The following is a 144,179-nucleotide window of genomic DNA, read 5'->3' on the forward strand; positions in this document are numbered from 1 at the left end:
AGGTATCCAGCCCAAAGGCTTCCCATCACTATCTGCATCTGTGGAAAGCTGCTTGAGTGATCTGCTGTATATTGATCCAGACCTGAAGTATCCTGAAGCACGGTGTTTGATGTCATGCTTCCAGTAAGTGAAAGGAAACCTTTGGCTTTGTCTGAAAAGGACTTGCTTGTGGATGTCAGCCCTCCCTCCTGAGATGCTTCTTTCATTTGATAAGAGGTCTTGGAGGAGACAACAACCTTAGGTTTACAAAGCATTGAAATTCAATGTTGCCACAAGATGGAAAATAATAATAAAAATAACATTAAAACTTCACCCTCTCAGGAAGCCTCATACCTCATAAATCCGTCATTATAAAGGAATGATTCACCAGTAAATTCAGTGGAGGGAGGTTCAACGTTTACTCTACCTTAATGCAGGGAGAAATCATGCTGCGACAGACTGACAGCGCTCTGACTCACTGAGAAAGGAAGGAAGACAAAAAGTGGAGGCTGAATCCTTTAAGTGTGAGAAGAAACAGAATTCTCTTTCTTCAGGGGAAGTGGTGGGAAGCTCTGGAAACACTGCTGAAAATCATGTTAGATAAATTACACACAAACACCCTCTGGGTCAACTTCACAACAAAAACAGGTTATTGTTCACACTTAATTTTGACATGCGCTGTACATCATTTTATAAATTTATAGATGAACCAATCACATACCGTACAAATGGACTTATTTTAACTTATCGTCAGGGTGACAGTCATCACTGGAAAAGGTCTGCACTCGGCTCTTTGAGATGTATCGTCACAGGCAGTTCAATGCTGTAAAGCGAGCTAGCTGTTGAGCCATCTGAGCTAACTGTATGATCCATGATTTATGCTGGTTTACGTTTGTTGAAGTTGTACATCAGGCTGTATATTCCAGCTTGTAGAAGGATAACAGTGTAGAATGTTGTATGTATTTGTATGTGTATCACCCCAATATTGTACTGATCGACAATTACCTCCACAAAGGAGGTTGTGTTTTCACCATTTGTAGCAAAATTATGCAAAACTCCTGGAGAGATTTCCAATACGCTTGGTGGAAGGCTTTGGTATCGGTCAGGAAAGAACCCATAGCATCTTGGTGGGAATCCAGAACATAAGATTAAGAATAAGATTAAGATATGTTTATTTATACCAAACACATGCAGAGACATGCACTACACACTCATGCAAGGGTAGGTAAATTTAACCTCTGCATTTAACCCATCTATGTGCAGGACACACAGAGCAGTGAGCGACCATGTACGGCGCTCGGGGAGCAGATGTTGGGGGAGTAAGGTGCCTTGCTCAGGGGCACTAGACAGGGTAGGGAGACTCTTGGATTTATGGACAGATCAATCCAGGTTCGTCTTTTGTTGTCTCTCCGTGGAGACCACCGCCTCTACGAAAGCCTGTTGCATTCACTTGAAAAAAAAAGGCTCTGTTTTCTAATATAATTGTCTCAGAAATTCCGACCATTACAAGATAAAAACGTTTTATAAATACTGCAAGACATGTTTATGTATAGTACATAATCGGCATTTTATGGGGATATGATTGATAAAATAAATATAGTTTTCATTCTTGTCCATAATTCAAATATTCCTTTTGTAAGTATTTTGTTGTTCCCTGTTATTTATACAGAAGGAGAGTCTGACAGTTTTAAGCTACGCTACACATCATGGCACTAATACAAGTGCGACAGGTTAGATGTAGCACGCTGAACAAGGGCTCTCTGCGGCCATGCACGTCCATGCAAAATACAACTTCATCACTAAATCTACAATGTGTAATATGGAAATTAGCAACACGTACGCAGGAGTACATGCAGCAAGTCACACCAATGGACAACAACATTAGGAAGATGTGTTCATTAACAACTCACAATATAGTGCTCCGGCTTGCATGAGACGCTTTCTTCTCTCCACACCACCAAGTTTCATTTTCCTCCTTCCTTCTTATGCTACGACACTCGAATCACTGCTGTGACAGAAGGAGATCCTTCCAGTCAACCATGATAATTTCATAACAGTGTATAATGAATAAGGACGGTACGTTGCCTCTGTGGTTAGCGCTGTCACCTCACAGCAAGACAGCTGTGGATTTGAACCAAGCTGGAGTTCTCATGTGGACCTCCTCCCACTGACCGTCCATCCTCAGACATATAGGGCAAGTGGACTGGACACTCTGCCTGACTGAGTGTTAGTTACTAAGCAGGCTGTGTTTGCGTTGTGTATGAGATTCCTCTGCGATAAATAAAACGTACACAATAAAGCAATTTTAATGGAGCTGCAATTAGACAGAAACTGAGTGAGGGGACAGATAGGGAGTTTGAATTGTGACCTTAAGATAAGTGTGTGCATATTTGTGTGCATGGATAAATAACTTGTGTGTAAGAGAAGTTGTGTCAGGGTGACCTCCTCTGACAACGGATGGGCAAACAGGTCCCTGTTTTACAGCACATTTCACAGTTCATCCAGATAGATAGTCCTTTCACCGTCTCGGTACATGAAGGTTGCTGTTTTATGCTTTTTTTTCACTTGGCAAGTTTAATTCAAATGGAGGTTTGTTGTTCTCCATTCACTTTGGTTATTAAACTCTTGATGTATTTCAGCCTTTAAATCCCAAATGCAACTCGTGGCAAAAGATTGGGCCATAATATTCATAATCCAACAAACATCATTCATTTAAACTATAACAAAGACTGAGGTGCCCGGGTGAATGGGAAACGAAAGGCAGGACAAAAGCAATGCCAAAGACAGGACCTTGTTTTCTTCAGTGGTACCTTGATGAATCCTGTAGGTTACACAAAATACCAAAATCCTGACCTTCAACTCTATTTTACTGGTTTATTTTTTCATATCTTCTTTCAAATTAAAGTAGTTCCCACAATTGAATAAGCTGACTGAACATCCACAATGTGAATCTCACATTGTGAGTCATCAGTAGATATCTGGGGCAGTCAGAACCAAAGGCTACATGCTTGAAGGTAAAAAAAAATAACGTTTAGTCTAAACGAAATGTGGCACTGCTGTACAGCAGCTCAGTAAGTCTAGTGAAGGGTCGGTTTCCCGCGGGGCCTACCTGCCAACAACATCCACTAACAATCAAACCATCTACCAAATTGGATATCATACAATAAAGATATGTTGAGCATGTTGTTGCTGCTTGTATAAATTTATTTTACGAAAAAATTGAATGCTCCAATACCTAACGTTCACAAATAAATTATCTATCATTGTAACTTTAAATTGATTCATAGGAAGAGCCTTTTATAGATCAAATAGATTTTTTTTTGCCCAAACCCTTAGGTTGGTGCAATTGCATGATGGGTTTTAGTGAGAAAAAAAGCCCTGTTTTGTTCCATTGATTCAGAACAGAAAAATCCTGAGAACATCTTTTAAGTGACAGGAGCCTTGGAGAAATGAAAGAGGGCCACATGTTACAGTCTTTTCCCTTTCAAAGTGGAAATCTAAATCTGACCAGCAGCAACCATTTTAAAACTCAATAGAGTGGATCCCTCCACCAAGGCCCAACGGTCCCCGTATGAAACCACATTAAAAAATCAAAACCGGAAACAAAACAGTGCTCACTCATAGATAATAGTCTTCTTACTGTGTCTGATTTGTTTCATCAAGATCTATGATTATTCTCTGAGACAAAAAATTTCAAAATCACCTCATCTTGCTGTGTTCACTAGCCCTCTCATTAACAAACAAACAAATAAACATAGAAAAGCAAGAACTGTGTCTAGCTTTGAGGAAGGGGCTGGTGTGATGTGTACCTATCGTTAAAGCACACAATGTATGGCTGTGTGTAAAATATTAGCTGATCCTTTTAAACACATCCATGCCCACCAGACTCCCTTTGTTCATTACATTACATTTTATTTAACTAACGCTTTTATCCAAAGAGACTTACAATAAGTGCATTTCAAACATGAGGGTACAAACCCACAACAGCAACAATCAAGTAAATACAATTTAAAACATTTTTCAATGGTATCCTGCTGCAGCTGTGTACTGGAACCGGAAAAAAAAGTTAAAGAATCACAAGAAAGCTAAGTTATTCAAGCCATGACAAAAGCAATCTAACACAAGTACAGAAAAATTGCTTTTGAAATTGCCCACAATTATTCGAAGCCCGTTGGTAACGGAAAAGGTCGGGTCAAAATTGTTCCCCTGAACTTTGAGGTTCATGGCTCAGCATGGATTTTTTTCTTTTTTGGAAAGCATTGCTGTGTGGGTGCTCTCAGTTGGAAAGATTGTCTTGATGCTACACTGAGTGTTTGGTGTTGATAATGTGCAAACAGCTTCAGGCTTCTCTCTACAGGACACTTTTGTTCTTTTGGCCAGATGTTGCAGAGTCACAGGATTATGTGAATGTACATCACCACAGATATACCACCCAGGCTAGATGTTGTCCCTGTTTTAAGTCCTATAGGACATCTGGCAAATGTTCCTGATAGAGTTCAGCGTACTGTAGAAACGGGGCAGAGAAGTGGTGTAGTAGGTGTGTAAACCTGTGAGGGAAATTACACAAATACGTCAGAAGCTCGTAGTTTACTGAATACTGAATGTTGCTCCACATTATGTTTTTCATGTCTACTCTTTTATCTTCCAAAAAGAAACTCATTATCCTTGTGCATTACACAGGCCCTGAGGTTGTTGTGTTTCCTCGCATTGTGTGTACTATTACTTACAAAATAGTTCTGTGCTACCTCCCAATAGTTCTTTTCAAGTCCTTGTGACCCATATGTATTATAGTGTGGCTCGCCCACATGTTTCTGTCTGAACCTGTCTGAGCCTATTAATGTAAGCTGCACTGAGTTTGTGTTACCCTGTCCCTGATCCTCATTGTCCCTGATTACAGATCAGCCCAGCCAATGTGACCGACCCACAACAGAGTAACATTTCAAACTTTTGTTCAGAACCTCAGCCTTCCTGTCCTGTCTGGGTTTGGGTTCTTGACCTTCTCCCTTTGGAACCCTGCAGTATGGATCAGTTTATTGATTTCACTGAAGTATGCTGTTAAACCACTATACTGCTATTCATGTATGATTAATTAGTTAGTGAAAGTAAACTGAAGCAAAGTCTGAGATCGTGGAAGGAGGAACTGTTTACAGTGATCTACAGGATTCTAGATTCATTCAGTTACTGTTCTCGGGACAACTGCACGGGTACAGATGACTGCAAACTCGTGTAGCGATAATAAAAAGACAATGTTGCATGATAGGGGAAGGAAAATGCTCCAAATATGGCCATGACCTTATGAGGGCCCCAAAGTACATGAACTTAACTTGACCCCGAATATCAAATATCAAATAGAGTTGATGTTGCAACATCGATGTGAGAACTTTGCTGTGCTTTCACTCAATATGAACTGAATATGCACATTAACAGGCAGGCCTATCAGTCAGGTTCTTTGCTCTCTGTGTGCATAAAAGATTCTCATTACCACTATCACACCTCCAGTCAAATATGGAAATGAAATCAACCTGGTCATGATATGAAGTAAAAAATACACCTGCACCACAAGGAGCTAACCTGGCAGTCTCTGAGTTCTGCCTTGATCTCTGCAAGGAGGAGAATGTGATGATTATCAGCTCCACTGCTGCCAGATGATCTGCGTATCACTGTCAGATCCACTTCAGAGCTAATCTGATGGAACACGAGGGAGGGTTTTATTAACAATCACAAATATTCACACATGTCTTTCAGGCAAATCTGTTTATGTGCATTAGTGTGTCTGTGTGTGTGAGCGTGAGTTTGTCTCTGTATTTCAGAGGGAAATGAATTTGCGCAGCATGTGTGGGTAGAGTGTGTTGAGCTATATGCTCAGTGTGTATGCTACGCAGAAGGCAGGACTATTGTTACAGGAAAATAATGCAGCTCTCTTTCTATCAAATCAAATTTAGTCCCACGGTGCGTCACATTTTATTACTGAACAGACAAAAGATGTTCCATAGATATGGGCAGGCAGAGAAATATGAAAAGGTGAATTAGCTATTGTGCCGGTCCTCATGAATACATATTTTTGATTAAGTTCGTCTTTCGGATATTTAAACTCCTTTTGGATAAAAGCGAATGGAGAGAGATTTTGTTCCTCTGCATCATTCAGCCTCCAGGTCTCTCTCACACTGTATCTGCTTCATAAGATAGCAAATCACATAGTATCATGTGTTTGTGTGGTCTTGCACCAGTTTACCTCTGAGCAAATGGAAATATTCTTGCTTGTTTGCTTTATTGATTACTTCATCATGAGTCATACCATTCCTATTAGCCAGTAATTTCTGCATTTGCACTGTTATCATTCTAAAATGAGGACAGAGGAATTTATCATGCTAGTGCACATCAAGATGTTTTGGTTCCTATCTTCCTGTGCTGATGCTTATGTTAGCCTAAATTTCCCATATATATAATATGTATAACTTAATTAGGTTTTCGTATTTTTCCAGATAAGACATGTACCAATTTGGTTAATGAATGTAACTTAATTTAACCCATATAATTCCTGTTGTGCAAATTAGTTGGAAGTTTGAGGACCCACTTGCCTGTGGCAAGAAGTGTCATTATAGACTGTATATAAGGGTGGAGGGATGGACAACATGACTTGTCTAAAAAGTGAAGCCAAAGCATGGACCAAACAAAAAAGTCAAGTAACACTTTAAATATATTTTCCCCAAAGATGGTTTCCTTCATTTGAGCCAGTTCTTAACTTTGACAGCTGAGACTTACTTGTGACAGGTTGAGCGTGTGTGTGAGAGAATCTTTAAACATCCTCACATTACATCTGTTCTCCATGAGGAGAATGGAGCTCATTCCACACAAACTCAGTTCTCTCTCCAAGTAGTGCCAAGGTCAGGTTATAGATAAAGGGCCAACTAGTAGCACTTTGTAGTGTCTGCAATGAAGGACATTTCAACCGAGTTCAGATGCCCCAGAGAGAGAGGCCCCAACACCAATTCTCTTTCTATTACACCAGTAACAAGACATTAGGACAACATGTGATTTAGTTATGCATACTTTAGGCTTAACTGTCCAATAGCACACGAACACCTACATGTATTATGTAGCGGTGTGGCCTAGTGGTTAGACTGGTGGTTCTTCAACAAGAAGGTTGCCGGTTCGAACCCCACTCTCTCCCATCTGCATGCCGAAGTGTCCTTGGCAAGATACTGAACCTCTAAATGGCCCCTCATGAATGTTGAGTGTACTAATTGTAAGTCGCTTTGGACAAAAGCGTCAGCCAAATGACATGTAATGTAATAATGTAATATTATGGAGAGTCACAGCAATTCTAGCCATTCATGGATGTCGAGGGAGATATATGGGGATACTGAGGGAGACATCTTCAGACTTGGGGTGAGAATTGCTCATGTTACTCTGTTACAAGATGGCAGGTTTCATAACAGGATATTTTGGCTACATCTCAGGACAGTGGGAGGAAGAGGAGACATGTGGTCCACCTTTTTAAACAGTCAATGATCTAATGAAAACAACTCTAACAGATGTAAACAGCTAGGCATGACACACCTGATTTCTTCCAAGCTACGTTATCATGGTTCTGATAAGTTTGAAAGTTACAAGTGTAAATATTGACCCAAATGATTGTCCAGTTATGAATGAAAGTTTGACTTGAGAGTAATAATTAGACAGAGCCCAGATGTATAACTGTCGGACTTGCACTTCAACACCACAGCCTGTTGAACAGTGGTTTTGCAGAGTGGAGGCTCCTCCATAAATAATCTTTGGCAGAGCAGACAGGTTTAATGCTGACTGCAGGTTCTCACCTGTTAATATGACCTGCCGCCAGCAACGTTTGGGAAATGATGAGGGTGACAGTCGGCAATGGCTAAAACTGAGAAGCTGCTGATAGTTTAGAGTTTTAATAAGAAAGAAAAGCAGAGAGATGAGAGATTTGTGTGCACTGAAAACAGAAACTTCAGAGTCAATCCCACCAATGCTCCGGAATCATATTTCACATTCGCACACTCTAATTTAGTTTTTGGACATGCAACAGCTCTAATGGAGAGCGATGCTGTAACATAAACAAGCTGAGCTGGACAAGAAACCAGAGACTATTGAAAAGGGATGTTTCTATTATTTTACCAATACCTTTTCTATCAGAAATGATGATGATGAACTATCAGTCTGGGAGGTTGAAGTCTGCGCAATTAGATTATATACAGAATAGAAAGGCGGAGCAGGTAGATAAAACACATTAAAAACATTGTTTGTAAACGACAGTAATATAAAGTATGTATGATTTGTGGTAAAAGGACTAAAAGATGCGGATACACAGTTATTGTCCTATAATAGACCAGCTGTCCGATGGCATCTGTGCAATGGTTACAGATTCTTCTCTTCACCAGCTGCATCAGATTCCACTCTGCTCTGTTGTATCTGGATGAGACGCTGAAGATAAATCTTTTTAATGAGAGCATTCTTAAAATTTCACAACATAGAGAAAATCCATTCTTTGGGTGAGAATATCACATAACTAACACAGAAAATGATAACCTCGTGACATGGGCAGCCGGGGCCAATGTCAACAGGCACTTTGTCCCAATACCTAAATGCTTCCATGGTATTGGATTGAATATATTAAATATATCTATTTCACCAATCAACATTTCTCACATATGTTTTAAATAACAGAGGAATACAAATATGCTAATGTGATGGAGAATGTGAATGGTAAAAATACAGTTAATGTGACAGAGAGGTATCATCCATCTGAGATATGGAAGCTTCTCTCCGTTCTGACCTACAGTTAAACAACCTCTAAGTGAAAGACCTGTCACTAATGGAAAGGGGCTGTCATGGCGGTAGGGTGGGGGGAGGCAAAAGGAAAAAAACTGGAACATGACGGATGCAGCAACACAGGAAATGGTTCTGTGTCCAAGAGAAAATGAATGATCCTGCATATATTGTACTTTTAGTAGAAATGTCTTCCTGTGTTCACTTCTACCATCCATCAGTACATTATTGTTTTTCATTTTCATTTAATGAAGCATTTTTCTACCATGTTCTGGTGTCAAAACAGACCAATTTGTCTGATGGAAGCGATATAATTACAGGTCATAATTGTAATCTCTCAAACGCACTAATATTTCCTGCATAAATGTGGTTAACATAAAGTGTGGTACTCACATTAAGCTATGCTTACAAATTACTCTGATTTGCATAATGGGGTTGCTAAAGGTCAAACCTTTAAAGGTATCCGGGTGATTTGAAACCTTATTTTCATGCAGGCTGTGCTAGTCATTCAGAACAGACTCAACCCATCGCAACTGCAACACACTCTTGTTAGTTAGTTAACATCTTGTTAGGATTTCTTGTGCTATTAGCTCAGATTATTTTGTGCTTCACTGGCTAAGATGTGAATTTGTGCATCGCTCTGTGTTTGGTGTCCTTACATTCACCCATCTGGAACATCTGGAACATCTACCTGCACCCGTGGCTGTGTCCCTTCGACACGTGTCACAGTGCTGTTGCTTTGGAACCATTTCGTAGTACATTATGCAAGAATGATGTTCTCTCTCCTGCTTGTGCCCTATCCTTTCTGTTGCAAGAGGTCATTGGGTTTCCCTGGAGGACTATTCAGCTGGGACAATTATAAAGCAATAATTCACACAGGCCTTTAGTAGCATGAAGTAGCATGGGGTGGCATGTCTGGCTAGTGGCCAACGCACCATGTTACTGACATTGGTGACACCGTGGATGGTTACACTCAACGTTTGTGATTGTGTGGGTTGTGCTGGTGTCGGGGGGGATTAATTGCTCAGTTAATCTTTTAGGACACCACCGACTTGAGAGGTACACTCAAACAAACAAAGCTGAGGAGTGTGAGAGATTTAAATATTGACAGGCAGTGCTTTAAGTTGGCTTTCATTGTAACCACAGTTGAGTATGTCTTCCGTGTATTGAACTGTATTGATTCACCTCTGACAGGCTGGGTGCAACCAGCTTGAAAAACGGCCTGTGACAGTCAGGAAGTCACTGTTGTAATTAGCTTGGTGCCATTTCCTCACCTAAGTGTGAGATATAAAGCATTAACAGTAACACTTGCTGCCATTATGGATATTAAGGTGGACAATTTGCATAAGCTTCGAGGTGAAAGTGTCAACATAACAGTGTTTGTACAAAAATTGATTTTGCCAGTTTGTGTCAAAAAACTTGAGGCCACTGCTGCTCTAAGAAAAAATGACTCGATATAGTTTAATGACATTGATCAACTTTTCCTATTGTTGCATCTGGATTTGTTTTGGTATATCCTGTTTATTTGGCTGATTGAGAAGGGGCTGAAATGAAATAGTCAGGTCCTTTGTTCAGGTTTATTTCTTAAAGATCACGTTAAAGATGAAAAAAATGAGCGGCTCAAATTGAACTCAGGGCATGTGGGGTAAAGCAAGAACATTACCAGAACACTGCAGCAGCACCTTCGAAGCAATCTCTTTACCCATTGACTATCGTCAAATGAACCTTTGGGGGCAACGGCCAATATTTTTAACAACATTCTATGACCCAATTTTTTTCACAACTAGTGAGTTTATTTTCCATTTTCATTTTAAAGCCACTACAACTACAATTTCTTTAGCCTCTTTTACTCTCCTCACAGAAAACAACTAAAACCTTGAACCAGAAGGCTTCCAACAGAAAATCTTGTCCCTTGCCTACAGATTGTGATATTGTCTTGCTGAATATGTTTTTACATATGAGATTACCGTCGGAGTGCATGGTATATGCTTTTCATACAATATTTAATCTATTCGTATAGTTAATCTCTGCCCTGGTTTTATGTCCATTATTATCTTCTGTGTTTTTGCCAGCTGTAGAATTATAATTGCCCTCCAGGGACAAATTAAGTTGTTTAGAATTTAATTTGAATAGTAATATAAAATGCAGGTCATCCAGGATCTTCACCTACTCCTTTTTTTCACAACAACCTTAAAAAAACATTATTAGCATGCTAATCCCTGATGAATACACAATGCACTTTTATTTATCCAGCGTATAACAATGATGTTACTGAACTTAACTTGTCTTATAACAAAGCATCCTGGCAGGGTTTCCTACATACCTCTGCTAGCAGCCCAGAGCTGTGGGCTTTTGATTCAGTCGTTAAATAATGCTGAGCGTCCAAGCTTTTCAATATCCATTGGATAAATGGCAAATGTCATTGATTCATCTGCATTAGCATAGCTGTTATTAGGATAGTATGGGTTTATCACTTTAGTTGCTGCAAGCAATAACATTGGTTCATTTAGGATCTCAACAATGGTATTGTTATTAAGTAAGACTTTAGACATGTCAAACTCTACTGTCTTTAGAGTGTGACAAATGGTAGCAACTCTGCATGGCCTGCCTAGTTCTTTGTGTAAGTAAAAAAAGGATTTGGGTGGTGTGCATTCAAAGAAGAGTTGTGTTTCACTTGTTCCCCCTTGTAACCTTGAATGATTCTACTGTAGTTTATGCTCACCTTGTCTAAGTCGCTACTCTTTCAAGGAGATATGTCTTTGGTTTGTTGTCTAAATACAGGGATGTGAAATACTGTATATTTGTGTTTTCTTCACATGGTTTGGGCTAGTGGACCTACACTACCAGTAGAGGGGCTTGTTCCTTGTTTTATTATGTTGTAAGCAATGGCTTTGATGGCCAGAGTGCATTCCCCAAAATGTTGCTACACCCTGAATCTTTGGAATGTTATGCCGATAGCGTTTTTCAAACAAGCACTGCAATGTTGAAGCAAGCATTTAGAAAGTGAGTCTGCCGCAATTACTAATGTAGCTGTGCATTAATCCTATAGCAGGTATAGATAATACACAGTCAGCATATCTCAGCATTAAATGGGTTATTTAAACAGCCTCATCAATGGTCCCCACTCAGTGTGACTCGAAGTTTCAGAGTTTGCTCGAAAATCAGTTGTATTTGTCATGACAGATGGACGAGCAGATGGATGTGATGAGCACAAACCCCAATTAGCCTTCCATTACTTCCCTGACATATGCTTAATATGACATGTTACAATTACACTGTCATAATAGCACCTCATTTGTACAAATTTCCTTCACCATCTATTTGTGTCGCATTCCTTTGACAAGGCAAATTTGAATACATCTCAATTTTTAATTTTGGTTATAATACTCAAACCTTACAGTTATTTGTTCCTTAGTTACCAGAAACCATTTTTTCTAGGTTAGAATGAGCTATATCGGAAGTAGCTCCTCTTCATGTTACCTGAGTAGCCTATAATGAACAAACCCAACAAACTGTCTCCACAAAGAGCCCTTCATGTTTTTATTACATTACCTATAGATTCTCCTACATGCTGAGGGGTTCGGGGGAAGCGAGTGTTCAGCTGATTGCAATCTGCATCCTTATTACTAGACATTTATATATAGGAGAACACAATTTAAATGATCCTCGCGACATAATAAGCTACTTTACTTTGTGTCACATATCACATCAACCCATTAACACTTAAGGTGCAGAATAAATGCTTAAATATTTGAAATCAAAATCGCAGTGTTCCCCGCTTCATCCTCCTCCAAGTCAAACACGTGTCTCACCGACTGAGCCTATGTCACTGGGTCAGTAGGAGCATTATCTGGGTCTGAATCTTCATCATTTTCAACAGTAAAATACTGCTGTAAAATTCCTAAATATCGTCATCCATTGTCTGAAACGATAGTTAAAACCTTTTTTCCCGACTTAGAGCACTAACAAAACATTTTCCATCACCTTACCCATCAGTTGATTCAATGGATCTCTGTTCTCCACTTCAAATGAATACACAATACAACAATACATATAATCTAATATACAAATATAAGATGTATTATTATTCAAGGGACAATTTACAAGGAGGATGAAGAAGATCTAAGAAGATACATTTTGAGATTGTAATTCTGGGAACGACATCAACTCAGTCATTAATAGCAGAGTGGAATAATTGGAGCAGACCTAGTTGAACGAGTGCTGCTGTGCTGTGGACTTTCTTAGACGTGGTTCTGGGGCTAGTAACCTCACGTCGGGTCCAGCGTGGACTCTCTTCTCTGGCACTGTCTGATGCAGCCATGGTGTCAGCGTATTTCTGGCAGCTGCTGATGATTGACTTTCTTATAAAAATTGGCGTTGGTTTTACTACCGGAAATCTGCATAAATATTTCAACAAAGTCTTGACGAGGTCATTTAAAATGATTAACAAATATTATATTTCCACCATGACCCAATAAACCTTCACTGTATGGAAAACCACAGGATAAAACAATGTTAGGCAGAAATTGAATAACACAAATATTGATTATCTGTAGATAATCACTGAACGATCAGTATAAAACAACATTAGAAGTTATTTTTGTGAAAGTATAATGCACTATTATATTATTATTAAAATATTACTATTTAAAAGACTTCATATACTTTTCTATTGAAAAAAGGTCAGGTTAGGTACATTATCGTAATAACCCTAATCACACTAAGCTATATTTCATACTGTAAAAGACATCAGCTCTATAGAGGTTTCCCTTTAGGGCAAAGCAGGATACATTTTCCCCACTGTCTTGTTACTGACTTTAAAATCTCTTTCGTGCAGCTTGTTACAAGTGAATCAACACTTGTGACATACTCCATTTTTCCAGGGGACTACAGTCTACAGCTAGAACAGAGGATTCAAAGCACAGTGTATGGGTGACCTACTGTAGCACATGTGGGTGTACATGTCTGTTCACATCCCTCCATGAATGTGTAGGATAATGAGGTTTTGATAGAATGGGTTTATGTGACGTGATGTATGCATGCATGCACAGACAACACCATGTGTGCTTCTCAACCTACAGTGTCCTCACCCTGCGGTTTCCCGGTGAGTGTGGTGAGTCACTGATCACATGTGACATGGGTGTGCGTGACAGTTTGGGGTCGCCGTGTCCCCGCCCCCTCCGCGCAGAGGTACTACATCTCAGTTAACTCCTTTAAGAGCAAGGCTTTTTCACGGCTTTGTTAAACAAAGTGTGTTTGACCATGGCAAGCTCCAGCGTTGAAGAGAGGGTAAAGGAAGGTGAGAGGTAAAACAGCTGGGAGGAAAGGCTGAAAGGGAGAGTGGGACGAGGAGGGAGCAAGGCAGGTGTAGAAGGAGAGAGGAAGAGAGGGAAGAGATGGAGTAAAAAGGAAAGGATATTAGTAGCACAGCTACAGTAGTAAACCCAACAAAAAAAGAAAATCAGCAAACCGGTAATGGAGAGTCTCTAAAGAATCGTATGAGCCATTGTGATGTTGCTACAATCACACCGTAGCTTTAGACATTAAAGTTGTCCAGGAGAAATGTGGGGTTTTTCTTGTTTTATGGCAGTGTGCCAGCTTCTCATACATAGTCAAGTAAGGTAAGGCTTTTTTATATCAATGTGCCAGGGTGGAGACAAGATAAGAAACTATTTTTCTGATCAAAAGGCTTCACTGTCAGACTTGTATAGAGCGACGTGAAGAGAGTGGTAGAATAAGGGTAGAAGAATATATGGGGGCGACACATCCTCACAGGCAGAAGAAGCCAAGTGTTAATATATCTGACAAAGAAAGAAAATACATTCTTCATATAATAAAAAAAAAATATATATATATATCTAATCATTCAATCAATCAATCAAATTGTATTTGTATATATTATTGTAATATTGTATATATATTCACAAACCACAATTCGTCTCATAGGGCTTTAACATTGGTGTGACATCCTCTGTCCTTAATCCTCAGCAAGGGAAAGGAAAAACTACTAAACTCCTTTTTAACAGGGTAAAAATACGTAGAAACCTCAGAGAGAGCAACATGTGAGGGATCCCTCTCCCAGGACGGACAGAAGTGCAATAGATGTCAGGTGTAGGAAAACATCATCAAGATTACAGTTTTTAGCAGCATTGATAAGGGTAAACATTTTGAAGGATAACTTCAATACTATATGTCAAGCAGTCCTGTTGCAATCATAGTCTATGGTCAGCAGCCAGCAAGATGATGATCCGCCATCCAGATCGGATGCCAGCATAGTCCACAGTCATTGTCAGTTGCTGCTTCTTATTAGGATCCATCATCAGCCGCTGCCTCGGTCGTGGTCCACCACCATTATATGATGCAAATGCAACACAGGATATATATAGGGGGCGACATATCCTCACAGACAGAAGAAGCCAAGTGTTTATATATCTGACAAAGAAAGAAAATACATTCTTCATATGATATATATATATATATATATATATATGCCTTTTCCTTTTATTTCCCAGATAAATTATCTGGGAAATTTCAGCAAAGATAAATTATCTTTGCTGAACTGAGTCGACCCCTAAATGATGGAAGCATTTAGTAGCAAAACCACCCAAGGGAACATAGTGGGTCCATACACACACCCACACACATACACACTTAGGTATACGATAGGATATAGCACGGTGTGGTTATAAGCTGCAGACCATTAAGAGATAAGACCACTCCACTGGTCCCCATCGTTTCGCTTCATCTGAAATGTATTTTTCTTCCACCTTTGTTTTTCTGTCCCTTATTTATTAACTCTCTTCTCTATAAGGGTAATACAATGCAGCCTAGGCTTGAAATGATCTTGACCTTACCACCGGCTGTTGCAGCACATACTGTCGTTTCTCAGGGAAAATAGCCATTATACTTTATTGAAGGATAAATCAAGTGGCGGGTTTCCCATGGTGCGGACAACACAAGAGAGATGGCAGAGAGAGAGAGAGACGTCGTAAAATACTTTGATTTGCAAGATCTGTAAGAGTCGCCACGTTTTACTTAGCAATGTATAATTCAAGGATCTATCATAGAGCAAGTAGTTCTGCTAATGCATCATGCATTTGTTAATCTGAAGGAATCATTTTGTTTTATTTGCTGAGTACAGAATGAAAATATGTTGGTGGTGCAGAAATTCTGTAATTTGACAACTTGAAGTGTAATAATACTAATACAGATTGTTTAAAGCCTCTGTATAAATCCAGTAAAAAGACAGATTGAAGGATTATTATTAAATACTTTTGTTTTCCTACAGCATCGTGTATCGGCTTATGACCCTGAACCATTATTTTTTGTAAGGAGGCATTAAGAGTCATTTTCCTTTAATTTACTTCCCCCTTGATTATAGTGACCTTATGGTTTGCTGATGGCCGTCTATAAACCCAATTCAAATGTCATAAAACGGTATTACCATGACGTGGCAGTAATTAAGACGTCCGGCTGTCTTTGCAATAAACTCTCGTCGATATATGTCGCTGATCAGATTTCAGCGAGTCCCCTTTCACTCAGCTGTCATTACTTTCTGGTATCCATGGCCCCTTTGGGCCGACTATTGACGATGTGCCGCCATGAGATGAGGCTAAAATACGTCCTGACTTCAGCACATGCAAGGTTTAAAAATGATTTAAATTCTTCTCATACATTATGATTGTTTAAAACTGCAGCAGAGCTATTTCTGCTTTGGCTTATTTATTAATGGTAAATTCTAAGCACCCACCCCCTTGTTTAGCTACTTGTGAGCTGATCTTCTATTTGACACTCAAACTGACTCAAATGTGAGACTATAAACTAAACATCAGACAGTGAATCTTTTATTTATTTCACTTTAATATTTCTTACCGCCCTTGCAGGTAGGATGGCTGTTAAAATTAGCCAGCTCTGCCACAGATAGCCTGCTGGGTGGTATCTGTATTCATCAGCGACATAAGGCCAGACCAATTCTAATATTATTTTATGGTGATGGCATTTTTCATCCAGCTAGGCTCCAATAACTTCCAACTTAGGTTTTTATGGATTTGCTCTTCATCTCCCCTTTTTTCTCTTTGTAGTCTGTGCTCTATATGTTCATCCTCACACACTCTCCATTTCTCTTTCTCTATCTCTATACTAACCTTTTCACTATCAACTCGCTCTGTAGATTTTTCCTCTCCTTTTTTACATTCCCTCCTTTTCTTTTCTCCTCCGTCCCCTACTACCACATTTACAGATTTTCATTTATTGCCCGCTGCAGCAGGCTGGGTAATGAAGGCAGCGTTATAAAGTATGGGAGGTGCCCGGGGGCAGGCTCACAGCCCGTGTATTGGCAGATAGAAAAATTGAAATAGGATGAGGATGGAGACTGAGGGCCACAGACAAGAGCATTGGATTGCCATGAAACACAGAAATGATCCTAGATTAGAAATATGTAGAGAAACATATATGAATAAAGGAAGTTGTTGCAGGTATATCAGTTTCCCTTTTTTGATTTGTCTGCCTTCCTGTAAAATCTACTATAGGACTTGGTGATGAAAGAGTGAGGAAACGGCCAGATATGTCAACAGATAAAGACCCAATTATGTGGGAAATAAACCAATTTCATCATCACCTGAAGACGCAATTATAAACCCAAGTGCAATTTTTCATCTGATGCAGGCACCTGAGGAAAAAAAATCCAGAAAAGGAGGATTCAAATAGTGAGAAATGGGATTTGGCGTTATCAGAGTCTGAAGACAGAGAAAAGAGAAGTGGAAACTAGTTCACAGTTAGAAGATAGGGAGCTGCTGCGAATGAGCTACTCACTGGTCTTTTTATTGCCATGTAAAGCACTGACATATTATATACCAGCATTTACATACTTTTTATTGAATATCATAAACTACGTTTTGATGAATCATCTGTGAATGAAGTTATGTGATTGCAGTCAATGTGACATATCCTTTCCTTCAAATCACCAAAAAAGAACATTTCGAAAAACTTTATGGAAAGAAAACATATTTCCTTATAGGAGAGAATCGTTTTTTTATTCAGAACCTCAGTCCAAAGTGAATCATTGCTAGTGACTAAGAACTTTTATAACCTAATGCAAAGTCAGTTAAAAAGATGTCAGTAAATTGTTCCAGTCAGGGGACATAGTTTCTGTCTTGGTCAGAAAAAGTAGGAAAGGAGCAAAAAACTGGAAGGGACACAAAAACCATAAAGAAAACAAGAAATAAACCAGAGCATAAACCCAGCAAAATCTGAAATGGATATCCATGGGGTGTACTACCAAAGTGTTAAATTTTCTTAAGATTGGGCTAGCTCAGCTCTTTCTCAGTGCAAGCAGGACTGGTGGTGGCGAGAGCCACACAAATCAGTCGGAAAAAGGAGGCAATAACCATCACAGCCACAGGCAGGTGCGGTTATTCTCTTTCACAGCATCGCCTAATAAGCTCTGTGAAGAGCTTCGCTGTGGGCAGTTTCTCAACCAGCACTTGGAGGCCTGTTGGTCTGAAAAGCTGCATTTTGGATTGTAGATCCTCCATTGTAGAGTTTGACTTTAACAGAAGAAGGGCTCAGCTCTGTCATTGTTGTCTTTCTGGCTTCAGCAAACTAAGACATTGAACGACATTTAGCCATTTAGAAACATATCAATGTAACATATCAATTGTTACAGACCAAAGAGGTTTGTAGCACCAGTAGGAGATGACTTGAATACATCAATATTACAGTGCGCGCAATGCAATTTGGTTTATAACACATCACACCAGTGTAATGTGTGGGACTTTAAATAACTGGACTATATTTATTTATAATCGTTCTACTCCTATTGGCCATTCAGGGAACTTTACATTAAATGTAAAGGGGACATATATTCATGAGTGTTGGCAATTTGGTGCAGGTCTAGATAAAAATCCAGATGTATTGAAGTTAAATGTGCTTTCATAAGAGGACGGTTGGACTTCCGCTGAGGGGTTCTCTTCTAATTGTATAATAATTTACTTTACCAGTCATTTCAACTAAATTGAATTGTGCTCTGACACAAATATCCATTATGCCCCCCCCCCATGACCTCTGACCCAACAGGTCACAAAGGGCACGTGTTTGATTACAAAGTAAATCAATCGTTAATGTGACCACAGTAAATTGAGTCATTTGTACTAATACTCTCTCAGTGAGCAGGGTCCCATAATGGTCCATGAGGGAACAACTGGGTTATTATCATGTGACTGGGACGGAAACAGGAGAAATGTCATGTCGTAGATTTGACATATAATGTGTCAACTGATCTTTTATCCTTTACTTCAAGAAGTAATTAATGATGTTATCCATATAACCTTAGAATTCATATTTTAGAGTTGGCAAATATTGATTGAGTAAGCAGGTGCTGTACAGCTTGTTGCTGGAGGGCATGTTGGTAGGATTAGTCATTAGCTTCCACTGAGAGCCACAGAACCTTTGACCTGTAATGTATGATGTGATTCCCCCTCATCATGTATCTTCTAAAAATAAATGTAAGGAGGTGTTGGACATTGACTTTTAACAAAGCCTGTGACCTGTCATCAACACGCTAACTGTTCCATCACTAGTTATTAAATCAGGTTCAATAATGCCTGCATCCACAACTCATTTAGGTTATATCTACTGACCCAAGGTCATATTATCCAATATTTCTGACATCTATATAATAACTTCATAGTGTGTATGTGACTCACATATCTACAGAACTGTTCATCTTATCGGCTCCACACTTCACACTCCAAGTGGCTTGGACTTGTCAACATAAATTACTTTGTTGATCGCGACAAAAGCGTGATCGCAACAACAGTAACAACAAATTGTTCTCCAGTTGTCGGTTCTGCATACTGTGTCGAGCTTCACTGAACTTTGAATAAACAAGTGAACAGCTCTTTGTGCAGCAGTGTTGGTGCAGCTTCAGGGTTCTGCAGATTGAGTTCAGCAGCAGATCTGTACTTGCTGTGGCTCAATTACTGCAGTGGCCTGTACTGCAAAGCAGGATTTGCAGTTATCGGGGTAACTTCAGGTTAAATTATGGGTTTCTGCTCCTACAACTCACCATGGTAACTTATGCTGAATGGTTAACCTGCTCTGGAGCAGGAGGTTTAGTTGGAGATAAGAGATCAGCCCGTATAAAAACTCCGCCCACTGAACAATCAATTTCTTTAAAACATGACATCACTGTTCTTAGAGAATCCTGTGGTGCAAAAGAATAAAAAAAAAATGAGGTAATAATAAAACTCTGTCAGCTGCTGGAACCGAACACAACCAACATGACACGTAGGAGCAATGTGCTCACAGCACCACAGACTTTCCTCTTACGTTTCTTTATCTGGGAGTTACTGATAATGATGTACTGGGTGTGTTAGCGGTGGATAACAAGACATATTTAGATACTTTTATCATTCCCTTTAAGTAGGTTTATCTTTTGAAACCATCTATTATGGATAGATGGTGTATAGATTTCCCTTATGACAGCCCTCTCTCTCTCTCTCTGTCGCTCTGAGACAGCCAGCCCTCACCACGGTGACACTTCACTGTTGTGTGGGAGCGCACTCTCCTTAAAGGGAAGGATAATGAAAGTATAAAACAATGTCTGGTTGGTTAAGTCGGTCCCCACTGCTAACACACCCGGTACATCTCAATCTCTCCCTGTTCCCAGATGCTCCAGGCGCATCCTGTCACCATCATGATGCACAGTCACATTCCCTGTGCCATGGCGCACTAAAATAGGTCCATATGTTTCCATTGACTATTAATTGCAAACGTTTCCACAACAGTATGGCCTCAATCACTTCTGTTTGTCAAACTAAAGCCCATTTTAGAGGCTACATCATGTGATTAAGTGAAATGTTTCATCTGTCATCCCAGAGGCTTCTTCAGGTCAGTTCGACAGGTCTTGTTTGTAAAGAAAAGCTTCATATTTCGTGGCCCCAAGTTATTTTTCTTGCACCCAAGCGTTATTACTTCATGGACACGTATTATTTTATTTTTTTCCAAAAGTCACCAGGGGGCTTTTTTAACTTCCTCCATTTAGCATCTGTAACTGTGTTTCTTTTAGTCTTAATAATGTTCTCCTTGTAGTTTTTTCTAGTAAAACAGTTTGCTCCTTATTGCGGAATGTGAGGCTCTGTTGTCAGTTCTTTTGTCCATGTCAGTGATTGGTCCTATGCAGTAAACAAACTCCTTTATGTGCACGTTTGCAATTATTAGGTTAAGTTCACACATCTATAGAGTTCATATATAGATATCCTGGGTATGTAGAACTCACTTCGTAGTACAGGCCCCTGGTCACTTTAACAGTTTCAGAAAGAAAAGCTACAACTAGCATCACCACAGGTCAAACAAACAGCCCATTCAAAACAGAAAGGGCACTGCGCTAGTTGTGTTATATGGTTCATCTTCTACATCGTGTTCCTCAATCCCACTAAGCAATACAAACAATCCCAGCTTCTCTTTGAGACTGATGACTGATGAGACTTGTGCACCCTGTGTCTCCGGGTCTGATGTTATCTTGGGAGTCTCCTCACTCCTGTTTATGTCTTTGTTCACAGTCTTCTGTTAACCAGGAGACAATGAAAGTGAAGTTGTGCTGGAATACCACTTTAGTATCTGAGCAGGAATCCACACAAGTGGTCCAGAGCGGTTTTAATAAAGGCATTGTGCAGATTGCCCCTGAGTGTAGACTTTGTCCCACAACACAACACAATAAAGCACAAGCAATTTAATAATGCTAAAAGCCGCAGCAGCCTATATAACTGTGTGTGGGTCTCTATGTGTTTTTTATATGCTCTATTGCTCTGGTCCACTGTGCCCAGGATGCTACACAGCTAATTAAATATGCAGCAGGCCAAAGGGTTTAGCATTACACATCTGTCACTTGGCTGTGCCCACACATTTTGGGAGATCTAAGCCTGTTTTCTTTCTTGAACCAAAACACATGCACACATTGTGCATTTAGCCCAGCTGCTACATGACCTGGCCATCCACTTGACTAGAAGGGGGTACGAAGGGCATCCTTTATCCTCTCTGCTCCCTACAGATAACTTCAGAAGGCACTTATGGAGGCATAGAAGGACTTTGTGCCTTCTGGGGCTGCAGCAAGGGGACTGTGATCCATGGGATCCATGTTTTGGCCCTGAGGAGTTTGTGTTGCTATTTGTTTGTGTGTTGTAGGTGTGCACTTTTTTATATGTTTATATGTATATTAATGCTAAATGAGTGAGCAATACCTCTTTCTCATCACACCCTCTTTGCAGTCACCTCTGCTGTTCAGCCACGCTGCCCCCCTCATAACTGATAAATCCAAAATGAGCCTTTAACATGGATCAGAATAATAGAATCACATTACCATTAATGTTTAACACAATTTCAGGCTCTTTGCTGACACAGGCATAATTAAAGCTTGTACATAACCTGCTGGCTCAACCAAAAAGCACCATTTTCAGCTAAATTCACAAGTGCTAGTTGGGGAGAAGACTCAAGGTGTAATTCATTTTATCCCAGGCTCTTGTTCTTATCTGGTAAACCTTTAACAATACAAGGTGTAACACGGATGATGCGTAAACTGCAGTGTTCTCCACATTCATTTTAACTGAGTAGTTTTACAGTTTACACTCTCCACTACCTCTGCCAAGGCCCAACAGTCTCCTTAAAAAGCCCCAAATTTCACTGATAGAAATCAACTCCCTAAATATGTATGTTTCGAAAAGATTTAAGTCGAAAAGATTTAATACAAATATTGATCAGCCCCCTTATCCAGATTAGCACAACAATGTATTGGGTTCTCCCTTGACCCATGACACATCCTTCCACTAATGTTTGTTCGAATATGTCCACATTTTGTGTAATCTTTCTTAACGAACAAGCAAATCAACGAACAGATGAACTGGGGTCCGTGGTAATAACATAATCTAAGCTTAATATATCAATTTGAAGTCATCTTAATTATTATTATATCTATTTAACACATATTATTGTATCTGAGCTCAATTTTGTTAATGTTTGGGGAAATATGGAATTCATATAGTGCACATGAAAACTGCTGCATTTATGTTTTTTTTTTTTTCTGGTCACCTTCCGTCTGCTTCCAACTTTGTATTTTTCACTTTGTTGATAATGTAAAGTCATCTTCTCTCATTTCAATGATCTTGTTTTCTAATCGATCCACTTTTCCATTCCCTCTCTCCCTTCCTCATTGTCTTGCTCTATAAAAAGCAGACTGCTCGAATTCATAGGACGCGGTTGCGTAAAAAGACACAACACATTGATTACATTCACCCATGAACCAATCAGATTCCTTTGACTATAGACATTGATATTTGTATTACTGGGACAGTCTCACTATTCTTCCTTCATCCGTCCATCCCTTGTACTTCATTGTTCTTATGGGCTAAAGACTTGGGCACCAGTGAATAAAAAGAACACTGATTTTTGTCACACCAAAAAAAAAAAAAACGATGTAGAAGAAAATCAACCTCAAATCAATCTTTACTTCTGAACATTGCATTTTAAACACAGGCAATGTTCTCGTTATTTCTAAATGTGGGCCTCGTGCATGTTTTATGTCGTCTTTTTGGCGACGTCTATGAGCAGAATGATGAATAATTGACGAGACGCGAAACTGGATCAAACAGCAAGACTGCCTCGGTTCGTGCCTCTGTATGAGCAGGCTTCTCTCACGGTGTGTGTGACTATGCATAGGCATGTGTGTGTGTGTTTGTGTGTGTGTGCGTGCGTGTCTGTGTCTGTGTGTGTGTGTGTGTGGTTAATACAAATGTGTTCAAATGTGTGTGAGAGAAAGACGGGGAGGGAGAGAAAAAAAGAAGTAGAGTTGTTTTGTGTAGTTGGTGGGATAAACATTTATTACTACAGACTGATGTTTGGAGTCTGTTGTCGATAGTAACCATGTTTTAGTGGACAGCTGTGGACTGATCATTTTCTGGGCTGTTCAGTCGTCGTGCATCATTACATTGTCGTTTTCATTACATCCAAATGTCCATCACATGATTACCAATCAGGAAAAAACTGCCTTTGTTGTCCTGGTTTTATCAAAAGCTGGATTTATCCTCACTCATGAATGTAGCCAACATGAGTGAACTGCTTTGACCATCACTGCTTAAAGATGAGGTTGGAAGATTATTTGGCTTCAAACTTACATCTCGGCATAATATCAGAGTACATTAAAGTCCACATGTTACATTTCCCACAATACAAGTGAATCAGTGCACTTCTGAAAATGTATTTCCATCATTTAAAGTCAATCACTGATGACTGATAACAAGTTAAAATGCAATCTGTTTGCTTCTATGTCAAATATATATTATTCATTTGTTTGCTTAATTCAAATCACTCATTTTGTATATATTGTTGTGGTCACTCATGTTTAGATTTTTCCAATCTGAGCTAGCATGGCTCTGGACTGTATTTATTCTTGTGAGATAGATTTGTTATTTGCTAAGCCTGAACCAGATCCACGCATATGGAGAGTGGAGTGTGCAGCAACTGAGATTTAAAACCTTTTCTAGATGCAGAGGAATCTCCACATTTTCAATGAATCAACTTGATTATCCCACTTTGTGCCAGTGCAGCAACTCCACTTATTTGTTCTGTTTCGAATGAAGAATGTTCTGCATCTCTTTAGCATGATTACTGTATGTTTTTCTTTTTTTTCCTCATTCTTATACATACGCAGTGTCTGTGGGACCTATTATTTTGCTTATTGTTCATCTATTCTCGCAGTGACCTTCAGTGTATCAAAGTGATTACAGCTGATTATTACGGTGGCCCTGAGAGCTCAACGAACAGCAACTTAAGAAAACACATGCAAGTTGACAAAACACATGCAAGTTGACAAAACACAAGCAAATTAAGAAAACATCTCCATCAATTTCACAATACAACACAACACATTACAGAAATTAACGTGAACGTAACGATGAACGTGACTGAACGTCACGTTCATTTTTTAAATCATCATCGTATCAGGCCCTCATGAAATACTAGGAGCGGGCGTGGGTGTGTGTGTCTGTGTGGCCAGCGCACCGGGGCTCCGACCGCGCCCACTCGCTCGGAGAGAGCCACAGTGAGCTCTGAGATTTGAAGATGGTCCGATCTAGAGACATGCCGTCTTCTCCTGTTAAACTGAATAAGCAGCGCTAACAAGCAAGTATGAGGGGCCGTGAGGGACATTATTCAGAATATCCTCTCACACACACTACTGAAAAGCTCTCACAAAAACATATGAAATGCTCTCACACACAGTACTGAAAAAATATACGCTCACACACACAACTGGAATGCTCTCACACACACTACTGAAAAACTATACTCTCTCACACACACTACTGAAATGCTCTCACACACACTACTGAAATGCTCTCACACACACTACTGAAAAGCTCTCACACACACTACTGAAATGCTCTCACACACACTACTGAAAAGCTCTCACACACACTACTGAAAAGCTCTCATACACACTACTGAAATGCTCTCACACACACTACTGAAAAGCTCTCACACACACTACTGAAAAGCTCTCATACACAATAGTGAAATGTGCTCATATACACAACTGAAATGCTCTTGCATAGTATTGTGGAATATAACTGTGAATGATATTCGTTCACAAGTAATAATTACAGGTTTTGTTATTTTAACTTTCTTGTACTTTTTACAGTTCAGTGAAGCATAATTGTTTGCAGTGATAATTAAATGCTAGTGTGATAATAAATGACCATTTCAAATCATCCAAACTGATGGGCATTTATTTGAGTTCTTGTGATAATGTCGCCCCGACATGCTCCGCGGCAGGCACATGCACAGATACACCCCTAATGATGCTCAAGCACTGGCCCTATTGCCCTGGATGAGAAAAGTGCCCTTCTGCTGGAGCCCATTTATTTCTTCATTCATCAATATTTAAGAATAAAAATGATTCTCTCTGTCATCAATTCCCCCTAAATGTGTTCTGATATCTGACGGGGCATTTATTTGAGTTCTTGTGAGAATGTCACCCCGACATGCTCCGCGGCACTCACAAGCCCCCAAAAGCACATCACGAACTCTAACCCTAATATATTATGTGGTTATTCAGTATGGCCTTGTTTTGTCTGTTTTTGCCTGTTATTCATTCAATTTGATAATTTGAGTTAGTTTGTTAACAAAACTAAATATATTAGTTGAAAATATCCTACTGTGTTTTTTATTTATTGTTATTATTATTTTTAATTTCATAAATAATTTTGGGCGATGGGTGCCCTTTTTGAGGGGTTTGAGCCGCTGCCCCCCAAAATGTCTGTGCACGTTCCTGCTCCGCGGAGATGTTGACGGTGAAGCCTGTGGAGCTCACCGGCCTCCCCGGAGGGGCCGGCCGGCACCGCGGCGTGGTCAACTGAAATGCTTGTGGGCGCCGCGGAGCAGTGTTTCGGGTGCGGAGAGGAGGGACACACGGTGAGAGCCTGTCCGAGGCGGAGTGACCCTGCCGCCGGCTGCCGGTCCTGATGAAGCTACGAGTGCTGGGGCCCCCGCTGGTCCTCCGGCTGGTCCTCCGGCACCGGAGCGACGCGACCGGCCAGCACCGCGTGGGGGTCGACCGGCTCCAAGAGGGGGCCGGCCGGGCAGCGGGTCCCCGCAGCGGGTCCCCGTCGCTCCGGTACCGGGGAAGCAGCAGGGGACCCGCCCCAGCGCTCGTAGCCGCATCAGGACCGGGCAGAGCCGGGTCACTCCGCTTCGGACCGTGTGTCCTTCCTCACCGCAACCGAAACACTGCTTGTGTAAAAGAGCTTGTGTGAAAGAGCTTTTCAGTAGTGTGTGTGAAAGCATTTCAGATGTGTGTGTGAGAGGATATTCTGAATAATGTCCCTCACGGCCCCTCATACCTCATAGTCGGTGCCCCGAGACCCGAGACCGCTACACACACACACACACACACACACGCACACACACGCAAACACACACGCACACAAACACGCACACACAACACACAAACGCCCGCTCCTGGTATTTCATGAGGGCCTGATACGATGATGATTAAAAAAAGTAACGTGACGTTCAATCACGTTCATCGTTACGTTCACGTTAATAATATGAAAAGTGATTCGTTAAGTTCAGCGATCGCGAAACATTTGCACAACACTGTACTCTACAGCCACTGCAGAGGGGCTGAATAGCCGAGTTCGGCTCAGGAGCCGCGGGTTCTCGATTCAACCGAAATTGTATGATGTATTGGACGTTTTAGTGTCTCCTGTGTCCATCCCTTTTACCTGTCCTCTGGAAACACTTCCGTTGTGTTGTCGCCTCTATTTGCTGCGCGTTTCTGTAATGTGTTGTGTTGTGTTGTGAAATTGATGAAGATGTTTTCTTACTTTGCTTGTGTTTTGTCAACTTGCACGTGTTTTGTCAACTTGCATGTGTTTTCTTAAGTTGCTGTTCGTTGAGCTCTCAGGGCCACCGTAGATTACTGAGGATAATACATCCCCTGTTCTATGTCACCTAATAGATACTGTATATACAGTATTACTCACACAATAACATCCCTGAACCAAAACACCCCTCGCAGCCACGCACCAAGCTGCACACACACTTACACCACACCTTATTCTCCTCCACCGCACGGCCACACTCAATTGGACCTGTCATCTTCTCTTTGGTCCCCTAATGGCCGTCTACTCCTAGAGAGCTATTAGAGTACAGGACATGTTATTGGAAATCAAAGAGGATTTGGAGTCTATTGCGTCCTCCTGCAGGGGAAGCACACAGCAGAGGTCAACTTGTTACAAAAACGCACTCGGTCAACCGTGACCACCAGGATGGATTGCTTCTCAGTACTATTCTATCATCGCCATGGTTACTGTGGTAATTTATTTTTATTTTTCAGCTTGGATAATGAAGAATTGATCACGAGCAGACACATTTTTAAGACCATGAAATAAACATTCTGTGTATTCAGCTGTTTGGGTTGTGAAATTAAGTCCCTGGTAAACACTAATCTACATGTGATCTATTGCGCAGGTTAAAGGGGACTGGAGCAACTATGTTAAAATACAACAGATAAAAGGATAAAAAAGGTTGGGAGGGGGGGAGGGGGTCTAACCAGAATTTTTTCCAACTCCAGTGGTTTTAATAATAGTCCCACATCTAATCATCTGACAAAAAAATCTGTACTGTTCATTCCTGCTCGGAAATTTGGTTCGAATTTTTTTTTTTTCGTAAAAGAACATAATTTGTATTAAAGAAAAACATGTTTTTCAAATGATTACATAATTGCAGTACCTGACCACACTTCAGGGAATATTCTGAGCGTGTCGTGTAATTGTGCAGCACATGCTGGTGTAATGTTGTTCCTTCATCACTGTTTTTTTCTTTTTTCCTTTCTTATGATAAAGGTATTCATTAAGCAGCAGGTTAGACTGCTCTATACCCAAATCTCTGGTATACTGACAGTATACCAGAGATTTGCTGTTTATCTTACTTTCTTTATCAAAATAAATTAAGCAAAATGTGTTCAGGAAGTGTGATAGAGGTGTTTGCCATTGGTCTAAATGTTATAAAGCAAAAAATTGCGGCAGATAAAGTAGCACAAATCTAGTGATGTATACGTTACAGTTTTCTAGTTTTGAGCTGCTTTCTGTTTCTTCTGCCTGAGTTTATCAAAACTGTGCAAAAGGAATGTCCAAGGATAGAGGTAGCTCAGGTAAACTCCTCATAAATGGGACCTTGTTGGTTTGAAACCAGTGAGAGAGATTTGTTTAGTCAGAGTCCTTCTCGCCTTTCCAAATGCAGAAAAGTTAAATAAAGAAGTAGAAGACAAGTCCACAAATCTGAACAAGAGCTTTACACTTTTAAGAAGTAAAGTTTGTGGATTGTAACAACACCAATATGTTAATAAAGCCATTTAATTATCAAGCAAAATATGTTATTTTTTCCTTTGACTCAGTGAGAGTTAAAGAGCATCAACAGGGCAATGATTTAATCTTCATTTGTATGAATTGATAATTTATAATTGGACAATAGTTGCATAATTTCTTAAACTTAAAATGGAATTTGGTCAAGTCAATAGTTTTAAGATTATATTCCTAATCAAATTTTACAGTTTATATTTAGAGCTGTGAAAAATAACGCATTTAACGCATGATGTATAAATGTGACTCAGGATTTGGTTTTTGGGTCTTTATTCACCTACAGAAACTGCAGACACCTGCAGACATCAACATAGGTTGGCTGTTAAAACCTCCTTTTTCTCCATACAAAAGTCTACAAAACAGAACAAATTGACATCAAAGGCTGCCGAAATCCGCGGAGCGAAAACAAAATGGCGGCCGCATTATGTAAATAACGTCTCCGTGGATTTCAAGCCACAACATTGCCAAAACATATAAACATTCAAAATAACAGCACACTGTACTCATACACGCAACATACAATCCACAACAGTCATCCCTTCAAGGAAAACTACAAAACAGCACAGAGCTTTTACACAGGTGACTCACCCTCAGTGATGAAAAACTAAACTGAGGAAGGGAAGGGCTAACAGGAAGTAACAAACTTTCGGGGAACACAAAAGGTGGAACACCACAACATCACCTCCACAAGTGGCACTATCAAAATAAAATAATAACCTAATAAAATTCACAAATACAAATTATAAGTAAAATAAATACAGTGCATTCTTAACTCTGTTACACCTGCGCACAAGGGCCTTCCAATATAACCACAATTCTGCCCACTCTGCACTAGTCGCCGCTCTTATGCAGTCAGACGGCAGCTGCCATTCAATCAAACAAACAACATGGATAATTCTGATGAACCTGAGAACCTTCTGGATGGGAAGATCGTGTTCTAAAAAAACAAAGATCGAACATTCAATAAAACCAAGGTGATATGAACACTCTGTGGGAAGACGTTATCGTTTCACAGTAGTAATACCCGCCTAAAGTACCACCGCAACGCGAAGCATGCAAGGGGCGTTCAAGTGCAAAAGCGCCAAACCAGCTTCACTCGCAGGACACATTGTGCAAAAGAAGCGGTCAGCTTTACTGTCAGAGAATGTGAACAAGTTAGTTTGCCTCACCAACTGGCTAAAGAACGACTAGCTAAGAGGACCTTGAGAGGCATTAGATTGTGTCATGGTGTGGTGAATGGTTGTTTGACAAAAAATATAAAAAAATTCAACCATCCTATAAAAAGAATGGCTAAGAAGCTCAAATAATTTCTGTTTGATTTAAAAAGAAAAAAGTATTATTCAACCATACAATGGCTAAGAAGCCTGAATTCTGTTTAGGATGAAGATTATATTAATGTTCCATATGGAATAGCAAAGAGAACTTCTAAAGAACTGCTGAGTTGCAGCACCATTGTGTTGTGTATTTATGATTATTAAAAGAAAACATGTTAAATATATATATATCCGTCTTTTGTCATAAATTGTTTGTTTTCACAAAAATATGTGATTAATCATGATTAATCCATAGAAACCTGTGATTAATTTGATTGAAAATTTTAATCATTTCACATCCCTATTTATATTATTTGTTATTACTTGGTGTAAAAGTAACAAAATATATGTGACTGTGTACCTCAGCAGCATTCTTTCATTTGTCCAAGCTGAGGGCCCCACTCTAATGGAGAACTACACTAAAATGTCTTTGTGTCAGCACCACTGTTTAATGTCTAAGCAGAAAACAATGCCCGACTCCCAGTGCTGCTTGAAATTTTTGGAAGCAAAGATGTACATTAAAAGCTGTGGCTTACAAAAAGCAGTGCAGTGCAATTGATCTGAGCTGTGTGCAAAGGCAGGACTTTGGGGAAATCAGAAGCTTCATTAAAGTTTCATATTGTATTTCTGTACACTTGCAGTTTCGTCTAGTGTCTCTATTTACTTAAGGGCCCAAACTGAGTAAAGTTGGAATCACCTCGGGAGTTTGGTTTATAAAAGCGTCAACAACACAATTGTTTTGTTAAAAAAAACTGTCAACGTTTTATCCATGGCCACTTTATGTTCCCTGTTTTGATATCGATAAGAGGACATATTTGTAGTTTTAAGTTCTAAAACTTGTTTCTCTCATGATTCTCTCTGGAGCTCTAGCAACAAGCGATAAGTCAGCCATCATAAGAAAAGCCTTGTCCACTCTTTGAAAAATCTCTATGTTTTTCCATGTGTATGTATGTATATGTATATGTATGCATGTATTATTGTAAAACAAAGCATTTGGAAAACCCATCACAGCTTACTTCACTAAGCCCTATGATGGGTTGTGTAATGAGTAAGCATCAGACATCAGAAACAAAGAAAGGAAGGCTTGGTTGGCACTGCTAGGTCTGATTACAAGTTTGAAGCTAAATTTGGCCACAGTGCCAAAGGAGAATAAGCCAAACATTTTCTTCTCTGATATTTGACATATCGATGATAGAGACTTTATTCCCACCTCCGACATGAACATTTGACTCTTTCTAGATGTGTTCTTGTATGGACGTTGATATTTCTTTAAATGTCATGTGGATTTTGGGGAAAGAATCAGCTCAAAAAATGTTCTGCAGTAGTGTAGACAAGGCCTCATACCCAGGCCAACTACAGGTCATAGATTGTAGCACGCTCATGTAGCTTGGTAAAACTCACCAGTAAATGCAAATCGTCAGTCAGTGATAAAATAAGTTGACAGTGAAATTAGGACTAAAATACTCTGGCTGGGTTTAACTTGGGGGTTTACACCTGAGCCTTGGGCCTGGTTCAGTTTACCTCTCAGCCATCTGGGCGGACTGGTACACCACCAGTTTGTGTGTGGCCACAGAATCAGAGACCTCAGTGGAGTGGGTGATCAGGCCGCTGGGACAGCAAGAAATGAATATGGCGAAGGTATTACCAGGAGAAGTAGCAAGTTTGGGATTGATTCAGACTGTAGACAGGAGATGAGCTGCGACAGGAATGATAGGAAGTTATGTTCAAGAGGAATATGCGGGGGATATATGCTTTTGCTCAGCAGCTATAGAAACAAAGTCTTCTAGCACTTGTTTTCATTTTACTTCTTAACTATGAGTCAGCAAGTTTGTAGTCTACACAAATGTAACAGGTGCTTTAAAGTCCAAGTGTTACTCATAAAACAATGTCTTGTTAAAAGAGGCAACTTGAAATAGCAAGATATAACTAAACCAATAGTTTGTAGAAATACAAAAAGCTGAAATGGATTGAAAGACCAGGTAGAAATACAGAACATTCCAGGTAAGCAGACACAGTTTCTGAATACATGCTGTGTGCGTTTCTCCATGGAATGAGAAACTCGATACCTTATGATAAAAAAAAAAAAGATAACGTGGGACCTTTTTAATTGACCATGAACCCTGAACTGTATAACAATCACGTTTGGACATGTAGTCATTACAAATCCTTAACAAATTCAATATAAATCTTAAATGTGTCATATATACATGTATGGGCACGATGTCCCCTGTGCCTCTAGTGTTTGTCCGTTCACAGCCGACCTGTCTGAATCTGCCTCTCTTTGTGTCAAACTGTCACTCACCGCTTTTGCCACATTCAACCATACTGTCACATATAGACAACATATCACACTTACTGACACACACACACACACACACACACACACACACACAAACACACACACACATATATATTTATACTACCAGGATATTAGTCGGCTAGGATTCCCTCTGCACTGCAAATCATCTGTGCAAATCATACAGAAACCAGAAAAGCTGTGCCAATAACCCACACACACACACAAATTCAAGTGTACAAAGGTACTTGCTCTTTTGCCAGATCTCTTTATCCCACACATGCACATGGCAGAACCGAGAGCCAGGTGTCTTTGAAAGGTGCCCAGGTTTGATGGCCCGTTTGCTGGCCGAGGCTTTTAGAGGGACTGGTGGTAGCGGACTGTCTAGTTTCCTGCTGGGCTTATTGTACCAAATGGTGGGATGTCATTTTATGAATGAGGGTGTCCACAGGGGAACAGAAGGAATGGGGCTGAGCACTTCACAGAACTCAGACCTGAGCGACTGAGGAAATCCTGATACAAAAAAATACACAAAGTAAACAGCTCACTCCTGTCAGACAGTATATGAGGCTCAGAATTTTTTATTTTCAACCACTTTGTTTATTTTTTACCTCTGCCAAGAAGGTTATGTTTTTTCTTCTGCATATGTTTGTTTGTTTGTCTTAAAGTCAGCAAGGTTACACAAAAACTATTCCAAGATTTAAAATAAAACTTGGGGTGGATCGAAACATCTTTTTCACTTTCACATTGTGAGATAGGGTGGGTTATTTTACATATTCAGTAGTTCCTCAGACAGGAAAATCATTTTTAGAATAACATATACTGTATCTGACCTGCTAGTGGCGGGAAAGGTTAAAGAGACCATGAATGTCACATCACTCATAACAAATAATTGTTGAGATATTAATGCTGACACAGGCTTTTCAAATAAAACCTTAATTTCAAAATGATAATTCTCGCAATAGACATAAAAGCTTATAGCCGAACACTGTCTTTTTGTGACTGTATTCAGAGAATTTTGTAGCTGTTATGCAGGTCACATGTTTTGTATAACTCTGCATATTACCTATTTTTACATAGGCAACACAACAAACAGTTAAAAATCCTCAAATGCACAAAAAAAAAACAGAAATGTGAGATCTACCACATCATAAATATTTATTAAAGCTTTCTATGACCCTGTGATACACCTTTGTAAAAGTGTCATGCAACGTCTGCGTTGTTTAGAGCCACCTGAGCGAGTGTGTTTGTGTGTCTCCAAACTTTAAAACACAATGTGCTCTGATGCTGTGCTGAGGTTGGACACACTTTGGTGTGGATCCAGATGTGGGTGTGTGAGCATGCATCCGCCTGTTTATGTGTGCTCGTGCGTGTGTGTGTGTGTGTGCAGCCCTTGTGTGACAGCTGTGCCCTTATCAATAGCATGCTCAAAAATCTTCTTATACAGACAAGCGTTTCCAACCCATAATACAGTGCTCTCACCTGATGGTAGCAAGAAGCATACCACACACATCTTAACTCTTTTCTATAGCTTGCAGTATTCCAACTTGATACATGTACTGCAGGTGAGATGGGATGACACAGGAGAAAGAAAATGAGGTACAGGAGCAGAGAAGAGAAAGGAGGAAGTGAGGAGTAAGGAGAGAGGTAATATGGAAAGGCAGGGAAAGGGAGGCTTCCATGATGTTCGAAGTCCGCAACATTCCCATTAGGCTGCAAAGAATTGGGATTACACACACACACACACACACACACACACACACTAAGTAATATGGGCAAGGAGCAAGGAGGATGCGATAGAGAGGCAGGGACGGTGATGAGGAGTGAAGGCGGCAGTGAGTTTTGGAGCGATGGCAGCGACTGTGGGGAGAGCAGCTTCCATGCTCATGACATCAGCTGAAATCCTATCCAGCGGAGGAAAGAGATGACACCCCCATAAAGGAAATTCACGGGGAAATGGGGCAAGTAGAGGGAAAGAGATAAAAATGACAGAAAAAAGACATAAATGTAGTGTGTGTGTGAGAGTGTCACAGCAAGAGAGGGAAATGGCAGGAACCAGTAGATTGTTTGGACATTTGTGTGATAGCTCTGGTCAGTGGGGTTGTCCAATTCAGCCAACAAACAGCACGTTTACACAAACAGCACTTATTTACTGTTGTGTCCCAGTTACCAAATCCCTTCACTGCCACACATGATATGAGCAATGTTTTGCACAGATAAGGGCGACAGCATCATACCAAGTAAAGGCCATTTTAACGATGCCTCTATTATAAACGTGTACCTTGTGGTTTGTTGGTGTGATAATTCTTTTTTTTACGTGCACTAAAATCAAACCTTGAAGCTGCCGAACTGTAATAATCAATCGTCTTCATGATTACATTTTTCCTTTGTTTTGCAGACCTTGACAAACCAGTTCTGACGGTTCACCAGACCATCAGTGACGTGCGCGGCAGCTACTACCAGGAGAAGACGGTGTTCCTGCGCTGCACCGTCAACTCCAACCCTCCTGCCCGATTTATCTGGAAGCGCGGGAACATGCTCATCGAGCAGAGCAAGGACAACGGAGTGGACATCTACGAGCCGCTTTACACTCAGGTACACATGAGCACGTACCCAGCCCCGACACGTCGCTCCTCTGCTTTCTGTTTTTCTCTCGCAAGATCCTCCTCCCGCTGCATCGTAACCAGGTTTTATCCTTATCTGTGAGAAAATGTCACTCCGATTCTCTCTACTCCTGCTGAATGTTCAGTGTTTACATGAACACTGTTAAAACTCGATGGTTGTGACCCAGAGGCTCCGGGGTCATACGAAGTTAACTGTCCACTCACGAAGACCCCATTTCAGAACTCTCCAGCAGCTTTAACCTTAAGTCGGAGCTGCAGGTCTGTGAATGCCAATCTCCAAATGCCAAATCAGCGTGCATGGAGCTCAAGCAGGAGTTATATTTAGCATTTAAAGACTTTGGACTGACATGTCACTTTTTGTTAGCCTTTAAAGAAAACAAAAAGACAAGAGCTTAAGTGTAAGCGAAAGCAAAAATGAGGGATTTAATAATGTGTCCATCCTTAGCAGTAAAATATTAAATTGTATTAATTCCTACAACGTGAGCTCTAAAATGTACTTGATGCACATAGACATCAAATCTGTCTCTTTGTCCCTGTTCAATCATCTGTCCTGAGAGATCCGATCAGCTCTTAGTACGTCTGCTCACACACACAAGGTGAGGGACCATTAAGGAGAGAATCTCATGTCCCCCGTAGGAGAAGTCAAATTAATCCTGTGCAACTGAGCTGTGAAGAAAGATTTTACAAATTTAAGAAAAAGTCTTAGTCATTATCTGGTGATCAGTGTTGATATTGTGCCGGTGGCTACTAATGTATATGGGCTCTTAAAATCATGAATCACATTTCAACATCAGCAGGTCAGAGGCGCCAGCTGAGAAAATAAGCTAATATTCCATGTGGCCCAGAATGCATTTACGTACTCAGAGCAAAACAATGTGGCCACATGTGTCCCAGACCACCTCCATCTGGTCTGACTGGTCGTATCTCAGGACGCATTAAGGTGAAAGCAGACCTGAACTTAGCACTGACCACTTGTGATCGGACCACGTGGGACGTTAATAACAGGTCTGATTGAGATCTAGGTCTGTCAACAGAGACTCATCACCTCTGAGTCATATTGAAATAAAGCTGCTCATCCCATCAGTCGGCGAGTTACCCGAACCAGCGACTCAGTAAGATGACCAAATAAACAGTCTGTCTGCCTGAATGCACAATCACTGCCTCCACAAAGGAACCCCCTCGCCCCTTATCCACTTATCAAAGTGTCAGTCAGCCACAAAGCAGATCCCCTGGAGTTCAATTAGCCAGCCAGTGGAGCTCCTCTCAGAGCTGCCTGAGACGCTGTTAGTCAATCACCTCCTGGCGCCGGCCGACAGTTCGTACAGTTTCAGACATGAAGTGTTGATCTGAACGACCATCAGCGATGTTGAAAGGGAGCATCTGCACGAGAAGCACAGAGAAGGCTGTTGATATGTTAAGAGACATACAGTAGCTCCATGAATAGTCAGCTCTACTACGGATGGATTCTGCCTCAGTTTCATTTTCCTGATGGTCTCATGCATTTAAAATTCATCATTAAAATGAACCCATATATAGATCTTAGATAGTTCAGTTGATAATCAGAGCATGGAAAGCACACAAATGTATGTGTGTGTGTGTGTGTATGTGTGTGTTTGTGTGTTTGGGTTTTTGACCCTGTTTATCACACTGCTGCTCATCAAACATTTATGTGACTTAAATTCAAGATTACACCCCAGTTTAGAAAGGACTCAAATAAAAGGCTTGGAGCTGTCTCATTGATATATTCTTAGTTGTATGTAATGTAGAGAGATTAAATCGATGGTTAGGATAATGTTTTTATATAATAATTAACCTTCTATTAATCACATAGAAGGTTATGTGACGAGATATATATATATATATATTTAAACGTTCGATTCCAGTACGATGTTGTGTTCATGTTTTGTAGACAGGTTTTGAAGGCACACACATCGCACCTAGATAGCATACAGACGTATGCAGCTTCAGGCAATGATGCAGCCCTTCTGGTCTAATGTGGCCTGAACTAAATGGATATTGGCCTAAGGTGGCCAATGTAGTCCAGATATCCACGAACACTTGTGGGCCAATTTGTGGTGATTCGGTTAAGGTGTAATCTGGATGTGAACCTAAAGTGGCCCATGTGGTAAATGGTACCAAATTGTACAGAACTAATTTGGAGCACTTTTGGTTGATGGACGGTATTGCTTTGGCTTACTTGTGGCCCAGATCTGGCAAACAGGAGCAGACCACCCGAGTGCCATTATTCCATGCAGTACGTGGTCCAGAGTAGCAGTGTGGCCAGAACCATTCTGCTATGGGGGGAACTTTATGAGCATAAGGTGCTGGACAGAAGCAACAAAAAGCAGACGGCAGTCAAAGCGCTCACAAATGTTTTATTCACCACCCAGGTAATGAAAATCCGTAACTGTGTGTTTTGTCCCATCCAGGGTGAGACCAAGGTGCTGAAGCTGAAAAACCTCCGACCCAAGGACTTTGCTGACTACACCTGCCAGGTGTCCGTACGCAATGTGTGCAACATCGGGGACAAGTCGGTCACTTTCAGGCTCACGAATGGGACCGGTAAGTTCAGTTGTTTGGTTGTTTTGGCAAATAGATACAGAGACATGCTCATGCCTTCACAAAAGGTAGCATTTCTTCTTCCCTGCTTCGACTCTTGCTCTCTCTGTCTCTGAGTCTTTCATCTCTTCTGTCGTTTCTCTGCACGCCTGCTGTATCGTGGCTCGGGAATCTCTTGCTGTCTGTCTCTTTCTCTCTAGGTTAAAATTGCTCCAGTCTTTACTTGTTCGGGGGAAATCACATCCTCCTTCCCCCCCTTCCGTCAATCTCTCCCCCTCTGTCCCTCTGTCTCGCTCTCCTATCAAATTTGCTCTCCGTCCCCCTTCGCCGCTCGCCTGCCTCCCCCACGTGGGCTTGGTGTTCGCCTGTCTTGTTTTTGTCGTTGCTCAGAGCTCATCTCGGGGCCGTCGGCTGAGATTCAGTTGTCACACTTCCTGTTATCTCCAATTCACTCCACACTGCTCTGTCCATCTCCACGCCGCCGCTCGGCGACTCTGTTACTTACGACAACATTGTGGCCGTTGACAACCCTGTCAGATTTGTTATGGTCAGACTGATACACCACGAGGGAAAAACCCTGGGCTTGTGCTTTTTTTTATTTCTTATTATTCCGTATTCACTGAACTCCTTTTCTTCTCTCCCCTTTCTTTTCGTTGCATTTTCAAAATGCCAGCGGGAATGACTGTTAATATAAGTCGTGCTCGACAGTTAAGAGCTTTATAGTTTTTTTGAAGTGTTTTTCAGCCCTTTTATCAGCTATATTTAAATCCTTTTTGTAGTGTCAGTGTATTCGAAAGAAAGGTCCTCTATGTCAAACCTAATGAAACATTCTTCCTATAGAGCCGGAGCGCTACACTTGTTTTCTACATGCCCATAAACCATTTGAAGATAAGAGTGCTGTTCAGGGTTTGGTGTCTAATTCCTTTTTTTCCTTCCCACTCAAAGGCCCTGAATAAATACACACTGAAAATGTGGAAACAGCTAAGTTGTGCAGATTGCTTTAAGTAACAGATGGCTAAAGTCTAACCAAAAGCAGCCCCACGAACAGACTATAACGTCTTTAAATCTCCAAACACCGAAATAGTTCGACTTGTTTTTTTTTGCTTTCTTGCTTGGAGTCAGATGATCAAGACCTGGTTCTGATCAAAGGGGACTTATAAGCACGGCTAAAGCTCACTAGTTAACACATGAATTAACACATTAAAACACATTTATTTAATCCGAACACAGCATTTATTGATAGTATCAGTGAATGTGGTGCAGTCAAACTAAACAGTGCATTTTAAGTGCACTTTGAATTCTAGGTACTTTCATTATATTTAACAAATGCACATTTCAGAGTCCATTATGTACTTTTTTGCTTCACTAAGTCTATATTTGACCATCTAATTTTTTTTTTGAGGAATTGAGGTTTAACATACAAAACACATGACAATTTATGAAATATGATACATTGTATTAAAATATGTACTCAAGAGTATTTAAAAGTAGTAAATTAAATCAAATAACTGAAAAATTTAAACTTTTTTTCATGCAATAATACTCAACATTAATTGCCACCAACTTTTTTACCAATCATGTCATTAATTGACACCTCAATTAATGAACCAGTTTCTAAATTGACCCATAATGAATTAGTCAGTTTCAACCAAGTATAAAAGAGCAGAAAAAAAGCTCAGTCTAAAGTACAACGGTAAAATGCTCTGACATTATGATTCATCAGTTACAGAGAACATTTCCTCTGCCTTGATTTGACACTATTTAATTCCATGCTAACATTTACTCAACTTTAAAGTAACTTGTATTACCTGACTTTGTAATAGAGTATTTAAACCCTGCAGGAATAGAGGAGTCAGACTTCACTGTGAATCCTTGATATCTATTTAATGGCAATAATGTGTCCTCAGTAACACACTAAAAAGTAGAGGAGACAGGGTTTTGTTTTTCTTCCTTTTTATCATTGCCACATGTATCTCTGACTTTTTTTTGTTTATATGTTTTATTTACAGACTCTGAACTGAAGAAGTTATCAGTCTTGCAATAAGGCCTGTTAGAGATAAAGATTATCTCAAGTGAGCTGAAGGTGCAGAAGATAGTTTGGAGTTTCTGTGAAAGAGTGTGCAGGAGAGAGAGGGGGTTGCAGACAGAGTAAGAGGAGGAAATGAAAGCCTCAGAATAAATCAGATAGAAAATGAGAGATGGACATGGCTAGTAGTAATACTCAGGTGAATGTACCGTGGCTCTCAGACACGTTATTAATTTTGAGCTAACACCACAGACGAGAAGAGATGGTAAATGATGGATTATGATAGAAGAGACCTGCCTTTAATAAAGAGAGAACCCTCAATGGATTATAGGCGACTAAGTGTGTCATGGATATGATTTATTTAAACACATTAATAGCTTTTGATATGTATTTATATATACATTGTATTTTAGATAATATTCATGAGGTGTGATACCCGGTCAATCAGCAGTGGCACGCCAAATGCAAGGGAGCCCATTTTTGGCTCATTGGCCCTCAGCTCTATCCATTAGTTGTAACTTATCTCGGATCGTAAAAATCCACCAGCTTTGAAAATCAACACGTCGGAGAGTTAAACAAACAGGTTTAAATGCTCCTGCTGTGTGATCTAAGTGTTCCTCGTTCTCTTCCCCTCTGTCTACCTCTCATCCCCTCTTTGGATTCCTGTGGCTGAGATCAGTTTTACCCCCACAGCTCAGACAACACACGCACACACACCCGAAGACACAGACACACAAATACCTTAACAATCAGCACGGTGCGCCTGCCTGGTGCTGGCACAAGGACGCAGAGTGTTGCCAGAACGGACCATCTGTCTGGACCGCACAGCCGCACAGAGTGGCAGAAAACATACACAGCTTAGTCCGTGTGTGTGTCTACATGTGTATGTGTGTGTCGCTACTTCCTAACCTGCTCCCCCGGTAGTTTAGGAAACTTGGCTGGAGTGTGTTGGTGCTGAGGATGGAGGAAGCTGCAGTTTAGGAAATGTCTTTATATATTTTGTTTTCAGTTTCTCTACCTGCTCACACACATTTCTTAAAATAAACCTCATTAACATGGTTCCCCAAAGACTCTCTTTCTAAAAATGAGCTTTTGTTCACACACTCTCTCCACAGCCACACACACCATGCACACACCTTTAGGTTCCCACACCGAACCTTACACTGTATATAAATATGGACGACTGCTGCCCAAAGAATCTTGATCACCTTCTGGTGGCTGGCTGCTGTATATGTCATGAATTCCACCTCCTCCTTGTTAGTGGATGGGACATGGACCAAACTAAAAATTCAATGTTCACAACAAGGATTTCTCAAAGATGGTTTTGTTCATTGTAGGCAGTTCCTATCACACCGATGTTTGTTCATGCATTATATTTTTTAAAGTTTGCTTTAAAAACAAGGTGAACTATCTGATCCAGCCCAGATCTGCTATTTCTGATGGATTTTAAATACATTTGACTCCTACCTCTGAAAAGTGAAGGTGCATTAAGTTTGTGCTGTACTTAAATATATTTCACCTACAACACTCTGAGCCACGTCACAGATACACTGAGGTTAAAGACAAGGTGAGAAAGCGAGAGAGGGCCACAGGAATAGAGATGATTGCAAACAGAAGAGAACACACAGTGAGCTCATGCTTTATCTTTTTTTTTCTTCCATAATATTTATCCAATGAGTGTAGTTTGTTCTCCCCCCCACTGAGATCCTTTTTGTCCTTGCAGCGTCAGTCACTGCTTAGATAAGATTTATCCAAGTAGGTCATGCCATCACACTGATACACCACGCGGGAACAAGGGGATTGATTGATTTTTATATCATAATCTCAGTTTGGGATTTGAGTCTGGGGCTTGTGCCCTGCAGTAACTCTCGACGGCGGACAAATCCTCTCCACTGGCCTCTGGTTGGAAAAAAAAACATGGGAGCAGTGCTCTGGAGATTTAGCTGTTATTTAAAACAATGGCTTACGGAGTGGAGAGGGTAATGGAATAAGGCCGGGACATGTGTAGGGATGGAGCAAAACATTAGATTGACTTCTGGGGACTTTTTGTTTTGTCAAAATGGGCATTATGGAAACAAATCAGTTTCAGTGTCATTCCTTGCACATTACTGCTTAATGTAGTTTTTAAAGTTTGTTCCCCTCATTTCTTCACTTTATCAACTTTTTCTCTGAATACCAAAGACTGAATACCACCACCACTCGTGGATTATTATATATTTTTAAGCAGCTAATTCAATATTTACAAGCTTTACTACAGAAATAACAGATTTAATCATTGATCTGACCCTTGATGTTTTTTGTAGTAATGGGCTCCATCAGAAAATATCCAGGGGTCAGTAAGTGGTACATTAGTGATATGGTTCAGTGAACACCAATTTATCCGCATTCAAAAATGTATACTAGGAACAATTTAAAATTATACTTCCCATTAAAACAACACTGCAGAGCGCATACGTCCACCAAGGCCCAACTATCCTGAAATGAAATGTATTCTCTTTTTCACAAAGAGCTCTGTTTAATTTCTTAAAGAAACTTACAAAAATACTCTTTGAAGCTTTAAAGATTTCTTCCTTGGCCCAAACTTCACCCTTACGCCAAGTTCCAACACAATCGGTACGGTCACTGATCAGAGACTTTATGACTTTATGACTTTGTAAATGCTCAGCCTTTTGAAGTTTTTATGATCTGTTGATTCAAAGGGGACAAAATGCTGAATCACAGCAAAATTCCACACAAACACAAAGATTTAAAACTGCTGACAAACTGTGTTATCCAGTTCCTCTGAATTATGGGCAGGTAGATTTAGTCCTTTATTGATTACTGTAACTCTACAGTTTACCTTCACAACAATATGAGAGTCGAACAAGTGTATAATATATATATAGATATATAATCCTATTGAGTGTGAATTCCCCTTTGAGGAGCTGAGGATCAATCTACATTCTGCAAGAGCCCTCAGTACTAAAGCCTGTGTGTGCTGCATCTGTTCAGCCAGTTTTATGTGAAGCTATAATCTGTCTCTGAATGAGAAAATTGCTGAAAACAAACCAAGATGTACTTTTAACGTACCTTAAATATCTTCAATCTACCAGAGCCCATATTCACTAATCACATTTAACCTCATAGGTCTTATCAATTTGTACAAGGGGCTACATTCTCTGCACTTGTGAGGACCCCATCCCCCCCAATCATTTTAACATGGAAGAAAAACACAGTAACCTTGTGTATAACAGGGCACATCAACAAAATAACACAATGTAAACACATGAATGAGAAGAGACAGTTGGTTTAGCAGACAGATTACACACACATTCTTGGGAAATCATTTTTGTATCTTAATGAAAAAAATCTGATATTGAACAAAGTGTTGAAGGGAATCAGACTTCTTATTTTTACCTGATGAAAGGTAGACAGATGTGAGGTTGTGTTTCCTACTGAGGATCTTTTCTTGTTGTTAATATCTATAAAAGTGCATATGTTCAGCTTCTTAACTTGTAGAAAATGCTGCAGGTTAAAGTGACTGTAAAGTTTTGTAACCGAATAACAGTTTTAAAAGTAACACAATCTGTCCACAGGCACATAGACACTCAGCAAAGTGTTCAAAACCACCTCTGTGGTAGTTCCAGCTAGAGGTGTTTTTATTTTTTGACATTATCACTCACACACACACACGTACACACCCACACACACAGGTGAAAACAATGTCACTCTTCCTCTCGTGGATGGTACAAATATTCCATTTCCAAGACACACCTGGTCCTTCCTGTTCCCGACCTGCAACCTCGCCATAATTTTGACTGACTCAGTGGCTACCAAACACCAAGCTACACCTCCATCTCAACGTTTTAACTCATATTTTCTGCTGATTTCCCCACTATACCTTTATTTACTTCAGTCCTAAGTCTGAAACTTGGATCCCAGCACGACAGTGATATAAGCAATAATGCAAAGTGAGTGAACAAAGACCAAACAGTCTTTCTATAATTTTCTGGATTATGTGTTTAATTTGTTTGGTTGTTCATTAATTTGTTTCACAAATGAATGCAGGGGGATTATCAGTTGGATGTCTCTGTGTGTGTGTGTGTGTGTGTGTGTGTGTGTGTGTGTGTGTGTGTGTGTGTGTGTGTGTGTGTGTGTGCGTGTGCAGTGGGTATTCAAACAATGAAGTGCACGATAGCAACTAAACCAGGGTGATAATCACTTCCTAAAGCCATATTCTTGACCTTGAGAAGAAACTAAACCCACACGTGTTTCTTTTCAGACTAAGATAAGTGTGTCCTTGACATCATGCATGTAACCACCCCTGCATGTGCTGTGGGTTTTTACTCCTGTCTAGTATGCTGAATGTTTTTTACAAAGGTTTTTCCATTAATTCCTGATTGAATTTCAGTAATTTTGAGAAACTATGAGGGAGAAACCAAACAGTGAAATCCGCAGTTGTAGTCTCTTTAGCAGGGTTCTTTTGTGAGATTTTTATTTTAGGACGCAAATGTCAGGGTCAGATGCTCCAAACATTTTGGTGAACTTTTTTTCTGCCAGCCCCCCAAATGTTTGAGTGAGCCCATGTGTGAACAGAGCAGGAAGATTTCCACAAAACTCTGAGCGAGATAATGGACATAATTTGAGAGCTTTGGATGATAAGGGCCGACATAAGTGTTGATGTGCTGCAACCAATAACAATATGAGTTCCGTAATTGTATTTGCCATGCCTCCTGCATATTCTACTCAGACACAACCCCTCGCCTGAGCACTCCGAAAACGGTTGTGTTGTTGTGAAAGTCACTGACCCAGTGAATCTCCTGCTGTGTTCTTCATATTTTAAAGACAATCTCTCAAACTCTGGACTCAATATTTCTGAAAAGAGTCTGTGGATGAACAGAAACCATCATTAAATTGACTTCTGCCTATGTTTAAATATTTTTTTTATATTACCATACTGCTTCTATGAAATCAGAAAAAGACAGATCCATCACAAAAGGACACAAACTACCACATGCAGACAGTCTCTATGTGAATATATGACACGAGTGCACTCGGAGGAAAACCACAAGAACAACATGAAGACTGACTTTGACGCATCAAGCTTCACCAACAATATACCCCTGATTACAATGACACTTCAGAGCAAGCTCACTGAATCTCGCAGACGGACAAATCACCAAGCAAAACGGTTTCCGAGGAGGTTCCTGTGATGCTCTCGTCAGACCTACAGGGTTTTACTCTCCGGCTGCTGGGATGTGATACAATGGGAGGAGACAGTGCTATTTATGTGCTGATTGCAGTTGTTACTTCAGCGACAATTTCTTGTCAGGTTGAGTGCCATCACTAGCGAGGTTAGCCTAAACAGATATCACATTAGTGTGTGTTTTTGTATGCACATTTTTGTCACTCATTTAAGAGAGTACACGCCTCTGTGAGTGTGTGTGTGTGTGTGTGTGTGTGTGTGTGTGTACGTGTGTGCGCACAGCTTTGTGCATCTGTAAACTAGTTTGTCGAGCCTCCGTGCACCTCTTTCATTACAGCCATTGCAATCTGTTAAAAAAGAGATTAGATGAGAGGATGTACTGCATAAAGTCTATTAGAGGAATGAATTGCTTCCTGTACTCTGTGGGGTCGGACTCTCACTGAGGATTAACAGTCTCTCAGGTTGATAAAAGCCTGGATTCTCCTCCTTTCCGTTCTGCTGGTGCCCATTAAAACAAGTGGGCACCAGCTTATTTAGCAAGATTACCAAATATAAATTGTAAAAACATAAGAAATGCTCTTTTGGATTGTTCAGAGATGGTAAACATTAAATCATATATTAATAAAAGCAGATATGTTTTGAAAACATCAAATTTTAGAGCCATTAACAATATTTGTGGGTTTCCCATGACCATTCGTCACACAGTGTACACAGTTTTGTTAGTCAAACTTCTCCACACAAAACACAAACAATGGTATTTTTGTTGTGTTTTAGGGTCAGATGACATTTTGGACAATCTTTGATCACACCTCTTTGCATGAACACTCAAAGCCTGCTCATATGTGATAAATGACAAATTGAATAGAAAAGACTACCAGCAAAAAAAATAATCTTGTCCCTCACCTACAGATTCTGATTATCCAGATAAAGAGTCTGTCTATAAAAGAGATAAAAAGACATGGATGGACATGTTTAACAACATGTTTCTACCTATAAGAATATGCAGAACGTGGGCACTGTATATTCACCGGCTAGCTGCCCCCCCCCCCCCCCCCCCCCCGCTGTTGACTCCCTGCCTCACTATATGTCTTTTCAAATCATTATAGCCCAAAATGTATTCAAAAACATATACATATATCTATACGGTCAACAACACGTGTGAGCATAAACACTAGGGAATATACAAATGATACCTCCAGTTACATAGAAAAAAAAAACTGCAAAAGGACAAATATCTCTGGTCCCTCTCTTTTCACTGGAAAAATTATCAACTTACCTTTCAACTGCACACACAAAGTGGATTAGTAATTTATAACCAGTGAAGCAGCTCCAGCAATAAGGCCTGCAATTTTCCCCTGGGGTGTTTTAACTGTTGAGGAGGTGGGAGACTCGTTTTTTATACACAACTAAACATTTTAGTAGCCACTCTCTGGATTTAAATAGGTGACATTTTCGCCACAAGCTCATTTCTCCCGATGCTACCTTCCTGTCACCCCATTTACTCCTTAGCGTGAGATATGCAAAAAACATTATAAGATGCTGCAGCTAGGACGGCCACCTGTGATCTGGACCTTTTCATCCCTGTCGAAAGTGCACTGATTTACATTGAACCAGGCAGTAAATCCACTTGAAACAGATAAATTGCCATCATTAGACTACAGGGAAGTCCTGTATGATGTTTCATATAAAAACACTTCAATACTGAAGACAGAAGTTTTCCAAAGTATCCGGGAATTTATATAACCACTGATAAACCCTAGTTTCCAATGGTCACCTTCTAGTTAGCTTAACAGAAATGTTAATGAGGTGACAACAGGTAAACTTACTTTCTTTCTTTCTTACAGTTCTTTACACAAACCTGCAAACATTCATTTCATTGATAATTTATTGATTATTGAACATTCCTTTACCTACTAGGGCTGCAACAACTGTTAATCGGTTATAATTTGTGTTGCTCAAGTGACAACGCCGTCTCATCCCAGGAGTACACTTTTAAAAAATGGCGGAGACGAACGCTGCCGATGATACAGAGGATAGTTAAAAGTGTGAGAAAAAGTCTTCAAGAAAGTCTTTTCTTTTAGGTTTTTAAAAAGTAAACCGTTTAAATGTTGGTACTTTTAACGACTGTCGCTTCCCCGATTCAACAAGGGGAGAGAGATAGAGAGCAGCGGTGGTCAAGAGAAATAAAAGCTGAATGAGAAGAGAGAAAGCCAAACACACAGCAGAGACAAAACAAAACTAAATGTACATTTCCGATTGTTTCACCGCGGTTTTGTTCTAAAGCACAAAAACAACCTGGTGGATGAGAGACATGAATTCAGCTCAGTGCAGCTGGTCTGCTGTGAGTCACACAGACAGCTCTCTGTATCAGACACAAGCAGGACAAGTAGTTTTACTGTGTGTTAAGCGTGATTATCCGCAGCATATATCAGTCAGAGTGAGACATTTTCATATAATTAATTTATTATGTTTCATTCTAAATATTCAAAAGAATAGCTTTGATTCAGTTTTGAGTACTCAAATTTCAACATATGCAAATGCATAGCAAGATTCAAACTACCTATACTATAATACATTTTTCATAAACCTAATACGTTGTCTTGAATTTAGATGAATTTAGGACACCTCGATTTTGGATTATGACAAGTCAGAATTAAATTGTAGCTATCTGAAACTGGAATTATAGTTCTGTAATAATTAAAAAACAGATGTCTATGATACATGTTCAAACAGCATTTTACAAGGAGAGCTGCTGGAAAGGGAAACATTTTGTTTTTTTGTTTCTTTATCTAATTAATCAATTCATCGATAAAAATGGGAGACAGATTAGTCATAATATAAAATATTTAAAGCTCTATTACGTACTTTATTTTTTTCAGTAGCTTAAACCTGCAAAAATCTGTTCACAAAACAAATGCCCACTTACACATCCAGGAAGAACTAAATTATGAATTCATTGGAATGTTTTGTCCCACCTCCTCACAAATCAATGCAATATCAATACATAAATATATAATATAATAATATATATACAACATTATCAGACCCTGGTTATTATGAGCATTTCAGTGAGTCAGCTTTTAAGCCACGGCTAATCTCACACATTTTACATCAACTGACGAAGTTACACAGCCACAGTTACCCACTGAAAGAGGACACACAAGGGTCACTGCCTCTACAACACTGGATTACTGACAAGCTGAATAAGAAACTCTACAGACAGATTAACTGTCTTCAAACTGTTAATTGTATTTACACACACAGTCGTTGTGCGGACGCTTCGCTGTGCTCTGTCACTCTTGAAACCTTCCTCCCGCTCTCTAAACCTCCTCTTAGAAGATTAATAACCTTCTTTTCTTTTTGCCCTTCCCCCCCTCTCCCACTTCAGTTACGTCTTTTATTCTCTCTTTCCTCCTCTGTTGTGTGTGTGTGTTTGTACGTGTGTGTGTGTGTGTGTGCGTCCATTGCTCTGCCCTTTTTTTTTATCATTTTTTTATTTTGAAACTGCTTGTATCCAATCGATCTCTGTCTGGCAACAGGGATTTTTTTTCTTTTTTTTGCAGTTGCATTTTGGGTCATCCTGTACTTTTGCTGTTAGGTCAGACACAGGAAAGGGACGCAGTGGAGAAGACATGGCCGATATGAGAGCAGGGGAACAGGGACAGGAATTACCTTTAGTTTGCGGATTAGTCTGTGCTCAGAAACGACGGAAATTTCAAACCCCCTCACACGAGTGCACAGACACTATAACACACAAACATACACTCAGGCACATATATACCCATATCCAAAGAGTGCATCATTATTGCAGTCTGAACAGAATCATGAACAGCTGCTGTTTGCTGATTTCTTCAGAGGTCAGGTCTTGCCTATGCGTCTTGGGGTTTTCACAGGGAAGTGGCAGTCCTCCACAGTCATCTGGAACTCCCTCCCATGAAATACCCATAAGTGGTTTTGTGTATTTGATGTTTATTGCTGCCTAAAACACATGTATACCGGTATATGTACACATTTCAAATACCACAACTTGGCCATTTACACAAGGATTAAGTGAGATACCAAGTCAATATAATTGCTAGTATCAGTAGCAGAAGATGGGGATGTCAAACCCGAGGCCAGATTGGATTTATTAGAGACTCGATATTGTCCGTAGGTGGGAATGGTGGATTCTTCTCTATGTGTGAGCCCTCCGACCTGTCCAGGGTGTACTCTGCCTTTCGCCAAATGTCAGCTGGAATTGGCTCTAACTCCATTTGCTACCTTAAAACAATAAGCAGAACAGATAAAAGATGGATAGATGGAAACACCCCCATAGTTATACCTCTTATCCACCAAATTTGGCTGTTAAAAGCAGGTTTTTTAAATGCAGATAAACTCGCTAAAAAGACAATTTGATTCACTCCATTCCCATAGTAGAGTAGCTCGCCTTTCTGTTTGTTTCCCCCTGAGACTCATGCTCAACTTCTCAAACTCACCAATTATGTGTTATAACGTTTCGCCAGACAAAGAGCAGCGTGAGCATCTAGACTCCGGCAATAAAGAGGAAGAACAAACTAGCCCCTTCAGCCATGTGTCTTGTTTCCATCACTGTCAACCAGAGCTGGAGCCGGTAAAACCCAGTGTCTACCGTACCAGTGGTTTGACTTGGTACTGGATGCTCATTGACTGGGTTCCCACTGCAGACAAAAAACAGATGTTAGTGGGCGCTAGTGGGTGTTAGTAGGTTTTTTGAAAAGTGGAAAAGTGGCTTTAGTGGGTACATTTCTTCCAAAGCAAGGCTTGTGCGTTCGTGCACACACTTTTCTATGCACACTGGATACACACAAATTAGCATAACACTCCCATTCTCACTTCTACATAATGTCATCACTTATATGCAAACTCCTGTAACCATCCTGCAACCCCACTGAGAAACCTTTAATTGCATCTCGCTATGACAGGTGCAGAGACAGTTATTACATTATAACTGTCAGACTTCAGCATCTGTAGGTTTTGACATCTGCATCCACCAATCCTCCACAACGGTTGCAAAGCACGAGCAAAAAAAAAGACTCAGATCTGCTCTGTGCTACAACAGAGGAAGTGATTTGCGTGTGTGTAATCCTCTCCTCTCTTCTCCCCCTGCAGCTCCCCCAATGATCCGGCTGTCAGTCAACGACACGGTGGTGGTGGACCCCGGGCAGGACGTGCAGTTAACCTGTGAGGTGACTTCAGGTTTCCCTCCCCCCAATGTGACGTGGTCGTGTTCCACTGGCAAACTTCCCCTCAGCGCACTGGTTCGGGGGGCAACGCTCATTCTGCGGGCGGTCACACCGACTGACGCCGGCCTTTACAACTGCTCGGCCGTCAACAATGTGGGAAACCCTGCACGAAAGAACGTCAACGTGGTTGTACGGAGTAAGTGGAACACGTGTGTTTGTTCACAGAGACGAGGGTTCATCAAGAGTGTACATGTCAATGCATGTGTCCGTTTTCTTTCCTTTTGATATGGGCTCAAAATATTTAAAATAATTTATCCTTCATTATTCCAGTAATAATTTGGATTCGTCAATTCCTGGCTTTGAAACAGAAACGACCGATGACCATTATGTTGTGGTCATTCATTATGTTTTCGTCACTCATTTGAATCACTGAGGGGAAAGGAGCAACAGATTATAAAATCACATTAGTATTAGTATTATATAACAACAAATACACACACATGATCACATATGATTAATGCTTTAAAATTGTCCTTTGCCAAGGAGGTTATGCTTTGACCCCCCATTCTATTTATAGGTCTGTCGGTTTTATTTTTGTTACAGACAAAAAAAAAAAATGGATGGATAACCACAAAACTTAGTTGAAGGACGGGGTATGGTTAAAGGAAGAACCCCTTCAAATGTCAGTGTGGATCTGGAACATGGGGCAGATCCAGGGATATTTATGGACTTGGATGACAAAATCAGGCGTGTATAAAGGACTGATTTCTGCAATTTGGTTCAGACCCTAATACAAATCATGATCTGGTGAATTTAAATTAGCTTTCATAAGGGAAGTGTTGGGCCTTGGCAGATTGATCTACTGGGTGCCATTCTAGTTATTATTATGTCTTTACGCACAGGAACTACTTCAGCATGTTTGTATAATACGTGTGTGTGTGTGTCTGGTGTGGTATGCGGCACACGAGCAGTTGATCCATCATTACAGAGAGCTGATGTGAAACTTGTCAGGATAGATGAGTTAAGTATCGCTTGTTTTTCTAATTCCCCTACTGTTAAAATAAAAGCCTTCTATTCTCCCTCCCCTCCGGCTATTTTTAGCCCCTTTAATCATCTTTATTCACTCCAATTAGTGAGACTGGAGTGGAAGCAATTAGCGACACTCTCTTCTGTTAGTTAACACTGTAGCGAGCGTATGCTGGATGGGTTTCTCCTGTAAGCTTAATGGGCCTGAACGCATCGTCACACCAGGGCAGGTGGCAGCACGGCAAATGTCACACACACACACACACACACACATGCACACACACGCGTTTAGTGAGAGGAGAAATAGAAGCTGGCAGGTGGCACATGCACTTTGGAGACACATACAGCCACAGCCTCGCTGCATTACACACAGACACACACACACACATTTTAGGGCTCACACTGCATCCTACCAACCAGGTAAAGTGGCATACTTGTGTTAACCATATGGTCACTGCCTTATACTCCTGGCTCGACCCTAGGATCTTGTTAACAAGCTCAAAATAAGTTAACCCCCCCCCCCCCCCCCCCTCCTCCTGGCTGCCACTCTCTCTCCTTGATATGGAAATAGAGGGCTGTTTTGTATTCAACATTGAAATCTGTTGGGGAAATGCAGCCTTGGAAACTGAAAATTAAATGTGACAGTGTGAGAGTAACGCTTTGTCCTTGATTTTTTTTCCCCCTCCTCCTCTTGCCCCCGTTATTTTATTCCGTATCAGGCTCCTTTTGTCTCTCCCTCCGTCACAATTTGCCTTCTTCCTCTCTCTCTCTCTATCCCTTCTTTCTTCTTCAATTTCCTTTGCTTTCCTCTTTTTCCTCCCGCTGCCTCCTCCTCCTCATGCCTCCCATACTCTGTCACGCATCTTTCTTTCCGTATTAGCCATCTTTCCTCCTCCCTCCACTTCTTTCTTTCTTTCAATCGCTTTTTAATTCTCTCACTTCCCCTCTCTACCAAAACTTAATCTACTCTTTATATTTTTGTCGATCTTAAAACAAATTTCCACGGGTGGAAAAAGTAGTGTAAAATTGTATTGAAGTAAAAGTACTAGTGATCGAGAAGGTGCTGCTCATAGATGTGTGTGTGTGTGTGTGAATGGAGAAACAGCAAACCTGGACTCTAAGAGCTTTGGTAATCAAGACTATAAAAGTGCTGTATTAAATACGGCAAATTTAAAGCCAAACTTTTATACTGTTTGTAAATATGGTGCCCCTTATGGAATCTGCTAAATTTGAATTTGTGAGTTGTTCACTGAATTTATTAGGGGATTTCAAGCCAGTGCCAAAAATATGTTAAGATTGGAATATTTAAATTACATTTTATTAATTTATTTTCTTTGTAATTGTAAAATATTTTACTGTTGACATCCCCCCTCCATTCGCTTTGTTTTTGTCCGACCTCCTCATAGCCAGTCCCTTAGACCGTACGATCCGTTTAACCCTTCTTCTCTGTTCTGCCTGTTTCTACCACCCCACACAGCGATGAGCAACCTGACCTTTCAAATTACACCCGACTCCAACAAGGACAGTGAGAGCATTCAAATGGGGCGGGACCTCAAGCTGTCATGCCACGTCGATGCCACCCCGCAGGACAAGGTCAACTACACCTGGTACAAGAACGCAGCGCCTGTCTTTAACTCGGACAGCCTGATCTTGCTGCGCAGTGACCCTGACATGGCACCCGGCACCAGCAGCTTGGAGATCGTGGACATGAAGTTCAGAGACTTGGCCACCTACAGCTGTGTTGCAAATTTCCCCGGCAGCAGGATCCCGGAGCTCCGTGTGGATGTCAACATCTCTCAGAACAGTGGTAGGATTTTTTAGACTGAGACCATTTCTTTAAAGTGTTAAGATAAAATATGAATGCTTCAATTGGGCAATACATTTTAAATCCAAATACCCTTGTGGGATTAAAATATATTCATATATTTAACTGCTTATTTACTTTAAATTCAATTTGGTGAAATCTGCACTGGTTCGAGGTCAGTCAGATGTCTGAGGTTATACAAACTGGGAATTCTCTATTCAAGTAGACTGTATCCTGATCCTGATAGTGTTGAGTTGTTTTATGAAAAATTAACCTTCACAATAATGCATTTTCTTCATTGAATTGCTGCCATGTTAAAATCTCTTTTATTGTGGAAACAGTGAAACATTTCTTTTTATTCTCAGTCTGTGTCTGTTTTACCCAGTTTCTGTGAATCTGTCATTTTAACGCCATGTCCACCATGTTGCCATAGAAAGACATGTATACATTTCTTTCAATTTCATACTTATTTAGCTGTGCACTTAAGCTTTGAATCATCTACCTCATCTACCAATCTGCCTTCACCTGCATACAAAATGTACGTGTAAAAAATGTGTATTACGTATTTATAATGTGTCATTTTTTTACATTAGAAATTCCTACCTTTCCCATATTTTTTTCATGTTCGTCTCAATTTATCTAGGAGCAACAGATTAAAGCTTAACATTTTCTTACTATTTCTTTACCCCTTCTTTCTTCCGTTCTCTTCCAGTCTCTCCTCCGGTGCTGTCAGTTCCGCCAGGAGGTCAGGTGGTCAACGTGCGAGAGGGAGGCACCGCTGAGCTGGTTTGCCTGATAGTCGATGGCAAACCACGTCCGCCTATACTCTGGTCACGGACAGAAAAGGACCTGCTAATGCCAGATGAGAAGACTGTGGTTGAGACCCCCGACGGCCGCTTGAGGCTCAAGAATGTCAGCCGGGACATGATGGGGGCGTACCGGTGCCAGACTGCTCCATACAACGGGCTTAACATCAAGCGCAGGGAGGCGCAGGTCCAGCTCAACGTGCAGTGTAAGTGTTGATCCGATTAATTTCACCTAGGAACTCGACAACTCACAAATTCCAACAACATCCTTTAGAACAAGCAGGGTCACACACTGAGAGGACTGTGCTGTCCAGATGTATGTCTCTCAAATACCAGTATAGCTGTATCTTGTCCAATACTAGAATAAAACAGATTAATACGGCAAAAAGTAATGATATCATCAGTACCAATAACATGAAATAAGTAAATGAACATCAGAAGAAGAATTTGTAATAAAGATGTATCAAGTTTAAATATTATAGCAGGTCCAGGTTATTAACATTAACAACTGTAGCACCACCACTGACCATTTTCTGTTTAGACACCATTTTAACTAAAGTATAAAAGCTTTGAGTGACAGACTCTGTGTGGATTTCAAAGGCCACAAAGTCTTACTTTGTCGCTGAGGTTATGTAAGGGATCTATGAAAATACAACACCATATTTGTTAATGAATTCATACCATAAATACAAATAAGGGAAAGTATGGTCATGTAAAGAATGTTATAAAGAACGAGTTTGAGGAACTGAGGATAGACGTTTGTGTCCTAAAGGCTGAAAGCTTCTGTGAACTCTGCAGTCAGGTTTTTCCTCACAAAACCCCAGAGGATGGACTTTGAGAAACAAATAGGATCTGTAAATTGACACATAATCTCAATACCTTCCTCCTTCCCATGAGATTAATCTTTACAATGCTTTTCATTATGACAATACTTTCTTATTATTGGACCTCTACCTGCATGTAAATAACATAACATAATTTTATTTAGATTTGAATGAAAACGATTTCTTCCTCATTTATTGATACAAACGACACAGTGCTGCTATAACACTTTATAGCATAATAAAACGTAACCTTTTGCTGGAGAAAATAGCAAGAGGTTCGACATGAATACCCATTACAAGAACATACAATACTTTAAAGTTTCTACCCCCACTGGTTATTCTCAGTTTGCATTAGCTCACCATGGGGGCTAAATCAGTGAAGTATATATAAAAAGTGTGAATAATAGCAGCATGCAATTGAGATCCCCCGCTGTATTTCATCATGTTAGTGCCTCTGCCGCCAAAGAATAAGATGCAAATCATTGGCTCAATATCAAATGCATTAAACCACAGAAAATAATCTTTACAGAACAATTTAGGCCACAAACACTCACGCCAGAGGTTTTCTGAACTGTAGTTATAAAAGTCTGTCTTCTGTTGTTTGTGCATCTTGTACCAGTCTGGTACAGACACACTTACAGGGAAACTCACACGGATCTTAGTAAGATGAGACAATAGTCCAAAAAGTAAACAAATCAGAAAAAATCCACCACCTGAGGCAGGAGTCACAAAACCATGAAACTACACGCTCAAAAAATGTGAGGGAAACCTTATAAGAAATCTCTCAAGGGAAATAGGCAAGAAGGTGAGTTTTTAACAGGTTGGACAGATGGGAGCAGCAGGGGCTGGACAGTTGGCGATGAACCAGTGGGAAGAACAAGGGCAGGACAAAATAAAACAGGAAGTAAAGATGAATAACTGGACATCCATATAACTTACAATATAACATAAATCCGCTATGAACTTTAAAAATCCCCTATGTGTTACAAATGCTGCGAGATGATTCACTAATGTAGCATATTGGTCGAAATAGACAGCACATCATTGCATTGGTGTTTGATTCAATTTCAGTAAATGTTTGATCCAGTGTTTACTTCAGCCTTTTCAACACACTCCCTTTGCGCAAGGCCAAATGAAAACAACTGTCAATCAAAGAGATGATATGTACAAGATGAAAGAGAAACACGAGGACACAAACAACGCAACGGCACATGTTGTGTTGGGATGTACCACAATTATTGTTGTCATGGCGGCATTTATGTGATGCCAATCAAGCAAAACTGCAAGGGAACAGTTTTAGTTCTGTAGATGGAGAAATTTAAATTTTACAGAATCACTAAAGCCACTGAAGTATTTCTGTTGAATTTTTAAGGAAAGGTTGGTGAAGTAAAGTAAGCATTTGTCTCAAAGTGTGTGGCCCATTAGAAACAATCTACCATGCCGACACAGTTGATAAATACAGGCCCAGAGCAGCATCCTCTCCACTCCTCTCACTGCATGCTGGGAGTTTGCGTGAGTGAGCGCATGTGAGTGGTTGCGGACAGTGCAGAGTTGCTAAGTGAATGGAACAAGCGTTTGACTGACACTTTAATTATGTACCTTCTTCATGTTTCCCAGTGACAGGTAAGAGTGGTTTAATTAATCGATCCGTGTATCTGGGCTGTAAAACATGTAAATTAATGGGGTTTGTACCGTAAACCATGGCGTCCTTCCCTGAGGACTGTTCCCTGCCTGTCAGGGTCAGAGTAGTGGCTGATGCTTGGCACGCTGAGTTCAGGCTTGAAAACACAACGTCTTCCTCTCACACTCCTCTTTCACATGTGGGTTGAGAAAGGCCTGGTACATGATCAGTGTTTTACTTTTTTCGCTGTCTTGCTGTTGTTTCTCTTTTCTAAAGTATATCTCTGTGTCTGCGATCGTGAGCAAATTTAAGGAGAATTGACTTGGTTTGGAAAGTTTGTTGTGGTTTCAGAGCAGTACACAAATTTGTCAAGATTGAAAACTGCTCATTATGTAGCTGGTACAGTTCCTGCAGAGGCAAGTATTTATGTTTTTCAATAATCTCAGTCAGGCATCGTGGAACTTTTTTTGTTTGGTGATATTGGTCTCAAACGGTCATATGGCACCTGCATAGTTCAGGTAGGCCACATCCCTGAAAGAGACACTTTCAGGGTTGTGGCCTGACAGTATTAGGGGATGGACACAATGACAGGAATGTGAAGCAAATGTTGCAGGTCATGTGAAGCCATTGTGGAAGTTGCTTTGCCACAGGAATGAAAGACGACCACCTCACTTTGCAAAGATTAGAAATGAACAGAAGCTGAAGGTTTGCCACTAAAACATGTGTGTATGTGCAACCAGGCACAGCTAAAATCTCTTACTCATACATGTAAATACAAAACTGAGATAACAGTGTAAAATGGCTGAAATGTTAATGACAATGTTGTGGATGATAATGAAGCCCATACTGGATGTGAAGTGATGGAGGACAAACATGAACAGTGACCACCAGTCAGACAGTTTATGGTGAGGGACTGCAACAGGTGTTACCCTCGGTGAAAAGCTGAAAATGAAATGAGGAAATGTTAGAGGAAGCTAGTTTGTCACAGTTTCCTGCTATTGTCAAATTTCCACCGGATGAACCAGAGTCATACTCATTAGAGGAGATTAATGATTTCCATGATGAAACTTAGAGCACACAGTCTCTGGTAATAAGAGATTCCTCCTCCTTGAGTGGACGGGTTCATTAACTCAGTCATGAAAAGTCGAAAAATTGCTTGGAAATGACCCACTGAGCAAACAGAGGAGGATTTGTTTTAAAAAAAGATTCAAATTCAATTCAAAGGAAGTTTAAATATGGAGATAACTGATGAAGCGTGGCGTGTGTTAACTCTGGAGTCAAACTACAGTTAACACATAGATGTGTTCTTCTTACATGAGATACATAGCTGTGTAGATAATGAGGTGCAGTGGGGAGTGAGCTGGACGGGTCGGTGCTGTTTGAACTGGCACAATCTTCAGTGCAGGGATCTGTGTTCTCCTCTCTGCAACTCAGTTTAACAAATGTTTCAGCAGGGAAGAACTAAAATACACTTCAGGCATCAACTATAGATAAACTCTTTGTTTTTTTAACATGTATGCTCTTGATTCTGGGGCTGCTCATTCAAGCTTGAAATCCTCTCCTCCAATAGAAATCAGTAATAGAAGAGGGAGGGGACTGGATTTATTCCACACAACCTACAGTTTCAGAACATTTTGAGAAAGACAGAACCTACTACCACTTAAACCAGTGTGGTCACAGAAAAATACCTCACAGATGTTTCGAGGGAAGTTACCCCGACAGGCAGTATAGAACCTATGGCTGAAGACTATTTATAAAAGGCAACACAGATCTCTATTCTTTAGAAGAAATTAATGCTTTTCTGGATGTAACCTAGAGGAAATCTGTTACAGTGATTGTATTTAGTGAAATACTCTTTATTAGGGGCAGAATTTCTTTAAGTGACTTTGAACCAGGAATTGGAACTAAGATACAAGTTCTGTTTTCTCTGCAAAGGTCCAATAATGGAACTTGAAACGCTCTCCTCTCCTCTCCTCTCCTCAAGAAGGATTTAGAGGGCTTGCTAATGCAGGCAGGGTGCGCAGGGTAACACTGTGTGAGCTCAGCTGTCCTCGCTGGCCAGCTGTGATTAATAGTGCAGCTGGCCACCCCACTCTGGACAGAGGAAGAAACAGAGAGATGAGACAGATTCATGAGCAGGACTACGAGAGAGAGAGAGAAATGGGGTTAAGAGAGCTTGAAACAGCAAAGCGGGGTTAGTGTTTGGTGGAAAGAGGGACGGGGGCAAGAAAACACTTGTTTGATTAGGAGGAGAGAAGTGAGGCGAAAAGGAGCAGGTTAGTGGAAACATCGTGAAATGACAGTGTGATATTTATGTTTATTTACATCCAAGAAAAGTGTGAGGAAACAGATCCTTCCTCTCTCACCGCCCTTCCTGATGCCCCATTTTACTGAAATAATGTATTTATTGGGTTGGTTTTGCCTCCCTCCGTTAAGCGCCACTGATCGATGTGAGGGAAGGATGCCATCCTTTTTTATGGCAGATATAATGAAGTGGATACGCAGATTTCTTGCCACTTCTGCCTTCTTCCTTTTTTCCCCGTTGTCTCCCTCTCTTCCCTTGCGCACTCTCCCCTCCCAGTGAGAGGTGGCTGTTCCTCCCCATTGCCATTCTCATCATCATCAATCAGCCAACTGCTGGCCATAAGAGAGGACCTCTCTCTGTCTTGTCATTGCCTTTCTGCATCCTGCATTCTCCTGTCCTCCCCCCACCTTCCTTACTCAATCATCGACTTCTCTCACTTTCGCGCCACACTTTCAACGCCATTCGTCTTCCTCATTGTGGTTTCCTTCTCCCCCTTCGCCCCCCACTCTTACTCCCCCATTCACACACCCTCAGTCTCATGTAAATTGATTTTCTTTTTGTGTACTGTAAATGTTTGGCTTGGTCAGTGTTGCATTCCTGCGTGGAATCCATTTTGCGTTCACAAAGACAGATGGTGATGGTGTGTTTACATGGATTATGGTCCTCTGACTATGAAACATCGCAGTGCCGAAAAGAGATAAACTAAAAGTTAAGTTAGAAACTGAAGTAACCCAGTGACTAGAAAAGGGAAACCAACTGCTTAGTAACCTCTATAATTGTCTTAATACTCCTATCCCCCCTGCTACACAGTTGGTTTATTCTCCCCCCTATAACCTTGCCACGTGTTTCCAAAGTCAGGTAGCCATCAGTATGCACATGTGTGTCTATAAGCATAAGCAGGGTATGTGACCGTACACTAATCAGTCCATAGGCTTACAGTATGACCTTTGACTGCCCAACCATCCCTCAGCCTCTTCTCATGAGACTGCTGTGGCTGCAGGAAGCAAATAAGTTAAAAAACAATATCCGACTCTATTGTTACCTTATCGTACATAGTTCTGGTTGTTCTCAAAAACATCATATTCATTTATTGTTCAGATTGCAGTACAGGAAGTTCCCTGTTGAACATTTGTCTTTGTTATTCTTCTCTCCACCTTACTGCAGCTCCCCCTGCAGCCCTATCTTTCTACATTACAGACGTAACATATATTAGAATATAATTACACATCTGTGTCTGATATACTTGATTCATATAGGGAACTGGAGTCATACTGCCTCACCTCTGGGGGCTTTAACACCAGATCCTATCACCATTACCACAGCAACACCATTAGCATCTTGTATACTATCTCCATGATTAGCCGGGGGCGATCTTTCCGGCTGGTGATTTGTGACAGAGTAATTTGGCCGTGTTGTGTCATGGCTGATCCCAGGGTAACAGCAGCTAGTCAGTCATTAACCTCCGAAACACACATCGCTGCTGAAAGGTTAATTAGAGCTGGTTAGGATTGGTTATAGCGGCGGGGACAGCTGCGTGCCTCGTATAAAACGGCTGATCTCTCGAGGCAACAACAGTTGTTCTGTGTCGGAGGATTTGTGGAAGCCAGTGATTTCTGATGATGTGAGGGAATCTGTGCCGCAGAGAACAAAAAGATGACAAGGCAGATGGAATAAGACTTGGATGATGGAGATTTATGTCCATTTTACAATTCCCTCTCAGGCTTATCTGCGTTAGTATTTTCTACCCCTCCTCTTATTCATGGAGATAAGTTGGAAATAGAAACTGATCATGGATAATGGAGTTTTTACATGGATGCACCTCATCGCCATGCTAAATCACAAAGTAAGTATCCCTAATATCTTGACTTCTGTTTTGCCCGTAGATCCGCCCATATTGGACCCAGTGTTCCAGGACGTGCGCTACCGGAACTATCAGATGGTGACTCTGAGGTGTGCGGTGCTGCGGTCCAATCCGCCGCGTCTGACAGACATCCGCTGGTACCGTAACGGCGAATTCATCCGCATGCCCATGCCGGACCTGAAGGAGACGCCAGAGTGGAAGTTCAAGCTGGAACCTACCAACAATGGCTCTTATGAGTGCCGAGTCAGCAATACTGTAGGAACATCGACATGCACATTTAATGTCTCTGGTGAGTGAAAAGACATTTGATTTGTATTTTACAGTTATTATCTTCTTGAGCCTAGAGTTTACCTGTGATGTTTTGTCCTCCCTGTCCCACCTATTCCACAGCTCAACCGTATGATGCCGAATTTTACTTTGACACGCCCAACCCAGTCCGGATTCTGAAAGGTAACAACTATTCCTACACCCTGCAGTGGACACAGAGAGATCCCGAGGCCACAGACCGTATCATCGGCTACTGGATTAATATCCGAAAGGTAAAGTCCTCCATCACAAATACTTGCACAGAACTGCACATATTGACATGCGCTCACACTCACAAACCTGAGTATGCTGTGTTCGTGCTCTGAATCTCGCCATCAGGCGGTAGTAGGTTTACAAAGGGACTCTCTAAACGTGTTTACAGAACACTTGTGAGTCTGACACTGATTAACCGGGATTAGAACACGGTAAACTTTGGTCACCAAACAAAAACACACTTATGCAATTGAAGCTGCTCCCCGACATGCACTGAGGGGCTGAAAATTGTTTGTGAACGAAAATGTCAGAGTCAGGTGCTGAGAACATTTGTGCAGAGTGTTTCCTGCTAGATCTCTGAATAACGTCTGAGTGAGCCTTTGTGAGAACACAGTGGAAGAAAATTCAGAGGATTCACCGCAAGCAAGTGGGCAAATTGTTGTTTTTCCAACATGCGACGGAAGCTAAGCTGAAAAACTAAAATGAATACAAATATATCAGATTGAAAAAGAGATGCTATGCACGTAGTAGACACTGATGAAGGTGTCAACTTGGAGCTTTTGGCGAAATGGCAAATACCGGTGTTGATGTGCTGTGAAAAGAAACAAGTGATCTCTGCAGAGGCATTTCTACGTGATATCCTGCCCTCTTCGACCCAGAAGCCACCCCTCATCTGAAAGTTTCAGATATATTTATGTTTCTTGAAAGGTTCTGACCACAGAATCCCCTGCTGTGTTCTTCACATGTGAAAGGCAAACTATAGATTTTGAAGCGTTGTGAAGTGTGCAGGCTACATCTTCAGGACCGTTATCTTCTCATCTATTCAACCCTAAACACAGGTAGTTTATCAGCTCTCGCTTTCTGCCTTTTTCAATATGCCCTCCTTTTCTCTTGATAAATTGATATATTGTGGAGTCTCATACTTTTCGTCCCCTTCCGGAGAAGAGCCATCACGTTTCCTTGAATTGTCAGGTCACATCACCCAGTCCTATCGAACACAGTCAGATCTGAAGCGACCCATGAGAGCACAGCGTCTGTGTTCTCAGAACCCAACTTAACGTCATGTCAATCTTCCCACATACTGTCACAGAAGGATTTGAACTGTCAGTACCAGACAAGTGACAATAATGGGCTGTAAACATGAGGTAATAAGACCGGGCCTCCCGATGCCAGAATTTGGTCCCAGAGACAGTTAAGGAAGTACAATTTTAAGACGATTTTCACTTCTTGTCTTTCTCTCAAAAAAAGATTGACTTTGCATTGATGGGACTTCACAACCCTTTGATTGGTGTTACATTAGTCTCGCACTCACAAATATCCATTTAGAATAACGACACACTGGAATAACCTCATAAACCTCTGTTGCCATCAAGTATCGTAGTTATCAAAGCAGACTCCAATGCATTACATTACATGTCATTTAGCTGAGGCTTTTGTCCAAAGCGACTTACATTTTTAGTACACTCAACATTTATGAGGGGCCATTTAGGGGTTCAGTATCTTGCCAAGGATACTTCGGCATGCAGATGGGGAAGAGTGGGGTTTGAACCGGCAACCTTCGTGTTGGACAACACCCGCTCTACCACCTAGGCCACACCACCCCCTGCAGAAAGTCTTATTCATTTATTTCTGCTACATGCAAAGAATCTACACTATAACACACTGATCCGTTCATGATGTTAAATATATATGCTATGTTTGTCACTTAGCCTTTCCTTTACAAATTATTTAAATTCTGTAAAACCTAAATACTATCGCTACCATATTTTATTTGATCTCCCGACGCATTGGTTCTGCTGCTGAACCCAACCAAGCCCACTTGGAGTCGACCTTCTTCTGTGTTGTCTCAAACATTTATTCACAGATTACTGGCCTTGTGTGAGAGGACAGGAAGGATAACAGTGAAGTATACACAACTGGCTGGGGGTTGGTGTGTGTTTGTGAGTGTGTGTTAGAGAGAGAGAGAGAGAGAGAGAGAGAGAGAGAGAGAGAGAGAGAGAGAGAGAGAGAGAGAGAGAGAGAGAGAGAGAGAGAGAGAGAGAGAGAGAGAGAGAGAGAGAGAGAGAGAGAGAGAGCGCAGGAATAAAGGGTCTGCCAGCTTGCTTTTGTGCAGATGAATAGCTAATTTCCCTCCTACTTTAAAGACTTGGCTGCTTACCTTATTAAGAAAGACTCTTCAGGGAGATACAAAATGAGCACTGGCCTCCCTAAGATGCACATTAGATTGCATGCCTAAGCTTCCAAAAAAACTCTCACTCCGCCTCTCCCTCGTTCCCTCTTCTTTTGTCTTTTGTCCTCTATCTTTCTGCGTGTACCCTCGTTTCACTCGCAACATTTCCTCTCCCAGTCTCTTCCCATCTACTTCCAAATTATTTCCTATCCAAGAGTCTGCGTTGCTTCCATTTTTCCTTTTCTTAGCAGCTGTGCTTTAAGTGCAGGCTTAATGGCATTTAACGTTAGTTGAAGCGTGGCGGCTGAAAAAGCACCGATACATTTTTGCTGCAAGTTGTTATGCTGACAGTGTTAAAATAGTGAGTTGCATTAGGTGGCAAGTTAGGACGTTTAACTTTAATTTAATTTCAAGGAGTTTTACCTGCATGCTCTTACGTGTGAGTTAGACAGTGACCGAAAAGAGAAGAAATGAAAGGCTGGAGGTGAGAGTGAGAGTGAGAGAGTGAAAGTAAGGAAAACGGTGCAAACGAGAGAAATAAGATGCAAATGAAAGGAAAACAGCAAATCTCACAGGTCCTCTCGACTATTAAATGGAGTACGGGAACATTCAAATGTAATTCCATCTCAATTTCACAACCCATCTATTTCTGCAACACTTTCTCCAGCTCACCCTCTTAACACCTTGACACTCTATCTTTTTAGCACATGCAAAATGATGTGGAGTTCTCGAGGGGGTGGGGGTGGGGGTTGGGGCGCGCAGGCACACTGGGGAATACAAGAGGACTCGGATCAGTTCATGTGGAGCAGTGCTCTGTACTTTAGGTCTGAGCACAGACAGTATGTCCTACCATTTGTTCTATTCTTTAGAGTTGTGCAAGTGTCTTTGTTTTATATTCCGTTTGTGAAGCTTTGTGTCATAAATGTATAGATACATGTATTTATTTTTACCTGCATTTATAGTGTTTGTCCATTCGTATGTGTGTGTGTGTGAGTGTGTGTGTGTGTGTGTGTGGATGTGTCAGACTAAACACTTTGCTCCATCACTCATTGCCAGGCTGTGAAATTCCTGTTTACACGTCTTAATTTAGTTTCATCCTCCGTGCAGGATGTCTCTCTGTGTAGGAATTGAAGGAGTTGACAGGCCCTCCAGGTTTCATCAAGCCCTCCTTACACCCATTTTTCCTCACACCACAATTTCCTCTGCCACATTTATTTAATGAGTAGACTGTGATTTGTGTGAGAAAATTAAAACATGATATTGCTTCCATGTTTGGAATAAGAGGAACAGATTTATCCAGCCTTATGGTCATTTTGAAAATAAGAAGGAGCTTACAGAATTCCTAACGTTAACAAAATCTTTTAACCTCTGAAGCAGATGGTGAGATAAAAAGGAACAGAAGATGATATCTTAAAGATTTTTCTTTCATTGTAAATCTTTGCCAATTCCCTAAACCTTGAACATAAAGAACAACAACTATGGAACTCTCTGACATCCCAATCTTCTTCTTCCTACTAATCAGAATGTCTCGTTCAGTCTGACATTTCGTCAGGAACATCATGGGTCTGAATATCCTTCATTTTTATATTCATCATTGTTATCATCGATGAAACTCTGCTGTAATCAGCTTGAAAATTGCTTGCTTGGCTTGTCAGCCATTGTCTGAAACGCTACTATTCATCCTCTTTTGTAGAGCATCAACAAATTTACAAACTACATTTCCCATAATGCAGTTTGCTTTTTTTGCAAGTATTTCAGGGAATCATGAAGAATGTCTCATCCCATTCTAAATGGTCAGCAGCCAGTGGTGGCACCCAGTCTATAAGGTATATACATGCATATGTATCGCATCTGGTTTTTATGGGTTAAGAGGAGATAATTAAATCATTCATACTTAATTTCAAAAATACAGAATTTTACAGAAAATATGAATTTAACAAACCTGTAATGAAACATACAACGTCTGAAACTTGGCAATACGCTGCAGTTCAAAAACAAATAATGACAGAGACCTAAAATAAAGAATGAAGTAGCAAGCGAACAGTACATGTTCTTTTAAATCCCTCACATCTTTATTCTCCAACCTTCTGATTAGTGGATGATACTCTATAACTCCTGAGCCACAGCTGCCCTGTCACTTTTCTTTTCTCTCTCTCTTCACACCTTCATCCTCCCATTGCTCAGTCTTTCCTCCTCATCTATACATTGTGCTGTCTTCTGCCTGCAGCTGTGAAGTTGTGCGTGTGTCTCACTGAAGTTGTGCAGCCAGCACCTGACCTGGCTTCAGATCATAGCTACACACTCAGGTTTGTCTCCACTGAGACACAGTCACACACGGCTACGCAAACACACCCCCTGCAAACACACATCCCCATTATCATATATATGAGAAATTAAAAATATTCATGATGAATTATAGTTGTACATTAAATCAAATATATGAATAATTTATGTACATAACCAACACCAACTATGCAGATACACACCAGGCCTCAAAGAGGGGACGGCAATGATACTCATGCGTGCACACACACACACACACACATACTGCACACATCCACATGCAGATGATGTTCACATACACACAAAGAACATCAGTGAGCTGCCGGGTCAATCATGAATAAGATCCATTAATAGAGGATAATAGAAAAATTAACCTCACACTCTGTAATGTTTGAAGATCCTCCTCTCAAGCTGTCAATCCAAATCTCCCTCCCTCTCTCTCCCTCTCTCTCTCTCTCTCTCTCTCTCTCTCTCTCTCTCTCTCTCTCTCTCTCTCTCTCTCTCTCTCTCTCACACACACTCACACACGTCCTTGTTTTTATCTCTCATGGCCTCTCCCCTTTTCTCACCCTCTTTAACACATTTTTTTTGTTGGCTTTTAATTGGCAAATCAAAGATACAAACACTGTTTTCTTTGGGGACACTTTTTTTGTCCCCACAGGACAAGCTGTCCCCAGTTAACTGGTCTATCATCTGAAACTTGTCCCGAGGATAAACACTCACACATACAAACTTGCATCTTTGTGAGGACACTCATTGACATAATGCGATCCGGAGACCCTTTCCCTTATTTCAAACATCTCAACTAAATGCCAAACCCAAAGCTATAACCTAAATCTGTTTATGAGCTCAAACATAATGCCAAGTCTTCCCCCATATATATAAACACAAACAACTAAAATGTCCTCACTCCACAAGATTTTATATTCAAACTGGTCGTTACAAGCACACACACACACACACACACACACACACACACACACACACACACATGCACACATGTCAAAGAGAGGTGGATGGACTTCTATATCGGCCCATCAACTACCAGCGCCCAGCCTTTTCAAATACGTCCGTCACTCACGCCTGTCAATTTCACTGTCTCCTTCTGTTGGTCCTCCCTTAACATGCTATTTATCTTCCTCACTCTCCCCTTCCCTCTCTCCCTGTATATATCACACACGCACGCACACATGCACACAAACGGTCGCACGCACACACACACATATTATATTCACTGACCTATAGTGAGGGAAGCAGAGAGAAGCTGAGGTAGAGAGACAAACTTTTACCTGCAGTACCAGCAGCTGAATTCCTCTGAGTCACACCCCAACACCTCATTGATCCAATAGGTCCAGGGTATTGTGTATGTGTGTGTTTGTGTGTGTGAATATGTGTGCGTGAACTTGCATTTAGTCAACCTCATTTCTTTGCTGTCATCGTCTCCCACACACTTTGTAGACCAAACATGCGTGTGTGTGTCAGTGTGTCCACTCATGAAGAAAGCACATTCCACCTACTTTGTGAGTTCTGACTCCTCAGCATTATGAACTCGTCTCTCCCTGCGGACACACACTGTATGCATATTACATGAGCTGGGTTTTTCTCTCCAGCTACATTCTACATAATTATGCGTGTGCTATATGAGCAATGTGTAAATGTTTATATGGATGCAGATGAGCTTAAATGGGTGTTAAAAGGGCCCAATGCATTTGACTATGTAACTGCTGCCATGTAAATTATTACGGTGTGTGATAATGCATACAGTTAGTTACGTTGGTAACTGAGCAAATCTTTGCACATACAATCACTGCAGATACATTCAAATGCACAATCAATGAAAGCATGAGTCAGACCTTCAGATACAAACTGATATATATTTCCAGCTTCTGTTAAAAAATACATGAATGATATTAAATTAATAAATGATGTGTTTGTGATGAGATCGACCCAGTAGTGAAAAGTAGCTACTCACAAACTGTATTTGAGTAGAAAGTCAAGTTACTTTTACTTTACAGTTATGTAAATCAGTGTTACTTGGCACAGATATTATAACACGAGTACGAGATTACGAGTTTAAATTAAAGGTTCAGTGCGAAGAATTTAGTGTCATCTAGTGGTGAAGTTTCACGTTGCAGTTGAACACTCACCTCATCCTCCCCTTCCAAACATTATAGAGAAACTTTGGTAGCTTTAGTCATCATGAAAAATCAAAAGCTGTTCAGTTTGTCCTGCTACTGTAAAAAACATGGCTGCCTCCGTAGAAAGGACACGCTCCCGACTTATATATGATGTTGTTAAATACAAAGAGCCCATTCTAGGGTAAAGAAAACAATGATTCGTACAATTTAAATGATTGCACACTGGATCTTTAAGAAAACAATTATTAATATCACATTACCCCTTAAATGTATCCCAGTGACCCTTGGTAGGGGCCCCATCTGTATGTGATGGACAAAGTGAGCTGACTGTCTATATAGCAAAACTTATTTGTAATAACAATCTAATAATGTACTGAAATTGTCACAGGGGACAGTTTACTGCATTAAATGGTGGTTTTAAAAATCAGTTGATAAGGTAATTTACACAAATAACTTTTTTCTAAAAGTCTGTACTGTTAGATTTAGACCATTATATTTGTTGATTTAGACTTGTTTTAATGGATTCCATCTACAATGTTGCACTTCTTCAACTGTTGGATAATATATGTATATATTAAATAAATATCACTATTACTCGTTACTTATGTAGTTATATTTGACCTATTACAATATGTCCATAGTGACCTGCGGGGATGTTATTTCAATCAGTTGTTTCTGAACTGTTTTTCAGACAATCCGTTATATAATTCTACACTTTTACCAGAAATCTTAGAAGAAGTAAGCAGGTATAATGTTGCAGGATTTACCTGTGAAAACTTAAACAAAACAAGCTGTTGTTTGAGAAATCCAAACCTGTGACCTTACTTTGATTTGATGGTCTCTTAAACCTAAAGGTCACTTTGCTGCCCTTTCATTAAAAGAGGCCGTGTCCTGTTCTACAACACTGTGCTTCTACATTCTGGTTATTTTTTTTCTTCTGTTTCTGATATCCTTCCAATTATTTCAGGCAGTGTGTAAGGATGCTGCTAATGAGAACGTGTCGTGAGTGCTTTGGTAAATAAACCTAAACGTTCTAAATCTCTCCACCATAACTGAACAGTTCATTCTTATAGTTTAAGGGAAGGTGAATTAGAGGAGAGGACATTGTTCTGTGGGAGGGGAATTTATTCATAGTAAAACATTATGTAGTCTCATGACAGGGTGAAAAGTTGGAGGGAGCGACTGAAACAGAAACAGCCAGACATGGCACTGAGGAAAGGAGATTGAACAGTCATTAGTGGCATGGGGCCTCACGGGGAAAGAAGGATTGGAGTCCAGCCATGTTGCCGAGCACTAACTTGCAGGGATTCGGGCTGTGGCGGCCGTGTGGTACTGGCACAATAAATGGAGTTACACCAAATTTTGTTGGCAGCCTGGGCAGAAGTCACCAGAGCTCTGTCAATAGAAACGACCATCTCAACCGGTTAAAATTTGTAGTAGTGAGGAGACATCGAATCTGAACATCATGTGTCAGGTGAGAGGAGGAAGAGCATGTCTCAGTGAAGCGATGTCACACCCGCTTGTACTGGTGCAATTTTCAGTGAAGTATAGGGAAGCATCTTTACCAACAACACTGTGCGATTTGAGACCGATTTTGATTGAATTTCTGACACAAAGCATAATCACGAGTTGATTAGAAGAAGAAAGTGTAGCTTATTTAAGAAAAACTGAGAAATAAGTGTATAGTGATAACAGCGTATGATTAACAACTCCGATTATCTACTCGTACAGTGTGAGATGAGATTTTACAGCAACGTTTGTAATGGATCAGCATTTAATTTGAATATCTTGTATAGTCATTTTAATAAATCAGTCAACAAATGAAGCCATGTCCAGTAAATCCTTTATATTGTTCTAAAGTGGTGAGGATCGGTCTACATGGATATTATGTGCTTTTATACCTGATTTACTCACCAGGTAATGGCTCTGTACCGGAGACATCTATCAAACACTCATCCACATATACACACACTGCTCATCACACAGACATTATACATCAAGCAGATGTGTGTGTTCACACACACACACACACACACACACACACATCTGCTGCGTGCATAACCTTATAATGGCATGCTGTGGGTGTACTAAGGTGTTACGGTGAAGTGGCTGACCTAATGCATTAGATTGAGCTCACTGTCAGGTCTTTAAGTAGCTGGGAGCAGAGGCAGAAACACAGCTAATGGATCCTTCTCTCCGTGGGTGGAATAACACAGCAATAGCTCTATTAAGAGCGGTGCGAAAAAGAAAAAAGACAGAGGAGACAACAATTGAACTGGATTAACATCATAACTGTCTTTTATTTTTTACTCTCATATTTCATAGCAAACTCAATTTATTTCAGAATGTTTGTGGAAATTTGTGGGTAGATCTGTTTCTTTCAAAATATTGAGTAAGAGATCCAACTCATCGGAACATTCGTTATTAGTTTATAAGAAATATTACATCATGTTTGATTAAAGGTGAAAAAAATGTAGAGAATCTATACGCTCCTTAAATCAAAGACATTAATGAAATATAATTTGAGTGAGGACAATGACGGAGGACAATAATAAAGATGAACAATTTCACAAGATGCAGGTGTGTAGATTTGAAGGAGCTGCAAAATCACCCTGTATTGTGTGTGTATTTATATCCGTGGGTGAGCAATAATACCTTTGGTAAAAACTGTAAATGTGGGTAAACCCTCTAGAAGAAACTATACTCCTTTCCCATCACCAGTGGAGGAGTTTGCCTTTATTTGATATCCTGGTGAGTCATGTTCGACGTCATGAGCTTCACGGAAACTGAGGCGCTCTCTCTTCTCGCTGTCTTGCCAAATTAGTGGGTTCACCCGGGTGTCATGTTTCTTCCACTGCCGATCAGAGCCGATAAAAACCTGGCTCTACTGCAGAGTCATTTGACCCTAGAGTAAAAGCCGATTCTGTTTATTCCCATTGCAGAAACAAGCCAGATTTCTGTTGGTTGGTTTTTGACCAGTGGAAAAGGGGCTAAAAGTACTTTGACAAAAATTGCTTTTATCTCTTAAAAAATAGATAATGATGTAATATGTCGGAACGTTGATCATAAATGTTGGAATATTGACTGTAAATACAAATCAAAACTTAGGGAAAAGTAGGTTATTCAATGATTTATCACAAGTAGGGTGAAGAGGAGGAAAAATGTGTTGGCATTTGTATTAAGACCACTTATATATTGAGACTAATGTGGCCTCTCGCTCCTTTAAAAATGAAATTGCTGTCGTAAATTATTTCCTTGAAAAATTAGGTTTACTTTGTTTTGGATCAAATATATATATATATTTTAACTAAAGATATGTTCAACCCAATCCAGGCCCTAAGGTGTATTGGTTGGCTTTATGCCCAGAACTGGCTGCATTCCCACATCTAATTTCATTTACCATAAATGGAAATGTGTGGACACTTGCACAGATATGGAAAAGTAAAACAACCTAATGACACAGTGATTAAGAGGCTGCAGGAAGATAAATGGTTATTACTCCTACAACACAAAGCAAATATCAGTGGAACATTTACGACCTGATATAATCAGGTCTGAGCAGACCGTTTTTTTGCCTGGAAATATATGAGCAGATCTTTTACCCTGAATTTGCCTTTGTTTCCTTGTCAATCTAAAATAGCTGATTGTATTCAACTATAGGAATATAAATAACATAACAAAAGTTGTACAGATGGAGTGAGGATGGTATGATGAGAACTGTTTATGTCTCTGCGTCAGTGACAACTACTTTCCGGGTGGTTTGTCAGTCTGTCCGTCTCATTCTTGCGAATGTGTTTCTTTACATTCGGTTCAGACATTCAGTTGGATTCAAGAATGAACCCATTTTGGATTTCAGTGGTCAAAGGTCAAGTCCGCTGTGACCTCAGAAAGACATTTTTGCAGAGTGAACTTAAGAATGCTTCTAGAGAATTCTTTGAAATTTGCCAAAAATGTCTGATAAGATTTGGGTATTAAAAAGCAAAGGATGCTGTGGCCTTTAAAATATATCTCAAGTCTCCCCTGAGGGAATTCCTCAATTGTCAATTGGACAAAAGATGAACTGAGTAGATTTCATTGGTGTATGGTCAAAGATCATGCTGATCTCATATCTGGAGTCTGGAAAAAATTATATTAAAACGTCACTGGTTGGTGGGGGCATAGAACTGCAGGGTGTCAATTAGAGTGTGATGTTTATTTTGCAGATACACACCTTAATACATTTCTTGCCTTGCTAATTTGCATTTCTTGTCTTGTACCAATCTAGAACAAGCAGAGCCTGCTGTCGAAGCAGATAGACCTCAAGGGTAAGGAGCCGGAGAGGGGTGTGCTGATATCCCACACCATAGCAGACCTGAAAATCCCACTGTCCTACGAGGTCCGCCTGGCCCCCATCACCACCTACAGCACTGGGGACTACATCAGTCGAATCATCCAGTATTCAGAACGTAAGAGGAATTTAAAACCATTTCATCAAGCATCTTATTTGACACAGTCAGTATAACTTGATGGATTGTTTATATCTGAGTGGTAATCGACATGAATTTAATTGTCTTGCAGCCTACACCTACCCGAGGCCCTCAGGTGAGACTTAAATCCCCCTGCTCCTCCACATTTCACAGCCCTCAGCGTGTTGTTGTTACCTGATTGATGTCAGGCTGATGGGGAGGCATGGTGAAGTTTGATGAAAGCTAATTTAGCTTGTACGCTGCGAGCGATGTCAGCACAAGTTTGTCGAGACAAAAGTTGGCCGTGACCCATTCTGAGCCTTTTTTAAAACTGGTTGCTAGGGAGAAGAGTGCAGAAAGAGTGGGATGTGAGAAAGCAAGCAAATGTTTGAAGCAGGTCTATGACATTTTGAATGTCATGGAATAAGTGGCTGTGATTGGAGCATATGAGAGGTGTTATAGAGCGTTATTGGTAAAAAGATCTGAAGATATCCTACATGGACTAACAGCTTGAAACTCTCTGGATGAATCTGTATTACATCTATGTGGAATCTCGCCCTGGATGCGTGTCTCCCTGTTGTCTCCATCAGCTGCATCCAGCCCTCTCAAACTAACCCCTGCCCCCCTTCCTGTTCCCCCCCCCCCCCCCCCCACTCTCCCCATCCCTCTCTGTCTCAGTCAATTGCAACTTGTCTATTTTCTTCATTAAGAGACACAGCAGCATTTTTCTGGCAGGAGTGGCAGTTGGCTCAGCCAGGGTGAGGCAATTAAAACAACAGCAGATTGGAACAGACTGCGGGAACAACAGTGCAAATTGAAAGGAACGCATGTAGTGGAGCAGGGTGTGAATAGCAATAGATTAGCTCCCTGAAACAAAGAAGCGCACACAAGCCATCCTCAGGGGGAGCAAGAGCCATATGCATTGGCCGCGGACTCTGTGTGTGTGTGTGTGTGTGTGTGTGTGTGTGTGTGTGAGTATTTTACGGGGAAGCTTTCACTGAAGCCTGGATGGTTTTAGATCTTTATTGTTATACTGGCTTGCTTTAATTTACATTTCTCAGTGAGTCTCTGATTATAGTAGGGCCCTGCAGATGGACTAATGAAAGTGACAACTCCACAGAGAGGGGACCTAACAACATGTCTCTTGTTAAGCCAGACTAAGTCATGAGACAAAACTAGAATCTCTTATTAAAACGTGCTTTTTGTGTTTGTGTGTGTGTGTGTGTGTCTTCTGGAATCCCCAGAAATTAGTTGTGCAGCATATTCTAAATCAGCCAGCTGAGGCAGTCCGATGGGAAAAGGCCTGTGCATCTAAATGAATTGGATGCACAACATCTACACGTTCTTTCTTCCGAAACTGTACAAACAAGTCTTTGTGTTAACTCGTTCAAGCAGTTATTTAGTTCTGTAATTATTAGGCAACTAAGGAAAAATGTTTTTCCTATACAAACCATGAATTGCCTCTTTTTGATTGATTATTAAGCTGGCTTTTTTAAATTTAAATATTATCATTAGTTGTAGGACTTATCATGAATTACCTGAGCACTTTTTGACAATGGTGTTATATGTTATGTTGTTATTCGTTATATATTTAATTTTTTCTTCTTTTTAACATGAAATACTCTGCTTTCAACACTGCGATTGTTACTTTGTTAATAACTGCCAGGCTGTCTGATCTAATTTGAAAGGTTTGTCTGCAGTTGCAACGTTGCCATTCATTATCCAGGGAGAAGTGGAACTGTAGGTTATGTCACCTGTAGTTTCTCTGCTTGACTTGTCAGTGATTACTTGTGTTTTCTCTTATTGTTCTTTTTCTACACACACAAAAACACACACATTGCAGACAACGTGTGTGCTTTCGAAGATGAGCGAATCTGTGGTTTCTCTCAAGACCGGAGCGACATCTTTGATTGGACGAGACAAAATCACCTGACACAGAATCCCAAGCGATCTGCCAACACTGGCCCCGAGACCGACCGCAGCGGGACCAAGGAGGGTGAGGAATCCTTTTCTCTGCACAATGTGAATAGTTAGATTGTTGAGGACGAACGGATAAATCTGAATCTGATTTCACTTCAGCGTTGTGTTGCATCTGAGACTCTGGACAACAGTGTTGTTCTGTCGGTTTTAGGATACTACATGTTCATCGAGGCGTCATGGCCACGTGTTCAAGGAGACAAAGCTCGTCTGCTGTCGCCACTTTTTAATGTGTCCTCAGTCAGGGGTCCCAAGGGCTCCGGCCGAGTTCCATACTGCGTCTCCTACTACTACCACATGAAGGGCAAACACATTGGTGAGTACACGAGTACACAAACGCTCACACGCACAAACCTCTACCACATTAAATCATGCATGGAAACAGAATTGCACACATGGATGTACAGAAGAGAATATACTGACACACTGTACTGCTGGGGTTTTAATATTACTGGGCTTCTGTCAAAATCTGAACTCTGTGCTTGACCCTCACTTGTAGAGAGCTTGTCAAACACAACGCAGCAGCAGCAGTGTGTGTGTGAGAGAGAGAGAGAGAGAGAGAGAGAGAGAGAGAGAGAGAGAGAGAGAGAGAGAGAGAGAGAGAGAGAGAGAGAGAGAGAGAGAGAGAGAGAGAGAGAGAGAGAGAGGGGTTAGGGAACTGGTGGGGAGGTGGTGTAAAAAAAAGTTTTGTTCATATGTTTCTGCTTGTGCCTCAGTGTGAGTGTGTGTGTGTGTGTGTGTGTGTGTGTGTGTGTGTGTGTGTGTTTGGAGGTGGTTGAAGGGGGCAGTGGGTGTGTGATTTATGGTCGTGGCAAGACACAATCAGTCATTTGGGGGAGCTGTTCGTCATAATATGGTCTGTCACACAGCTAGAATGCATACATCTTGTAGCCTACCCACCTGCACACACACACCTGCATACACACACCTGCACACACACTCCTGTACACACACATGCATTCAAATACGTACTTGCCCATGTGGGTGTACTTGTACTTCTATCTCTGTGGAGACCAGTTCAAAAATGTGTCCTTATTGAGTTTGGACATTTGGGGAAAGTGAGGACATTTTGTTCAGTCCTATTTACCTTCAAAAAGACACACATACACACGGTGGATTTTCACCAGCACATAGAGAAAAGTTTGCAAACAGATTAACACACTCACAAACTCAATAATAGACACAGTGTTAAAGTGTCTAATTTCGTAACCCCCCTTAGGATGTTTTATGTTATGGAAGGCCACAGTGTGTGTGTGTGTGTGTGTGTGTGTGTGTGTGTGTGTGTCTGTACTTGTTAGGATTCTATACAGTAACCTATAAACCACAGAAAGACATGAGATCAGAGGTTTTAAAAGTTTACTACTAGTTTTCTTTTCTCACTTATTTACTACAGTCACATCCTCCCCACAGTAACAGCACTGACAGGAGTGAAAAATAACCGATCTGTATGAAATCCTACCAACGAGTTAAATATCTATCACTTATGTTACAATATTTTGTTAAACAATTTGTACACATTTGGAAACCAGTCAAAGCAATGGATGTTGAACTGAGATCCACATTTAGCTTGATTGATCGCCTCATCCTCCGGCTCTTACCAACCCACCATACAAAATCTTGATATTCAATTTTCCACATGATACAACAATAAAAAAAATGTAATAATCTAAATCAGGGACACTAGCGGTTAAGAGGTGGTGGACATACCTTTTTCAACCTGAACAAATATTAGACAAGTTCTCTGCTGTGATTTATTTTACTCGTTGCCTCATGGAGGTGAAAAAATGACTTTAGTCTTAAAATGAGAACATTACAGTCTTGATTGTTATCATCTTCAGTCGTATTGTACTGCCCATTCCTGCTCATATTATATCACAAAACTAAGCTGTTAATGATATAACAACATGAGCATTTTCTTTGTGCAGTTTTTACGAAGGTCTCTTGGATGTTTCACAGCAAATCAAAGAGACAAGACATTGCTACCTCTAGCCGCACAGCGTACGATTAGCACAATCTGCAGTGACGCCCAGCACTGCTGCAAGGCCACCCCCGACTTCCACAACATGTAGTTCTGACAGTCTGCTCCAATCTGTTGTGATTGTAATTGCCTTACCTGGCGAAGCCCTCACTCCTGCCAGGGAGACACAGTTTGAGTCTTGATGGCGAAAAAGAGGCTAAATGATGAAAAGACAGAGTGGATCAGTTGAGAGAAAAGTTGAGACGGGACGAGTGACGGGGGCACGGTGGGCTGCAGAAAAGGAGAGAGGGTTTATGGAGGGAGTGAGGGAGGGAAAATAGGGTGGTTGGATAAATGGAAGAGCTGAGTAAACGGAAGAGTAAGCTGAGTATGACAACGCATAGATGTGAGGTTAAAAAAAAAACTGGAGCCGGGAGAAGCAGGGGAGTCCGTCACCCTGGTGATGCTCCCAGGTACTTGCAAGGATGCAAGAGATAGTGCTTTATGCTGAAGTACTGTTAAGTGTTGGAAGCATTTATAGGCACTTTGACATTTGGCAATTTATAGAAATACCACTGCACTTCTCTGGCCCACATAAAATGTATGTTAGTTGTTTGTAATCACAAGGTTATGTCGCTATAAAGTAAGTAAAAGTATCTTTTCAGGGAGTTCAATAAGGAGAGAAAGCGCAAAGCCCCCTGACTACTTTGGAATTTTAGGTTTGTAATAGGCCGGCAATGCAAATAAAGAACTCTTCTTTTTGGGGTTTGCTGGCAGCAATTACAAACAACACTTAATTAGTTTTGTTTGGCATTGGACTGGCTCAGGTCTAAAGCTTTCCACTGGCAGGCTTACTTGGACTCACTGGTTTATTTTCATTTCACAGCTTTGGAAGACAAATCAGAGTTCGAGGTTGTTGTGGATAACACTTATTAACTAAGAACCGAAATATAAGGCCTATAAGCTGTGTATGAAGAACGGTGTCTTTGTGAAAAGTTAGCCGAGTTACCGGACCATAAAACAATATCAATTATTATAGCGATTACATTTTCTTCAATTGTAATATAACAAAGCCCAGTATTCAACAATACATTGCTTAAAAATCACTTAAACTTATAAATAATAATGCAACATTTATCATGATAAATATACAGTAGATATCGACCAATATGAAAATTTGTGTCTAAATATAATGTTTGGCCATATCCTCCCGTCCTATGACACACACTTCTTTATAGATGCTACTTATCTCTCTCTCTCTACTCTTCTGCTTTGTACCTTTAGCTTTTTAGGTTTGGATCCTCATTTTGAAGTCAACATCATGATCGGCTTGTTGTCTAGAAAGGTTTGATTAAAAAAGGATTTAGCTAAGCCTAGATTTGTCCTCCTTTCTCATGCTCCTGAATTGGTTATTTGCTCAGAATTCTGAATAACACGCTTTGGCTTGTTGTTTTTTGGTCGCAGATGCCGGATCACAGACTGTAATTGCATTTCTTGTGGGCACAGAAGAGCAAAGCTTTGACTCTGAGGCAAACCTTAGTGACAGAGACACGCGAAGGACATGAACCCTATTTACAGGGAGATGACGGACAGAGGGACGAGAGAACCAGTGGGTCAGCCTCTTATTGTCTAAGGAGAAACAGAGGAACTCATTTGATTTCAAGTGAAGGTGCACGTATCTGTGTGTGTGCGGCTTTGAACCACTGTCGTCTTCCCCACTCGTGATTGTGCAAGTAGCCCTGATGGAGCTGTGCTTTCTCCTCGGCCTCTCTGACACTCTCACCAACACACTTTGCTTGACCTCAGTACAATCAATAGACTGCTTATCAGAGTCCTCTTCCTCTCCTGTCAGGTGTGTGTGTGTTGATGGTAAAGATGCAATAGAGAGAGAGGGAAAGAGAGAGAATGGTTGATGAGCAGGGAGACAATGAGGGTCAGAGATAGATAGAGTATTAGCCAACGTTTATTTTCATTAAACAATAGTGCTGCTATTGTCCTTTTAAATACAGTGTGCTGAACAGGGGATTATTTAATGTGGCTAATATATCTGCTATAATATCTTTAACAGAACATGATCCAAGCTGTAGATGACCATTTCAGGAAAACATGGATATTCACTTTCTCGCTAAGAGTTTGAAAAGCTCTGTGCCAAACTGTATATGTCTGTTCAAAAGGAAGCCGTTAGACAGTTAGATAATACAGTCAGGTTCACTGTGCGGCCCGATGTGCTATATAAAATATATGATTGGATAACAGTTGGAGAATGTTTGTGGCTTACACCAGGGCCTATCACCTGCATCCCCAAATAATGTGCATACATACGCCACATGCAAACTCCTGTGGTACACCCATCCACACACACACGTAATAAACATATAACAGAGGTACAGTGACCCCCTGCCTGCATATTTGCTTAAAAACTAGTGGTTGGTTAATGTTCCAATTAGGAGCTGGCCGGGAATCGTTAAGAAGACGAATGTTACTCTCACACCTTACAGACCCGACAGAGAGAGAGAGAGACTGAGGGAGAGAAGGAGAGGGGGAGTATTTGGATCACTTGGCTCCATTGTTGTCGTTCTCTCGCCTGGTTTCCGGTGTCTGGGACACTTTTCTTTGTTTCCACAGTAGATACAGATGTTTTTTTTTATTTAAAGCATCATATGGCAGTGAGTGAATCCTGTGTTTTGAAGGAAACAAAGTATTTCACAAGTGATTTAATCACCACATCTCCTCCGTAAACCTCTCCATTAACTCTACACCATCATGTCTCTGTGACTGCCTCTCCTGCCTCCTCCTTGCTGCTGTCGTTTTGCTCCATAGCTATAATCATTGTAAAATTAAATCATTCACCGGACACATCACAGCTCCGCCCAGAGGCTAAACACATTTAACCTTCACTCACATTTAGTATCTGATCCTGGAGCATCTCTGTAGCACACAGTACCCAGTGCATTTGTTTCTAATTCTCATACATAAAAATTTGTCTGTAGAAAAGTAATTTAAAACACTGGTGAATGTTTCATCCTGTCATTTAGACTTATCTCGCTTTATATTATTTTATCACTAGATAGATATTTGGTGATGTTGGGGAACTTCATGCTAGTGACAGTGATAGCAACGTTTTGCAGTTTCCCCCCACTGGGGTGAAGGTGATGATTAGAATCAATTAACTTCCTTAAATTAATGAAATGTGTCTACAATTAGTGGAACTATGATTACCTGTATCTTATTGTGATCATTAAACATTTACACATTATAGTGATCATTATCATCATCAGTTACAGTAACGACTGGACCGTGTGTGTATTTGTGCTTGTATGTGTGTGTGTGTGTGTGTGTGTGTGTGTATTCAAGCTCCTCTTTGACAGTTGCTGGAAGATATTTTGCAAGGTTACTGGGTTTAAATGTTTTCTTCTTTAACTGTGATGATAAGCTCTGTTCGCACCATAACCATATCACATTTTTTGCTAAGTGACAGTCTTTAATAAGCTGCATGTGTGTGTGTGTGTGCATATTTTTCACAGGTACTCTGAATGTTCTCCTGAGAGTGAGAAGCATTGCCTCTGTGGACACTGTGATTTGGACCAAGTCGGGCCATCAAGGCCCTGACTGGCAGAAAGCGTACTTTGACATCAGCCCCAGTGGACCCTTCCAGGTAAGTGTTGTGTGTGAACAATAGACAAGAGGAGAGGTTGTGTTACAAATTAGCCGGTAGCGTCATCCGCCATCTTCAAACAAACACAGAAAACTTTGTGCATCATGTCCTACCTCCCTCATGCTCCACCCAGGCCCTTGTCTAAGCCAAAAGTTATATTTCCATTTGGACAATAGCTTGTGTTCTTCAAGTCTCAAAGGCTAACTCTGGACATTCTCTGGACCTGAGTAGCTGGCATTAGTAGTAGGAAGTCAAAATGTAGCATTCAGGGAAATCTTTGGATCAAAATATACATCCCGATCATCTGCGCGAGCCAAACACATGGAGCGCTAATCCACTTGGTTTTTTAAAGAAAATATTCACCACGTTGTCTTTGCATTGATTTGCTTGAAGAGATGAAAAGAATCATATGCTTTTATGTTCACTTTATTCCTGTCATCTCTTTCACCTCTTAGACATTTGTTCTCCTGCAGCCATTTCCTTTCTACTACATCTTTCTCCATTAGGAAGGTCTCCACTTCGGCAAATATAGAAGAACAGGGAGCATTTTATTCTCTGGTGGTTATCAGGAATAAATTAAATTTTCCAAAGAATTGGGATTGAAATTATGCTTGGGATGTCATGAACTTTTCATAGAGGATCCACCACAGTGGCATTTAAAGCTCCAAAGAACCAGGGGATGTCATTGTATTAAGATTCACGCTCCTAGAATCAGTGCCAACTCATATCCAGTGTTGTCAGATTAAACGTAATTTTTTAAATATTTTTCTCTTCCTTAGTGGAAGGGAAAATATCTTGGTGTCCTTTTTAAAAAAAATAAGGTTTTTAGCAACACAGAACCTACAACTCAAGCTCTATGTTAGTGTCCCTGGCAGCACCTGGGCCGCTGCAACTGTGTGGCTGCCGAAGTGTCCTTGGGCAAGATCACCAAATATCCCCTGAAGGCTATGCTGGCAGTGTGGGAGTGATTAGTGATGGAGAACGTTCTGCGCATTCATGCACTGAAGGAATGAGTGTGTGAATGAGTAAATGGAAAAACTGCCTGAGAAGAGGTTTGAGTGGTCAGCAAGACTAAAGATCTATATAAATACAGACCATTTACTGCAACTAATCATAGTGCCTGCCTGCTGGAATCAATATAGTTTCATATGATTATTTACAAAGCCCCACAAATGTGTGCGAAGAAATAGCACCAATGAATGCAATGAAAAATAAAAGAAATATGAATTAACCCAGAGCTTCTGGATGAGTGACAGAGGTCAATGCTTCCTTTATGAAATGACGTGTGTACAGCGGTTTTGACATTTCAGCACCGTGGGGAGGTGCAGATGAATGAGGAGCCTGGGAGTGAACATTCAGGTCACTTTGTGCTGAATGTCAGCACGGAGCCGATCCACACGGTAACCAGAGGATTACTCGCTTCATCAAGAATGTGCTGATGTCAGGGCTGAGAACAAGGTTTCACACAGATTGGAAAAAGGCAGACGGCAAACATACAGTGTATATGTACGCACTGACCTCAGAATGAAACATGAATACACAAGTAGTTCAAGATGTACTGACTTATTACACTGGATTAGTATCAACCCCAGGAATCAAGTGGTTTTCTCCACCAAGGAGGTAATGTTTTCACCCCATTCATTTGTTTGTGGGTTGGTTTGTTTATTTGTAAACGTGGGAGAGCGTGGCCTAGGGGATAGAGCGGGTGCTCTGCAACAAGAAGGTTGCCGGTTCGAATCCCACTCTATCCCATCTGCATGCCTAAGTGTCCTTGGCAAGATACTGAACCCCTAGATGGCCCCTCATAAAAATGATGAGTGTTCTAAAAATGTAAGTCGCTTTGGATAAAAGCGTCAGCTAAATGACATGTAATGTAATGTAAACATGATTACACAAAAAGGACTGGAGGGATCACCACGGAACATATGAGGATGTTCTGTGGGTCCACCGTTTTCCCAGGGAATAATTCAAGTATTTCGACAATCTACGTATTTTGAAATTGACATCTCAAGTGTCTGCAATTTAGTGCCGCTTGAGTGGATTTAAGAGGATTGTTGGGCCTTAGTGAAGATATGAGTTTGACAATAATTGGGTACTTTAGTCAGATAATCTACACTAAACACTGTTTCCAAAACCTTCAAGTAAAATGTGACTGGACATAAGATTGGCATGTTAATACATCCATATGTAGCACAGATGTGATGGAATGATGACAGAGAAGAATGGGTAGGTAAGATTCATGAATGACATTTTGGGAGTTGAATTATGCTGTTTTTTAAAATAGTCTAAAAACACAGGTGCAAAATTGGACCTAATGTACCATAAAAATATAAGTGGACAATTAGAGCATTTGAAGCTGACACCAGGGTCAATTCCCAGCCTGTCCACGGAGCTTTTTCTCATATCTAAAACTCTGACCAAACTGAAATGAAGCTCAAAGGGTGCAGCCTTCCCTAGTTTGAGCTGCACAACATTTCCCCCTTGTTGAAGTTCACCACAAGTTATAAGTTTAAAGTTTACTGTATACACACTCGGTCAATAGTGGAGGGAAAACTGTTTGGGAGACACAACAGAGGACGGCGTCCTGTTTTTGAGCTCTGGCTGTTGATGCATCCTCGAGGTCCCATCGGCTCTTTCCCAGCTTCGCTTGCAGTCAGCTCCTCCCTGCTGGGAGGTGGTCGAGTAAACTAGATGACTCAGTCCTCCTTTCTAACTCAACACAATGCTTCTTCTCGCTCTCACTCATTTCCCAAGCACTTCTCACTCACTGTGTGTCTATTTGCGTGTGTGTGTGTGTGTACCTCGGTAAACTCGCAACACAGCAGAGGGAGAGGGCAAAAAAAAGATGATGTTTTTGTTTTGCATGCCTCAAACCTCCTGTGTGAGTTTCTCGATCTCATTCTCTTTCTTTTTTTTCTCCTTATCTCCGCTTATCGTTCTCTGTGGCCCAGAGCTGGGACCGACGGGCCGGTCAGGTCGATTCAGGCCCTGGTCTATCTCACACGCTCCTGTCTCAAAGCTAATGACTGCTGCCTCTAAAATCAACACGCTCCGGAAAGACAGTTCAGGCAGTGCATGCGATACCTCTCCATGTATCTTTCTGTCTGCATCATCTGAAATCACATGTATAAACACTGTGTTAGATGCAGTCCCACACGCACATGCAGACAAACTGCTTTTTAAACACACACACACACATATTCCAGTATCCAATTCCCTGCAGCAATTAGCTATGACAGGTCAATTAACAGGCTTATTTATGAGCAGGGGATGCCTGCTAGTTGTGTTGTAATGATTCTAGATACTCTTTGTACGTGCATGGGGGAAATTGAATCCATGATGAATGCGGGCTGAAGGCCTTGGCTGGGGGCAGCATTTGCTCTTCATTAACTATTCCTCTGCAACACCATGTTTCTTTCAGCATTAAAGAGGGAATGAAGCCTGAAACAGTTGGCACGCTGTAGGTTTGAGGGCTCCCCTGTGATCTTATCAGTGAGGACTTGGTCTTATTTGGTTGTACAAATGTCTTCTCTCATCCAGTCACCTTCCGTTATTAGTTCATTACACCTCGTTACACAGGAAACTAACAGGTCACCTCAATTTAAAATAAAGTGTTGGCATAGACTCCATAATAAAAAAGCATGTCATACTGAAACTATTCAAATGAAAACAAATTACAGGATTCAATCAGGTGGAATGTATCTTGTTCATCAGGTGTGTTAATGTATTCATTTACATCCAACAGAAACTCAATTGTTTCAGTTTGTGTTTCTGATGGTATAAGTGTGACTGGATGAGAGCCAGGGTCAGTTCATCCATCCATTATCTGTACCACTCATCCTGTGTGTTTAGTGTGTCCATTTAAAGTCTGCATTTAACCGAACTCCAATCTGCATCTCTTTGGACTGTGGCAGGCTCGATCACTTCCCATACAAGTTTTATAAACCAGGGGCTTGACCTCCTGGTCTTCAGCTACTGATTCTGTTAATGTATTTACCTAGTGTTCAACTTAATCACTGTTTTAATGGACAAATTATAATTCAAGATATGCACATATACTGATATTAATGAGTAATGAGTAGCGATAAGCTCTCAAATAAACAGAACCACTTATGGATATTTTATGGATAGGAGTTACAGATTTCTATGGAGGGTTGCCACTTCACTGTGGAAACACACAGGCAACGGTGCAAACCACTGAACCACCGTGCCACCCACCAGGGTCAGGGAAAAGGTAAAATACAGTTTAGACCCAAATGGATGGAATATAAATACGCCCCCAAAGATCTGAAGACGGCATCTCTCTGAGCCAGAAATGGATAATGCCAACTCAGACATATGCATACACTGATGACAAATCAAAATGCATGCACATACACTACAAGCACACAACACAGAGTGCACTGTTCATGCACACTGTGTCAGTGCTGCGTTAAAGCAGCTGGCTTAATTGGTCCAGACACTAGAACCTGCTGGTGTTAAATGGAAATTAAACTGTCAGGAAGAAAAAGACGTCCGTCTGAACCGTGTACGTTTGTGCTTGAGCAACACAGGCAGTATTTCAGAGACATGGGATTCGGGCGTGTGCACGAGAGGGAATGAGATGAGTGTGTGTTGATATCATCAATAAAGCACTTAATGCATCTTAAATATTCATCCCCCATTTGTATCGTGACTTGGGCAAAGGTAGGGGAGGCGGCAGGTTGGATAAACGTGAGAGAAGGCACACAAGAGAGAGAGAGAGAGGTTGTCTCCTTGGCAACTGAAGGTTGGCGTACGGTCTTTCTCACGTGTGTGTGCATGGAGTGTTTGCCCACTCCATCACTTCAGTCAGTGGTTTGATCGTGGCTCCGAACAGTTTGTCCGCCATTTGTTTCGCGCATCTTTCTCAATTAATCACCGTTTTGGGAGTGTTACGAAACTGACAGAGAAAAAACATTTAATATATCTTTTTATCAATCAATCAATTGCATGCTTCACTTATAAATGTTCGTATTTATCTTGCGGCCATTCAGTTAAACACTCTATAACCTTTATAAGGATTAAGATAAACTATGTAATCCCCGTAATCATATAACACACACATGCACATGCACCAGCCACGCAAACCACATGTAACAAATAGAGTTGCTAAATAATGTAGCAAGTGTGCAGCCTTGATCCTCGCACTTGCCGGAGGAGGCGAGCTGATGAACATACTTTCCTACTCCCTCTCTCTTTCTCCTCAGTCTCACTTTTACCTCCTTCTTACTACCTTATACGTCATGTATCGATCTCCCCAGGGGCCTGATGAAATGAAATAAGACCTGTCTGCCTCTCGCAAGTTTTCTCTTTCTCTCAGCTCCTATTGTTGCCTTATTCCTGCAGCCACCCTCTCTTTTACCTCCTTTCTCTTCTGTTTCTCATTTTCCCTCAATCTCTCTATCTCTTTCTCTGTCTCTGGGGAGTGCTGATTTCCTTACAATCAATAATAATGACTAAGCTGTCTGCTACTGACAATTACCTGACACAATTGATGTTGTTGTGTTCCTCTATTTAGCTTATTTTGTCGGAAAAAAGACGTGGGGATAAAGAGTGGCTCCATCACTTTTATTCTGCCAATTACTATGGTTCGCTGTGTCTGAAACACTTGATACTAGTGTTTGTTGCATGCGCTGACAACAGTTAAAGAGGAACAGGGGTGGGGTTTAGGTTGCTCAAGGGATAATATTCTGGCTGCTTTGTTTCCATGATAGTGTACGATGCAATAAATATCTAAATCAGCATTTGGCAGTTGAACAGTAATGAAAGTCCATGCTACACAGTTGCCAATCGGTATCTAGCGTAGATGTTTAATTACCTGAATTATCATGGTGTAGAGTCGGGCTGTTGCAAGAGGGCAAGTCACAAGTTTTTAGATTGATTGTCAAAATAAAATATGCTTCTATCTTTAAACCAGGATATGTAGTCATAGTCTCCAGTTTGCAGCTGCAGTGTGATGCACATTTAAAGGTTCACTGTGTAGGATTTAATGCCTTCTCTCGGTTTGAGTACCCCTCCCTTCACTGTCTCCTTCCAAGAGTGTGGGAGAACCTACAGGTAATGCAACAATGCAAAAGGCACAATGAGCTAGTGTTTGGTTTGTCCTTTCTGGGCTACTGTAGAAACGTTGCAATGCAACGTGGCAGACTCCATGGAAGACTTCCCACTTCCGATATAGGTATGAAGAGCTCATAATGAAGTAATGAAAACACACAATGAATATAGACTAATAAAAACATAATAATTTATATTGTATTAAATTTATGCAGATGGATTCCCCAAATCCTACACAATGACCTTTAATGACATAGTTATACAGAATTAAATTAAATGCTAAGCCGAAGTTGGTTGATATATGTGGAAAGAAATTCATATGAGTGAAATATTACGCCTGTTTAAATGCATAGTGTCAAAGCTTAAGCCAACTAAACTCTGATGACATCACCGGTGCAATTAAGTCAGATCTGATCCTCCAGAGCAACAGAAGTTATTGTACCGTTTTTTCACAGCGTGACTACTTCCATATCTAATGAGTGACTTTAACATGTTTCATTGGTCCATTGCCCCTTTTACAGGTTCAGTGTTCAGAATTTAGTGACATCTAGTGGTGAAGTCACATGTAGCAGCTGAATACCCCTCACATCCCCCTCCCCTTTCGAACATGAGAGAGAACCTGTGGTTGGCTTCAGTTGGCATAAAACTCAAAAGGTGTTCCGTAGAGAGGATGTGCTCCCGACGTAAATATAAAGTATCTCATTATAAAAATGCTCTTTCCAGTGTAAAGAAAACAACAATTTGAACAATTTAGATAAAATAGACTAGAATGATTTCATATTCAATTTATGCCAATATATTCCTTTCACCTACATCTTACACACTCAACCTTTAAGTTTCAGCCTCTACGTGTTCGATCTGTCTCTGTTATACTAACACTCTTGTTTGATCTTCATCATAGAAGTCGGGAAGTGGAGTTCATGTCACATGGCAGTAATGTTAACATTCATTTGCCATCTCAAAGCTGGTCATTGTGCAAAACCCAGTTCAATTAAGGTCTTTCCTGTGTCTGTCGCGTCGCCTTTTAATTCTTTTGATTCTTTTTCTGCATAATTGAAGAAGACTTTAACTTAAATTCCCATGTTAAATAAACAGACACTGATAGTGTCCATTCTTTTACTGTCTCAAATCTTTCCTTTGAATGACCCTCATGATTTCCTAATCATGTCGAATTCTCTCAGGGACGTGTTTTTGAAGTAGACCTTATTTAGACCCACGGTCTGCAGGAGTGACTGCATATTGACACTCGTTTCATTCCTGCTTCATGTTGAGAGCATGTCCACAGAGAACACAAACTTTCTAGTCGTGTGCACGGCTCAGTGGCTGCGTACACTGAAGCTCTTTGAGGTACTGCCACTCGCCTCAGCGTTTCCCTTCTCTTTGTGGTCCGCCCAACAAAAGTAATGATGTCTTTGAGAACAGCTTCCCTTCCTGCCTCTCTAAATCAAGAGCCGCTGCCCAGCCAGTGGTTTGCATTAAAACAAGACTATTATTGTAAACAGGGCTGAAGCCAACCAATAAAAAAGCATTAGAACGTCAATTGTTGACTGCCCGCTGGCCTTGATTGCTAATGTCTGTGTGTATTCAAGTTGTAAATTCCTGAAATGTGAACTCTCTGTTTCTGAGCTTCTCTGCTTATGCTTTGGGTTTATTGCATTTTTTGGGAAAGCGAAGCATTTTCTCTGAGCGGCACATTCACATTCACAAGTGTCTCCACTTGTCAATCAGTATCTGTGGAGATTTCTCTCGCTAAATGTTTTTAACCCTCCATCGAACCACCATCTATCTTGCTCTGCTCTCTTGTCAATCACGCTTCTGTCTTAGATATAACAGAATCAGAGGATATTGCAAACTTGCAGAGCAGCTAAGTGTACATGTAAAATCAATGCAGATACAAAAAAGAGGTAACATGTCATGTTGTAGTAGAATAGCTGTGTTCTCACTCGCTCCCCTGTGGATTACCCAGAGGCCATCTGTGTTCATCACAGTGTTTTGTACCTGAGGGCTTGTTGGAAACCAGGCCAACCCACAATTGTGTTCCTCACACTGCAGCGACTCTCATCCGCACTCGTATTTCAAAGCTCTCTCTCTCTCTCTCTCTCTCTCTCTCTCTCTCTCTCTCTCTCTCTCTCTCTCTGTCACACACACACACAAACACACACACACACACACCCTCTCTGTTTTACACTCTCTGGTGGCTGTGTACCCTCTGGTATGTGGACAGCACATCAATGCGAACATTAAAGGTTACACGGCTTGACAGAACGACACGTTCACAACTCCAGCCTGACACTTTACTGTACAGCCTTTGATCCTGCAGTCTCACCCCCCCCCCCACACACACACACACACAAGCTGTCCATCATGCACATTAGCAATAACAGGAGCCTTTAACTGCCATTACGCTTAACATTCAATCTTCAAACCCCACCACTTGCAGCACTTTGCTTTTTGGAAGTGCACAGATTGTTTGTCTGAAAGCAATTATATATTGCATCCTGTATACCGGATTTATTATTCATCAAGATATATCTGTCATATCTCAAAAGTTAAAATCCTTTCTATCAATGTTCAGCGACTGTATATGGAGCGGCTTTGCCACTCCTAAGGTTGAGAAACCCTGAGCTGCACTTGTGTATAGACACTCCAGCACAGTGCCCATCAGTGGTGTTTTAAGTGTGAGCCAGTGTTGGCACAGGCCACTCACACTTCAGCTTGGTCGGTCAGCAGTGAACTTTAAGTCAAAGGACGTAATCCTGTGTCCCCGAGCCTTTCCAGGAAGAACAAACACATCGAATCATTGCTTTTGCCATCCTGTGCTGCATGGCAGGATTTGGCATTGCCTTTGTGCCTCTCCTCTCCTCCTTTGAGGAAATGATTATGCTCGGTGCGATTGCGCTGCTGTGTGGCTTAAAGGAGGCAGTTATTTGTGATGTCGTTTTGTGTGCTTTGTGACGGCCGGTGTTTCTCTTGGCTTCCCTCTCATCATCTCTAATTATACAACAATCTGGTGTCTCGTGCTCGCAGGTGCACGGAGGCACGCATGCACAGCTCCAGTGTCACTGCAGTTTGACACTGCGGGTGTGTTTGTGTGCATGTGTGTTTACCACAAACCAACACCTATTTGTGGGAAAAGGTGAAACAATAAATATAATAGAAATAGTAAACACATGCACAAAGTGAGGAACTGCATTTTAGCATTTATAAATTAGATGAGTGTCCTTTTGAGCAATTAGCCTCTTCCCTCTACTACCTCTGAATATCCCTCACACGTACCATCTGCCATAAAATCCATTGACCCTTTTCTACAAATGAGCCTGACCAGCTAAACTCATCCAGCCTTTTTCTCACTCCACTTCTCTCTAAGAGATTAAAGGTTCTTCCAATCATGGCCGCCCCTCTCTAGGAGCAGTGGTGCAGGCTTTGCATTCGTCACTTAGCACACATCATGTTTGCAAAGCAGTTTTCAAACATGAATTCTTGAGAATGACTGCACAGACTTTCTCCGTAGTTTAGCGTTCATACATGAACAACGCAGCGGGAGATTCTCCGGTCAGATGTGTTCCAAAGGACGAAGAAATCTCCAGAGCGTTGAAGTTATTTACGGCCTATTGTCACTGGCGTCGGCTCTTATCACCAAATATTCTCTTGACCTTTTTTGGGGGAAGTCTACTGGCAGAACTTTTGTTTTAGGTTTTATAAATAAAAAAAAACATAATTTTCTGCATGCCACAAGTCATCAAAACGCCCACTTGCTTGAAGTGAATCCTCAAAAAAATCTGCTGTATTCCCATAGGGCTGGACGTTTTTACTTGGATAACATGCTTTACGCCATATTGCTCCTTCTCATTATCCCAAGTTTTTACTTGGGATAATGTCACAAGGTTATCCAGAGTTGAGTGCATGTTGGAAAGCAGCTCTATAAGTGGTAACCATGAGGCCTAACACACAGTGGGTGTTCTGCATCCCAGATGGGGAGTCCCCCGAGGATTTTCCAACTTCAACTTTTAGGCATTTTATGTTTAAACAGCTCAAGCCAACTGGAGAAAGTTCTTCACATGCTTTCAGCCATGCTGCTATACTTGTCTGTGGCAAAAAATAGGTTATTGGTATCTGCCCCATGAATTTCTGTTTGATACTTCAAACCGACACAGCTTTTAGGAGCTAACAGCACAACACCCGCAGATTAAAACACAGGTGATGGAATGCCTCGGCGGTGAGGGGGAGGTTACCTTGGCGTTCGTTCCACTTACTTACAGACCATATATGGGGTCGGCTCCGGCTTCTCTCCAGGTTAATTGAAACCAACAATCGCTCCAGCTTGATATATTTATAAACAAATTGATGTCGGCCCTGCTCTGCCTGTTTCTTGGGTTAAATACGCTCTGCATTCTGTGAATACTCCACACAGATGTTGTTTGGAGAGTAGAGTCAGTCATGCATGATTGTTACTCCTCCATGTATGCATCTGCTCGCTCTCCTGTTAACCTGTAAATTAAAAATAACGGTATACAGGCAAAACGCATGCTGTCATCACCTGTTTCGCCTCTTACTCCTCCTGCTCTGCTGGAATAACTTTGAGGGTGCAGTGCTCTGCTCAAGGGCTAGTTGGTAACGTAGTAGTAACTGTACACACATATATGAGCCAACGCACCAATTTGTGCAAGGAGCACATTTCTGTAAAAACGACTAAATGGGTCAAATGAGCTATCATTATTACTTTAGGATTTATAATCTGTCAGAAGTTTTCATATTAAAGATTAAACATTGTACAGTATCAGTGGCTGTCTTTATTGTCGACATCTGCAGTCATGAGAGTTGCTTTTGTTGTTTTCTGGAGCAACACAGTTTTCTTGTTTATTTGCTTGTTCCTCCTCATATTCCAGACAGAATACGCTCGTTTTTTGATTAGTCGGGTGCGATGGGCTTCAGGTGCCTCGGTACACCAAAGTAATTAGGCTGTCAGTCAAACCCAGATGGCTGGTGGCAAAAATGGGAAAAGTCGCCTTGAAAGTTTTCAGATGGAGTCTCCTGTTACATAAATGATACAACAGTCTAAAGATGTGATGTATAACTACTAACATGATATTTCCTGTGCTGTGTGTATAATTAATTAAAAGATTAATAATTCAATTTAAAATTAAATACATTTTTTTTTTTTTTTACTGCAGCTCCACTGACTAATGTCAAATGTCATGTATTTTATGTTCGATCTGAAACCAAACAGTGTGTCATCATCTTGTCTTTTAATTTAGATGTAAAGTAAACTTAATTTAAGAAACCCTAAAATGTATTTGCTTTGTGCACCAGCTATTTCTTTTCTGATATACTCACCCAGCATCCATCTGTGTCTTTATCTCCTTCCCTAACCAGATTGTTTTTGAAGGAATCCGAGGTCAGAGTTTCGAGGGGGACATTGCCATCGACGACGTCTCCATCACCATAGGAAAGTGCAAACAGCAGAACACTGTAGCCAGCGCAGGTAAGACAGGTAAGATAGACTTGTATTGAGTGGAGGGATGTAGACACACAACCACAAAGAAACGTTCAAGGACCCTATGAAGCACTTTGCTAAGAAGGCACTTGGCTTTTGAGCGAATAAAGAAGTTGCTGGGAAGCTGACACGGAGCAAAATTAGACTGCGATGAACTCAACTGATTTCAGCAAAACAGAAATGAATGGAGGGACAACAGAGTAGGGAATTAGTGTCGGGACACAAATTCAAAGGAACGAGAGAAAAAAGAGCTAAATATCTTCTTTAGTGTTTGAGAACTGTGGAAATAGAGCAGAGACAGCGGGGGGGGGGGGGGGTCAGTGTGAGAGCTGAACGCAAACAAGTGGACACTGCAGGGCACCGGCGTCAAGGCGAACTGGAACCCTCGTCCTCATTTCCGTCCTTTCCTCTGTCTCTTTCGTTGTATTTACTTTCCATCCCTTTATCTTTTAACTTTTCACAAAACAACCCAACGGACTCCTCCACATCCACCTTCTTTTTATACCTCTTACCTTTTCTTCTCAATTAGCCATCTCCCCACTATTTACTCCTTACCTCTGCACATTACTCCTCATCCTCGAAATCTTGGTATTAACGCAGAAGAAAGAAAGAGAGAGCAAAAAGAGAGGTGTGCATGACACCACGATTGCTCCACTCACTCCAAGTTAAACCAAGCTAAGGGTCCATGTGTAGAACAACACAATGCTATTGTTTTCTTCGCTTGTAAATACGGTTTGTGAGGCAGCACTTTGCCTTAAGGGTGAGGCAGAAAGACAAAGCGGTGAGTTTCAGTGAAGGAGTGCATGTCCATGTAAGCGTGTGCAGGGAGACACAAACAGCCAGCAGGGCAGATAGAGGGAGGGGAGGGGTCATGGAGTAGAGACAGAGGCAGATAAAAGGTCAAAGACTTAGAGAGAGCGAAAGGAGGTCTGTGTGTGTTTGTGTGTGTGTGTCTGTGAGAGAGAGAGTGCGAGAGAGCGAGAGACTTCATCTTATTTGGGCATTTGTACCTTCTAGACTCACACTCACTTAAGTAATAGTACCGTTTAAAGAATCCTTTGACATTTTTTTTACTTATCAAACGAAAATCTTTTTCACATCCCAGTAGTCATTATTTAATAGATTTGTCTGAAAAAAAGCCAGTGTCTGTGGCCTCACAGGACGGAAATAAACACAACCAATTATCTCTCACCCTGCCCGTCCTCTCAGCCAGAGAGACGCTGAAGCAGAGACAGTGGCCTAAAGTTGGCCAGCGAGTCAGGGAAAAGTCAACTTCCTGCAGTCATCAAACAGGGTTGATGTGTTTCGAGGGTGCAGCTTTGATGAGAGCGCCGAAGGGAGGGAGATGCGAGTGGGGATGAGATGAATCGGTTGCATTTTTGTCTATGTGGAGCCTGCTCTTGCCAGTTTTACAGGATCATCAACCTAAGCTTTAAAATGTGTGCAGTTTGTATTGCTTTAAATTTGTATTCCTCAAGTTTAAATTAACTGACTGGCCTCTCATCACCTCACCTAGCAGAGCTACTCATCCCTGATACCCCCCACCCCCCCCTCAATTTGCTAAGCAGCTGCTACTCTCGGTTTCCAGGGCTCGAGACAGCGTATCTATTATACATCAGTGTTATACGAATAAAGAGTTATATTATTATTACTATTATTATTATCATTATTATTATTATTATATTGACTAGTTTGTTCAAGTCCTTTAGGTTTAGCCTCAGAAAGGTTTAACAAAGTCCCAAAAAGCAATCAGAGAAAAGGGGGAAATAAAGCTCAGGTCGAGCCCCTGACAGGTTTGGATTGGTGCCAAATGCAAAATAGTTTGATACAATAATGCAGATTTTCTGGTGCAACATGTGTGAAAAATGTTTGTCCATGTTTTACTGCCATGTCCCACCACAAAGAAAACCTTGGAGCCATGGAAAAACAACACAAAAGACAAAAATGACAAAGTGAATTATTAATAACCTGCCTTTACTTCCTTAAAGCCCAAATGTGAGACGCCTGTGTGCGAGTGTGTTTGCGATCTCACAAATATGCACATGTAAAGACACTGGCGGATGGACTGAATAATGGATGAAGGTGTAAACAGGAAGAGGAAAGCTCTTGAGCCCTCTGAGAGTGCGTGCGTGTGCATTTGTGTCCTGCAGGTTTTGTGTAGGCAGAGCGGTACAGAGCAGACAGATGGGTAATTATCAGGCAGGCGACTAAAGAGTCCTCGTCACTGTAAGAAACACAAATGCATCTGTCTTGACTATAGAGATTTTATGCCACCGTGGAGTCGGTGAAGGTAAAGTGAGGATGAAAGAAGGATTTAGCTCAGGGGTATCCAAACTACGGCCCACGAGCCAACTGCGACCCAACATCCATTTTTAATTGGCCCGCATCAATGTCTTATATAATATAAAATATATAATATATATTTTTAAACTAACCATTTGGTAGCACTTAAATGGCAACAACTTATAGCACTTTGTTTTGCTTTATTTTTGAAGAAATTTTACTTTCTTGATTCTTGTTGTTCTGGGTTTGTACCCTCGGGGTTGATGCACTTAAGGCCGGCGCATGCTTCTAAGTTTTCAGAGACATGCAAGAAGGGTACGCTCCAGAGCCCCTTGCGTACCCCTTCTTGCGTGCGTTGCTCAATTTTTGTAACTATACGACAAAGCTATGCAAGCCTCACGCAGCCCGCAAGGCTGTGATTGGTCCGCTAACTACATCCTTTCCGGAGTCACATTTGCGGTTACATGCCCCATAATACCGGCAGAAACCAAGGAAGATTTAGAAGAACCAATATAGACCAAATAGAAGAGCGTTTGGCAGAAGAGATCCGAAAGTATGACCACTTGTATAACCCGTCATTGACGGAATACAAAGACGCGCAGATGGCCTGCAATTCCTGTAAGGTGATCTCGGCTAACATATGTTTGCAGGTTGACGAAGGTACGAAGCTGTGGTGAAAGATCAGGGACAAATTTGTCCTCCAGAAAAAGTAATAAAGAAATAAACAGTCGACGACGACTGCCACACACAAAGAAGGCGTCTCTAAGGTCGTCTTCGACAAAAAACGTTACTCCACCTAGTGTTCTGGCGGTGAACTGCTTTGCAACACGCGCAATCCTTTGAGAACCATAAATTAAAACGAGTTCATCAACACAACTGCGTGAAAAGTTGCAGCTGCAGTTGCCGAACCATGCGCCGGCCTTTATTGTAAGTGGCTTTGGATAAAGGCGTCAGCTAAATGAAATGTAATGTAATATAATCAACTATGGCCCACTGTATTGCCTTTCTTAGCCCTGACTTGCCAGCTGTACCTCAGAACGCCGCCACGTCCCTCAAATGCCGCCACGTGGCGGCGTGAGTGGCCCAGTCCTTGTTTTTTTTTGTGTATGTGGCCCTCTTGACAAAAAGTTTGGACACCCCTGATTTAGCTCAACCTGTGCTCATAAGGTTTGATGAATTCAAAATATGACTCCCTCTAATTTGTTTGATCTGCCTTGATGCAAGATGCACAGGATTTATAAAGTAATTTTATACTTATATGTGTGGTGTGTGTTATAATATTTTTTAACTCTTTTGGACTTTTTTGAGCATTAACATTGACCTTGTCAGGACCAGTAGACATAATGGGAAAAAAAACTCTTCCAAATGAGGAAAAATGTAATTTCAGAGGTCCTGGTTAAGGTTAGTGGTAAGATGTGAATTGTGGGTAGGTTAGGGTTTAATGGATAATTCACAGAAAAATGCACTCATCATCTCCTCAGCACAATGCTGATGGAAGGGCAGGTGAAGTGTTTAAGTCCACAAAACACTTCTGGAGTTTCAGGGGTAAACAGCGTTGCAGCCAAATCCAATGGAAGAAACCGGCAAATTCAGCCACAATAAAACAACACAAAGTATTTGCACATACAAATAAAAGCTATGTGTGACTGGGACTGTTATCCTGCAGTTCTCCACAAGTGAATCATTGCCAGTGACATGCTGGGTGCAGCTCCACCTGCGTATGAATTCAAAGAGCGGTGCCTGTCCCAGTTGTGTGTGGACGGTAAAGAGGTGGTAGAGGGCATACATGTCTCCCACTGTTTATATTTTAAATGTATCCCATCCTGTTGATAGTAGCAGTTGATAGTAATACTACTTATCTTTTGAACTCCATTTTACTCCATGGCAGCACAGAAAGATGTATGATGCATCAGTATCACTGCAAACAAAAACTGAAATAGACTTCCATGTATCTTTACATGACTGTGTATGTGTGTGAGTGTGTGTATGTGTCTGAGAGGGGGGGTGGGGTAGGATTGCTAAAAGGAAAGATGGAGAGAGACAAGCAGAAAGAGGGATGTAAAACGCCATGTTCCATTTCAATATGTTGCCAGCATACTTTATGTTATTTTATGTATGTGTGTGTGTGTATATGTTTGTTTGTGTGTGTGTGAGTGGGTAAAATTGTGAGTGTGTTTGTGTGTGTTTTGTGCGCTTCAAAGCTTTATTATAAACATTGATTTTCTGCCTGGAGGATGGACCCTTGATATGAAATCGTATTGATCTTTTTAATGCAATACCTACTTTTTAGTTATGAAACTTTGTATTTGTGCAGCTCGTATGTGTAATTTGTTGCTGCATTTGTGTAATGCTTTGAGAGAGTGTGTGTGTGTGTTCCTGTGTGTGTTCCTGTGTTTACATATTTGTGAGCACCATTTTTAGCATAGACCCAGAGTGATGACATTTTGACCGGTCCTCACTTTTTCAATGGTCTCAGTGTGTTGAGGTCGAGGGTGTGTGTGTGTGTGTGTGTGTGTGTGTGTGTGTGTGTGTGTGTGTGTGTGTGTGTGTGTGTGTGTGTGTGTGTGTGTGTGTGTGTGTGTGTAGAACTAATCTGCGTCTGTGCAGGAATTTGAACATAAAAAAAGCCATAGAGAAACTTGCATATGCAAATGTTGGGCTTTGGAGCGATTAGGTGACATCACATAAAAGGTGCACATCCACAATAACAACCTGCAGAGGAAAAATAAAGAAGAACAATCCATCACGTACTGTATTGCTGATGATGACATCAATGGTAACTTGTTTTTCTCATTGAAATCTCAAAGCTGTCGAGACAATGTGTGGGATCTCTCTGTCGCTCTTACTTGTTTACTCATCCACCCCCTCATTCATGGTTCAGTCCTTCTGTGCCTCTCTTCCTCTTCCACTCGACCCTTTCTGTCTGACAGCCTCTTTCTTTTCTCTGAGTGAGATCACAAAACACAGATCCATTTTACTACAACCTTCTGTCTGTGGCTTAACTTCAGTCTAATGTTTTTTCTTTTTTTTTTTAAATGATGGCACGCAGAGGACAGCTCTCCAAACTCTCTGCCACGGCGGAGCTTTTTTAGGTTCACATGCATCAGGCCCCAGACCAAAGGGGTTCACATGCACATTTAACATAATTCTCACAAGACCCACAGATATACATAGTTTATAAAATGGCATATATGAAATCAAATCACAACTAACACCTTTTATCTAATGTTCGTATACAGCAGAAAGAAAATGAAATTTGTTATGGCCACTCATTAAGCAGATTTTACAAGAATCAATTATGAGTAAAAATTGATTAGCATGCGATGATGACAACATATACTATATTAGTTGTAAAACTCTAGAGTTATAATTATAGTGATTTCATAGAGTTAGTAATATTCATGTGCTGGAATCACTTGTGCCATTTGGCTTACATTGTTTAAATACTCTACACGTGACAAAATCACACATTGACAATACAAAACCCCTGCACTTTACACACATCACAAAATGCAGTCAATAACATATATTAAGACGTGACAATAATGATGTTTTCTTTTTTGTTTCCCTAGTCCTGATCGGTGGCTCATGCTCACTCCCATTGGCCAGCCGGCTGACCTTTGGCCTCTCCTGCCTGCTGTCGCTGCTCTACAGATGATGAGCACTTTTCACCACAGCCACCATTTGTCTGCACTGCCAGACGCTGCCCCGACTCGCTCTTTAACTGCTCTCTCTATCCTTGCCCCTCTTCTCTCCTCTACTTACTTGTCACCTCACCTGTCCGTCCTCCTCGCTCACTGTTTCTCTAACCTTTATGCATCCGTCTCATCATTCCTGCTTATAGGTAAATGGTAACATAAAGTCTTTGTCTACCTTCTCCTCCTCCAATATCTTTGAACATTTCCCCTGCAGACACTCTGCAGTATAACCAACAGACTGTATTTAAGGTGAACATACTTAATGATCTTCGACAGACGACCTTCACATCCTCCCACTTTGTCACCTTTTCCTTCTTCTCCTTCATCAAAACCCTTCGCCCATACACAGACCCTCTCATGTATCTCCACTCCCCTCGAACTACAATCCTTGACGGCCCAATTCCCGAGACACACCAAAGTGTCGGACACTCTACCAAAGATGACAAAGGACCGGAGGGAATAAAGCGAGGGAACAGGGATTCCAAGAAGAAACTGAAAGAGAGATAGAAAGTCGGGAAAAATCCTTCCTATTCACAGAAACTGTCTCCTGTCCATCCTACCCTTTGGGACCATGGGAGCGACTGAATGACAAAGAGAGCGATGAAAAAACTGATGAATGAATGAATAAAGAAAGAAATGAATGGCGAGGAAAGGACAAACCAGAGGAGGAGGTAAAAAGGACGGTGCTCCTGGTAGCCTCCCTGCTCGCCCTCTGCTTGCCACTTGAGACGAACCTCAGCGCGGAGACACGTGTACATTTATCTATATATATAAATATATCAAATATAACAAAGTTTAAACTTCAAACACAACCAGGACAGTGGAGGACTTTACAAAGTGAAATTAAAGAAGCACAACGTTTATACAACCTCTGCTGTTCCTTTGGGTTTTATTCTACGTATTATGTGATGTTGCAATTTTGTCATGCCTTCTCAATGTTTTTGATATTTTGCTTTGGTTTTCGTTTGTTTACGCTGTTATAAGGGTCAAGGGAAATGGGGAATGGATTATTATATTAATATTTATGAAAGGGAGATGAGATGATTTGTGGTAGAACCTGAATTAAGCACTTGGAGGAAATGCAAGGATGACCCCAAGCCACGTGGGTAGAAACCTCAACTCTTCTTCGCACAAACAGTACATTACTGAACACACCCATTTACCTGGACACAAATAAACTCACACTTAGTTTTCCCTTCTGACGTCACAGTCTGGCCCTCAGCTCACCCTCTGCCTCAAATACACGTCTTGTCTGCGGTAGAAGGGAAACAAAGAATGGTAGATCTCATTTTCCTATTCCAGCCTCTTTTTCATAATTGTCCCTCTGTCACTGGACGTCAAGACTCCGGAGAAGAGCTGGACGCCTCTAATGAGGAAGAAAGGGAAAGGGCTGTGGTATGAGAGGCAGAAAATGTCCGGGAGTTCAGTTGAATAAATGATCAAAGAGCAGGTTACTCAATGTCATGTGTGATTCCTCCCTTACACTCCTATTGGAAGGAGAGAAGTATCAGTATCTGGCCGGTGTGCAGTGTGGATCACGTATCAGATACTCTCATTGATTCATTAACGTAGAATGTCTGTAGTGTCAAGGATTTTCATAATCGCGTAGATATGATTGTTAAAGTTAAGCAATACTCACATAGATCTATACGGTAGTTTATGATTGCATTTAAGACAACAGTTCGGTCTCCATATACAAACCCTTGTTTTCTCCAAAATACTGGCTTTTTCTCTCATCATTTATCAGTTCTGATTTATTTAATACCAGTGTATTCGCCTTTCGTGCTGTTCCCCAAAAGATCAACGGTAGCCATGATTTAAATAGTTCATGGCAAAGTGTGCATGCATTTTGTTGCATCATGCTTCAATTGAAACTCCACATTCATCAGTCACCTTGCTCCAATAACAGATCCGCTCGTGTGTGCTCATCATTACCACCTGCATTTGACTGTGTTGTGTCATGTTGAGTTTATCATTGCACTTATTGTTTTGTTTGTTTGTTTTTCTTCTTTATTGTGGCTACAAATTGTAATAATAATTGTTCAGCCATAATGAGTACATAAGAGAAATATTGTGCCTATTTGACCTTCGCATCTAGATGGTGTTGGAGGTAATTTTGACGCTGTTGAAACTGGCACTCATACAAACTGTTAGAGAAGACATGCTTTCCTGTCAATGTATCTTTCTGCAACCATATACAGTTCTCAATAAGGCTAAGCTTAACATCTCTTCAAAATGCTTCTGTCTTTCCCCAAAACACAACAGTAGCAAACAGTATTGGTTTTAAAACATTCGCTTCCATGTTTCCAGTTTCTCAAGCGAAAATGGTTGAGGAAATAAAGCTTAACAGCGTGGTTCCATAAGTTAATGATCCCATTCATTTACTGAATAGAGAATTTGATTATAGCCATAGCATTTTAACCATCCGAGGTAGAGTTACCACCTGTTACGAGACGCTGAAACAATCGTATATGCTCCTGCTTATGCCGCAAGTCTGTACGATATCCACTGTGTTTTAAGAAAAAACATGTTTTATTCGTGATGTCAAGGAGAAGTACTACTTTACCCACAATCCTGAGGTGTTACAGTGACGCCATTGATTGTAGGAGCTCATTGTTACCATGTAAATGTTAACCAAAATTGTGATAATCATGACAGCTATGATTGGATCATTCAGTGTAACATTACATTTACCAGAGAACGACCATAGTGTGGTAAAGACTCTAAAAAGTAGAAAATCGCTACAGGTCAGTTAATGCAATGGTTTATGGGATATGTAGTTCCTTCACTCTTAAAATAATCATGTACACAGTCTTTTACCTTTTTCTTTTTCCATTTACCATTTTTTGTTTTGCTCAGAATCAAATGTTTTCTGCCCAAGATTCATCTCGTAGCTGCTCGGCCTGGTTCCAGGCTTACAACTGTTTTCATTAAACATCATTGCAGAACATGAATGGGATATTGACTTCCGGAAGAAAAGCTGTTCTAAAACTGGGCGGTCACTGTTGTGTAAAAGATTTTAAGTTGTACATATCGTAATGATATCCATCACTATAGCAGCCCATTGTAGGTCAGTATGCAAACTGTATTAAATACATTTAGAAATATCATATTGGTGTGCATGGCATTTCATCACGCTGACTCTCAAATCATTCCTCATATTGCCTCATTATTTCCATAGGAGAAAACCATGGTTATCATTGCATTTGGACACATGACAGCTGAAAATGATCTGACACAGTACTGAGGAAATCCTAAAATGTGTTGTTCTTTTATTATTTCCCAAACTGACGCACACTGTGTTTGTGTTTTGGCTTTTATTGTGACAATTTATGACTCTAGTGTTAAGGGGAAGATGCTGAATTATTACACCCACCTGAGAACAGAATATCAAAGCATAACAAACAAGTATGCAGTTAATCCAATCCTTTACTCAGCTTTACTCAGCTCTTATCACAGAGTTGATGATGCAACAAATCTATCTTGTTGCGGACGACATGTGGCAAGATGGCCGTGTAGGAAATTGACTGCAGCTGTATCCATGTGATCCAGAGTGACAGAGCTACATGTTTCAATCAAACATAGATCAACACAGTCGACACATCACAGTTAAATTTGACTTTGATGATGGTAAATCGTCACATATACAATTTAATTTATGGTTTAATCATTGCCATTTCCAGGTATTTAAGTGAGTGTAACAGAAGCAAAACAGCAATTGGACATGAGACCCAAAGTGAGGTTTGCATATATTTGCCATAATAAAATTACTTCTGAAAGTTTCCCTTATTATTGAAGTCATATTCATTATTTTTTCTGGAAATAGGACCATGGGTTGTTATCATCTGTCAATGAAATTACGTTTTTTTTTAAAGCAAATACATAAAAATATGTCCTTTGGTAGTAAACAAACAAGTCATCTTGAAAATGCAGATCACCTTACAGAGCATCACAAACAAAGTCAAACCGTGTAGCACAACTGCCAGTGAGGATATCATTCAGAAGAGTGAGGGATTGAACTTCTAGGACCAGAAATGTGATTGACTCTAGAGTCTGAAAGAAGTTTCACCTTTATAGTAGAAAACAAAAAATGAAAGCAAACTCAACTTAAATAAATTCAACATCTGTCCAGGTTTTTTTTTAAACCAATAAACATATTGTCAGAGTCTCAGTTTTTTTTTAAATTGGTTTGGACTGAAGTGACTTCAATTCTAGTTTAAATGATTTTGATAAAAATAAACCAAAGACAAATAATGAAATGTTTACTGCATGAATTAGTAAGTTTGTTTTCTCTTATCAGGCAGGGGACCCGGTAAATTTACTTGTTAGAATTTCCGGTGCTTCTTAATTGCCCAGTTCCACTTTTTGTTATCTGAGCATCCGTAGAGCTGCACTTGTACACACACACAACACACACACAGTGGATACATACACACTCCTATAAAAACAGGTATCTGCCACCATGCAGGTATATAAGAACAACCAGAATGACAAGGTGACTGTTAATCGCCCATGTATACTCTCTGCACTGCTTTCATTAGAATAGACCTGTCTGCCAAATGCTGCCACACACTGTACACTGCGTCTAAACAGAGCAAGTATTCCTCCTGGCAATACTGAATCAAGAAGGGGTCCAAGAGGTAATTTCCTTTTTTGTTGGACGTAAGTAATGTAGAACAATCGGTATTTGTTTCTGGTTAAACTCCCAGGTAATGCTTCCCTGTAATGTAATAGCATCAGGGTATATTACAGCCTCGGTTTACAGACCACAACAACCTTTTCCTCAAACACACGCTGTGACCCTTGCCTTGGTTTCTTAAAAGTTCCATTTGGATTTGTTCGACGAAACATTGCCAAAAGCCTATGTTTGATTGAGAACTCTCTGACGGCAAAACTCTACCATATGATCAACTGGCTGAATCACTCACCGTCACAATATGGACCAGTGGACCAGTAGACTTTTCCTTAATCCTACCATCCAAGCAAAATGGTGTCTGTACTGTGTTCTGCGACATTCAATGTTTCACCAAGCAGCTTCGAAGTGATATGCCTTAGAACCTTGTATATTACTTTCTAGGACTCACCTGACTATTGTAACTCACTGTGACAAGCAATATATTTGCATTGAAGTACGTTTTGGAAAAGCATCTGTCGCAGTGCCGACTGTCAGGTTTTACAGCAAACAGCAGTCTGTTTCTGAACCATTTAGGAAGAGACAATGTTAAATGCACCTTTAAATGGGAAAAAAATGGGAAAGGGTACCAACCAGTGCTGGATGTTGTATATCTCTATCATGTTCTTATGTACTTTGGAGGGAAAATATATTTGAAATATGACTATGAAAGTTATAAATAAAGATTAATGAAACAGAAAATATGTAGTTCATATCATGTGTTACGAACTACATTATCAATCGCTATTATTTTTTAATAATTCATTTCAATGGCATGACCATATATGTTTTTTGCGAACAATTCATCAAAAGTCAATGAGTCAAACAGATTCTTATGTTAATTAGTCGCAGCTCGATGGTAAATGTAAAGCCTAAACTCAAATTAGCATAAATACTAAATAACAGAGGGTAACCATCATGAAGCTCAGTACAAAGAAAACAACATGTATCTATCTACATCTTTTAATTTCAAAAACACATTTCATACAAGTTCATCTGTACAAAACCAAAGTGATTTTCTATAGTGATCACCTGCAGGACCTTTGTGACATCATGATAATGACAAGAGTTACTTATTTGTGTATAAACTTCCTTTTTGTATGGATTAAACAAACTAAATATAACATCTCAATGAATAAGCCATCTTGGAACCAAATAGGCTATCAGGGGCTTCTGTTGTCTCTTTTATCACGAGTCAAACTTTTCTCTACACAAAACACCAACAGTGATACTTTTTGTAGGTGTATAGACCAACAAGCCATAATTTGGAAATTTATAATAAAAGGTATATGTATATGAATTTGGATAAATGAACGCCAGCCAATGCAATTAAGTTAATGTGTTAAAGTCTTCTGGACCCAAAATGGTGTCACTCACCAAAATATATGTATATTCAGCTGAAGACACTTTTAATAGAGATATCTGAATAAGTAGAACTAAACTTTGTTCAAATTTAAGAGACTTCATATTTTTCTGTAATGCTCACTGATGCTCACTAATCTAAAAAATAAATAAATCATAAAATGTCTAAGAATTCACTATCAAATTACTTCTATCAGGCTTGATAGGCCTTCACTGGTTCAGTGTTTACATCTTGGCTTTGAAAGGAGCCTCAAGTACTTTTATGTTAGAAGGAGCATCATTGTCAGACTAGAATCCAAACCATTTGTTTGTCTTGAGTCACACTTGCAGAGATGAAATGGCTATAGAGCGTTTGGGACTTATTTCACTTCTGGCAAATTGTTTCAGTCAGTCCTCGAGAGACTGACAGAGATGTGGCCTAGTGCACCCTTTTTATTTTGGGGGGTTATAGAAGTGCTGCAATTGCATAATAAATTAGTACACACAATTTATCATTATGTGTGACAAATAGAGCATCATGTCTGCAGTACTTAACAAATACACACAAAAATGTGAAGAGCACTGAACATGCAACACATGAATTAGACAGTGTGTTGAAATGAGCATCCTCTGTTAAAGTAAAGGAGCTCTGCAGTTGTTTTAAAGAACGTACCTGGTGCTTTCATCCCCTTGTGAACTTGACATCATCTCAGACTGTATACAGAGATAGACAACGACGCGACAGCTCCACAAAACTGAACCATCATATATCATCAAAAAGTTTGGTTTTACTACCTAAATGACTGAGTTAAGTTATTCCATGCAACATGCAGACAGCCCAGCAATCAGTAAGAATTAACAGACTACTAAGAAATTCATATTGCTAATGAATTTCAAGCAATTGCTGCCAGCTCATACATGCCTTCTTCCTGGGTTGTAATCATTTTTGGTTTTCTCCCATCTTTTAGCTCCTCACACTGGGATGTCACCACTATGTCAACCCATCACAACAAACTCCGAGGCAGAGGGACTATCTTCCCGCTTGTCTTCTCACCTGCATTGATATAATCACTGTTGGGTTGTAAAATTGCTACCTGTCTCTCCCATTCTGTTTTTTTGGTTTCTGTCGCCATCAGCATTTTGTCTTATGACTGTCCCTGATTTCTGTTCCACCAAAACGAAAAGAGAAACAGGCCAAACATGCACAGTGAGTATATAAATAGGCTGTCTGGTGTTGACCTTCTTTTAAAAGGCTGCTCCTGTTTAACTTTGCTTATTTCAGAGCTGGAAGAAGAGGAGAGGTGTCATATAGTCAAAGGTTATTTTTTGCTCGGTTATCAGTTTGACCTTCAACTTCTGACATGAGAGCGTTCGCCTCTCAGAATAAAAGTGAAACTCTCTCTCTCTCTCTCTCTCTCTCTCTCTCTCACACATAGAAATTCAGTTTAGATTTTCCCCTTGTTTTTGTTTTTCCTCATTAGTCATTGTTAATGTAACATGGTGGAGAGAAGGAAATAGGTGTAAGTGACATGCTTACATGCAGATCATTTCCTCTTTCACCCCTCACATCCCTTTTCTCTTCACTCTCTCTCTCTCTCTCTCACTCTCTCTCTCTCCATACTCTCATTTGAGCAAAGTAAAGATGTACAGATAGGAGTCTAATTACCGTGTGCTTTCTACTCTGAGCCGCCTCTTAGTGCAGCGCTGGGTGGAGCGGTGTGAGCTGAAAGGTTCAGAGCCACGCTGTCCTCTTTCATTTGTTGTCAGTGACACTGGGGAGGTGCGATTTCTTACTGAGCCCGACTCCAGTTCTCTCACACTCGTATAAAGAGGGCAGAGGGGCTTTGCTGCCGCGCCGCCTCGATTAAAAAATTATCCAGGTTCATTATTGATAGGTTCCAGCTTCGCTACTGAGAAATCCCTTTGACGATTTAAAAGCATTATCTTACCAATACCTCAGGAGAATCATTTCAAATTTGGCACAAATGTTCACTTAGACACGAAGATTAAATAATTAGGTTTGGATGGTCTAAAGTCAAAATTTAACAAAACTTTGGCTTCACAGAACATGTTTGTGACTTCAACATGATCTGTAAAATATGCCTCTTGAAAATGTCTTATAAGGTTCAACAGATCATTATAAACTGATTCGATTTCAGTTGTCAAAGGTCCTTATTATAGTTTCTCCTCTTGCACCAAAAACATCACAGTTTTAACACACTTATCTGAAAGGTACTTCAGATCTTAATAAAACAATTGTTCCACTCTACTGACAACATCTCACATTTATTCCTGGTTGTAGAAAGAAAAAATTCAAATAGCTTCGCTGCACAGATGGAAATGAAAAGATGGTACTGCCTGGATGGCTTCTGTGTTGTCTCCTACATATTTACCCAAATATTAACTAGACATATTTGTTGTGCGAGAATTTTTGGGCTATGACTTAAAAAGGCTTGGCTGCTCAATATGGGTTTGTGAAAACAGAGCCACCAGTGGGGTTTAAAACAGAAGAAAGAGTGGGACTAAAACCTGCTGCTCACATGTCAAGATTTGAACAGCTCAACATTTCAGATCCCACATACCCCCCCCCCCCCCCCCCCCCACACACACACACACCCCTTCCTGCATCCATCCTTTTTTCCAGAGAAAGACAATGCATCTCATGGATGGGAGCTTTGTGTTTAACACACACCTATACACTTGCACTCGCCTACTGATAAAACACGCCTACTGATAAAACGTTGTGTGATGCTTGAAGAGTGAATTCCATTTGTTTGATATTGAGCCACCAGAGATCTTATGAGCTTTGTTCTAGACACTTTGACTTTAAAAAAAAGAAAAAACGTCCTTACAACTGTCCTCTTTACATTATTCATCAAGCGCTTCTCTTCTGTGGCTCCTTTAAATGCTTCCTCAGTGGCAGAAAATCTGAAGATAAAATGTTGAAATGTTCAGATAAATGTTTCAGGATCCCTAGAGAACAATTTAGTAAAGGACTCGACCAGAAGGTCTAATAATGGTCAATTCCACCACATCTTCCCCCCACGTATCTGTTTTCTGAATGTGTTTGCTTGATATAATAATTGCATTTTTTTCGCAACGAGGAACAAATTCTGCCTTATTTAAAAAAAAAATCATAAAATTATAATTATCTTTTTCAGACCATTCGAAAGACTGGAAATATGACCTGGTATAGTACATTTCACGCTCTTTTGTTTTCCTTTTTGAGAACTGTTTTGGATGTAAGGGCTGTAATTGTATTAAATGCATTGAGCAGCTGTTTCTGGTCCTGGTTCCTATTTTTGCTTCTTTCATAAAAGTTTTTTTTCAGGAGACTAGCTAATTTATCCAAAAGGTTTTTCATTCAGTTTTTTAGGGTCATTGGGTCTTTACTATTATAGTGTACCCTTACTTGTAATTACATTTAGTTAATTAATTATACCCAGGTACTCCATTTCCTCCCAGCGAGTATGTATGTGATGTTTATTTCTCCATTTATCTCACATTTAGCAATCCACCATTCATTCAGCAGACTATATATGGTAACAATTTAAAGTAAGACTATATTGTTTAATGAGCAACAGCGCCCTCTGAGGCCACATGAGGTAATTCATTGAGAAGTGGAATGGCAGCAGCACGGACAGTTTTTGGTCTCAATTATTGATCTAAACAAGTGGATATTACTCATGATCCCCGGCTTCCTGAACCAGAAGAGCTGCAAGCAAATGTATCCATACTCCATCTAACCTATCACAAATCTATCCTCTGTCTGCATGAAAAAATCATCTATTCTTGTGTACACCTAGTGCGAGGCTGAGTAGTATAGGTAGAGCCCTTTTTGATGCTACCAAGCGTCTTTCTTTCCCAGTCCTTCCAATACAAAATTTATTAGGGTGAATCAGTTGTACTTTGCTACGTGTCTTTGTTGTAAAACTTATTCAATGAAATGTTTTGGTGTCCTCTTGAGTATAGCCTTTGTTTTTCCAGAGCCAAAAACTGAGCCAAAAACTGAAATCTCCCCACACTGAAAGTGTGGGGAGAGTGTGGCCTAGGGGATAGAGCGGGTGCTCTGCAACAAGAAGGTTGCCGGTTCGAATCCCACTCTATCCCATCTGCATGCCTAAGTGTCCTTGGCAAGATACTGAACCCCTAGATGGCCCCTCATAAAATGATGAGTGTTCTAAAAAAAAATGTAAGTCGCTTTGGATAAAAGCGTCAGCTAAATGACATGTAATGTAATGAAATAAAGCATTAAAAATGTTGACCATAATCCTGTGTACTGTACAGCATTAGGATGACTATATTTCTACTAGATCTTGTGTGGCTGGCAGATAAGTGACCTTCTACTTTTCCCAATGGAATTTCCATACTTTCACATTTACAGACATCATTTTAGGATGGTTGAGCTGTATCCCACCACTGCCTCAAAAGCCCCTCCATCCCACTGACACGTCTAACAATATGAACAATGGTAGCGAAGACACTGGCACTCAAGGTTGAACGCCTCTGATAAAAAAGAGCTCCATCATGCACCCGAGTCTAAGGGGTAAACCGTCCTCTGAAGGAACAACCCCTCACAGGAAGCAGGTAAAGACACCATTCGAGATCTTCCTTCCCTCTCTATCCAACTTTCCTGTGAAGTTTATTACCAGTCAGACTACACCTTAAGAAAAGTCCTTGTGTTGAGATGTAAGCTATAGCGTGGTATCAAGTCAGGTGCTCAGTTTAAACAGTCCCTGCTTAAAGTACCATAGACTGGTGTATTTTAAATAAATAATACCTCTTTTAATACCAGTTTCTCACCATACTTGAGTGTATTGTGGTATTAAACGTATGTGTTCGGCTCATCCTCTGCAGGTTGACTCATCTCACTTTTTGCTCCTGGCTTCCCCAAGCATTACCATAGCAACGCTCTCCGTATCTGTTCCCACGTCATTTGTCCCTCGTCGGTTCACTTCATCTCAACGATGTCCAGTTGACCCTTGCTCATCTCCCCCTCTGCTTCTGTTTCATCATACAGAGTCAAGCTCCTTCAGTACCGTGACCTAATCTTGTGTTAAAACTGGGACTGCAACTTCCCTTTTCCTTCACTCGTCTTCTCATGTTCCTGAATGCTCGACACGTCCATCCCAAGTCTGTGGCACAAACTAAAACACAGAGGCCAGCCATCTAGTTGAGCGTGTTTCTGTTGAATCCACTTTAATCTGTTAAGCCATGCCCTATATGAAATCACAAAAGAGACTGAGCGACATGTCCGAGGCCTAATTAAGAGGAAAGAGATTAAAATGAAGATAGGAAGCATCAAATGCCCATTGTGACCTGACATGTTCTGTACAGACTGTCCAAATGTTGAAAATGTTGTGGCTTGTCTGGATATTTAACATCTAAAACTGTTCCTCAATAAGCCTAATTAAAAACAAAACAATGACGTGCTTCATGCAGGCATAGGATGGCGTCCACAGCAGCCAGTATCTGAGCAGACACTCAGTTTAACCACCCGTTTCCTGACCATTACAAGCCCTGAGCTGTGAGATAAAGGCCTTGAACTGCAGGTTCAACAGACCAGAGTTCAGTCTGAAAGACATTCAGATATGTCTCAACAAGATTTCACAAGTTCATTCAAGCCCCGATGGTTAGTTCAGAAAAACTTTGTGTTGGATTCAAAGAAGGGAAGAAGCAGACATCCGCTTTCTAACTTTCAGAGTAGCAGATGTACATGTTTTATGGACAACACTGTGGTTTTGTTGATCAGTCCATTCCTTATATAGCTCCAGAAAAAAACTGGGTTACATAATCTGTACTTTGAGTGGAAAAGTGTTACAGTCCATTTATCATAATTGCTCTTGGATTGTCTAGTCATGCGCCCCAGGTGATAAAACCTACAGATTTTTACGATCCCTTACATCTTGCTCAAACATCATGTCAAAATTTGAGATATCATTTAATATATCATTAACTCTGGGATTAGATTGCAATGAAATTATATGCAGACATTTATAGACTCCAGACAATCAGTCAAATCTGAAGTTTAATGATCCTCTGACTTTTCACTTTCTAAACTCTCTTCTTTTACAGTAGCGCCACCATGCTTTTGAAATGAATAACAATGGATATGATGTCATTGAATGGGATTCTATCTATCTGTCTAAATGATAACTTGTTTGTCCATGTAAGAGTTAATCCTGTGTGTCATCCACTGTTGAATGACATGGAACAGGAGGCAGGTAAAAGAACAAGACAGGCCAACATAATCAGAACAATTTATTTTAGATTGGAAAATACCGAGGGATATGACCTGTCCTCAAGAATACTGATGTGGCTTGGCATCCAGCTGGAATTAAAGTGATTCACGTTGCTGTAATAATTACAGCTATCGATTGGTCTGTTCCGCATCAGGCAAGGTCAAGCAGGAACTCTGCCTGAGAACAACAGAGACAAAAACAGACTATATACAGGAAGCAGGTTTAATCACATTTGGATTTACAAGACAATGCAAATCTATTTTAGATCTAGTTGAGTGTTATGCCAGGTTAATCTGGAATGAGTAGGATATGAGCATTAGTGAGAGCTGCAGCCTGTGCACGGTGGACATCGTTAAAATCACTGCACTTTTAAAACAGGCCACACCACGTTTCACTGGTGCAAATTCATGTTTTCATCAACTACTGCAGCTTTGCATATTAACTTAATGAACATAACATTCTCAAGCAGTTAAATTTAGAGTTAATGGTAGATACAAATCTCAAACACACAAAAAATACAAGGTCATTGTTGAGTAATCCTGTTTTATTTTAATACTATGGTCCTGCATGAATATTATCGTATGAAAATGAGAATGAACCTTAAACTAATCTGAATAATTCTATTTTTGTAATCCAATGGATCAGGTTCCATATAAAACATTTTTCAGAATAAATTGATGAAGAGTGATTTAGATCACTGTGATGTTTTCTTTCCCACAAACTCTTATCATCTCACATGGATAAGCAGCGGACAGCAGGGACTTCTTGCAGTTAGGTTAATTCAGCACAGAGAAAGACATGTCAGTCCTGAAGACATTTCCAATGTGTGTTAAACCCAGTGCGTGGTTACACATATCCAGACAATTTGAGATCAGCTGAAGTTTCTTCCAACAGAAATGGACTTTAGAAAACACGATGACCATCAGAGTCTGAGTCGGTCGTAACAAGTGCTGTTGAGTAGAATATTTTCCACTGCAGACTTCACCTGCAAATTCACTGACAGTGCTGAAAAGGAGGCTCTTACCTAAATCACCATGTGAACCGCTTTAATTACATCATCAGGTCTGGGTCGGGTCATATCAATATTTAATATATCCTAGAATAATTCCATTGCAGTATAACTAAATTGTAATGTTCTAAGTGTCTGAAAACAGTGTGTCCAACATTGCATCAAGATATGTAATTTGCTCAGCACAAAAGCTTAACTTCATATTGAGATTGAAAGTAACTTATTAAGGTAATATCAACACTTTTGTCTTTATTACATACTTATTACCACTTCAATAACCGTATCTTTTATCAATAACGAGTCTAAAGATTATTTTAATGCGAGATTTGTTGCTTGTATGCTTCAACACACATAAAATAATCACCTAACTGTAGCATACTTCAGCTCATAGTTTTGGTCTCAGGACCAACTGTTAAGTATGTGGTTCATTCCAGTTCCTTAACGACGCCTCCAGCACCAGTTAAAAGCTGTTTTCAGACAAACCAACCGTTAACCAGCCTGTCAGAACAGAAGTCTGCAGCTGTCTGAGAACAAAACAGAATCTCAGGAGTGGAGACCAAAGAATAGCTAGAATTATAGTGAAGATTCACTCTTAGATATTCCCTTATATCTGATGCATGCGTTATAGTCTGATCATCCTCGCCATATTAACTCTAAGTGGTCCCAAAAATAAATCTGAACATTGCAGATTTAAAGTCAAATCATGGTTTGATTGTGGATACAACTTGTTTACACCTGATAGATGGGTGGATGGATGGAAACAGTATATAACTGATAAATGGAGATCTACCTGCAGAGTTGCTACAGTACGTGTTTGACCTTGTGCGGATTTTTCCACTTCTCTGATTCCAGCTTTAGATGAGCTAAAAATCTATGTGAGTAATTAAGCCGGTGGTTTCATTACTGGCCAATTAGTCTCATAGCCACTCTCAATGAAGTGCCCGCTTATCTGCCTCTCTGTTTGCACACTCTTTGTACAAATCTGCTCGCTCACACACACACACAGGCACAGACAGTATAAACTGTATAGTCCACATCAGCATAGAGCAGATAGAGAGCACTCCACTAAGTATGTTTGATCTGAGCTGCTGCTAACAGGCAGATAATATAATCACCAGTACGACTGGCTTATCTTTCAGTCCTGTTATTGAAAAGTTGTTGGGAAAGTTTGACAGCTGAACGATAGCAGTTGCTATTACCAGAAAGTCAACCACAGGGAGAATCCACCAAAAACTAAAGTAATTATCAATCAAAACATAAAACTGTGAAAACAACTGCAGAAGAGAAACCTTTCATGATTAAATTCTTTATTTTCTCTCTCCCTCTCTGTCTCTTATTTTCCCAGTGGGCTCCTTCTCTTTCTGTCTCAGCTCTACTTGCTTGAATGTTCTGGTCTGTTGGTTTCTGCCAGAGTGCTGCCTCTTCCCTGGCCTCACACTCTCGCTCTGTCTTTCATGTCTTCCTTTCTCAGAACTCTATTAGGTGAGATGTCCTCTGCCAGAGTATGACACTGGCTGTGTCCGACTTACATTTCACAGAGAGATACTGTGAGGCCACCAGCAACCTTTCTTCTATCTGTCCCTTCTTCTAAAGCTGCTACCGCCTATGCCCTGTTTGAGCCGCACCAAGGAAACTCAGCTCCCAGCAATACCAGTGGGTGAGGGAGACCCCTGCGGTGAAGATGCCGAACGGCCCCACACTGATGAGGAATTGGCTGTCTAACAAGACCCCAGAGTTTGCAAATGCAAAGATGAAAACGTTCTGTTTTTCGTACTCAGCGCTTAGCTAGGCTTTGACAAAGTCACATAAAGGAGTAGGAGGTTTTGTTGACACACATCAACAACAAACAACAAAAACATAGTTCTGAATGTCCATGCAATATTGCCTGCCATCTCTCTGTGGCACTTTGAACCAGATTGTCTGGATTTCCATATTGGGCGGTTTGTGCAAATTAATTGAGGGAAATTGTGGAGGGGCGAAAAAGAGAGCTGGGGGTGATATTGCAAAGATTATTCTGACCAGAGGCTCAGGTACGCTGTAGAAGATGTGGAAGAAAGCAATAAATCTTTTGAAAGCTCTCTGTCCATAAAACGAGATTATTTCGTTTGGATTTCCCTGTGACATTTGTCAGAATACATTTGTGGCTAACATTAATATATTGTTACATTTTTGGAAAGCCTCTGTTGTTACAAGACAACCTCCAAAGTACGTTTTCTTGTGTTTTAGTCATCTACATCCTTCATTTCGACTCACACTCCACTAGCTCAGACTGAAATATCGCGACAACTCTTGTCCCATTGTTTCATGTAAACATTTCAATCACTACATAATGGCATGCCTTGGAATTGGGTCAACACATTCATGTTAACCTCTGTAGTCATTTATTTTAGGTGTAGATTTTGGCTAAAATACCTTCAAATTTCATACCTGACATTTGATGGTTGGGCCATGTTAGCATATTCATATCGCAGTCACACAATGAGGATGGGGGGAATATTTCTTGAACATGTCGTTCTGAGCCCATAGACGTTTTTAAGGGGCTGTTGTAAGCATTAACATGTCGTGCTGAGGTATGTGCTCTCCAACTTCCATTCTAGGTATCAAATGCTGCTACGCTAAAGTAAGACAGTGAGCATGTTAAACACCTTATCAAATTCTTCATGTTATCAAATCGCATAGTGGTGTTGATACATTTGACTCATGTGGTAATAAAAACAGCCAGAAAGATGCTTGGTGATTCTGGGGACATTGGTGTCACACATGTTCATAATGTGCAGACTAAGAGCGTACACAGAACAGCAAAGATAGAGTGCTTACATGTCCAACGAGATGAGCTACTAGGTCGGCTGTGTATTGTCACACAGTAGACCAGCGCTGCTTCTGTTTATTCCAGCAGGGTACGTTGGTAGGGAGCTAATGAATTGAAAGAACTGAGTTTGGCAAAGAGAGAGGACACACGCAAACACCCCCACACACGCACAGTGGAGAGCACAGAGGACCCAGGCTGTATATTAGAGGTTCAGAGACAAAGTCATGCTCGCTCAAACTCTCTCCTGTGTAAGAGTAGAGACAGATACTCAGAGACGGAGGGTGAAAAGAGGTTGAGGGAGAAAAAAAACATCCAGCACTCTAATTTGCAGGACCTCTCAAACAAAGCGTGGCTTAATGAATTGGAAATGGTTTCATCCACAGAGGAGCACAGCCGCAGATACAGCCCGGGGTGAGAGCTGCACGGAAAGTAAAGCCACCTCTTCTCAGCACAGCCCGGACCAACATGCCAGCGCCAGACTGAAAATGAGATGTGGAATCTGTTTTTGTTTGAAATGAAAGAAAAAGAGGGAAAAACTCCACTTCTCATGTGTGCTGAGCTGCATTTATATTTGTATGACAGTGTTTTTCAGTTCTTTTTTCTTCTGTATCCACACAGGCTAGCTTTGTTGTTTTCCTTTGCTCCCAAAACATGTTTGTAACAGTCGGACAGTGTACGTCAGGGTTTAGTATGTTTGGAATCCAAATAGAGAAAATAAAAATCTCATCATGTGCCCTGCAGTTATCCTGCTGGTGCTCGCTGGCTTTGACCATCATTGGGTCCTGTTTTGGTTCATGATCCAGCAGCACACACCACTCAAGCTTCTGTCTTTACACTTATTGCTTCATTCACTGTTCTCAGGAAAGAAGTCGAACCAGGTTGATTAAAATGTTTGTCTTGTATCAAAGGCTTGCCAATCACCTCAGGGACTCACAGAGGAGACTGGGGTTTCAAGTCGGAAGAATCAACCTGCTGGTTAAGGTGGTTGAACGACTCTGCTGTGATTATTTTCTTGTTGTTTTTAGTAGTCATGGATCAATTTTGTTCGTTTTCGGAAGGATCAGTTTCTATGAAAATGCTCCAACACCATCAAGATATTTGTTTCATCTCAATGAGATGCTGGTATTCTGAGAATGTACAATGTTTTTCCCTCTTTCTTTCAATTGGGACTTCTGTTTAGATGACTGGTGTGTGGAGCCTGTAAAGGTCTGTATTTTTTTGTTATTTTTTTTAATATCCCCTACAGATTATATTTTAGTGGCCTAGACTCTCAGTGTTAGCTGAAGGGTGTAGCAGGCTAAGTCGTAACATTAGTTGTACATCATGAACACAGACAAATGTGTTTCCTGATTTGATTTTTTTTATAAATTATTCACTTAATAACAATACTAACTAAAATATGACCATAAAGAAATTACAGAAATTGACACTACAATGAACTCATGTTTTTTTTCTCTTGTAAAATCACCTGTACACTTTTAACATATTTACACCTCTGCATTAATGTAAGACACTGTCTTATACGTGATCATTTTTAGTATTGCAAATTTTCTTGATATGCTCATTAACAAACATGTATTGTAGTTCTGTCTGTCCTGGGAGAGGGTTCCATCACTTACGGCGCTGTCCTCTTCTTTACAAGTTTTTTCCTCCCAGCCAATCGAGGATTGAAGACAAACGCTGTCGTACCTTGTTCAGCCCTTTGTGGCAGTTGAGAATATGTGCTATACTAATATAACATTTTTTAGAGAGAGACAGTGTGTCAAAACATGAGTGGTGTCACGTCCCAGTTTTTTGATATGCGACTTTCCAGCTGCCTTGTTTCTGACCTTATCTCCGCATATCTCTTACCACCAGAGAGGTTCCATTTCCCAATGCAGTTTTAAATTATTAAAGAAGTGTAAAAGGTTGCACTGAATTAACAGCTTACATATATTATATACTGTATTGATGGCCTATTTACCATTTTCCATTTAAAGAGCAGACAACCACAGGGTATTCACATGTGCATTGTATGTGTACTTAGATTTGAGACTTTATGCCTGCTTTCCAGTCTGTGTACTGCAGTCTTCTCATGCCCCAGACCTGCAGCTCCTCTAACCGCTCAGCCATAAAATAATTTATTAATGGCCCCATAAAGCAGGAGGAAGACTGGGGCCAATTAATGCTGAGAAACAAAGCTGGCCTGAGGGAGAATGAGGGAGGGAGCTGAGGTAAAGGTGCATGTGTGTGTGTGTGTGTGGGGGTGGGTGGGTGTGTGTGTGTGTGAATGTCTGCGTGAGGAAGTGAAGTAAAGCCGGTGGAAAGGAGAGGATTGGAGAGCGAGAGGAAGAGGAAAGGGGGAGAGTGGAGGATGGTGAAGGGGGGAGGGCACAAAACCATGCAAAGTGGAAGGACACAGCATAAGAGGTAATAGAAAGAAAAGCAAGGGAGTATAGGAAGAAAGAAAGACCGGGGGTAGGAATGAAGAAAGAATGAGACAGGATGGAGTGAGAAGTAGAGGGACAGGAAGGAGAGGAGAAAGAGGAGCGGGCTGGTGAAGAAAGAGGGGAAACATTTAGCTTCACACTGTTAAACGAGAAGATGTATGCAGATGGTGAGAGGTGACAAAATTCATCAGGCAATTTGAATTATTGACTATGTTCTGTGGCTTGTTAGATGTAAGTAGGACTGTTTGAGTGTGTTTCATTTTCAAGGATTTTTTTTGGTCATCCCAGCAATATCCGCAAAAACACATACAGTGGAGCAAACTTGCATCAGGACCCATGTGTATATAGAGACAGCTCAACTGACAACGAATAAACACTAGTTGGTAAAACAAGACACCTGCCATATTCTTACAGACAATCCAGTGCCTGGGATAAAATTATTAAAATTATTTACTGACAACAGGCATCATAAATACTATACGATTATTGGTCTTACCAGTTTACACAGAAGCATGTGTGTTTGTGTCTGCTGGGTCTGCTTTTGTGATTAAATACCTGGGGGAATAAAGTGAGACTGAAAAGGTGACTGGAATATTTGTCCAAAAATATCTACCATTTTTGACTGGGTTCTCTTCTCTACTGTCATAAATATTACGAGAGAATAACAGAGTCCCTTATTCTTCACTTAAGCCTATAGGACCAGTTTGTAAAACAACGTTCATTTGTTGAAAGACTTACATTCCTCAAGCATTTCTCTCTGCAGCTCTTGGAAACACATTGGTAATTCTTCCCTTCCTCTCTCCAAGTCCTTTATTAGGGCACCAAATAGCATTTGGAGGGTGAACACTGATTTGTATTCCTTCAGCTCTAATTCAATTTGTTCTGGTAATACAAAAGAGAAACCCATCAACAAATAACAGCTAAACAAACAAGAGAGTTGCATGAATTAAACCAGACGAACAAACCTGCTTTAGGGGCTTATTCTCTTCAGATGAGCTTGATAACAAAAAATAAAAAGAACTCTGGAAATGTCACAAATGTAGAGGTTTGATTTAAGTTTGTTTCTCGTATTTATTTAACACAAGTATGTAAATGTAAATAATGTTGCAATCAACAGTATGACTACAAATTGCTTTTATTTTTGAGAGTCCAAAAACAACAACAACAAGTGGATCCTTGTGCATTTGGTGCATTTCCCTCTGGTCACTGTCCAGTCCCTGATTAAAATCCACACTGAATAATTGTTACCATTTGTGACACTAAATCTCTTAATAAATCATTGGTAGTTTTCTGGTAACATCTCATAAAACAATCAGAACATTATCTCCCATTCCTTATAGAAGCCAGGTTCACTTGCACTTTTGGGGACTGCCATTTTAAGGGTGGAATTGCCCGTAGTAAGCATGTCATGAACTAACCTATTATTAGCAGCCTTAAACAACTACTGGAGTGCTCATTCTAAACATGTCTGTTTGTTATAGGCAGTGTGCTTGGCATGTGTTAATCACCTCTATGATCAGAGTTCAGTGACACTGGAATCAGTACATCGAACCCGTAACTGGAGGATCTGTTGTCTTTACAATTGTGGTGAACACGCTGTTGTCCTGTACAGACGGACATGCAGACTTCTGGAATTGCTAGATATACGTAGATGCTGGATGAGAAAATGGCAACTGTGTTGGGCCAAAACTAACAAAGAAGCTTTTGTTGCTCTTCATCTCTTCTTTGCACCACGTGGCCATGGAGACCAACTTTAAAACCCCAACATTTTATTGCATTACCTAAACACATATTCACCACAGGTTTGTTCAAAGCCACACTTACAAGACAAAGGCAGATTAAACGTGAAAAAAACGTCCCTTTATCTCCTATATTTCCTTTATTTCGGCAATTACCTTAAGCGCCTCACTAATAGGCTTAGCTACTCAGCCACAATGAAGACTTCATCAGAGCTCACGCTGACAAATCTGAGCCCAACTCAACCTGGGAGAGACTCTGCTCCACTAGCGCGCAGTGGGATTCATCTGATCTCACGCTGCATCTCGCTGGTGGACATGAGCGGAGGAAAATTGTGTCTATTAGGTTGAAGGAGAAAATGAATAGGACTCAAAGTTACACCATGCTCTGTCCGTCAATATACTCAGATGTATGGGGGGGGGGGGGGGGGGGGGCAGCTTACGTGCAAAAAGACAAGAGCATGTTGATTTGTGCACACTTGGGGTACATCTGGATGCAGACTACTGTTTACACTTTGCAAGCAGAGAAAAATAAGTGTCTCCACTTGACTTGGACATGTTCCGACACGCACAAGACAAAGTGTGTACATGCCCAGGATGGAGTGTATGTAGTCAATGGCAAGTGCAACAACTCATGTGACATTCACACAGACAGAGAACAAGTGCTCACATGTACCAGTTTTCATTTCACCTCAACAGCCTCAGTATCTGTTCTTGTCCAGCTACTCAAAGCAGCCATTTCTGCTAGCTTGACAAATGTGACACAATCGAATCTTGAACGTACAAAAATGCCTTTTGCACAAGTAACATCCCTCTCTGCTTTCATCTAGCCTCTCAGCTCCACATGTCTCCTCTCATCTCCAGTCTCTGACTTCGATTTAGTCGCTCCCTCCTTTCTTTCTCTCTTCCCAGCTCCTCCTTGCTCCACCTCCCTCTCCCCTTCATCTGGTTGCAGCCGCATTATACCAGCTAATCAGTGTCTAATCTCACTTTTAATTCTCTACCTATTAACCTCTTGCTATCGTTTGTTTTACCATTACCCCCTTCAAACACACAGGCGTGCCTAAATTGCCTTCTCCGCTAAATTGCAGCTTATTTCTACATCATGACACAAATATGCTGAGGTAATTACAGGGCGCAAATGAACATCACAGCAAGGGGAGGGCATGAATGGATAATGCATGTAGAAACTAGCTCTTGCTGCCAACTAATGTGTTTTTACAGATTAAACCAGCACTAGAGCTGATCGCTTTGAATGTGTGTTTAACATATTGTTTTCACCCTTTTTATTCAAATCGAAAAATTTGAATCCTTGTTGACCATTCACTAAAGGATGTGAGTAACATTTTTGCCCAACATGAGCAGCATTTGAAGTCTTGTTTTACATGTTGAACTCGTGTTTATTCTAACATATACAAGTTGCACATTTAAATAAACACATGATTTATAAATAATAAATCTGTGATTCCACTGACTCATTAAAATGCTGCATAAACATCACCCTGTTGCATTTGGGGCTCAGCGTGAGAGTTTCAGCAATGCAAATTACAAACATATGATTGGAAACAACATTGAAAAGGCCAATGTACACCTTCAACAATATGGTGGACAGGTACGTAGGAGAAAAAGCACATGCGGGTGACAGAAGAGGAATCCCTCACACTGTCCTGTACTCGCAAAAACACTCTCCTCTCAAGTAAAAGACAGTGCAGGATTCCTCTCCTCTCACAAACAAAAGATCTGTAAATCTTTAGCAGATATTCTCTGGTCATTTGGCTGCTAATCAGTGTCTAATCTCACTCTTTGAATACTTAAACGTTTAGTTGCATCACACACTTAGTAAAGCTACACAGATTATGAAAGTAAATGTAAATGACTGAATATTATTTAGGTCACAGTTCCCTATTGAATGCTTAAAAATGTTGAACATTTACAATAGACAATATTAGCCACGAATGCATCACACACTTATGTCAACAACCAAAACTATCACATGCTCTAAACATTAATTTTCTTGCATATGCAGAGAGATATGCAGATGACCGAGCTTTGCTACACCATCAATTAATCTTTCTTTGATTGTCTGGTGTTCATTTTCGTGATGACAATCTAAATCAATATAAAATAAATGGAAAAATGCTCATCTCATATACTGCCATGCATATTCACACCAGATTGTAAAATGTCACTGTCTAATCAACACAAAGTTTAAAAGTGGGGATCAGCAGCATGAAATATGGTTACCGTTGTGCTCTTAGCTTACTCCCCTCCGTCAGATCATCAATGATATGGTTAACGTTGCTAAGACTGAGAATTGACATCAATCGTTAGGTCTGTTTGTCTTAGCTGAAACAGCTTGTGTATAAATCTATACGTCAAGTCTTTTTCAAAAGTGTAAAACAGTCCAGAGCAGACTTAATGCAATAAATATGTTCAGTGGTCAATATGACAGAATACAGCTGAGATTATTCAGTATTTATGTAGTTGTACCTACACATACAAAGACAAATATCAATTGTTCTGATGGTTATAGACTCAATTCTCTCTCTCTCCCTTTATTTTTCCTGTGTAAAGACATTCAGCTTACACATGGAGAACTGACCATTAGTTTAGGTGAGACTTACATTGGAGGCGCATTTAGTTTTACAACCTCAGGTGACAGGAAAACCATGAACAGGTCACCAAATAAGGTGGGAGTCTCCCATGTTTACCCTTCACACTGTTGAATTTTCAAAATCACTAGCTCGCTGTTCTTCAGCTGAGTCAACAGTTTTGTAGAGGCACAATTGAGGTCGATGAAATACACACTTTTTATTTGGCCTAACAACACATTCTTCTTTTTTAAAGTACAAATGGTCCATTCCGGACAAATGGAATTCCAATTCAGTCTCAGAGGAGACCATTAAAAATGTGGAGCCTAATATGGTTGCTGCCTCACGTTTTCCTCTCAACACTTGACTGCAATTTACCTGTAAAGGTTTTAGTATTCAAGAGGTTAACAGCAGTATCCTGTAATGTTCTTGTCTCCAGGCAAGTCCTGGGATTCTACATAATTAGACTTCTGATACAGACTGTGCAGTGACAAGCCTTGAAGACAAGATATTTATCAACCTGATAAGATGACAACCAAGCAGATTTCGGTGGGGTGGCATTATTTTTTACTCTTTAAATTCCAGATTAGCCGCACATCAATAGCTTGATATGTCCAACAACAGGCACACACCTGAGGAGACTTCTCACCTCTGTCGTCTGGGGAAACCCTCTATGTTATTTTCTTTTCCAATGACTAGTGTTAGAGGAGGAAGGCAGGGCTTCCAGGGAACAAGGGGCTTAATTGGCTGAGCTGATGGCAACACACTTAAAGTTAGAAGTGCATGAGGCATAGATCGTAGACCTGGACCAGTTCCCAGGTGGCAGCTCTGCTGGAGGAGCTTTATAAGTCTCAGAGCAATTTGCTCTGAATGAAGAAAGGGATATAAAGAGGGAGAGGGAGAGACGGGGCATGGATAAAGTGGCCGACCATGTTTTCTGCCATTTATTTGCTTGCAAATTCCCTCCTCCTCTTTCAAATAATATCCCCTATGCTGCCTCACCCTATAGCCAAATTACCCAATGTTAGATAATTAGGCCACATTTTGTGAGACAATTCCCATGGCAACTCTATGTAGTCTTGGGCATTAGAATTTTATTCATTTTGGAGATTGGAGATGCTTTCTTTGGCAAAATCTGAAAGAGTGGGTGGCTTACAATGTCATTTCAACATTGTTTCCCAGGAGGTGTTACAACTCCTCACAACTTAAATCTTCTGACTCTGACCTCGTTCAGTCGACTCAAGTGGGTTGAAAGTTTTCACAAAAGCTCCAAAACCATCAATGGTACTTAAATCTGGTGCACAATGACGCAATTTATTTAACCCTGGTTGCTTTATATTGAATTTGATTCATTCAAATTTGACTCTAAATTCTGTAGGTGTAACCTGTCAGCTGCCTATTTTTTTGTTTTCAGTTCTCTTCCTTATGATCGGGCTCCTTCAAACATACATCAAATTGTAATGCCGGGTGGCAGCAAGGTATTTCAAAACACAGATGTTATTTCATAAGATAGATTTGTACAAGGGATTGCCCTTGGCAGGGAAGACCTGTTGCATTGTATAGTGGCTAACCAAAATAAACCAGTGGAGAAAACATCTCCCGTGGTGGCAATTTTTCTCATTTTCAAGCTTTTTGGTGAACTCTGAGGAGAGAACATATATCCTGCTGAATGAAGAATGAAGCACCACCTCTTAGGCCCTTTGGTGTTTCTCCATAAGCCATGTTTCACTGTAAATAATGTTTCTTACCAAAGTCATGAATAATGAATGAATAAAACTACCCTTTCCCATCATGACAGTGTAACCAGTTCATCCCTCTTTGGTGTGAAAAATGACTAACTGAGCAGCTCCTTCCACTTCTGTGGCTAAATAACAAACAACTATTTTGACTGAACTGTTATTGTCCTCTGGTGGCCAGCGAGTAACAGGAGTTGAGTGTCTTAGCGATGTTAATTGAGGTTTCAAACTGTACATGTATTTTTAATAACAACACGTGGAACCGAGCCTGAGACATAGAATCCTTTTAGTACCTGTAGCTATGAGACAGCCAGGGGGAGAGAGACAGCAGCGGATTCATGAGAGATTCATGCAGTGGTAGCAGAGAAATGCTGTAGTAGGATAGTGGCTCTATGCTCAAGATGTAAACTTTGACCAATTTGCGACCAAATAAGTGCATCAAAGATTACTTCGGCAGAACATTGGAAGTCAGACCCAGCTGGATTAGAGTTTGGGATCCAGTCAGTATTATGTCCTTCCAAGTCAATCCAACAGGCACGGCTGGGGTCTAGCAAATACCCCGGCATGCCCACTGGGCTTGGCAAGAAGTTCCCTCGAGCACATCCTGAACTGCTGTCAAAAAGCCTTGGGAGAGGGGAGGTACAGGTGGCGCCATGACCAGGTGCTGAAGGCAGTAGCTGACACCATCTGCACTGGAATCCTGTAGAGCATACACCAGCTCCCAAGAAAGCTCCGCATACATCTCATCAGGGTTGGAGAGAAGCTGCAGATGAAGTGCAAGGCCTCTACTGGGCCGCTAGGTTCAGTGTCTGATTGGCAGTTGACCGTCGACCACAGAGGCTGCCGGAGTTTCCAGAACACATCTAGAGGACAACACAATGGCAAGTTGCACTGGCAAGTAATTTAAACATATGGCGGTTCTTAGCAAGAATTGATGCTGGAAAAACCTGCAAAAAACAAATAGAGGAGGCCCACTAGTTCAATGAGGCAAACTCTCTAGTGGCCTCTGACACTCACTTAATCACTGGTGATGGGTGACTTTCAGAGATTTGATATTCCTTCAATAACAGCATCGTAACCATGGTCCAGCTACAAGTCAAGTGAAACAATATGGTTGGTTTGAGGTGTAACATATTCAGTTGTGTGACAGAAGGATCCTGTGAGTCTCTATGACACATTACCACATAGCGCTAATCAAAGTCTGTGTAATTCGTAGTCGATCCTTTCTATCAGCAAGAGGGTTCACCATTTATCTAACTGAATTAACAATAGTTTTGAGCATACCAAACACTTCTAACCACTTATAATTACTTTCTGCTGTTTGCACTACAATATTTTACACATCTTATTCTCACCTTCATGGAAATTCAAGGAAACAGTAGTTAAATTCTAAATTTAACTGTGAATGTGAATGTGAAGTAATGTTAGTTTTTTTTATGTTCTCCTTTCTCCCGAATCCCAATCTCACTTTCAGTCTCCATTTATAATTAAGAACGATTATCAAACGACATCAATCAGTCCTAATTCTCTTACCTTTTTTTTCTCAATAAACAAAAATCCGTCTCACGCAAGAGTTTGAGATAACGCGCTGTGATAGGGAGCAAGCTACGGAGATTGAGAAAATACGTCTCACGCAGGAGGTTGAAAAAATAAAACTGGATCAAGAGCAGCAACGAATCGATCTGCTGCGGGATGGTAGAAGGCCAGGTGGACAGCCACCTACGCCTGGATTGAACGTTGAAAAAAAGATTTGTTTGGTTCCACCATTTAGAGAGGCTGATGTGGACACTTTTTTTCAATTGTTCGAGCGGGTAGCTGATGCGCGCAGTTGGTCAGACGTGGAGAGGACTCTGCTCCTCCAGTGTGTGTTGACCGGCCGCGCTCAGCTCGCCTATGCGGCACTGTCTGTGGCAGACAGTCAGGTGTATGAGAAGGTGAAAACTGCAGTGATTAAAGCATACGAACTGGTGCCAGAGGCTTACCGTTTTCGTTTCCGCAATATGCGGAGGATATACGAGCAAACGAATGTTGACTTCGTGAGAGCTTTAACTTTGCAGTTTACTCGTTGGCGAAGATCCGAAAATATTGCTTACATCTTTCGGGTTACCGAAAGTTGTGCAATCTGATCGGTTGAGTAACTTTACTTCCAAATTGTTCAAAGACGTTCTCAGGCAATTGGGAATACAGCAAAATCTGTCAACCGCTTATCACGCTCAGAGCCAAGGTGCTTTGGAACGCTTTCATTCAACGCTGAAATCACTGCTTCGTGCATATTGTGTCGAGTTAGGGGGCGATTGGGAGGAGGGCCTGCCATGGCTGATGTTAGCAGCTAGGGGGGTCACGCATGAGAGTACTGGCTTTAGTCCAAATGATCTTGTTTTTGCGCACCGTGTGCGTGGGGTGATGTCAGTGCTCCATGATCAATGGACTGATTCAGAACCGCCTGATAATTTGTCTGAGTACGTTCTGGGTTTCCGCCGCCGTCTTTCCTCTGCCTGGAGAATGGCTAGGGAACGGTTGGAGGAGTCCCAGAAGAAAATGAAAACACTCTTCGATCGTCGCACGGAGCACAGAACGTTTGTTGTTGGTGATTTAGTGCTCGCTCTGCTTCCGGTACTTGGTTCACCGTTTCAGGCCAGGTACGCTGGACCCCCATCTCATTTAAAAACTAATTTGTGACATTTTTTTGTTATGTGTAAGCGTAACTCTGACAAGTCAAATGTTTACATATTCTTAAAATATTGTCCGTGGGAAAACGAATATACAAAACGATAAAAGCTCCAAACTTTTCCACTCCACATTCTCATTCCCTTCCCATCTCCACCTGCCTCACATCTTCTGCTTTTTCTTAAATGGCTTTTCGAAGAAAACACAAGCTTTGTGGCTTTCTGTCATCTCATGATTCATGAGCTGCGGCTGGGCCGGTTTACTCCCTGCTGTTTGTGGGGCTGGTTAATGAAAGAGTTTATGTTTGTGTTAGCGTGTGTGTGTTTGTGGGTAGAAAAAACACAAACTTAAACTCACCACAATGCCGATGGAGGGTTGAGTGAAGTGTTTGAGTCCACAAAACAGGTGTAGACAGTGTTGCAGCCAAATCCGATACAATTACAATAAATGGTGACCACTTCTTCATATGTAAAAATATAAAATGCCTCCATACTGCTCCTGTGATGTCATCGAAGTGTCCATAAGCAACGACATTCAAATTCAGCTGGAAACTTACCCCTGAAACTCCTAAAGTGTTTTGTAAACTCAAACACTTCACCCACCCTCCATCGGAGCAGTGGTGAGTCGATAATGAGTCAACTTCTAATTTAAGAATGCAGGGAAATGTTTGAAGACACAAAACAATTTGTAAGCCGCTCACTGTTACATCTTGGCCACACTAACAAAAACCTGTTCATCTGGACTTCACTCAGTTTACCAACTGAGTTAACTGCTCTCCGATGCTACCGTGGCGCTGAAGTGTTAAATAATAGATAACGCCGGCTTTACTTGATGCCCCACAGGCCTTTTATGAGTCAGTGAAACCAGAGAACAGGAAGGAGTGAGCAATTCTTTAAGACAGAAATCCATTCCTCCCTTTCAGCGTCTGCTAGCACGTGTCATTTCTCCTTACTTAAGTCAGTGATGACACACCAGATTTTTTTTCTCATGTTCTGCTTCTGACACACCAATCACCCGTGGAGTGTGTGTCTCTTTCTCCCCCAAGCCCACTTTTCCTAGAACCACATGTACACCTCTGGATCTTGTTTCATGCTGAACAGATCAAACACTCATCATCGAAAACCACATCTGTTGGTTCTGGAGTGGAAGAGAGTTCCTGTGATTTTCTGTCTGTGGTGGAGCAAAATGGTGAAAAGTTAGCATCAGGAGGAGTGTTTTGCTGGTGTGTTTGTTAAGCATGTCTCGTTGCTGTAGGGAGCAGTGCACTGGGAAAACGGCACATTATGGAAGAAGGGAGGGAGGGAGATCTTTGATGAGGCCCCGGGAGTGTCTCTAATGAGAAGCGATGTGAGGGAGCTGCTTCTTTTCTTCCATCGCAAACGGAGCAGTACCACAGTGTTATAATAAAGCCAAAGACATAACCAACGGCCTTAATTAAAAATCACAAAATCACCACTCTGCCTCATGGCTTCTGTAACACAAACTCCGGCAGGACATCTTTCAGAGAGCATACAAAGGGGAGACAACACTATCAAAGGCTTGTTTTGACAGGGTGATTTGCACTGCAGCAACCGAGATGATTTTTACTGTGTGATGAGTCATTTTAGTTACTATCAGGAAGGACACAGATAATATATGAGATGTATCATGGTGAATCAGTGCTACTTGAATATATTTAATTAATCACATGCCTACTTTTTGACTAAGTTTGACAGATTCTTAATTTATATATTCTAGCTGCATGGATATCAATTTTTGGTCAGGAGGAAAATGTTTGACCATTTTCTATTTATTAGGAACTTTGGGAATTTACAACAAAACTAATATAACATTTTGATCCAGCCTTCGATTGACTTTGTGTTAGGCTAGTTGGCAATGGCTAGAATGCAAGCACTGTTAATATATGGTTTAAATGGTTTGTATTTATATAGCGGTTTTCTAGTCTTGAAGACCACTCAAAGCGCTTTACAGTACAGGTCATTGCCAACACAGTGCATATATAAGGGGGACTTTTTCAGTATTCAGTATCTTGCCCAAGGACACTTCGGCATGCAGATGGAAAGACTGGTCTCAAATCGCCAACCTCCTGGTTTAGAGGACAACCACTCTATCTATATTTATACTCTAATAAAGAGCTGTTGTCTGTGAGGCCATTAAATACATTGCAATATATGGATTTTGAATCCTTGTCAATAATATCAACTGCACCTGTGGACGGCAAAAGTAAAAAGAAAATTACAGAAATGAATCGAAATTTCTTACTCTTGTCCAATGATCATCCTGCTTTAGCTTATGGCTACATCTGTTTCGTCTGTATCCATGGGCTTTCAGAAGACGTGCACAAATGAGGTTTGGACAGAAGGCTCTGTCCATTTCAATGAGCATTCAGTATAGTCAGGTTGCACATGTTAGTATGCCAACATGAACATTCACTCCACTGTAAGTAACCCTGTGATTTAGTACTCTACTCAAATCAGTTAGCGTGTCATGAAGTGAATTATTATATATGATTGTGCATTTCCGCTAAAATGCTTGAAAATAAAAGCACTATGATAAAAAAACATTGAAATATGAAATGTACTTGATGTTCATCTTTATGACTTTTTAACTATTTCTCTAATTTGGCCCTTAACAAAAGTACACTGGCCACTTTCGAAAGAATATTTGGCAAATATGTATCAACTAATCCTCAATAAATCCGTGACTTTGCACGGTTAAACCTCTGTGATCTCAAATCAGCACTTTCATAATCCATCCATAACAGACTGTCTGAGTGTCAGGGATTTGTTAGCGTTTAAACAGGCAGCTCCTGCTTTCTCTCACTCTGTTTTCTCACCGTCTCTCTACCAATCTGTCTCTCCTAGCACCAAATGATTTCCCAACTTCATGCATGCGCGCACATGCTTTATAGGTGCACATGTGTTTGTGTGTGCTTGTCTCCACAGCTAGGTGGATTGGAGTAAAGACACGTGAGAAGGATCTTTTTGTGCTGCCTGCATCTCCTTCACCGTGACTCACAAGCTTAGACGAGCATGATTTATCTGACACTGGAAAACAATGCCGTAAATAAATAAGGCTGTTCAATCAATCAGCGTCCTAGTAATCTAACCTGTCCTCCTGCTGCCAGTGTGTAAGAGATGTGTGTGTGTTCAAGAGTTCAAGAAGAGCGGCAGCTGATCGTGGTGGCAGCTGATCGCGGACTATGATAACAACAAGACTGCTTGATATACAATATGTCTACTCAATAACCCCTTAATTAATTTGTCATTGCTGCTCCCTTCATCTCTATCAGACCTTTTCTTTTGTACGAACACTAAACATTGCCATGCTTTTCCATTTCGTCACAAACTGATTCTTCTTCAATGAGGTAAATACAGTTATTTTGTTGATCCAATCAGTTACACACGGCATCCATTGCACTCGTGAGGGATCCTTCACATTTTACTTTCCCTGAGGTATCTACATTGTGTTTTTCCCTGTTAATTGAGTTTCAGTAGTTTTCCCTTGCTCTTGTTGAGGGTTAAGCGCTGAGGATGTTCACCTTGTTAGAGCCCTACGAGACAAATTGTGATACGGGAATAATGGGTTACACAAATAAAATATGATTGAACGATGGATTGAATAATAAATTATTCAACTTTGCTAAATAAAAATGTAACTGCTCTATACATTATCAAAAATTTGGTAGGGACTGACTCTGAATTTGTCAGCTTCTTTCCATTATCTTTATTCATTACTATATCCATGCCATGAACTCCTAATAGAACCTTTAAATATAAGAGAAAACAAGTATTAACAATTAAAAAGCAATATAACAAACCCCTTTTTCTTTGTCTTAAACAAATGAACCTATCAACAGGGACTGATTAATACATATTCAACCATTATCCAAAGCATTTGTGTGAGTTACAGCTCACCTCGTTCTGAGCCATGCGCTTACAATTCATGGCCGTCTAACAACTTTGAGAACACAAGCTGCCAGAGTACTGACTGAAGGGTACAAAATAAAAACAATACCGTTAACACAGCCTGAGATTTGGAAAAGAAACAACGTGTGAGCCTTCACAAAAAATAAGTGAGCCCATTCTTTTGAAATGACAGTAGGTTAATTGCAGTTTTCCAATGCTACAGCAGCGCTACGCTGGCACCACAGCTATAAGCACATGAATAATGCAGAAAGGGGAATACAGTGACTTAGAGTGACTCCTCCTTACCACTGTAGGTTTTTCTCATTAGAATAGTCCTCTTTTTATCACAATACTTCCACAGTCATTAAGGTAATGTGTCTGAAGAACCAAAGGAGAACAAGGACCTATAATAATCTGTCATCATGATATATTTAGTAAATTATTGAAGGAATGTCCTTTTCGAGGATGAGCTGTAAAATTGATGAAAACAATACCTTAGTGCTTTACGGTAATATGTTATATTACCATAACCAGGATGTATACTAATACACGTAGTAATGGTAGCAAATATAAACAGACAAGGTAACCTGTGTAACATGAATGAAGTGGAAATCAGAAACCATATTCAATCAGGCTCACCTTTCAGCTCACGTCCCACCTGGGAGTTGTTAATTAAAAATCAATGCTGTAATGCAGCTTCATCAGCGCACTTAATTTGACAGGCTGCGTGCAGGTAGTTTGGTTCCATTTCTAATTACGCTTTGCATGCTAATATGGGATGGAAACCAAACATTTACCAGCAGGGACACATTTTCATTTCACACCGGGATGCTCTCTTGTGTTTATGAAACAAGTGAGTGTGTCTGCCAGGGGATTCAACAAGGCTGATGTGTGTCTCCTCACCATCAGACCTTGATTAGCTATTTACCAGATCTGCTGGAAGTCCGCTTATGCCAAATAAGTGAGAACTCACCAAGTAACCGGCCCTGTGCAAATATCTGGACAGTTCACATGGCTATTTCGCTCCAATGTAAAAATTAAGGTTCAAGTCATACTGTTTAATCTGCATTTGTTGAAAAGTAGTCCACTCAGCACCTGAAAACCTTTCAGAATAACCACTGCATCTTTTGATGGTAGTTTAATCTCTGTGGGAATAAATAATTGCTTCTTACATGTTAATAACAGCCATATGTAGTCACTCTATTCCATGTGTTAGTAGGCTTTTGGGATTATATGATCAAAAGTAATACAAGCTTTTGGCTGACATTCTTAAATTATAGTAAAAACAATGTATCTGTTGATCAGGCAAACATCTTTATCCCGGGTTCTCCAACTGACTGTGTCATCAGCATGTTCCCCTTGATAGTTATAAAAGCTGACATGAGTGATGACAGAAGATGATAAATGACCTTCGTTCACTCAGTGCTTTGGGATCAAACCCCATTACCTGCATCTTCCTGATGTGTTCAGTAAGATGGCCCCGGATCAGCACAACAGTAAAGAATCACAGTTTATTTTCAGGATCTGACATGGTGGACCTCTGCTTTATACATTTTTATGAAGTTATTTGATGCTTTAAAAAGAGGGGGGACATGTTATTATTGACAGCTGAGACTGACTCACAATTGGCTGAGTGTATGTATCAGCGGAGCCTTGCTACCGCAGCTGCATCCCCCGATCGCTCCTACGCAGTCTCTGGTTCCAAATTCGCGAGATGGCAGCATTAGCCTCCTGTATATTCAGGCTTAAATTTAATAAAGTGGAGACATCTCATCTATCTTTATGTACAGTATATCGCTCAGACTGACGATTTTCAACAATCGTTTATTGTTTAATATTTACATTAGATTAATAATAAATTGTCCCCCTTTTTAAAGCAAAATGGATAAAACATCTGCTACAGTTGAATTTATGGGGCTGCAGATAGATGCTGAAGTGAAACCAGCAAGAACTGGAATAAACAAAGGGGCCTTTGTGATGCTTTGAGACCCAATGTGTAATGAATCATCTGCACTCCTCCCCTGTTGATAGGCAACCTGATAGCAGTGTAATAATGACTTAACCCTTCCCTTACCACAAGAAGACATAATGCCACAATACTATAATCTCTATGTGACACGGTCATGGAGTTTAGGTGCAGATTTCTTCTGGATTTTGAGTTTGTGTGTCCAAAATGATTCTGGAGTTTATACCTGTATGTATATTAATACGATGGTGACACGTAAATGGAGAGAGAGACAAAGACCCAGTGCTGTGTTGGATTTCAGTACAATTGGTGTTTGTGTACTGCAGCATCTCCAGCTCTAAGGAGTAAATTAAGCTGCTCAATTAATTAAGTCTGAGCACCTAACAAAATGAGATATTTGCAACTGTATAAATTTGATGTAGAGTATTTACAGTTTATGTTATTGAGATATATAAATATATGGACCATATAATTAATGAATTGAATTAAAGGGATAGTTCACAGAAAAATTAAAATTCACTCATCTACTCACCACTTTGCCGGTGGAGGAAGTGGGTGAAGTGTACCTGACCATAAAGCACTTTTTTGAGTTTATGGGATAAAAAGTGTTGCAGCCAAATCCAATCCAATTAAAGTAACTGAATTTCCCCTCTAAGCAGTCAATTTAGATGCAGTTATTATATTTGACAATTTAATTTGAAATTTTCAACATCCACCTCTATAATTATTTGATTGAGTCCCATGTTTTTGATCTAAGAGAGACATTCTTTATACCAAAGTGGATAATAAGACCTCTAAAAAGAATGAGGTTTTCCAATCAATAAACTCCTGGCAAACAGTGAAGCCACGTTCATTAAGGCCTTTATAAAATATATAATTTCTTCATGGGGGACGTCAAGGTCCTTCATTAAACTTGATTAATTAATTAACCTTATGCTAGTATTAAATGACCTGCCGAGATGAACCTTCCGATGATGATAACCCATTCACTTTAAGCAAAGAAACAAAGTGTGCCTTAAGAGGGCTGCTGGCAACATCTGAGGTAACATTTTGATCTAAGCTGAAGGCGGAGGTGACAAGAGCATTTTAACCACAAATTCATTCAAAGGTATAAGCTCAATACCTTAGTATTTATTTAGTTAATATTTACCAAACTATAAGACATTTTGTTTCAATTCAGACATGTTTTGCTCTCAGAAAAACTCTCCAATCCTGTCTTTCCTTCATCTGCATCTTCTAGTTGTAAGGCACCTCTTTGACATCCTACGATATATGTATTCTTTGGTTTTCAGTTTTGCATCTTGCATCTTGCATGTTAGAAACGTCAGAAACACACACACTCACTCACTGAATTTTCCAGACATTTTCTTTGGTAACATGGACTAACTGACTTTTTCCGGACAGTGAACTGCCTGGCAGACCAAGTTTGGTCTGTTGAGTCTTGGGTTTGTCTTTGCAGGTACCAGCCTCGCCCAGCTCACTGTTAATCTGTGGTCCAGCCATCTGCCTTCTCTGCTCGACAGTAAATCCTGGCTCAGAGTCCCACTCACTGGTGGATTAGACATGAGCTACATGGGCAACCACCCAGGGTGGCATATTACAGGAGTCAGCATGGGATGGTAGCCTGGCAAATGGTCACTTTCATGTGATCTGTTTTCACTTACTGGCATTTCATGTCAATGATATAATGTTTTGTGGGTCAATTATCCTTGTTTGAGCGGTTGCTGTTATTTTTGGTTAATGGGAAGAGAAGTAGGACGGGTAGGTTGACTTCAGTACCGTCCAGTGAAAGCTTAAGGTAGACGGAGCGGGGGTATCTAGCGCACAGCATGCTATGGCAAGCGGTAAACTCTGTCACACTACAAAATGCTACAAAACAAAGCCACGGTTTACTCCTAATGGTGTAAATATGAAATCATCAACATGAGGCTGGTTCGCAGAGGGTGCTCATTAGGCTTGAACCGACACTGTTCCCAGTCTCGAGTCTCCATCACATCCTCCTCTAACTCTTAGAAAAGCTGCAATTAACTCCTCATTTGAACTGTTGAGAAACCTTCGTTCTCCAAAAGATAAACAAAATATTAACAAATCCTTAATAACTTAGTCAAACAGATGAGTGATTTCACAAAAAGAAAAAAGCGTTCACACTTTCTAGTGTTGATAATTTAAGATGGTAAAATAGCATACTGGTTAGTGATCTACAAGTTAAAAAAGTAACTCACACAGGAAGTCAGGTGACATTGTTCTATTGTTCTATCTAAAAACATTGGCTTCTTTTAAATTTCTTATGATAATGACCAATATTTGATTCTACAGAAATGTTATTTTTGCATTTAAAAATTTAGAACATAATGTTTGCTTGTTTAGCTCGATATTGCAGTGAGGTCAAACATGGACCAGATTCATTTAGGAACACTGTTTAAAAGCAAAACTCTGTATGTGCTTAGGATCCAGTGCGGAAGGCCAAGCAGGGCAAGTGTTAAGTGATCAATATAATTATCAGTTTTAAATTCTCGAGTTGAAGCAATGTATGCCCTCTGTGTCTATGGGCCATATCTACACTCAGTTCCCATTAAAATCAACACAAGCAGGGAAAAGGAAGTAAGCAAAATAAGCATTTCTAATGGGAATCAAGTTCTCTCACATTTTCTGCTCTACTCTGCTTTAGAAATTATTGTAGTAGCCAGTTTCATCCCTGACATGATGATCTACTCAAGTTTATCAAACAGGTTCCCAAAATTGAACCTGCAAAAGGTTCAGATAATGTTACCAACTTTATCTTAATGATGTCGTCCTTTATTCCCTGATGCTTTAGAGCTTTTAAACACCTCTCTGAGCCAAACTCCTTGTATAGTTCTCTCACTTTTCCATGAGGTGTAGCGTGATCAGCGGCTTTTCATGCACCAAGGACAGACAACTCATGGACTGTATCTTGAGTAACCAAGTGCAGCATCAGAGCAATGTCATGTTTTCTTTAAAAAAAACACTTCAGCATTAACTTGACCCTCCCAAGTTAAGTTCATGGGCAATTTCTGTTGTTGATCTCTTTTCAGCCTATAGAGTTTCAGTGTGTCATTATTGAGAAGGACACAGAAGCAGATGGAGGGAATCCACATGCCAAAGTGTCCTTGGGCAAGACACTGAACGCCAAATCCCCCCTTCTCATATAGAAAGTACTGCACATGCACTCTATGAATGTGTGTGAGAATGGGTGATTGTAAACTGTACTGTAAAGTGCTTTGAGTGGTCATGAGGACTGGAAAAGGAGTAATACAGAACATTTATTATTTACTGAATTTTATAATAACAGAATAATCATGTAGGAATTAATAATTCTATTAAGCATTTAAGAGACAGGGTGTGCATTGTCAGAATATTATCTATTTACACATTAAAAATATTGTGTACTTTAAAGGTCTGAATTTCATACAACAACACTTTCTGCAGGTTTCCCTCAAGTCTGCTGCCGTTATTTAAAAAATAAAATAAAATGTAACATCTTACGTGACAGATACCTAAATCAGAATGATCCTGGCAACAAGGGGGATGACAACACTTCTTAGCAGAAACAGCTGTGCTTCAACGATAACTGAGTCATACTATGGCAGGAAGCACAGGGCTTAAATCCTCTGACTTCCTGTCCAAGTTTGACGTCTGGAGAGAGAAGCGAGGAGAGATGACATACGACCCTGTCATCTCAGCCTCATAGGGTAGAACGGCTTGTGAAGCTTGGAGAAATGACGCAAAGTATCCATTGACTGATGAGCGTGCATGAGCTCACATGCAGACCCCCAATACACACACACTATTTTAAATATATACATAGGAATTATCAACCTGCTTTGAGGAGACTTAGTATCATATTTTGAAAAATCCTCTGTGACTCAATCAAGTCGGAGTTACAGGCAGCCCTGCTCAGCCATGAAGAAGGTAATTTTACAGGGATGTGTTGAATGAAAGACCAAATAACCAAGTATTCAGTTTTTTGGAAAGAAATTAGTGCATTTTTAATATTTAATATTAAGTTAAATATTTAATATTTAAGACAAAGTGGGTAAAACAAGGGGCAGTCCTTAGATACTGTTGTCCCTCTGTGGTAACATTACGCTAACATGCCCTCAATGACAATGCATACATGCTGATCTTAAACAGGTGCAATATTTAATATTGGTGCATTGAGGGGTGTTTGACTAATTGAAAAAAATTCATATTGCATCTTAATGCCACCGCTCACCTGGTGCCATTCATACCTCTCAAACAGGAAATAGTCAGTTACCATCAAAGGTTCTAGCTCCACTCCATCCCCAGTCAAGCAAGTTGTACCACAAGGCTTAGTGCTCGGCCCCCTTCTTTTCACCATCGACATGCTCCCGTTTGGTCGTTTCATTCGACAACATGACCTTCATTATTATTATTTTTATTATTATTTTTGCAGTAAGCATTGTCAGTATATAACTGGATTACATGAGACAAACGTGCAAGAGTATACAATATCTTTAATCAAAGTTAATCCATACCTTCAGCTCCTTTTCAGTTGGTGTTGAAACTTCCCTTGCCCATGAACCTGAATCCGTCTTTTTTTTTTTCTTCAGGTCATTTTCTTGTGATGTATGGCCACTGCTAGTTTTACCAAGGGACTTTCACAGTGTGTTTACTTTTCTGCTCCACAGTACGGCCTGTGTAACTGTGAATCTGATAGCAGCAGGTAGCACTGTTTGGGGATTTAGGAAACTACCTGCATGCTGTATTTACATAAATATTATTTCGAACGCATCTGCAATTGCAGTCGCCTTAACTCACATGGATAGATATGCACATGTATGTATTGACCCAAACAGAAGCAGGGGGTGTGGGTGTGTCGGTGTGTGTGTGTGTCGTGCGTCATGCTTGCTGGTTGTGGCAGTGATAGATGCTGCAGAGGAGAAAATCATACAGCGCTGGTGTGTGCACTGGCTCTTGGGTTGACTACTACACACACGTAAATCAAACTGTGGCCAGGAGCTGGATTCTTACTGACAACACAATATATGGCCCTGTACATAAACATACATTCATACTTTATCAACTTTCTCTCTCACCCACCCACACACACACACACACACACAAATAGTGTACATTATGTGCAGATGTAGCGTAACAGCAAAATGTAGTGAAATTAAAAAAGGTACTTTACTGCTGCTTTATACAATGTCTAAAAACTACTTTGAAAACACTGCTCCATAACAGTACACTGCATTTTACTATGACTTTATAGTCAAAGTGGATAATCCAAGTCATAAAGTGGGATAAAGCCAGTTGTGTAGTATGTACATTTAAAGGCAACAAAGGTATTTTTCAGGGCAAACATTATCTTAAGTACAACTATGCATACGTCTGCACCGATACTACATCAATTCAGAAACTGTATCTACTTGTTCATCATTGGCTGGACCACTTTTTGAAAATTGTAGGGGACTGTGGAGATTAGTTACGACTCAGAGTTGCATTTATCAATCTGAGCAGGGTAGGAAGTCTGTGTGTAGAAAAAGCACAGCCGGAGAGGTCTGACTATGTGACTGAAAAATCCTACATTGATTATTATATGTAACTGACCTAATCTGCAGTCTATTCTTTTGACACGTTAAGGTCTGTGCTTGAAGTATAATTCAGTTGCAGTTGTTTACATTGTAAATTGAAAATGTTGCGCCTCACAATTCAAAGCTTTTACTTTGAAGGAGAGCTGTCACTGCGTCTCTCGGTTTTCCTGTAAAATTGTCAATGTCCAAGTTGGATAAAGAAACATGTTGATTCTTAGACGTGCTGGATTGCATTGTGCATCTTCATTCAATGCGACAGCAGCACAGACAAAAGTTAGTGTTAGTACATTTGTTATCAGACAATTAGATCACACCCACATTAAAGGAAATTAGGTAATACCCCTTAAAGGGACATTTTACAATATGCAACATAAACAACTGCTCATGAATTTTACTTTATGCACAGACCATTTATGCACCATGTGATGTTTCCATTGAATGATACTTAAGATAAGATGGGCTTTTAAGTGGTAATTTCACATTACAGAACCTTTTCAACCTCCAGATGATAAAACCCCAAAACTATTAAATGATCAGTCTCTGACCAACTTGGAGATCGGTTTCTCCCCATTTCAGCTGTAATATAGTTTATGTGCAATGATTGTTACTGAGTGTCATGGCTGAAGCCCACACATGCAGTGATCCGTGGGAATCTGAAGAGTGAGAGGAGGAGATAGAAGTGATAGAAGTGTCAGAGACTCACACCAACGCACCAACACATCCATGGTTGTGCACTTTGTGCAAAACATGCACAAAAGCTGAGTCCTACCACCAAAATAACTTGCAGCCAACCATCATGATAGCGGCATGCCAAAACAACAAGCAACTTGTTACCACTTTATTATCACCCCACCTTCTTCAGTGCTGAGCAACACCTCCGCCACCGCCTTGAGATGTTCACCGATCTGCACACACACAACCTCATGTTCTAATACGCACACACTGACTCAGTTCAACAACACTTACACATTGCACCGTCACTGAGGATACACAACCACTAATGTGATATTTAATGGTCACTCTCTCAGACACATGCATACATACAACACTCTCCTACACAGGGAGCCATGCTGAGTGTTAAGCGGCAGGACCCAGATGGCCGCCACCTGGTGCGTGCTGGTGGGCTCCTGCGATGGCATTGGACAGGATGTGGACACACACAGATGACGACCCACTGAGAGCTGACGGGAGATGGATGTGCTGAGTATTGATTTGTTCAGATCAATGATTTGCAACCTGGTCATCTGACACTGGGGGGGTTGCACCGACTGAGCTGACACATTGGCCCTATACATTTGGCACAAATACATTAAAACAGTGAATATTTTTTTCTAATCATAGAGCAAAGGATAATAGTTTTTATATAACACACGTCATGGTTTTTTTATTGAACAAAGCATTACATCAGGTAGGTAGGCAATACAAATCCTTTGGTACTGATAGGACAAAAATAGGTTGAGTCGATTAGATTCCACAAACAATTGCTCATGTAGAATCATGCTCATACAACCAATAGTTTCACTGTTCACTGTTTCACTGAAATTTCAAAACGTGTATACCAGGACAAAGTGCTTTATTATAAGACCACAGTATGTGGGGGTGGGATGAATCATTCCAGTGCTTCGTAACATAAAAGGTTGGCCTCGCATGATCTTAGACAACTGCCTGCATTAGCACCAGTCATTTACATTCATTTCTTCTCTTATTGTAATTCATATGTTCAGTTAACACAGTTTAATGCCACAGCAGCTTCATTTACCACATCACATCACTCTGTGCTTAGGGTTTCTATCCCCCATGTCAGTCCATAGGTTTATATCAAAACATGCTTTACTTAGAGACATCTAACACACCTAAACAGGAAATAAATCTTGACTTGCGACAACACTCTGAAGGACAAGCAAAACGTATATTTATATCAATACACCACCCATGTTAGAAAATGTTCAGGGTTCATGACCTCTCTGGTCAGCCTCCGAGTAAGCCTCATTTCCCATTTGCTTCATCAAGTGCAAAGGAGTGTTGAAGTCACACAGGAAGAAATTCATGGAGCGGATATGTTAATTTGCCGAGGCAATTAATGCTGAACACCCCAGAAGCCATTTAAGTTTCTTGGCTTATTAATTATGCACTTTGTACATACTAAAATATCCTCCTATGCTGAAAAAAAGGAGCTAATTAGCCCCCCCCCCCCCCCCCCCCTGAAATTTGTGATTTTTCTTCCTGAGACCTTTAAATAGGACAAGCACTGCAAATAAAGTGTGTGAAACCAAGCCAAGTTGTCTTTTAACCCTGCTGTCACCCCCCGCTCATCCTTCATTCCTACCATCTTACCTCCCTTTCATGGCTGTATAACCTTCTCTAAAAGCAAGTTTATTTTTAATGTGCTGGCGCAGTGTCCTCTTCAGACTGTCAGCGTTAATCAGCAGGCTTCCGTTTGTCTGTTCCGGGGATGAAGCAAACACGCAGCACTTCCTTGTCATGTGTTGAATTACTTTATCTCAGTGCCTACTTGACGCCTCCAAGGTAGACCCGTTGTCACGGTTACCTTTGGAGCTCCTCATTATTCATAAAGGTCATTGTGGAATGTAAAGCAAAGACGAAGGAAGGAGGGATGAAAAAACGGGCAGGTTACTTTGCAAGACAAAAGTGCTCGTTCAGATTATAGTGTCTCCATTCCTGTGAGTCAAATCAGAGTTAATCTAAGTAGCTATCTATGAATGTTATGATATATGATATATTGTAATGTCTCTTTTACTATATATAAATAATTAAACTAAAAATTCCACACAGTCAGCAAGTAGTGTGCCAGTCAATGTGTTAATTTCTTTGCTTGCATTTAAACCAGAGAGAACTTGATAAGCTGATGATGTGTTTTTGTATTTTAGGCAAGAAGGCTATACAATGTCCATGTATAGCAGCTCTGTAAGGCTGTAGTTGGCACTGTGATAGTTTATAGGGCTTTTCTATGCTCAACCTTCGATAAACCTAAAGAGACAGAGCTTTCTGTACTCTGCCTATAGTTTTACCACATTTTTTTCAAGGTCTGAAAACTTCCGTATACGAATGAAACAGAGCAGTATGGCTAATAGTTCAATTGAGACCTTAATAGGACACAGGGAAGAAAGTAAAACAATAGTGGTACTTCTTGAAAAGGGACATTGTTATTTGGTAAACAACAGGGATCTAAATAGGGAGGAACAGTAGCTGTTGTTCCATTGTTAAGAGGTACATTATCACAAACTCAACATTTTTGTTGTCAGAAACCTTCGACTGTGCACTGGCCTCTAGTGGAGGCATTACTCATCAACAAAGGACTCATGGAAGTGGGCAGTGATGGTAACAGAATTTGAATCGGTAAAGGGGCATGAATAAGCCTAATGGACAAGCTATTTATGTATTGTTAAGTGTATCTCCACCTAGCATGCAGAGCACTGATGGTGTCTCCATGCAGATAAGTGCACATACAACGTAGGCCTGCATCTATGTAACCGTATAATCCGATGTTAATTCTGTGAAATGCAGACAATATGCTGTTTTACAGTTTGAGAGGTGGTTTTATTCTACACTACAACCATGCGTGGTATATCTGACTGAAGCCCTCAACTCATGAAATCAGGCTGTTTTTAATTATTTATTTTTTTGTTAGGTACAGCAAATCTATCCACTGGAGTGTGTCCTAGCAATGATGAATCCCCAGGATCTTTGTCTTCCTCATATATGACAATGACAAATACTGTAGCCACTTTCTTTTCTTTTTTTTAAACCCATAGTTCTGGGGCCGGCTTTTTTAAACTTGCCTCAGAATCGACTATATCTTAAGGAAGTGGGTTAGTAGTCCATGTGGAATTTGTCCAGGCGCCATTTTAAAGCCTCAGGTGAGTAGCACCTTATGTTTCAAGATACAAAGACAACAATGGAAATGTCACGGTGCCTAAACATTTACCAAATCATCATAAAGTCGAGACGGCTGATGGAAGCGAAATTTACAGGTTTTTACTTTCATGCCTAAGGGATTTAGAATAGAAATAATTCCACGTCTATGACATGAATGACAAATATTTGTATTCTATCAGTCTTTTTTGGTTTTGTTTTCTGTCCCTTAGACATGTCATCAATACACCCACCCTCACTTGCTGTGAATGTCAGCTCTATTCTTACAAGTCTTGAATCTGATTTTTAGGGACATTTTCCAAGGAGGTTGTGTTCTTACTCTCAGCCACTCGGAAAAAGTTCAGTGCATGTCTGAAAGCAGCTTGTTTTTATGAATAGTTTATTTTGGCATCCCAGACAATTGTTCTTTCCATTGGAGCAGCAGCCTCTCCGGGCTCCCAAATTGCCTCATTCACTAAGGAGGCTCTTTTTGTAAATAATATTAAGTGTCGATGCAGTAGTTTTTTAAACCTCTGCTGCTTTACTGCTGTTACCGATTTTACTTTGAGTCTTTACAGCTGACACACTGTGCAGCTCAACATGGGTCCATCAATCAAAGGGCAGTATTGGCTGCTGTAATATTAGTTATTGCTTGAATTTTTACTTTTTTTTACTGAGCAACATACAAATCTAAGAGCTTAGGTGATGTCACCAGGTTCCCAACACTGGAAGTAGACTGTCAATGTAATGACAGGAGCTGTATGCATGCCAAAGAGAAAAAGCCACAACAAAACATAACCTCTGACTACCTGACACTCACCATCTGTAATGTCACTGCTAAAAATCGATGACACTTTCAAACTGAACTTCAAAACTAATCCAATCAAAATGTAATTCCTATGCTCATAGTCCAATTCACCTTTGACAACAATTGTTCTTTGCTATGCACAAATCTCCTCCATCTCTTCTGAACATCACAGAATACCAAAGTTCACTACTATTGTGTTTTGACATTTATAATAGAGTTGGCTTAGAAAAGAATATGTAATACATACGATTGGTGCGGCTCATTTTAACAAAATTATCATTTCATTGTTGTCATTTACTGTCATTCTTCCACTGATACTACCATGTGAGACTTTTACTACACATAGCTCTGTGGGAAAAAACTATTTTTCAGTATGTGATAGCGGAAGGAGTTTCAGATACATTGCTATCTAGGAAAAGATACATTTGTATTCTCGCTCTCTCTTCCTGCAGCACATAACACATCCTGGTGTAATAAAAAAAATTCTTCTTTTGCTGTGGGAATTTTTTTTTTTTCTTTTTTTTCTGTTGCCCTCTCCAACGGGCCAATAGGTCAGCGGGTCCTGTTTACCTACGTGAGGATCCATAATGCATGGTCTGTATCGTTTACTTGAGGTCCTCCCAGTGCCACTCATCACTCCCTATGCTGTATGTGAGAGGCAAACCAAACGAGAGAGAGAAGATAACCAAGTGTCGGGCCAGTCCTTGGGGTAACTATATGCATATATACAGTATAAGTGCACACACAAACACACACACACACACATCCCTGTAGCCCACAGGAGGCAAGAATAGTCACTTCAGCGGTGGAAATAACCGTCTCCCCCATGATTAGCATCATGCTGGCATAGCAAACTAGTTTCCTCATGTATGTATGCTCTCTGAATTATCAGATAGAATATATATATATATATATATATATATATATATGAACTTCACACCAGAAAGGGCATAGGATCATAATTTAACGGGAACATTTAACTGGAACATTTATATGCAGATTAAATACAATTAGGCATAATGCCCAATAACATAAAAGGAATATTTATAATAAACACACACACAGACAAGAAGGGCAGGTAGTTAATATTAGAGTGGTCGAGTCTATATCCAAATGATCATATGGACAGTTCAGGGGTTGGCTGTGTGTGTAACCTAGACACAAGGTCCCGGACCCTCACTTGGATGGGATTAATTTGTGTGTGTGTGTGTGTGTTTGTGTTTATGTGCCTATGCATGCGTATGTGTCAATATGTGTGCATGCTGGCTTCATGTGCCATGGGACCCTGACGCCTGCTGATGAAGAAATCAAGTCAGAGAGTCGTCCCGTGGTCACAAGCTGCCCTTCTACCCCAGGAGTCTCTCTCACCAGTCTGTCATATTGTCCGCTTGGCTGTCGCTCAATGCCCGGAGTCTGATTAGAAATATGCTTCTCTCTGTGTTTGCCTCTCTGTGCAGCTCTGGCGAGGTCACTCTGTCTCTGTTCAAATCCGCTCAATCTGTTTCCCTTTTCTCTGCTTTTCTTTCTGCACGGCTGTTTGTGGACAGGCAGCCATAGGTAGTTTATAATGAAACCGTCCACACTGTAGGGCCCATGACCGACGAACAAGAGTTGTATATCTCACCATCTATTAAAAAAAAATATATATATCAGACAAGCTATTGTAGCAGAGGGCAGGCCTCTTATATTTTGTATTCATAATGCTCCCACCACACACCACTTCAGATCAGTGGACACAGAAAATGAAGTTCATCGTAAAAAGGACATTTTAAACAGTGGGATCTCTGGACTCACCTGATGCTGCAGCTGCTGGTGGTCTCTCTCTGTCTCATCAGTTGCTCTGATTTATCCTCATCCATCTGCTGTCCCTCCTAAATCATCCTGACTGGCTCTGTGTGGCAGCGATGCAACATTTCAGAGAAAAACTGTTTCTTAAAATCAAAGCAACTTATTATTGCCTGTCTTTTAATTATGAAATATGCTATTCTGTATAAATGTTCAGCGATTGACTATTATCTGTCTGTCTTTACCTTTATTTCAATTATACTTTATTTTGCACCAGGTCAAGGCCCTTGACCTGATTCAGACATGATTTTTAGAGCATAAACCATCTGCATTTTGCATGGGCGAAATACGTCACACTAATAAGATGTAACTAAGCAATAGCAACCACCTGTTACCTCTCACTTTGCTGACAGGATGTACAGTTCTAGATCTACTGTCGATGCAGTAACAGGGTCTATTTGGACAACGGGGGCTTCAAGGTTAAACATTACAGCCCAGTATTGGTTTTGTTGTTCATCTAATTTGAGTGAATTATTTAAGAAGTCAACTGACACATAACGGGTCTATTGAAAATGTTGTTTTATTTTTTATTGTTTTCATTATTGGTACCTGATATACAACAGTGGTTTTATTTCTTTATTAATTCAGGTTCATGTATTTTTTTATGGGGGGGTAGTTAGGGCCTTGCAGCAGGTCTTGATCCGAGCCCCCGAATGCTTTCAGCAACCCGTGTGTCTGTGTGGGTTGTTTGGATTGAAAGTGCCTCAATGTGATAGAATAACATTTGTAATGTATTGCATTTTTGGTTTTTACTAAATCACAAATTTACTCATTTGTGTTTATTTCATTAATTTGTTTAAGCTTTTGCTATTTACTTTGCAAAATCTACATTTATCATTTGACATAGGTGTCTTGTCCACAGAATACAATCTAAATCATGTCATCTGTAATCATGTCAACAGAAAAACAAGATAGTTTAGTTATAATAGAAAAAAAAACACAGATGACAGTGAACCAGCCTGCAGGATAACAGGACCCTGAGGCTGTAGCAACCGTCTTTAGTTTGACTATTTGTCATTTTATTGTTTTGAGTTGTGAAACATCAACCTGTCTCCATAACAACACACACCCACACAGACAAAATAATCAAATCAGTAAAATAAGTGAAAACACAGCGTGTAGGTGGACAGAGGATTAGGTACTTTAGTAAACAGGTGTTTCCATAAAGTAATTGCTGCTGCAATTACCCACAACACTAATTTATTTGTTTATAAGTCACAATGTACTTTACACTGAAAACAACATTAAAAGCAGCTACGAGATAAGTATAAACAGTTTTTTTAAGCAGAAAATGAAGCCCTCCTTTCTTCAGTCACCTGTGAGTGTATGAATATTGCAGTCCAGTATAGAACAATTGGGCTAATCAGGTATTCAGTGCAATAAGTTCTATCTGTCACCATATATAAGGTAATAGAAACACTAAACATGTGTTTTTCCACTGCTCTGAAACATTGTTGCTGTTCGGTTCCCAGATGGCAACTTTTTACTCTGCTGAGGAAGTTTTCGGCTTCTGACCAACTACTTTCAAATAAACATCAAAACTGCCAATGCACTCAAGGAAATACAAAAAAAAAATTAAAAAAATACACTGACTTTTGTCTATTTTAATTCTATAATACATGTTCATGCAGCCTTATTACATACGTTCCACTTAAAGGGTCATATTTATAGGAAATGTCTTCTATCATATTGAATTAGTGTGAAATCAAATAACTTGATTAAAAACATTAAACACAAGTTTCATGTGTAAGTTTAAAATTATTTAATCAAATTACTCTCTAACCATTTGATTTAGTCACAATAACTCAATAGGATAGAAAGGTCTCCATTATATATGACCCAGTGAACTTATGTAATAAAGCTCCATATACTGTATATATATGCAATTAAAATACATAGAGTCACAGTTTTAGGCATCATGTTTTTTGGCTCAAAAGTTGTGCCACGTGCAAGAGATGGGGACATGATATTCAGTTCATTGTACCTCAAGCAGCACGTTGCTGTTTTCACCCTGTGAGAACAAACGAGGCAGAGATAAAGTAGATGGAAGAGGACGGAGCGAGCCGCAGCTCAGAAATCATTCCCTCCAAAAAGTCTGTTTAATTACATTGCGCAGCCCAATGTGAAAAGGTGTCAGAAGAGCAGAGGAG

The 144,179-nt window shown here is 40.5% G+C and overlaps 1 protein-coding gene across 1 annotated transcript; it reads left to right on the top strand.

The window, feature by feature from the left end:
* Nucleotides 1-34,056: 34,056 nt before the first annotated feature.
* On the top strand, nucleotides 34,057-98,687 carry LOC133957623 (MAM domain-containing glycosylphosphatidylinositol anchor protein 1-like). Its single transcript, XM_062392995.1, has 15 exons — nucleotides 34,057-34,120; nucleotides 34,684-34,880; nucleotides 37,339-37,471; nucleotides 49,807-50,076; nucleotides 52,384-52,710; nucleotides 53,423-53,722; nucleotides 60,150-60,416; nucleotides 60,518-60,666; nucleotides 71,502-71,682; nucleotides 71,795-71,818; nucleotides 73,526-73,678; nucleotides 73,814-73,975; nucleotides 79,141-79,271; nucleotides 90,720-90,837; nucleotides 96,696-98,687. The coding sequence occupies exons 1-15, from the start codon at nucleotides 34,057-34,059 to the stop codon at nucleotides 96,779-96,781; spliced, it is 2,562 nt and encodes an 853-aa protein (XP_062248979.1). The 3' UTR covers nucleotides 96,782-98,687.
* Nucleotides 98,688-144,179: the final 45,492 nt, after the last annotated feature.

This window comes from Platichthys flesus, chromosome 1 (genome assembly GCF_949316205.1).
Source record: "Platichthys flesus chromosome 1, fPlaFle2.1, whole genome shotgun sequence".
NCBI classification, from domain to species: Eukaryota; Metazoa; Chordata; class Actinopteri; order Pleuronectiformes; family Pleuronectidae; genus Platichthys; species Platichthys flesus.

What these genes read in the sequence shown, in the direction of transcription:
- LOC133957623 (XM_062392995.1), top strand. Translation starts at nt 34,057, where the DNA reads ATGGGCAAGGAGCAAGGAGGATGCGATAGAGAGGCAGGGACGGTGATG. An exon ending in CGTCAACGTGGTTGTACGGA is followed by an intron (nt 50,077 to 52,383) that starts GTAAGTGGAACA and finishes CACCCCACACAG; the next exon opens with CGATGAGCAACCTGACCTTT. An exon ending in ATGCACATTTAATGTCTCTG is followed by an intron (nt 60,417 to 60,517) that starts GTGAGTGAAAAG and finishes CCTATTCCACAG; the next exon opens with CTCAACCGTATGATGCCGAA.